Source organism: Erpetoichthys calabaricus, chromosome 3 (assembly GCF_900747795.2).
Source record: "Erpetoichthys calabaricus chromosome 3, fErpCal1.3, whole genome shotgun sequence".
Lineage (NCBI taxonomy): Eukaryota > Metazoa > Chordata > Cladistia > Polypteriformes > Polypteridae > Erpetoichthys > Erpetoichthys calabaricus.
In genome coordinates this window covers 80,299,152-80,443,330 of record NC_041396.2, presented here as the reverse complement: position 1 = coordinate 80,443,330, position 144,179 = coordinate 80,299,152, and the positions used below count along the sequence as shown (strand labels likewise).

At 39.7% G+C, this 144,179-nt stretch overlaps 3 protein-coding genes and 1 long non-coding RNA gene across 11 annotated transcripts in view; 1 reads left to right on the top strand and 3 right to left on the bottom strand.

Moving 5' to 3' along the window:
- Positions 1-1,865: 1,865 nt before the first annotated feature.
- tnnt2a (troponin T type 2a (cardiac)) lies at positions 1,866-35,503 on the bottom strand. 4 transcript variants are annotated; one of them, XM_051925475.1, is made up of 11 exons: positions 35,306-35,503; positions 32,710-32,790; positions 18,079-18,105; positions 17,810-17,831; positions 13,645-13,705; positions 8,986-9,102; positions 8,200-8,277; positions 4,263-4,370; positions 4,069-4,178; positions 2,364-2,454; positions 1,866-1,982 (listed from the first exon to the last, which is right to left on the bottom strand). In XM_051925475.1, the coding sequence occupies exons 2-11, from the start codon at positions 32,765-32,767 to the stop codon at positions 1,938-1,940; spliced, it is 717 nt and encodes a 238-aa protein (XP_051781435.1). In that variant the 5' UTR covers positions 32,768-32,790; positions 35,306-35,503; the 3' UTR covers positions 1,866-1,937. The 4 variants fall into 4 exon arrangements, with proteins under 4 accessions (XP_051781435.1, XP_051781436.1, XP_051781437.1 ...); XM_051925476.1 differs by having other exon boundaries at positions 1,923-1,982; positions 17,810-17,828; XM_051925477.1 differs by lacking the exon at positions 18,079-18,105 and having other exon boundaries at positions 1,923-1,982.
- An 18,598-nt stretch (positions 35,504-54,101) lies between these two features.
- On the bottom strand, positions 54,102-124,136 carry lad1 (ladinin). 5 transcript variants are annotated; one of them, XM_028796979.2, is made up of 16 exons: positions 123,936-124,135; positions 97,685-97,816; positions 96,268-96,508; positions 82,571-82,750; positions 82,044-82,265; positions 77,448-77,515; positions 76,515-76,677; positions 75,231-75,344; positions 66,762-66,805; positions 65,986-66,040; positions 62,816-62,859; positions 62,614-62,680; positions 59,496-59,633; positions 58,664-58,753; positions 55,586-55,671; positions 54,102-55,139 (listed from the first exon to the last, which is right to left on the bottom strand). In XM_028796979.2, the coding sequence occupies exons 1-15, from the start codon at positions 123,971-123,973 to the stop codon at positions 55,597-55,599; spliced, it is 1,671 nt and encodes a 556-aa protein (XP_028652812.2). In that variant the 5' UTR covers positions 123,974-124,135; the 3' UTR covers positions 54,102-55,139; positions 55,586-55,596. The 5 variants fall into 5 exon arrangements, with proteins under 5 accessions (XP_028652812.2, XP_028652813.2, XP_028652814.2 ...); XM_028796980.2 differs by having other exon boundaries at positions 66,762-66,802; XM_028796981.2 differs by lacking the exon at positions 75,231-75,344 and having other exon boundaries at positions 123,936-124,136.
- LOC127527062 (uncharacterized) lies at positions 57,037-57,483 on the top strand. The gene is made up of 2 exons (XR_007934430.1): positions 57,037-57,182; positions 57,244-57,483. It is a non-coding gene; the product is annotated as an uncharacterized LOC127527062 (long non-coding RNA).
- An 11,630-nt stretch (positions 124,137-135,766) lies between the features above and the next one.
- LOC114648135 (troponin I, slow skeletal muscle-like) overlaps positions 135,767-144,179 on the bottom strand; it is a 14,991-nt gene continuing 6,578 nt past the window's right edge. Inside the window, exons 5-6 of the mRNA XM_028796977.2 lie at positions 143,278-143,389; positions 135,767-136,096 (exon numbers count right to left, since the gene is read on the bottom strand). Of these exons, the coding sequence (XP_028652810.2) occupies positions 143,282-143,389 (108 nt within the window). The 3' untranslated portion in view covers positions 135,767-136,096; positions 143,278-143,281. The remainder of the gene's footprint in view (positions 136,097-143,277; positions 143,390-144,179) is intronic.

Here is a 144,179-nt window from a genome sequence, read left to right as displayed (position 1 = left end):
ATTTATAGTACAAATATGGGGCAGTGTGTAAATGCTTCATAAGGAGAAGTGTTGAGGGTATAGCAGAAAGATCATGATGATCAAAGCCAACACCAATGCATCTGGTCTAGAAAAGCAACTCTAAATTTAGAGTGGCAAGAAAAAGCATGTGATCCTTTTGGAAATACCTGGGTTTCTGTGTTAACTGGTCATGAAATGTGAGCTGATCTTCATTTAAGTCACAGGTATAGACAAACACACAGATGATTATAATCTCTCATGTCTTTATTGAACACACTAATCAAACATTCACTGTGTGCTGTGGAAATAGTAAGTGAACCCTTGGATTGAGTAACTGGTGGAAGCTCCTTTGGCAGCAATAACCTCAAACAAGAGTTTCAGGCAGAGGCAGAATAGACCTGCAAAACATTCAGGAGGACTTTTGGACCATTCTTCAGTTCAGAACTGATTTTGGCTAGCCATATTATTTGGAGTTCTGGTGTGAACAGCTCTCTCATTCCACAGCATCTTTACTGGTATAAAGTCTACGTTGTGATTGGGCCACACTGGGTTTTCTTTTTTTGAAGCCATTCTGTAGTAGATTTACTTTGACATTTATGGTCATTGTCCTAATGCATCTGCTGAGCTTCATTTGACGGACAGTCTCCCTGATTTTATCTAATAAGATTCATAAATAAATTTGGGAATTATTTTCCCCTTTATGATAGCAGGCTGTCCAGGCCCAGAGTCAGCAAAGCAGACAAAATCATAATGCTCAGTCCACTATTATCCACCATTGGGATTATGTTTTCCGGTTGATGTGACGGGCACTTTTTATGCCACATGAACCTCTGCATATTCTTCCTGACCAGTTCAACCTTTGTTTCATCAGTCCTCAAAATATTTTACCAATGGTACTGTGGTTTTTGGCAAACATCAGGCATGGAGCAGTGTCTTCCTCTTTGGTGTCCTGCCACAGACCCCATGTCTGTTCAATGCTTTGTGTATGGTAGACTCATGAGAGAGATGTAACAGAGATGTTAACCTGTTCAAATGATTCTTTCAAGTGTTTAGTTGTTACTCAATGGTTCTTTATACCACACTGAGCATTCTTCATTGAGTCTTTCGAGTCATCTTGCCTGGGTGCCAACATCTAGGGAGAGCAGTCACAGTACTAAATCATCTAACAGTGGATAAATGAATATCTAAATCCTTTAAAATTACTTTGTAATCCTTTACAGCTTTATGCAAATCAACAATTATTGAATGTAGATCTTCTGAGATCTCCTTTTAGTGAGGCATGGTTTACACCACCAGTTGCTTCTTGCAAATAGCAAATGTAAAATGTTTTGTGTTTTTTATAGGTTAAAGTAGCTCTAAACAACACGTCCAATTTCGTTTCCAGGTTTACCAGCTCCTCACTCCAGTTAGCTTTTGTTGAAGTCATCCACCTAGGGGTTCACATACTTTTTCTAACCTATACCTGTGAATGTTTAAATGAGGTGTTCAATATGTACTAGAACAAAACAATCACTTATGCATGATTAGTTAAACCAGACTGTGTTCGTTAGTTATTGTATGTTAGATGAAGATCAAGCTATATTTTATAACAAATGAATACATAAACGTGGTCATTTACAAAGGGTGCACATACTTTTTCATGCCACTGTAACTACAAAGTTATGTGTACAGGGCTTCATCAAGAAGGCCTATTGACAGTTCTAACCAGAAGAATGCACTAGTGAGATGTCACCTTCCTCTGCACACACCAAAGGGCACAAGCCCAATCACAAAAATCCTGACTTTTATAGTGGTGGTCTCCAAGTTTAAGATATCTGATTTTGCTTCTCTTTAGTTTCAACTACTGTTTTGTTAACATCTGAATGCCAAATATGTTAACCTCCACTACATTAAGTGAGAAGCATGCAGAACAGCAAAGACCCACACACATACAATACTTACAGCTTCTGGTGTTCACTGACACGATTTCTCAGGACATTAATCTGAAACAAGCAAAGTCAAATGAATGGGCTTGTTATTGAGGGTTTCCATTGTAACTACAGTGCCTTTTTCTAGTGATCTCCATCTCAAAGTGGCCTTATAGATAGAATATGATATAACTGCTTTCATGTTTCCACAACTGAAGTGCTGGCAAATAGGGTCACATGGTGACCAACAATCTTGTGGATTATAGTTCAGTAGGCCATACCCTTCAGCCCAGCTTAGTTTATGTGTAATACTTTATGTATAATTAATGCATCTCTTTCCCTGTTCAGTTTAAAAAGAATTACACTGCTACACACTCTCTGTACATATGATGAGATTTGCTGTATCATTGACCAAAAGTAAATGAGTCTAACATGTACACTAATAGTAAGGCTCACCTCGTATCTCTGCTTTTTAAATTTGTATTGGAGATCAAATTTCTCTGCTTCCAGTTGATGCATCCACTGCCAGAGTTCCTTGGCTTTTCCCCTGTGGAAATGATAAGTGGACCGAAACGTTTGCTTTACTATTCTAGACACATTAGGCATACCTGCTTGAGAAAGTGCATTCATTGTATCAACAATACTTTTTAGTAAGAAGGAAATTATAATTTATTTTTGGCAATGGTGAAGTCTCATAAAGTTGCACAAAGTTAATTCCAAGGAAATTATCATTTTATTGGTAAACAGTTAAAGACTCATTAGCCATCTCTGTAAGTAAAAGCCAACATTGATTGGATAAGAACTTTAGCTAGAAGGAGGTTTGTGGAAACTGTTGTGGCTATATTGGTTTGATTAGATGAGATTACATTGGACCTTTATTGTCAGATACATAGTGAAATTCTTATGCCCCAGTTGCAGGAAATATGTGTTTGCAGAGAAGTATACTCAGGCAATAAGACAATATGATGATAAATAATAAATAAATACAATAAGTAAGAATAGCAGAATGGCCTAATGTACACAGTGCAGAACAGAACTGTACAGACAATACAGATTGTGGGGAAAAAGGTAAAGTGCAGATGGAAGTGTATACTGTAAGATAAAACAGAACTAGAAATAAACCAGCAGGTGGGTACAGCACAGGACAAGTAAAATCAGGTTACCAAGAATTTAGTGCTCTTATGACCTGGGGAAGAAGATATTCTTGATGCATGTGGAGCGTGTGCTGAGGCTCTTGTAGCCTTTACCAGAAGACAGAAGTGAAAACAATGGATGAGCTGGATGGCTAGCATCAGAGATGATGGATTCAGCCCTCCTCAGACATTGGGTGGAGTAGATGGTATAAATCTTTGGAAGGTCAGCCCCAAAGACTTTGGAAGCAGTAAGGCCAGTCCTTTGGAAGAGCTTGCAATCCTGGCAAGTCAGGTTAGGATATATTCAATAGTGCAGCGGTAGAAGTTCACCCCTGCTTCAAATCTCCTTAGCCTCCTCCGGAAAAAAATCCTTTGCTGAGCCTTTTTGAGGATACATGTGGTGTTGACAGATCACGAAAAGCAGTCAGTGATCTGCACATCCAGGAACATAAAGCTCCTGAATGTCTGAACTGGGGAGCTGTTCATATGGAATGGTTGGTGACTGCTTTTGTTTTTCCTGAAGTCGTTAAAGACCTCCTTTGTTTTGTCCATGTTCATGGAGATGTTCTTGTCATCGTAGCATACAGTCACATCTGTTATCTACCTTCTGTAGGCAGCTTCATGCTACCCTCATGCTTTGCTACAAAGTCACAGGTAAACAAACTATAGAGAACTGGGCTGAGGTAGAAGCCTTGCAGAGCACCAATGTTGCTGGACAATGCCAATGAGGCTTAGTATATTTCATTAGATTTAGATTTAAATTAGACTTCCTATCATTAATTCATTTACATAGATTTTATATTCACTCTGTCATTATCTACGCACCATTTAGCAAATCCACTCAATCCAATTACAGGGAATAAGGTGATGTAAAATACATCAGACAGAAGACAAAAAGGATTCAACCTCATACTGGGGCAGTTCAGAGCCACAAATGCTTTACCACAAATAAATGACATATATAATGTCCAATTATGTTTTTGTAAATTCTCATTACTACAGTTACTTTAATGTGAAGGTGGACTGACCTCAACTGTTCTTCATTCAGCACGTCCACATCTAAGGGCTTGTGTCGCTCACTCAAGGTTTTCTTCTTTTTCTCCCGTTCTGTCTGCTTCTTGCCACATCTCTTCTCTGTCTGCACATAAATAAGATGACAGACAACAGTAAAGTGGTCTGCCTGACCCCCTATGCCTATGAATGCCTACAACACCCTATTTACCCTTAGCATGTATCCGCCGAAGTGCAAGCTGGTGAGGGTCAACTTTTTTTTTGCATCTTCTTCTGCCTTTTTCTTGGCTTCCTCTTCCTCCTTGCGTGCTTTCTCTTCCTGAAATGTCAAAGAGCATGGGTGATTTGACAGCAAAAGTAAAACTGTGACATTCTAGATGAAAGGCTGAGGAGCAGAAGAGAGACAAGGATACAAGCAGTCAGAGATATGAGATTGCATGTTTTTGATACAAATCCAACAACAAAAAACACAAGGCTCATCCTCAAAAAAAGTGCCTAAGAAGGATGCCACTTAAAATGAAGATTGTTTTTTGAACTGATGTGTGAGAGACTCTGTTCTGAGCCATGCTAGCATTTTAAACAGAAGCACAGTTTGAGAGTAAGTACAATGCTCTAAAAGAACAGAGTGGCCATTCGTAGAATTGCCAATAGAAGCCATAAATCCAAGGCTGGATGTCCAATAAAGGAGGTAATCATTACATTGTCACTGTGCTTGGGTTCACCTAATAAACAACAGAAGGCTCACAAAAAACAAGTCAAGATATTTGATCTCATTGAACACCATGAAAAATAGATGATGAGTAAGCGTCAAGCTGAAGATGCGTGATGACATGATGGAAACAGCTGTCCTCCTGGAATTTAAATATTTTACAGTCTGTGAAGTTTGTAGAGAATGGCATTTTAAAATAAAATTTCAGTAAGTGGCAGTTCATTTTGTAAAAACATCATGCTAACATGAGAGAGTTGAGAGAGGAATGGCCAAACTGGCACAACTCTGTGTTGACATATACTATGGTAATATTGATTTGTCACAAAAGTCATGTGATTAGTTTACACTCACCGGCCACTTTATTAGGTACTTGTACTTGTGATTGGTTTGAACCCCTTTTGCATTCATAATTCTTTGTGGCATAGATTCAACAAGATGGTGGAAACATTCCTCAGGGATTTTGGTCCATATTAACACAATAGAATCACGCAGTTGCTGCAGATTTGTTGGCTGCTGAATCTCCCATTTTAAGCCACATCCCAAAGGTGCCCTATTTATTTGAAATCTGGTGACAGTGGGGGCTGTTTGAGTACAGTGAACTCACTGGGATGTTCAAGAAACCAATTGATGATTTGAGCTTTCTGATATAGCATGTTATCCTGCTGGAAGTAGCCATCAGAAGATGGGTACAATGCGGTCATAAAGAGATTGACATTGATGGCAACAATACTCATGTAGGCTGTGGCATCCAAACGATGCTCAACTAGTATTAAGGGTCCTAAAGTGTGCCAAGAAAATAACCCACGCATAATTACACTACCACCACCAGCCTGAACCGTTGATATAAGGCAGGATGGATGTTGTTGTTCATGTCAAATTCTGACCCTACCAACAGAATGTTGCAGCAGGATCAAAACTCATCAGACCAAGCAATGTTTTTACAATCTTCTATTGTAAAATTTTGGTGAGCCCATGTGAATTGTAGTCTCAGTTGCCTGTTCTTAGCTGACAGGAATAGCACCCAGTGTGGTCTCCTGCTGCTACGGTCCATCTGCTTCTAGGTTCAACATTTGTGCATTCAGAGATGCTGTTCTGCATCAAGTGGTTAGCGAGTGGATATTTGTGTTACTGTTGTCTTTCTATCAGCTTGAAACAGTGTGGCCATTCTTCTCTGACCTTTGTCATCAACAAGGCATTTTTCGCCCAGAGAACTGCCACTGGATATATTCCCTTTTTTCGACTATTCCCTGTAAACAGGTGGTTGTGGGTGAAAATCCTAGTAGATTCACAGTTTCTGAAATACTCAGACCAGCTTGTCTGGCACCAACAACAATACCATGTTCAAAGTCACTTAAATTACCTTTCTTTCCCATTCCGATGCTCAGTTTGAACTTCAGCAGGTTTTGTTGTCAATGTTTATATGCCTAAATACATTGAGTTGCTTCCATGTGATTGGCTGATTAGATATTTGCGTTAACAAGCAGTTGAACAGGTGTACCTAATAAAGTGGCCAGTGAGTGTATATGTTATTTCTGCTTGCTAAAGAAATTTCTGAATATAGTAATAACACAACAATTAAATGTGGTTCCATAAATGTAAAATATTTATGTAATAAAAATAAGATAAAATGTTACCTTCTGCACCAATCTACAGTTATAAAACTTTCATTTTAAATTTTTACCTACATCTGTCCATGCACTGTGTGATGTACTGTATTTTGTTTTTTGTATGTAACACCTCTTAATGGGGAAAACAATTCGCTCAAAATGTTTTTCACAGCATAACTCTGTATTTCACGTCCCAAAAACACTCATAAAACAAACCGTGTTTTACTTCTATCAAAAGTTTTGCCATTGACCCCAAGAAGAAAAGTGTTTAACCCTTCCTGGAAGCATTTCCTAATTCTGAATATGTCTGTCTGTCATTTAGGATTTCAATAAAGATCTCTAGTTAAAAGAAAAACCACTGGACTCTTTTCTTGTCACTTGTAGACATTTTAGGGAGTCACCAGATATGTTCTGGTAGTACAATCCCTACTTTGCCAATTGTAATGCCGATCTTTGTGATCACAATCCTAAAGATGTATAGGGCACAGAAAAGAAACTTGAGGCTCCATAGTGCTTGGAGAGTGTAAATCCTCAAGTTTTTCTGCAGGCATCAAGAAACAGGAAATGGTAGTTGCTAGGTAACAGGGGAGGGCTGGATGTCACGTTTAAAAAAAAAAAAAAAGGGTTTTGATATGAATATGAGCAAATTATTTGACACGGTTGTGACAGATTACATAGCATTGCATAGCTGCAGAAGAGGACATAGGAACATACTGAAGTTTTTCCATCCCAAAAAAACTTTAAACCTCCCAAATCTCATTTTAGTTTTTTTCACGTTTCACGAATGCAAAACAAATTTGAGTGTCAGATTCACAAAACTGCAATCCAAACTTGCCAGCTTCATTCATCATTAGCTGCCACCTTTCATGTTTTGTATATGCCACTTTTTAAAATTTTCTACTCCTTTCATATGGTCACCAAAACTGAACACACTGAATATTGGAACAATGTTACCTTGTCTAACAAATCTTGACTTCTGCTGTGATACATAGATAGTAGAGTTAATAGTCCAGTCTTGTGCCAATGTTACAGGCAAGTGGTGGGTAGTGCAATGAAGAGGGGATCATTTCTTGGCTCATATTAGGTCTTTTACTGTCAATTGAGCTTCATTCGAATACCACCGTGTCCCTAAGCATCATTGCTGAGCATGTGCATCCCTTTAAAGCCACAAACTACCCTTTTCATGTGGATACTTTCAGCAAGATGACACACTATTGTCTCAGGATGGTGACCTAGATTACATTATATTTCAATGGCCTGCGCATTCTTCACAGCTCATTGTAACAGACTACCTTTGGGATGAGGCAGAATGGGAAATTTTTTAGCATCAATGTGTGACTGAAAAATCTATACAAATGGCATGATACTATTAAATCAGCATGATCTAAAACTCTAAAGAATATATAACTCCCACTTGGAATCTACCAGTATCTTCTGGAAGTGCAGAGTGATCGACATGCCAACGTTGTGATATTTTTTATGACTAACTTACTAGGAAGTTCAATATTTAATCCCTTCACTCCAAAATCACAAACCCTTCTACCAGGAAAATGAACCTGGCTATCTGGCTCACATGCTACTTCACTCGAAAATTGAAAAGAGATCAAAACTGAATGAAGAAGTCCTACCTGTTCTAATAATAATAAAGTATTTTATACATTGTGCTTGATAGTTAGAAACACCACAAAGCACTGTTTTCTATTAATTCAAATGAAGCTTTTTGATACACTCTTGTTTAGCTTGATGCTGGAGAGTATACAGGCAAAGAAACAATAAGTTTGGGGACTCATAATGGGTGACAAGAAGAACAGAGAAGAGTCTGATCAACTTACTGCCACTCGTGTTTGCCGCTCCTTCTCTCTCTCTGTCCGGATCCGGATCTGTTCGGCTCTTTCTGCCCGCCGATTCTCCTATCAGAACACATGCATAGAAAATGGGGAGACATAGAAAAGGAAGGTCAAGTGATTAAGTCTATGGTAATTTTAATAAGAAGAAATCCATCAATCCCACTTCTCCAATCATCCTGTATTAGGGCCATGCCCTAGACAGGCAGAAAAGCTCTGAGTTGTGCCTTTTAGATGAGAAGCGCAGGGGACTCAGTGGACTCTTCTGTGTCTTCTCAGAGGCAGACATGGAGCTGCCATTTCTCAGTTGTCCACATAAATGCAAAAAAAATGCAGGATGTGACAATCATGCTCAAGATTCACATCACAGAAAACCAAAGGACATCAAAGGAGCAGTTCATCCTGCTCAGGCTTTTCTGCTCTCTAGTTCATAAATGCAGAAACAGGCAGCTTCTGACCTGACCTGATACCAGGGATCAGGGATTCTAGTAAGAAGGAAAATTGTTAATTGTACACAGGCTATATAACTCACAAAAATAACCTTCACTGATCAATATGTGTTTTCTGGCCTGTAATCGGCCTCTCTAAGAATAGTATTTGAGTTGTTCATTATCACTTACTACTGGCAAAGTTGGTACAGCTAGTTTTTTGTGTGAGGTGCCAACAAGTAAGACTTGATTTTGCATTTCTTAAATTTGAATGGGATTGCCTTTCACACAAAGACCACTCAGTCACTTGTCATAACTGCATATCTAAAGTAATGGATCTGCTTACAATTCTGTCCTTCAGGCCGATGAGCTCCTCTTCCTCCTTTTTGCGTCTCTCAAAATGAGCCTCGATCAGTGCCTGCAGTTCATTCAGATCCTTCTCCATCCGCTTTCGGTGGATGTCCTTCTCAGCAGGCAAGCAAAAACAAAAGCAGAAAACCATTGAAACTGTTGCTGTTTGCATTTGTCTTGAAAAGACAGAAGCTGTCTAACCTTTAACAGCGGGCAAAGCTTTAGCAAACACTAAAGAGAAAAGTTACGTAGAAAGTCTTTCATGGAGTCAACATAGAGCCCAATGCTGAGCTGCTTTATTTTATACTGTATAGTGCCTTTGTTTCTGGAACATATTTGCACGTAAGCCTCATGTTACAAAGGCTCCTAATTCATTCAACCTGCAAATTTTGAAAGGATTTTTTTTTTTTATAAAATTCACTTAAATAAAGCTGAATGCTTGTTGATCTGCAGAATCTTTGCATACATTGACTTAGCTTCAACTACCGCTGTCACAAAGCGTATCGTTCTGCATTTGTTATTGATTTTAAGACATAATCCAAGATCACAGGTTTATGTAAAATATAACAGTGCTTTGGGTTGGCAGCTTAAAACCAGAAAAAGGGTACCTGCAATGATATGTAATTAACTAGAGTAAAGTTTGACTGTAAAAATTCAGGTAGATGACCACCAGAGGGCAGCATGCCTCCTACAGTTAAGAGGAGGCTCCCACAGTAAAGTACCTTTAAAAAGTTACTGGTGAGCACCAGAAGTAATTAACTCAAGAACACATATCTGATTAAAACACTTCCCCAAACCAATAGGGGACAGTAATGGGTTCCAGCACCTTGTGCCCTGTTATGTAGTATGAGCAGTGCCTGAGACAATGGCTCCTTGACTACGTTTTACTGTCTAGGATGAAGTTCTGGGTAGACGGCCATAAGACTTTCAAGGGATTTGTTTGACCATGAAAAAATGAATAGGGTGGATCATAAAGCATTAGGCAGAGTCAAGGGTCATTTGGGCAGAGGCTCAAACTGGAATGGACACAGTGGGACTGCAATTGTGAGCGTTTAGGGTTGTCTGTTGCTAGTGGAATGGCTACTTTGCCAGTGGGCACCCACTGAATAGGGAGGGACTGTATAATTGGGTGCTGTCCTCATGATTATTCCTGTCTTGTGTGAATTATTTATTAAACAGAGCAAGACCATCACTACATGTACATTTACACTAAGTAGAGTGCTTGATCTAAGATGGCACCAAACTCACAAGGAGATTTCATAGAGTAAAGGCTAAAGGACCGACAGTACCGATGGGACACTACTGGGGCCCCCATTAATGTAAACGACTAACTAGAGGCAAGTATTAATGTAGAAATGCTATATCAGTTAAAGAAAACTAAATGCCACCCAGGGTGGCCTTTATTGTGTAAAACAAAGACATGCAATCAGTATGTTATGGCTGCAGGGTTCTTAAAATTAACTGGCAGCCATGGAAGCTATAAAGTTCAATCGTATTCATGAGGTTGAAAACTATGAATTTAAAAACAGGAGACGAAATGAAACTGCTGATGAAATGAGAAAAGCAATGTGAGCAGCTATGGAAAAGAAGGATGCAAGATTTAGCCTAAAGGAAAAGAAAAAAGTCAATAGATATAAATTGTATGTAAGAAGAAAACAATGGTGTGGTGCTGGTGGTGGGCAATCAGCAGACATAGCCGGAGACTGCAGAATGTGCTAATTCTGGTGGAGAAGGTGAAAAGACTAAAGTAGAGCAAATTACTAGAAACCTGAGAATTCTTACAAAAAGACTGGAGTGTTGGCTGTGGCCACTAGAGGGAAACACAAGCACCATTAAAAAAAAAAAAGAAAGAAAGAAAGAAAGTGAACCAGACTAAAATGAAAAATTTGGTGGTCAAAAAAGGGCTTACAGTATTTATTTTTTCTACTTCTGAGCACCAACTACAAACCTGTTATCAGCAGCAGCAGCTCTCTTATTATCCAAGCCAGACGTTCTTGTGTGTGTTATGGGGGGTTGTGGTTTGTTATATTTACTGTATATTGAGCTTCTGTAAAGTTTTAGCTTCCCCTTGGGGACATATTAAGTATCTATCTATCTATCTATCTATCTATCTATCTATCTATCTATCTATCTATCTATCTATCTATCTATCTATCTAATATATAGTGCCTTATCTATCTATCTATCTATCTATCTATCTATCTATCTATCTATCTATCTATCTATCTATCTATCTAATATATAGTGCCTTATCTCTATCTATCTATCTATCTATCTATCTATCTATCTATCTATCTATCTATCTATCTATCTATTATATAGTACATTATCTATCTATCTATCTATCTATCTATCTATCTATCTATCTATCTATCTATCTATCTATCTATCTATCTATCTATCTATCTTCACTCATTTCATATATATACTTCTCTGTATGAGTAATTCTCTCAAAATATTGGAGTCAATTATATAATCTTTATAATCTTAATCATACTCTGTATTTGCCTCCTTCTTCTTTCCAAAGAACTAATTTAATTAAAAAAAAACTGACATCCACGACACTTACTACATCATTTTAAACCCTGGCATGTCCTCTTCTTCATTTGCCCAGACTTTCTCATCATTTGCTCCCTACGCTTCATTAATTATTTTAGAAGCTCTGTTTTTTCTCCATGTCATAATTCAGCATTTGTTTATATGCAGATTCAATCTAGACATGTTTCATCTAGCTTTATTACATACACCTTATTGATAGATGAATATATCTTTTTTGTAACATCCTTACGGCACTTTCATTAAGATTTCAGAATGCAATAATGGATGTCCTAGTTTTGGGATTTTCTCTAAAAACATATTTCTACTTAGAATTGGATGTATTTTTATTTCAGAACCGTTGATTTGTTATTTTAATTTAATTTTGATGAACAGATTTTGGGGTTTTAAAAATGAACCTTGCCTGTATCAGACTGCTCAGTTGTTTATGTAATTACATTGCCTGGTCTTTAATTTCCTAGATTTCTGGCATTCATTACACTACAGCACTTTAATATGTTGTTGTAATTTGGCACTCTGTTTCAGATTTGACCTAACAAGTGCATTTCAAGTCTTAAGCAATACCTCTCCTGATATCTGTACCAGACAAAGTGCTGTATAACCTAACAATCTATTATTATGTTTAATTTCTTCTGTCCCATTGCTAGCTGAGAGCAGTTTCAAGTCTACTAACACTTCCCATTGTTTCTCCTTATGTACTTTATTTCTTTCTACTCCTTATAATAAGGACCTAGGAGTCGTAGTGGTCTAGTCATTATCAACCACCAGGCAACTTTCAGAAACCAATAAAAAGACTCACAGAATGTTGGGTAAAATAGCACAATGTGTAGAGTGCAAGTCAAAGGAGGTTATGTTCAAGCTTTATAACACACTGGCGAGGCTTCACCTGGACCACCGTGTGCAGTGTTGCTCTACAGGCTACAAAAATGACATAGCAGTGCTAGAGAAGGTCAAGAGAAGATCAACTAATCAGATTCCAGGAGTGTTGTGTTTGTGTGTAGACTTAAATTATTTATGACTATTAATTATTTCAAGATTTTATGCATTAGCTTAGCTTTGGCATCCTCTTCATTCAGTAGGGATAAGAGGGGTGCATCAAGAAAGCTGTTTTGCATTTTCTTTTAAATAATATGGAGTTCTGTATTTCAACACATTCTTGTTTTTCATGTCACCAGAGAGTTGTGATATGTGACATGGCCAGACATGCAAGTAAGAATTTCATTGTATTCTCAACATTGTACTACTACTGTTGCTAAATACAAATGTTTTTGCTAATAATTATAAATGTGTTATGTAAGCTTGATTTATTATTTACTAATATTTTATCATTTTTTATGATGTCATTGCACCTGTTTTATTTAGTGTGTCTTCTAAGAGAATCATCGTTTTGTGCATTATTTTCAGCTGAGCTGCCATATTGTTGTTGGTAATGATACCGGTTGCTAACCACATGGGCTGGCAGCAACACAATATGTGACATCATCATACCATTGCATTAAAAATTCCAAATTTTATATTCTGCTAGCTGTGCTACCTGTCTAAGATTAGTTGAAATCTGAGTAATAAGTGTAGACCTCAGTGTTAATGTTTTTAGTGCACCATGTAATGCATATTTCTCCTTTATATGGTAAATTGGTATGAGATTAGTAAAAGCAGTGTTCATGTTTGTGATGCGTCACCTGTTGGATTGACAAATGCAATGCAATTTATTACAAAAAATGTTTGTGATGTGCTTTCTTTTGAAATGACATGAGACATTGCAACCGGATGGACACACAGCCAGACACACATGCAGACACTTATTCTTTTATTAAAATGTATTACTAATTCATTATTATTCTGATCCATTTTAAGTTTCATTTTATTTTAACTATTGCTTTCACATCTTGTAAAGCACGTTGAGCCAGACCCTGTGTATGAAAATGCACTATTGAAATAATTGCTGTTGTTCCCATTAAGTCTAACTACCAAATGGAAAAATGGCATATTCCCAATTCATCCAGTAAATTGTGAAAGTGGGCTGTGGATGTTGAGAGGCATCAGCTTACTAAAAAGTTTAGAACATTTGAAACAACAAACTCCTAAAAAATGTACTCACATCAAAGTCGACACGTTCTCCATCTGGGATTTTAGGAGGTACGAGATTAGGCATGAAGAGCCTGTAAAGAAAAAACAAGTTTAAATTGAGCTCCTCAGGTGAAGAAGACAGTAGAGGCCACATCACTGGGTTTGTCCAAGGAGAAAGAGCAATACAATTAAAATCCAAGGAGAACTTGGAGACTGTGCTCTTCTTTTACATCTTTCACCAAGAGGAAAAAAGATTTGTGTATAACCTCCATTATAATACTGTTAGCATTGTTTTCCTTGTGAGCAGCTTTATAACACTATGTAGAGACTTTGCTCATCACGTGCACATACACTCTGTGGCCATTGTATCAGGTACACCTGCTTGTTAACACAGATTGCTTGAAGACATGGTTGGTCAAGCAAATATTACAATAGGCAGGATGCATGAGCTAAGTAACTTTTTTGAGTGTTGGTACCTGATTTGGTGGTTCCAGCACCTTAGAAACAATACCCTGGGATGTCACACGATGTAGTCTCTAAAGTCACCAATGATAAAAAATTGTCAAATGAGTAGCAGCTACATGAAAGAAGTCATAGGACTCATTTCAAATAACAGGAAGATCACAAATGGTCAAACAACAGCTCTTCACAGCCATGATTAATAGAAGATCATCTTTAAAGATCTCTAAACTCATTGGACTGTGATTTCAGTTAATTCCAGTGGTCCTGCATTAGTCATCTGATTTCAGCCCAATAATGCTTGCTGGGAACAGAAGTTTCACATCATCTTCAGGAGTTGTGTGATGCTATCAAGTCAGCAAGAACCAAAAATACCTAAGGGATGTTTTCAGCACCAGCACCATCCACATCTCAAAGTTTTCAGCCTTGGCTATGTTATATGGGTTGGAGATGGTGGCACTGACCAGAAAGCAGTAGACAGAGCTGGAGGTAGCAGAGTTAAAGATGCTAAGATTTGCACTGGGTGTGACAAGGATGGACAGGATTAGAAATGAGTACATTAGACGGTCAGCTCAAGTTGGACGGTTAGGAGACAAAGCCAGAGAGGCGAGATTGCGTTGCTTTGGACATGTGCAGAGGAGAGATGCTGGGTATATTGGGAAAAGGATGTTAAAGATAGAGCTGCCAGGTAAGAGGAAAAGAGGAAGGCCTAAGAGAAGGTGTTTGGATGTGGTGAGAGAGGAAATGCAGGTGGTGGGTGTAACAGAACAAGATGTGGAGGACAGAAAGATATGGAAGAAGATGATCTGCTGTGGCACCCCTAATGGGAGCAGCCGAAAGAAGAAGAAGAAGACTGAATGCAAAAAAGGTCACCTACATAATATTAGATAGGTGTACCCAAAACAATGGCCAATGATTATGTATCATTAGATAGTCATTTTCTAAAGAAAGTACATTTTGACAAGCCTTGCATTTACTTTTTAAACCTGCTTATCTTGTTTTGGGATATCAAGCCTGTAACAAGAGGCCTAAGGTAGAACTTGACCTTATCTAGGATCATGGTCCACTATTGACCACACTCACGCCAGGCAAGTTGCAAGTCTCCAATTAGCCAAAAGCACATTACGGCCAAGGTTTAAAAATCCAACACTGTTTTGTCAGCCTTTTTGCTTTTAACGCATACTCAGTATGCTTAGCTTTCATATCTGCACAATTCAGAATAGCTAATTGAGGCCACAAGCAGAAGGAGCAGGCACTGCATTGTTCAGTATTCCATGTTTAATATTGCCATTAGAAGATTAGTGTTATTTGGCTAATAATAGTTTTAATGACAGGAGCAGTGCTGATAGAGGAAAGTTAATTACATGAAAAGTATTGGTGCATAAAAAGTTTAGTCTGTGTATAGTAGACAGTCAGTATAAAATGAGTTTTCATTTAAATGGTTATATTTTATAACCGGGCGGCACGGTGGTGCAGTGGGTAGCGCTGCTGCCTCGCAGTTGGGAGACCTGGGGACCTGGGTTCAATTCCCGGGGCCTCCCTGCGTGGAGTTTGCATGTTCTCCCCGTGTCTGCGTGGGTTTCCTCCGGGCGCTCTGGTTTCCTCCCACAGTCCAAAGACATGCAGGTTAGGTGGATTGGCGATTCTAAATTGGCCCTAGTGTGTGTGTGGGTGTGTTTGTGTGTGTCCTGCGGTGGGTTGGCACCCTGCCCGGGATTGGTTCCTGCCTTGTGCCCTGTGTTGGCTGGGATTGGCTCCAGCAGACCCCCGTGACCCTGTGTTCGGATTCAGCGGGTTGGAAAATGGATGGATATTTTATAACCAAGGTCTCTCATGAAGGTATAATTGACTGTCACAGGCTTACTGCCATAGACAAACTGAAGACACCTCCATCTGCCTGTGCCCACTAAGACAAACAGACAATCATCGAAGACCTCTGTCCTGCCAGTTCAGACTGAGCAGCTAGGAATGTTAAACATGAGGTCAACTCCAAAAAACCTTGAAATCTAAACAGACTCTTGGCAAATCCAAAAAGCGCTAACCAAGTGCAAATTCTAAAAAATTAGGGTTAAAGTCAGACACACTGTGGCTAATTCATATACTTCTCTTTTGATATCCAAAATCTCGGATGATGATAGACCTGAGATGTTGGTTTACAAGGAATTGCACTGGTGTGAATTCCCTCAGTGGCATTTTGTCAATGGGAGCTTCAAAATGGCTCATAAGAAGACAAAATGCATTCATGATAAACGAAGATACCAAAACAAAGTATTCATAACTCTAGAGAGGTGATAGGAGCCATATAATGATACCCAAATGTTCTTTGATATTCAAAACCCCCCAAACTGCAAAATAAGATGAGAAGAAAATATGTCTAATAAATCTTATATGCCTAATAACACTTTAGGTACTGTAAAAATTCAACTCTTACTCATTTACCTTTATGTAACAAGACCTTGGCAGGTCTTAATTGCCCTTATAAAGCCTCAGTAAATAGGTTCTTCGTCTCTGTGCAGCGAGATGTTTTGCTAGTAAAATTATTTCTGAATTCTAAGGATTCACTGGTCTTATGCTAAAGCATGCAATATCAGAGAAATGTGTCTCTCTTAAGCCACCTGTGGCCATTCCAAAGTGAAAGTATTTTAGTAGACCACATCGCTGAGATGAATAACATATCTACTGATGTTTTATAGGTGTTACGAAGACCCAAAGAAGTGTATGTCAATCTCTTGTTACATAAGAATAAACGAGTAATTAATGCATTTTTGCAGTACCTCAACTGAAGTGTTACCATCAATCCTGTTCCATGGGCTTCTTTCAGCTGTTTGTATCCTGGAGAAGACACTGCCTTTAAAAAGCAAGTTAAGTGTGTCCTTTCTTTGTACTATATTTCCTTGTCTTAACATCACTGCCACATTTACTAACAAGAATATCAAGGGGCTACGTAAACCTAGAAAACAAATCCAGTGTTTTAAGAAATATTTAAATTGTCACCTGAAATCAGAAAATCATTAGGGAATTGGTGGGGAAGCAAACTTACATCTGATAGATCAACTTTGTGTCCCTTTGGGAAAACAGTAAAAATTTCATCTGATGTCAATGATGAATTTGATTGGAGGAGCAAAATTCAAAACGCTTCCTTTGGAAAAGTATAATGATCACATGTGTAATCCACTGCGTCTATGAACACCCAGTTCTAATTACTTCTGTGGTTGGGTTATTAGGAAGTCGAATCATTGAATCCTTTAGCATTTAGGCCTCAAGTTAGCTTAAAATAAGATGCATGCAGAAGAGAAGCACTGCATCCACCCGTCCAAGTTATACGGTAAATGCATTTTCTTTGTTTTACGGCTGTGTGGCTCTGGAGGCTAATCCAGCAAATGGGGCACCGGGTAGGAGCCAGTCCTGGATGGGATGCCAGTCCCTCTGTGGGTACAATCCTTATTACTCATATGGGACTAAATTAGGGCCACCAATTAATAGAACAGACAGATCTTTAGAATATGGGCGTCAAAGTATGTGGAGAAAAACACTCGGACACAGGTAGAGAATGGAGACTTCTCACAGATGATGATCAGGTTGGGATTTAAACTCTGGTGACAGAATTGCTGAATTGGCAGCACTAATCACAGCACCATCATGACACTCACATCAGCACCGCACTTTCCAGAAGCCACTACACACCTTGTCCTATTGGAGGTGCTGCTTTCAGACAGTACACTCACACAAATACTTACTTTGGCTTGGGTTTGGCCTCTTCTGGGTGTCAATTTAAGATGAAGGAAAAAAAAAAAGAAAATGAAAAATACTGTTAGATGCAAGAACAAGACACTTTTATGATGCAACAGAATGTTTTTGCTTAAGTGTGTCAGTAACAACCTTCCCAGACAAGACTGTTTCCTGTATTTATTGCATTAATATTATTATGTAAGTAATGCAAAAGGTAGCCATTAGTTTCAAGCGGTCACTTTAACTGCTACTAATGAGAGCAAGGCAGATTCTTTACCTTCATCTTCATGCACTTCCTTGTGTCCTAAAAGCATAAACATTTTACATTTGCATGATGTATTTTTTTTTATGTAGCAACTAAATTTGGGATTGACTAGTAGGATTTTTTTCAGCTAATTCTAAATTTTTATCAAGAATTTACAAGTTACTGTTAGAGTGTCAGGAAGCCTGGTGACGCAGCCGTAGGCTCTGCTGATCTTTTGCAGTGTGGTATCTGCATTTTCGCTGCTTTTCTCTTTCAGTTTTCTTCCAGATCCTCCCAAGGTTTGTAAGTTAGGATACCTGGCAAATTCAGTGGGTGGGTGTGTGAGTGGTGCCTGTGTTGGACTGGTTGGTTCTTATTTTGTGATGTTGCCAGGGCAGGCACAGGTCTCCTGTGACTCTGAATTGAAATAAGTGGCTTTGAAAGGATCACATCATTAATGGAAGGCTAGGGCAGTATGACAGCACACTGTTTGTGCTGCTACCAAAACAGCTTTAGGAAAATGGATTTCAATTCTAATCTGGTAATGGGAAGAACTGACATTATTCCTATGGCACTGCAGGTATGTTTGTCAAGTTATGAAATCCTTTCACAGGCAAGTGTGGATCGGCTTGCCTAGAGGTTGCTTTCTGCTTTGTAACCGGTTGTGTCCCTGTGGTGCCTCATAACCATAAAATTAAATAGGTCAGTCCATTAATTTGGTTAAAGTGCAGTTGGGATGGTGGTATACTGGTCAGCAATCCACCTTAATAAAAGTATGCATGTCTCTGTGGCTCTGTGTGTCCGTCCAGTTGTTAGGTGTCTGTCAGTCCAAAAGATGGAGCATCACAAACATTGCCACTGCTTTTACAATCCCATACCAAATGGCATACAACAGAGACATACGCAATCCAGGGATCAATGCAAATGTTAACTCTCAGGTCTACATTGACTGCTTAGAATTTGACCAGTTTAGCAATGCTAGTAACACTTTATTACCTCATGCCCCCAAGCTGAACTCTCATCCTATCCCTGTCTGTGTGGCGTTTGCCTGAGCGCTCCTCATGCATTGATGGGTTTTGCTCCTTAATCCTTAATATGTTCATGTTCGTGTGTGACTGGACTGATGCTTCATTCCGAGTTTGATCCTGAATGGTACTCAGTGTTGCTGGTGTAGGCTCCACATAAAGTGGAATCAGAAAAGGGACGGATGAATAGAGAACACCTCATCTTCACAAGGTGACTCAGTCATGGATGATACTTTAGTCCAGAGGTCTGCAAAGTCAGTCCTGGAGAGCCGTAGTGGCTGCAGGTTTTTGTTCCAACCTGATTGCTTAATTTAAAAGCAATCATTGTCAATAACAGATCTTATTTAATTTTGCAGCTGGTTAGTGCTTTCATTTAGATTTTTTCCTTTCTAAAGATATCAGCCAAATGATTTGTCTCCTAAAGTGGATTAGTGTTTTTTTCTTTTTTCTTTTCAGTTTCCTTCCAAATATTTGATTAAACCAGAAAGTTCACTCTGAATACACACATGTAATTGGAGACAAGTTAGATGAAGAATTTCTGGTTCCTTTGTCATTTGCATCTCACAGTGTTCAAGATAAGCAAATAAGGGTGGGAAATCATAAGAAAATGAAGCATGAAATTGTTCCTTGTGCAATAAGTTTTCATTATGAAAGTGGGCTAGAACAAAAGCTGCAGCCATTCCAGCCCTCCAGGACTGACCTTTGCTTTAGTCCAGTGGTTTCCAGTTCCAGTCTTGAGGGACCCCTGCGGTTGCTGGTTTTAGTTTGGACCAGTCACACAATCCATGAATCATTTTACCTCAAGATGATCTGAGTGTTTAATCCGTATATACTCGCATATAAGTCGGGTCTTGAAACCCGAAAAATCGATCATAAAATCAGACCCCAACTTGCACACCCATTCAAAAATGCAACACTTATATTTTTTAAACCTAAAATCTTGCTTCAATTTCTCAGGCGCATCGAATTTTGTTACAGCAGCGCAGTTACTAATTTCTTCCACTACTTCAACGACGTTTAATTTAAAACCATCTTCATATTTTCTTCTGATCGAATGCTCCATCACAGATAAGGGATGCTCTTACGATAAAGGTGTATGAGGGTGTGAGATACAAAAAATACAAAACAGTGCAAACGTCGCTTCGGAATAGTTTGGGTATTACCGTGTGGTCACGTAGGCACAATATATAGAACAAAAAAGGCAGCGTGCTCTCAGGTGGGCGTTAGCATATCATAATCTCTTGGACTAATAGCGTGAGTTTTCCACATTTGACTTGTATGACCGACAGTATAAAATACCAAACATTATACTGTAAAATCACGATTTTTCCGCGGGAGAACTTAAATGTGAGTATATACGGTAGCTTCACTTTTTGCCGTTTCTTATTCTGTATTTCTTAAAGCACAGAAGTGTGAGATTTACATTCAGAAAGATTTTACAAATACTGTGTGTATATTTTTGCTATAGTTATTAGTTCTTAACTTTCTTTTGTAATTTTAATATTAATTCACATTTTTCCCTGTGGAATTTGTTCTCTTATCCTACTCTAAATTTAGAAAAAGAGAAGCAAACAAAGACCTGCTAATTAAACAAATCAAGGTCAATTTGAAGTAAATTGATACTGATTGTGGAATAATTTGAAACAAAAATCTGCAGCCATGGGTTTCCTCAGGACTTGAGAACCACCACATTAGTCCTCTTATTAAACTGTAGACCAGGGATTCTCAAGTTCTGTCCTGAGGTCCCACTGTGACTTCATTTCCCCAGTTTCACAAATCAGTGCCGATCAAATTATTCAGCTGGCTGGCCTTTTGTGAACTTGCATTTAGAAAAATCTGCTAGTATGATATTTACATGTAGAAATAATTTGAGAAATGTGTCTTTTTCCATAGCTTTAAAAAGCTTAACCTTCATTTACCATATTCTTTTTACTTCACCTTTTTCTATGGAGTTTGCTCCCTTATCACTTAATTGTATCCAAACACTGAAGAACAAATGACCCTGAATGATAAAGGGGGGCAGCTACCTCAGTGTCATATCTGCTTGCATGCTAATTAGTAAGAAATGCCAAAACCTTAAAAATGAGAAAAATCTTAAAAAGCAAGAAAGAGAAAACAATAATTCAAAATAAGACAAACAAATGGATGTTGCATTCCAGTAAGAAATGAACAAACCTGTTCTGTAATTTCTGGATTGATGCAAAAAGGCATAAACTGGGAAATAACCGCTTTCTTAATGAAAACAGGGATACATTTAGACCAGGAGAGGTTTGGATGAATGCCTGTAGGGAGAACTCCTGAGCTAAGCTTTTTCTTCCTGATTAGCACACAAGTGAGTATGAAACAGTGGTGGCAGCTCTGCTTTACCGGCCAATGTCATGTAGCATTGCTTGTCAGTATTTGGATACAATTAAGAGAGCAAACTTCTCAGAAGAAGGGAAATGAAAAAGAAATAGTGGAGCAAAGTTTCTTCTGAGTGCTCCATAGGCATGCAGGTTAGGTGAATTGGTACTGCTAGGTTGGCCCCAGTGTGCTTACGAGTATGTTCACCTTGTGATGGGCTGGCATCCTATACGGGGATTGTTGCACCCACTGTTTGTTAGTATAGGTTCCAGCTTCCCCTTCATTCTGATCAGGACCAGTAACCCCGCGATTCTCGAAAGAATCGCAAATCCAAGAATGGCAATCACTCTCTGTTTCCTGCGATATTTGGAGGGATGAAATATCATGAAGGGTGGGTGCGTCCTGGGAAATTCTTCATTTAATTAAATAAACATATTTGTACTAAAGTGGGTTCTGTTTGGAGCTGTGACTCATCTGGTTCTGGTGTTTCAGAAGCGCATGTAGGCGCCTTTGTTTATTGTTTTTATCCATGCAGTCTCTTTTTTGTTTTTCTATGGCTGTGTCATCAGCCAGAAGTCGTTTGCTGACAGCGGCGGATTCGCGTGCTGAAGTGACCATGGCGGCGGATCCGGGCATGGAGGGCTACATTACTAAACGAAGGTGGTATATGCAGTGGTGTGGGCGCTCGCATTCGGGCGGCTGTACAACCTGGCGTGCACGCTATACCTCAGGTTTAGTTCACAGGTCGTAGTCATACGGGTTCGTTTTTGTATTTCTAATCGTTGAGCTGTTTCTTTTTGGAGCCATGACTCCTTTGCCTGTGCTGTTTCAGAAGCACGTTGTGGGTGCCTTCATTCATTGTTTTTATCCATACGGGCTCGTTTTTGTATTTCCGTTAGTTGAGCTCTTTCATTTTGGAGCCGTGACGTCTTTGCTTCTGGTGTTTCTGAAGCGCGTTGTAGGAGCCTCCGTGTATTGTCTTTATCCATGCTGTCTCGTCTTTGTTGTTCTGTGGTTGTGTCGTTAGGTAGAAGTCGTTTACTGTTAGGAATCATAATCCAACTTACTTTTAATACTGAATTACTGTTATGTGATTCAAATATGCCACACTGACTGCTGGCACAGTGGATTAGAGCAGGTTTAGTTTACAGGTTGTGTTGTTTGTAGCCTTTCTGCAGTTTCTTTTTGGATCTGTGCCTCTTTTGCATGTGGTTTTTCAGAAGCGCGTTGTAGGCGCCTTCGTTCATTGTTTTTATCCATACGGGCTCGGTTTTGTATTTCTAATCGTTGAGCTCCTTGTTTTTGGAGCCGTGACTCCTTTGCTTCTGCTGTTTCAGAGGCGCATTGTAGGTGCCTTCGTTCATTGTGTTTATCCATACGGGCTCGTTTTTGTTTTTCCGTAAGTTGAGCTGTTTCTTTTTGGAGCTGTGACTTCTTTGCTTCTGGTGTTTCTGAAGCGCGTTGTAGGAGCCTCCGTTTATTGTTTTTATCCATGCGGTCTCATTTTTGTTTCTCTGTGGCTGTGTCGTTAGGTACAACTCTCACTTTTAATACTGAATTACCATTATGTGATGCAAATATGCCACACTGACGCGCTGTGCGCATGCGCCTCGGTGCGTCCTGCGTCTGCCATCCGTGCATATATTAAACTGTCGTTTAGTAATATAGATAAGCAGATTTGGAAAGTGGAAGGACAGATAGCAGAACATGGCTGTCATACTCTGCTCCTGGATAGCTGTAGTATCTGCAGCTGTTTTCTATCAAGTCACCAATTACTGCTGCTAATGAAACATTGCCTACATTTTCATTGGCTTACATTTTAAGATTCAGAACCTTTAAATATTTCCAGCAGCCAAACAAAAATGAGATGCAAAGCAATCCATCAGATGACCACCTATAAGCCTGCTCACCCACTCAGTGTCTAGTGATGCCACATCTGCATGGTATCAAGTCTCAATCCACACTTTTTTTCTGATTAGTTCCTAGTTGGTGGAATGAGCGGCCCACCTCCATCCAAACTGCTGACTACCTCAATGTATTTAAGAAGCAATTGAAAACTCATCTGTTCTGCAAATATGTCTAATTGATAAGAAAAAAAAACTTTGCTCTGTAATATTTTATATTGTTGGTTAATTTGTTGTTTAAATTTAATTGCTTTTCTAAATAAAAGCAAAGCAATTCCCATTTAAAGTTTGTTGTCTAGTTTTTGCATATGCTTTTCCTGCAGTGCAGATCATTTCATGTCTCTCTGAGTCTGGCTTATGCTTAACCGCATTTACACAGAATTCTGAGCCCAAGTCACGCTTGGAGCTGTGTGGCCTTCTAGCACAATAGCTTTGTAAGGGACCCCAATGATTGCAAATTATTAGTTATTACATCTATTCACTTGTGGCAATCAACTTTAGTTACCTATCCTATTACACTTGCTGAATAAACAGGCCCTAGCCTAATGTTACACGATTATGTCTACCTCTGTTGTAAGTTGCTTTGGATAAAAGCATCTGCCAATCACATAAATATAAATGTAAACGACCTGCTAAATTCACCTCCAATATGTCCGCCACTCAATACGTGTTTCAATGAAGTATTTGAAACGAAAAAACTGAATGCCTAAGAAACATTCACCTGCTGTAGTTCACAAAGCATTTTGATGGTATCCTTCAGAAGAAAATCTACAGCTCAGGAAATGTTTGGTGTTAAGGACTGAGAGCACTAAGGAGCCATAGAGTTATGTAACATGCTTCAGCATGAGCAAGAATTGGCTTCTAATTAACCTCCTTAGCATTTACCCCGAGCATGACTTGGGTTCAGAATTCTATGTAAATGCGGTTAAGCCTAAGCCAGACTCAGAGAGCCATGAAATGATCTGCACTGCAAAAAATGCACACGCAAACATTAGACAACAAATTTTAAATGGGAGTTGCTTTGCTTTTATTTAGCAAAACAATCTGGCAATGTGGTAAGCGAATTTACTTGACTAGATTTCCTAAATTAAACTAAATAATTGTAAATACAAATTTTTTGATAAGTCGATAAATCTTACAACAAGGAAAGCTAGATTTAATGTCATGATATTGTGATGCATGAGTCACTGTCTTGCACCCCAAACAGGAGGCTTAGTCTCAGTACTTTAGCAAAACCAGCTTTATTCAACTTGAAACAGGAACAGCACGGTTATTTATTGTAGCGTGATCTACCACTCTTTTATACACAGACACAGCAATCAGGCAGGGTCGTGGCTAAGTAATACTGTTCCCTGCATTTATAATGTTCCTTGCATCACCCATTGGCGACAGGCATTTATAGTGCGACCGCGATCGGCTCGTAATTGTTTCTGCAGGGCTATGTTGCTGCACTGTGAATCTGCGGTTGCCTCCACAGATGCGGCAATCGCGCTTTGGCGTGTTGTCCCATTGTGGGTGGGTGGGGGAGGGGGGTCCCAAAAGAGTTCAGAAATCTCACAACATAAATACCTTTCACTTTCTGCAGTTTGCTTTACAGTGTTCAGCTTGCATAACTCTCGGGATAGTGTTCTGCTGCCATCTAGTGGATTAAATAATAATCATGCTAGAAAAAATCTAATGAATATTTCTAGGCATTCTGCCGCTTTATGGTAACTCTATGCCAGGGGTCTGGAACTCTGGCCCTGAAGGTTCACAGTGGCTGCAGATTTTTGATCTAACTAGTTTTATATTTATAGGGGAGGCCTAGCTGATAATGAAAGCAAGTTAACTAATACTTAACCCAAAAGATCTTTTAGCTTTAGCAGTAAATAATTGGGTTCTAAGAACCCTTAATTGCCTATTTTAATTTTAAATTAAGTGATGAAGATGTGTCTTGTAAGAATTAAAGTACTAAGAAGCCATATAATTAAATAACAAGTTTCATTACCTGCTAGGCCTGGCCAATAATTACAAAATTGGTTGGAATGAAAACCTGCAGCCACTGCAGACCTCCAGGACAAGAGCTGAGCACCCCTGCTCTATTCTAACTCCTCCATATTCGTGAGTTGAGTGGAGCCTTCAACATAAAATACAATGGCAAATGAAAAGCCAAAAAGATAGTTTTAGAACAAACTGAAACAGAATGAATTGCTTGAATTGAGTGATAGTGATGACGATGTAAATCTGTCAACTAATGTCAATGTCAATTTATTTATATTGCACATTTAAAACAACATAGGAATGCTGTGACCAAAGTGCTTTACAATAAAAGAAGAAAACAACATACAATTAACATAAATAGAAATAAAATAAATGAACATAAATAAAATAAATAATAAATAGAAGTAAGATTATAGAATCACAATGAGGAAACCATCAGTATTACTGATGGTCACGGAAAGCAAGTGAATAGAAATGAGTCTTTAATCTTGATTTGAACAGTTCAATTTTTGACGACTCCTTTATGTAATGAGGTAAAGAGTTCAAAGGCAAAGAGCAGTAGCAGCAAAAGCCCTGTCCCCCTTAGTTTTACACTTGGTACGAGGAACAACAAGAGATAACTGACCAGAATTAACTAATGTTGACATGGACAGTGAAACTCACACTGTTTAGTAGATTTGCTACTAGGGGGCTCCGCCCCCTGCTCGCTTCGCTCGCCAACCCCTGGTGTTGGGAATGACAAAGAGCGTGATGTATGAATGAGATATAGAATAGTGTGACGGTGTAGATGATGCAAATAGAAAGCAAACAATAAAGTGTGTGGCACAGTGTAAAGGTTTATCTGAAAATTTCTTTGTACACGCCGTTTAAGTGTAAAAGGTAATTCCAGCTCAGAACTTGTAAGGTCATTTAAGATGGTTATTGTTGTGATCAGAGTCAAGTTTGTCAGAGCTTAGAAAGAGTTGTGTCTTTCCAGGAAGTAATGGAATGACTTGGGTATTTATGTTTTCCACATTAATATTTTTTGGACATAATATAGTGCGTTGTGTTAAAAGGGGCATTTGGTCTAATGAGATTGCTGTTCCAAATCTCTCTGTAACTAAGTCGTCGCAGATAAAGGCTTGAGGAATTGTAATAATATGTGGCTGAAGTCCATCTGTATTGGTGAGTGTACCATCTCTCAGTTGTAATAAGCAATTGTTATGATCTGGTTCTGGACATCGTATCTTTTTTACTAACTGTATCTTTTGAAAGCAATGCCAATTGTCTGCGTATTTTAAGGTGCACTGAACAATAGCTGAGTGCATGGCATCTGGAAGAATAGCTAATCACTGTCTAAAATCTCCTCCTCATAAAAGTGCCTTTCCTCCAAATCGAATATTATTATTCATAAACGTTTGTTCATGCCATTGAACATTCATCAATAAACAACATTTTTTCAAGACGGATGTCACGTGCAGTGCCACCGTTAATGTTCATAGTGGATTCCGATTTGTAGGATCTAATGTAGTTGATAAAGATTTCACTTTCAGGTACATCGTCAGTTATAAGCTTCTGTAGATATTCAGTATATGAATGTAAAGAAGGCAGTCTAATTTGACCCTTTTGACAACAACGTGTAAATGTATAACTTGTATTGCCAGTTGTTTCTTCAGGGAAGTGAACTGAATGACAATGATTGCAAATGACATTCATTAATCCGAATGAATTTTCCTGGTGTATGTTTTGCTTGTGCCGTTTGAGAGGCGCGTTGTTGCATGTGTAGTATTTGGGACGTGTTGTTTTGGAGCTGTAATCGATTTGCCTGTGCTGTGTGAGAAGCCCGTTGTAGCCTTCGCTGCCATTAACGTATGTCTGAGACGGGAGGTGTTTCGTTTTGAATCCATGTCTGTTGCGATGCAGCACTTTGATTGATAGTTTGCGTCATGTGGATCTAGGATGTAGATTTGTGCATATTAAATGAACTATTGTAGGATGTAATGCAGTTCATAAAGTTTTTACTTTTAGGTACATCGTTAGTTAGAAGCTTTAGTTGAGCTTTGAGTTTTTGGAGTCGAGTCATTTTTTCTTTTAGAAATATGGATAAGTAATAAGGAGTATTGCACTCACTGTTAATATGGAGCCTTTTCTGCGGTTGAACGGTTAATAGTGCCTTATTGTAATGAGATCCACCTATGCTGCATAGCCGTCTATTTTGTTGTTTCTTTCGTGTTCGTGTGTTTGTTCCTGTTATCCTTTCCTTTTCGTTTTGTACCCGTGACCGTGTATTCATGACTTGTTTCTTTCTCAGCATGTGAAATATGGATAAGTAATAAGGAGGATCGCACTCACTGTTAATATGTTTCCTTTTCTGCAGTTGAACGGTTAATAGTGCTTTATTGTAAGGAGATCCACCAATGCTGACACCTATGCTGTCTAGTGTGAAGGTGTTGATGTTCACTTTAGAATATGTGGCTTTGGGTGTCACTTCTTATGGATGTGTGCGTGTGGGGGGGGTTGAGGATTGTTGTCGCGCGAGCGTCTTCTTTCTTTTTGTGTTCCTGTGTCTTGTTGAATCCCCCTCTTTGTGTGTGTCCCGTCCCTTGCTTGTAGGGTCTGTGAGGTGGTTTTGTGTTCTTTTTTTTGTGTTCCATGGGCTTGTTGAATCCCCCTCTTGGTGTGTGTCCCGTCCGGTGCCTGTAAGGGGGGGGGGGGGGGTGCCTTGCTATTGTGCGCGAGCCTCTTTTTTTTTTTTTTTTGGGTCTAGTTTCGTGTGCAATGTGTTTCGTGCTTTGCCTGCGTTTCCTCATTTCTCCATTTTTCCTGTGCTCACTCCTTTTTTCTGTGGTCTTGTCCGCCTCTCGCGGCCCCTCATCCGCCTCTCTCGCCCTCTTTTGTCCGCCTTTCTCGGCTCCTCAGCCGACTCTCGCGGACTCTTTTTGCGCCTGCGCAGTATGTCGTTTTGCAGCTACGGCCCATTGCCGGATGTGCCTGCGTCCATCATCCGGTTTAGCATTCTCGGTTAGTAATATGGATGCTTATGTTTGATGTTGCCTTGATACTACTGCTGACTATCCTGCAAACGTCACAGTAAACCATTTGCTTATTGTAGCTACTGGCAGCTTGTCACTGCAGACACTAGTGGGTGTTTTTCAGCTTCCTGATACTGCAAAGCAAATGGGGTAAATCAATCCAGGGATGGTACTGGTCCACAAAACAGTTGTTGAAGACACTCATTTTCAATCAAAAGTGTTTTCTAGTCTTGCAGCGCAGACAGATGCAGTAGCACTGATCTCTTCTGAAAGGCGTTATGTTTTGTTAGCGTATTTGTTGAGCAGTGTAATTATAACTTATACTGTATGTCAGGGAAGACTTACTAAAAATTAGAATTCTATGAAATGAGAAAGATTTCAACAAAGAATTCCAACAAGAACACATCCCGAACAAGATCATCCACACAGTGTGGTCTCCATGGATTACGATACCGGTATGGAGACACAGGAGGCAGCATAGAAAAAGGAAGCAGAACTGGTGTACGGAGCAGGCTAAAGAATGCTCCGAACAAGCCTGCATTTACAGTGCATTACTAATTCCAGATCGTTCAGCAATAAAATGGAAGAATCGTAGTTGATCAGCACAGAAATCAGTTTGGGACTGCTCAGTCATGATAATATCTGAGACTTGGCTACATACAGGGGTCCCTTACAAAGCTATTGTGCTAGAAGGCCACACAGCTCACCGTGTTGACAGGAACATAAAGTCCAGTAAGAGCAGAGGAGGTGGGGTTATGCATTCACTCTAATAATATGTGGCGCACTAATGTAACCATCATAGACTGGCACTGCTCGCTAGATTTAGAGTGCATGACAGTAAAATGCTGACCTTTTTATCTGTCATGGGACTTTCACAGTCATTATTATTGTGACTTTGTATATTTCACCAAATGCTAACACCAAGACAGCACTAGGCATCCTACTAACAGCAATCAGCAAACTACAGACTGCTGTACTAATGGGATTTTTATCATAGCTGGAGACTTTCACCATGTAAATTTGAAAACACTCCTCCCTATGTTCTACCAACATGTGACTTGTCCTACAAGAGGACTAACCACATTGGACAATGTTTACAGCAACATTAAGGAAGGATACAGAGTCTCCACCCTCCACTACTTAGGTTAGGCCGACCACTTATCTCTTTTTTCCACACCTGCATACCGACCTCTTATTAGCAAAACAAAGACAACTATGAAAATCATCCAGACCTGGCCTGAAGGGGCTTCCATTCAACTCCAGGACTGTTTTGAGTGCACATACTGGGATATATTTGCACAACAAGACTTAGAGGAATACACATACACTGTCTTGTTTTATATGCAGAACTGGGTAGACAGTGTCACTTCTAGAAAGCACAATCGATGCTTCCCTAACAGTAAACTGCAGATAATCAGAGACGTCAAGCTACGGCATAAAGAGTATAATCAACCTTTACGTCTGGCAATGGTGAATTATATAGTGCTGGCAGATCCAATTTGAAGACAAACTTCAAGAATGCAAAAGCAAATTACAGACAGAAGGTTGAAGGTCATATAAATGATCAAGACTCCCAACGTGTATGACAAGGAATCCAACACTTTACAAACTATAAAGGCAGCAAAGACCCAACCATCAGCAGCAGCAACTCACTAGCAAAGGAACTCATCCACTTTTTTGCCCTTTGAAGTGAATGAGGTGACTGAGGCAGAAACCAAGATGGCACCATTATCAACTACTAACAGTATGGCATTTACTGTTAGTACGAATGATGTCAGAAGTGCTCTACACACTGCACTGACTCACTTGGAATACCAGGGGGAATATGTGAGGATGATATTTGTGGACTTCAGTTCTGCCTTTAACACAGTCATCTCTAGCAGGATGGTGATCAAACTGCTCAACCTGGGTGTCAATCAGCACACATGTAGATGGATCAAGGACTTCTTAACAAACTGACCACAGACTGTTAGTCTGCGGACCCACCACTCCATGACACTGACACTCAGCACTGGAGCTCCACAAGGCTATGTGCTGAGTCCTCTTCTTTATTCCTTACATTCTCACGATTGCACACAAATACATAGCAAAAATACAATAATCAAATTTGCAAATGACACCTTTGTGATGGGACTGATACATAACAGTGATGAGTTTGCCTATAAGGATGATGTCAGCAAACTGTCTGAATGGTGCTTCATCAACAACTTGGCACTCAACACCTCCAAAACAAAGGAGCTGATTATCAGCTTCAGGACACAGGAAGAGGAACCTGCTCCTCTATACATCAGAGGAGATATAGTAGAGAGAGGGCTTAGGTTTAAAATTTTTGGCACGCACATCTCCCAGGACCTCACATGGTCTGTTAACACAACTTTTCTGGTGAAGAAGGCACAGGAGTGACTCTACTTCTTAAGGATGCTAAGAAAGGCTAACCTGTCTAAGTATCTGTTGGTGTTCTTCTATATCATACTTACCTGTGGCTTTCTGGAATGGCATGCTGGCTGCTCCATGGCTGACAAGAAGGCTCTTCACATAGTCATCAAATCAGCACAAAAATGACTAACAGCCAGTTACCTTCACTAGAGGACATACACAGAACTTGATGTTTACGAAGGGCCAAAAAAATCATTAGGGACCCCTCTCACACAGGCCGCCACCTTTTTCCTCTGCTCCCTTCTGGTCTATTAAGACACACACTTCCATACAACTGAAAAGCTATTAGAGAACTAAATTTTGTTAAATAACTTTACTGCATCTGAGTGCTTTTAATCTAATGTTTTTCACTGCCACCTATGACACCAATGGGACAAAAGTGAAATATTCAGAGACTCATTATAATCACTGTGAAATGGAACTACTCCACTATTTACTTTTTGCATTTTCTACCTTCAATGTTTTATTGGTTTTATTGTTTTATTAGTTTATATTAATGCATGTGTGTAACTTAAAATGCAGAGTATATGTTGAATCTGATGAAGATACTGTTTTTATTATATTGTATGTACTCTTCAGGGACACACTAAATTTCATTGTACATGTACAAGACATTCTATTCTATAAAATAAATGCATTTCACTAATAATAAGCTCATAAATTGCACAAACTGTGGAATATATTTCACGTGATCATCAAAAATATGCAGAAAGTGTATGTTCCCGATCATGACATAAGTATGACGAAAGTCTCATGGGTTACAAAGGAAGGCTGTTGTGGATACAATCCATCATATCCAAATGGGCACGATTCAGTATCGATTTGTACATGCTGTGCCAAGCAAGCTCTAAGTACATCTGTAATTTTACAAAAAAAAATGATTGACATCTGCTCAAATAGTGCCTATGTGCTTTGGTGACTACATCAAATGAAGCACTTATCACACAAAACATTACACAAAGCACATATACTAAATCTGCATTAGTATAGTAGTGGATATTACACTTACTGTATCTTTCCTGATGTGTTGACGACTTAGTCTTACATGTTTCTATTGCACACAATAGCAACAATTTTGTCTCTTTTTTCTGGGAGTAAATATAACACTAAGGAGTAATGAAAATGGTGGCACCCAAAAAACTAAGTTTCATATCCCTGAGCTAGCTAGCAATCTTCAGTCTCTGCATTGTATTATTGTTTAATTGCTGGTCAAACAAAAAGAAACAAGGTGTTTTAAATTTTAAAAAGAAAATAATTTAAGCAATGAAGGTTGTTCTGTTAAGCATAAACATTTGGTTTAAAAAGTGGCAGGAGCAGAAGTCTGCAGCCACTGTGGCCTTCCAAGATCTAATAAACATGTAGTAGAAGAAAGTTAAGCATTTATGCATTTTTGAATTTCTTCTAAATGTAATTATTATCCGAGAGCATTTTTCTGAATGCAAAATAAGAGAAGAAAAAACACCAACTAATTAAACAATTAGGTACAAGAGTGACTCTTTGATTTGTGAAAATAATTGGAATAAAACTTGAAGCTATAGTGGCACCCCAGCATGAAGTTGAGACCTTCTTTTCTAGACCATTGCAGTGTATACACATGCAGGGTCAAACATAAACCTCTTTGGAGTAAATAACTTTAAGGGGATTCTCACTGCAAGTCATATTTTCCTGCCAGGTTTATTCTTTAGATGTCATTTGACTGAGTAATAAGAACAATAATGTATGTGCCACAGGAGGTACAGAGCACAGGAATGGCTTCTTCCAGCAGCTTAGCTGTAGGTGCAGAATTTACAAGGCTGAAATGAATAATCAACTTCCCTGTCATGGGTATTCATCATAAAACCACACCCCTAAAAGACATATTCATAAATAGAATTAGCGGAGCAGGCGGCTTTTTTTTCCTCCTGACATTCAAAAGTTAATCTGAAAAGGGTTTCACTTACAGATTCACAGCTTACAGATATTTACCTTCTTCAAGCTCCTCATCTTCTTCATTCTCTTGATTCACTTCTTCTTCCTCCTCCATGTATTGTACTTCATCTTCATTATCTAAATGATGTGAAAAGTAATGTAGCTATGATTTTACCTGATACTCAGATTTTCTAATAGCAGAAATTGAATAGTTGACCTTCTAAAAGGACAAAGCCAATTGTATTGAGAATTAAAATTTGCTCAGATATAATAAAATGCTGGGTAGAAATGAACAGAGTTAATGGACTGCACAAAGTTGCATTTGTTTTATGAAGCATTGCTTTGTTAATGTTTCTTTAAATTTGTTTCACTTTTCCATGAATTTGTAATATATAGCTTTATGATATTTATTGTATATTATAGGAGGAGAATATATTGATGACTTAAAGAAAGAAGCAGCTTTCTAAAAATAAGCCATTATAACTCACCATAGTTTTAGCAATAGGATCTCTGATCATAATTTCTGTTAAGAGCTCTAGCCATCTGTGATGGGGATGGGAAGAGCTGACCAGAGTGGGACAGGTCAGAGGCATTGGTTTAGCTTGTATGAGCTTACAACTCATCCTCCGAAGAAGAAGGCCTGGACTAAAAGGGACAAATACATCTACAACTCTGAAAGAGAAGCAGGTTTGAGGTGGCAGTTTACAACTAAATTTTCTGTATATCCTTTTTTTTTTTGTTTGTATGAAGCTACATTTGGGCATCCTTTAAAACTGGAGAAAATGCTGTCAGGATCAAAAGTTGGCTAGTTCTGGTGGGGAGGGAAGCTGTAGTAGGGTAAAGAGTTATAGCTAAATAGGCTTGTTCATTGAATCAGGAGAGTACACCATGACACCCCATTAGTCAATGAGGTATGACAAGAAACCAAAAGAGTGGTATAAGCTTGGTCTCTCTCTTTCATTTTCGTTCACTCTCTGTAGACACTTTCAGAAAGGTCAGGTAACCTGCTACTGTCATTCCATCCATGGGCCACACTGGACCACATCAGACCAGAGACCAATGAACATAATAAGACAGAGAGCCACCTGGTAGTCTATTATCAGGTTGTAGTTTTTACCAATGTTTATTGTACTCTGTTATTCTGCGCATATTATGTATAATGGATGAAAAAATATGTAAGTTTCTCTCCTGCCTGTTCTGGTATTCTATCTAATTGACTGAAGTTACAGATATAAAAGTAAAAGCAATCCTGACAGTATGTTTAGAGTATGAGATTTGGGGCATTCTGTTATGGTCGATGTAATGAAAAGTTTAAAGGGAAAACAGAGGTCTCTTTGGATGTAACCATGTCAAAACACAGTGGAATATGAATCTCACAGTCTGAAATGAGGATGCTGGATGAAAATGATTTTATAATACAGTGATCCCTTGCTATATCGCGCTTCGCCTTTCGCGGCTTCACTCTATCGCGGATTTTATATGTAAGCATATTTAAATATATATCGCGGATTTTTTGCTGGTTCGCGGATTTCTGAGGACAATGGGTCTTTTAATTTCTGGTACATGCTTCCTCAGTTGGTTTGCCCAGTTGATTTCATACAAGGGATGCTATTGGCAGATGGCTGAGAAGCTACCCAGCTTACTTTTCTCTGTCTCTCTTGCGCTGACTTTCTCTGATCCTGACATAGGGGGTGTGAGCAGGGGGGCTGTTCGCACACCTAGACGATACGGACGCTCGTCTAAAAGTGCTGAAAGATTATCTTCACGTTGCTACCTTCTGTGTGCAGCTGCTTCGTGAAGCGACATGCTGCACGGTGCTTCACATACTTAAAAGCTCAAAGGGCACCTATTGATTTTTCAGTTTGTTTTTCTCTGTTTCTCTCTCTCTCTCTCCCTGCTCCTGACGGAGGGGGTGTGAGCTTCCGCCTTCAACAGCTTTGTACCGGCGGTGTTTCGCATACTTAAAAGCCAAACAGCCCTATTGATTTTTGACTGCTTGCTTTGTTCTCTCTCTCTCTCTCCTGACCCGCACTCCTTTGAAAAGGAAGATATGTTTGCATTCTTTTAATTGTGAGGCAGAACTGTCATCTCTGTCTTGTTATGGAGCACAGTTTAAACTTTTGAAAAAGAGACAAATGTTTGTTTGCAGTGTTTGAATAACGTTCCTGTCTCTCTACAACCTCCTGTGTTTCTGCGCAAATCTGTGTCCCAAGCATGACAATATAAAAATAACCATATAAACATATGGTTTCTACTTCGCAGATTTTCTTATTTCGCGGGTGGCTCTGGAACGCAACCCCTGCGATGGAGGAGGGATTACTGTACTGTGATCTTTATGGAATGCTTCAGGTGATACTTGTACTATGTAAGATGCTGTACTGAGTCGCTCAGCCTGAGGTAATTTTGGCATCAGGTGTCAGAACACTATGTATTCACAGGCTCAAGTTGGGTAATCCTGGGGTTTACGTTGGGTGACCCCATACGCCATGTCTATTGATGTCCACTTACCTAATCCATCACATACTTTATTTTCGATGTACAGAGGGTGCAAAACAGAATTAAGACTAGATTCTTAAATGACAGATCTGAGAGCTGAGCAAACACTCCAAAAATGGGATCCAATGGTTGTGTGTGACATATACATAGTACAGACCTTCTTGTAGTGTTTCTTCAGCCACCACCTCCTCATCTTCTTCTTCTGATCATAAAAAGAAAAGCAAAGAATCAATATAAAGAAGAGATGGGCTAGGAGGCTAACTGCGAGGCCAAGATGGATTGTTCCAGATGAAAAGTGGCTTCTCTTCAATTCCCTACTTCATAGATAGAGTGTTCCATCTTACCTTCGTGTTCCCTAAAAGAAAACAAATAAGATTTTAAATGTTATTGAAATAAGTAACAAAAACTTCAATATTCCATAACATTACCAAAACACAACATTCTCCAATCCCCTTTTCCAATGTAGGGTTGAGAGCCCATTTATGAACACATTCCTTGAAATGGGCTTTTTAAGAATGGACCTCTTGGGGATGTGGGAAGAAAAAACAAAAGAAATCTCACAAACACGCAGAGTGGATGTGTGGATTGCACAGGCTCTTTTAATTTAACACTGATGAAATGTCTGCTTTGTTCTGTCTCATTAATTTTATGAAGGAGCACAGAAGCTGGAGCTTTCTAGACTTCTGAATGTTATGTGGGCAGGATTACTTGCACAATAAATGATGTAACTGATAAGTATTTAGGAGACTATATGTTCTGCACACAGAGGATGAAAGTTTGAGAAAAGAAGGATAAAGGATTGAAAATCTGTCTATATTGGTGAACAATTGCCATAATGCCAGGTGCCAAAAAACCACATTAGATAAGAGGAAGCAAAATCCTATGGAATGCATGAATAACAGTTGTGGTTTTACACTCAGCACTCAAGTGAGCTCAGGAGATTGAATTGCAGTGACCCACCCATATGTCTGTCTCAGAATGATTGATTTTATAATCCTACCACTTTATTATTTTTTAAATGAAGGATGAATTAGTAAATAGCACTTTGTTTGCGTGTGTTATGGCTTTTAAGTGTTTAATCTCAATAATTGAGTACCACCTGTTCAATCCCATCCATCCATCCATTTTCCAACCCGCTGAATCCGAACACAGGGTCACGGGGGTCTGCTGGAGCCAATCCCAGCCAACACAGGGCACAAGGCAGGAACCAATCCTGGGCAGGGTGCCAACCCACCGCAGGACACACACAAACACACCCACACACCAAGCACACACTAGGGCCAATTTAGAATCACCAATCCACCTAACCTGCATGTCTTTGGACTGTGGGAGGAAACCGGAGTGCCCGGAGGAAACCCACGCAGACACGGGGAGAACATGCAAACTCCACGCAGGGAGGACCCGGGAAGCGAACCCAGGTCCTCAGATCTCCTGTTCAATCCCCTTTTCACCTATTATTAAACCCACTCTGGGTGGGGCAGATCCTACTTCTATTCCCTCTGAGTGGGGAGTTCTCAGAAATAATTTACTATCTCATGATCCCCATGTCTGCTGACGAAAGTCTTAATTTTCAAATGAATCAATAAATAGAAGCCCTATGGAAGAATGTAACTTGGCAGCATTCATTTCCATCTGTCTGTAATCTGTGTAATTCAAAGGTTGTGGCTTCTTTTGATTTATAAAGTTACAAATGTTGATGACTTGTGTAGAAATTATAAGCAGATAGAAGACATCCTGGCACCACTGGGCATAAGACAGGAACTAAACAGGGATGGGTTGCCAGTGAATTGTAAGGAACACTCACATACTCATGAGGCCATATTTAAAGTTTCCATTTGGCAAAACACAGACATCGTAGGATACGGAGGCACCTACACAGTGAACTCTTCATCCCCACACAGAGGATGACTGACATGGGAGTCAAACACGGTGTCCTGAGGCTGTCATGTACCACTAACCCTGTGGCTCCATAAAGCCCAACTAAACTGTATCAAATAATATTTACTACAAAATGTACATAAAATTACAATAATTCAGTATTTATGTGTTATTATATAATAAATATGAAGAAATGTATTATATGTCCCCAATAAATAATAAAAACAAACAATACCCCCAAACACATATAAGAACTTCTGGCTTTGGTATCAAAGAGCTGCTGCTGTCAATAACAGGGCTGTAGCTGGCAGGAAAATGAGGTCAGACCTGCTCAGATTGTACCACAGGCTTATATTTCAAGACATTAACATTTAAATAGAGCAAATCCAGCTTGTCGTGTCCATGAACAGAACATGCTGATTGATTTTTGTTTGCTTGTTTGAACTCACCAGACATTCAGAATGATTCAGCTATTGGTACAGAGTGAATCATTTCTGTTGCTGAGTCAGCCAGGATAATCTAACTTCTTTCCCTGTTTGGTAACGCAAACAAATTCAGTCGGCTTTTCAAGATCTGTATCACATATTTAGTTTTCAATGTACTGTGCTCCCTTTTTCACCATTGCTCATTCTCATAAATCTCAAGTCTCCCTTCACCTTTACAATCTGATGAAACATGTCCACCATTAGAAGAGTGTCTAAGGGGACGGCTAGTAATATATAATATATACCTGTAATATTAATGCATGTTATTTAATTGAGCTTAGACAGTCATGGACACATTGAAAGATAACACCATAAAATGGAACACTTAATAAATTATCAAAATTAAACACCTATTAAAAATACAATTAAAACAACAACGGTTAAGGATAATATCATTTATGGCACTGAGAAGGCAATTCTAAAAAAGTGAGTTTTAAGATGCTTTTTTAAATTTGGCCACTGAAAATCATGAGGCAGGGAGTTCCATAGCTGAGGAACCTCACCTCCCATGGAAGACAAGCAGACTGATGGAACAAGAAGAAGGCCAAAAGCAGAAGAGCAAAGTGAGCAGACTGGTGTATGATCATTAGGAAGATCTCTTAAATAAGTGGGAGCCTGATCATCTAGTGCTGTGTAAGAGAGGACATGAGTGTTAAAGTCAATACTGTATTTGAGTAGGAGCCAGTAAAGTTTCTGTCGAGCAGGGGTTATGTGACTAAGAGCCTTAGTGTGATCTAACAGCAGCTTGTTCACAAGTTTTATCAGGATATATGACAACAGAGTATTACAATATCCTTGATATGATGAATGCATGAATTAGTGTCTGAGATGCAGAGTAGAACAGTGAGGAATGATATCTTGAAATGTTATGAAAATGATAAAATGCAGCACGGGATGTAGCATTAATGTGTGATTGAAAAGACACAGGGTTGTCAAAAACAACGGCAACGCTCTTGACTTGAGAGTGTAAAGGAATGAGGGAGTCATCAATGCTGATGTTACCATTTCCAAATTTTGAAGGGATAGCTTTGGAGCCCACAAGGACAATTTCAGACTTGTCATTTATTGCACAATTCTGTCTATCATTTTGTATTTAAATAAAGACCTGTGCCTATCCTCAACTAGGATTGCTAGGTATTCAGGTGAAAGGTTGTCAGCGACAATGTTCTGTATACTAAATTTTTGTTTGGAGAAGACACAGTGATGTGCACGATGGTGCATTTTAATGTCTTTATGTGGAAAATATGAAGTATGTGATATATTTAAAAAAACGTACCTCACTCCTCAGTGCAGCTAAAAAGAAACAGTGAAGTGTGAACAAGGCTTTAGGAAGCAGTTTTCCTTGTTTTACACCCAAAATCAAAAACTTAAAAACCACAAAAAAATTCAATGAGTTTTCTGTTTTATAATTGTTAAATTGACTACAAAACAAACTTTATTTTCAGTTTTGTGAAACTATGAAAATTGAAAATTGTCTGTTTCGATCATCCGTATAAACCATTGTATTTCTTACATGTTGCTGCCCCTTGTTAGAGTCATTTTAAATTCCCTTAGTTTTTCAGCCACACACAACCTCAACCTTTCCATCTTATTGAAGAAAACAATGGTGTTACCAAACTAAGACAGGTTGAAATCTAAGTAACCAACACATAATTCAGCATTAACATTTACAGTACAGTCCACCGTCTACTGGAATGTATTTTGTAATGCATGTGAAAAACAATTGCATTTCAGTTGTCATTGCAACAGACAGTGTATCACAAACATTTGTAGTAATAATCCATAACACAAACATATGTATTATGTACATCCCCAAAGCTTATGCCTCTGTTATGTGCCATTTGGTATGGTATTTGTCAAAGCAGTGTTCATTGTTGTGATGGGCCATCTGTTGGAATGACAGAAACACAGCAACTAGATAGACACACAAATACACAGACACATAAACGCTTATCCCTTTTTATTAAGGTGGGCTAGCTGTGCTATCCTTCTAAGATGGGTTGAAATCTAAATAATCAGCATAGACCTCAGTGTTAAAGTTTGCAATGCACCATGCAATACGTACATTATATGCTATCTGGTAATGAATCGTAAAAGCAGAGGTAATGTTTGTGTTGCGCCATCTTTTGGAATGGCAGACAGACACACAGACACTTACCCTTTTATTAATTTGGATTTTCTTCATGTCTCGTCTTGTCTATGTCTCACAGTTAGATTAGGTTGGTGGGGTGAGCACAGGAGTTAGGATTATGTGATTAGATAAGCATATGGTGGGTGCAGTATGTAATGGCTGACATTGCATATCTGGCATTCACCTGTTTACTTACTCTCACAATTTGTGGCTGGACAACACAGCGCACAGAAAGAGAAAGAGAGTGGGCCACTGGAAATTGTCCCACTTGACCAATGGCCAGTCCATCCCTATTCACATCAAATTTAAAAATGCATACCAGGGATTCCTAGTCAAGTCCTTAACCACTATACCACATTACCTAAAATAACTGGGTAAATCAAGTGGAATTCTCACAGTCTCCTTCCAAGTGCTGAGGGCAGAGACCTGCCCAGGGTGACTGGGCATTTCTCATGCCCCACCATTTCTCGTCTTCAGCACCAGCAGATTGAACTCGATCAATGCAGTAAGCATCTCATGTTTGCTCAGAAAGATGCAAGAGGCTGAGGAGAGGTGCTTAGGTTCACCAAATGGCCACCCGGCTCCGTAAGACCAGGACACAAGGTCGTAAAGAGACTTACTCAGGGTCACATTATGTATCAGTGCCTAAAATGAGCAGCCAAAGACCCCCACCACAACACTTATATGTTATTTACTAATCCACATGAAGGGTGCAAAATAAGAGAGTACTTGAGGGGACCAAACCCTACCGAGATAGCGGTATCGGTAGCAAGAACACGCAAAGTGGCTTTCACAGATAAGTGTGGACATATAAGGCAAGATATTTTGAGCACACTAAACTTTGTAGCCACAAAAGGGGAGCCTTTGACAGGGGATGGTGTCCTGGCGTACGTCACAGATAAGCCTGGCAGAAGAACCTGGCACGCAATTTCAGAATTGCCAGCTTTAAGTTGACAAGTAGTGATTTCCTTTTGGGATTTTAATTGGACCAAAGGCTTCTCTTTGAAAAATACAAAGGTGTTACTTACTCATACTCTTCCACAAATTCCTCTGTGTCAGACATCTTTAAAGGGTTTCCTGGAAGGGAACAGAATAGATTTGTGATTTTCATGAAGTGCTACTGCCAAATATGAGATTTCTGGTTTTATTATTGTACATACATTGACTTTTTGAAATTAGAAATTCAAATTCAAGACTTGTGATCATGGGCTCCTGAGGAAAGTCAGTACTGTCCAGAGGCATTACTAAAATTCAATGGACAAAAGAATACATTTCCATTGTAAATTCAATTCAATTCAATTAAAAATTCTCACCATCAATGAGATATGTCAAACAAATAAGCTGTATGAGAGGTCAAAAGTCATGACTACACCATTAACCACTTTATTTTGATGTCAAATTGGCAAGTGTGTTAATAATAAAGCCTTGTGGAGCAACAACCATGCAGTCGCAATGAGCCCCCCAGCCCAAATATCCTGCCCACACTGCCTACATTTAAACTTCTGCTATTATCCTTTGGAAATCTACTGGGTGATAAACTTCCATTAGTTTATTAGACATGGAGCACAGTAATCTTTAGATTCGCAGTAACCCTCATAAGGTATGTATTTTATATTTCAGTTTGTATAAGGGGATGACAGGGTGGCACAGTGGTAGCACTGCTGCCTCGCAGTAAGGAAACCTGGGTTCGCTTTCCAGATCCTCCCTACGTGGAGTTTGCATGTTCTCCCCATGTCTGCGTGGGTTTCCTTTGGGTGCTCCGGTTTCCTCCCACAGTCCAAAGACATGCAGGTTAGGTGCATTGGCGATCCTAAATTGTCCCTAGTGTGTGCTTGGTGTGTGTGTGCCCTGCGGTGGGCTGGCGCCCTGCCCAGGTTTGTTTCCTGTCTTGCACCCTGTGTTGGCTGGGTTTGGCTCCAGCAGACCCCTGTGACCCTGTGTTGGGATATAGCAGGTTGTACGATGAGTTTGTATAAGGAATGGTTAAATTAGCTGGCGTCAATTACTGCTGTGATTTAAACATAAAGGCAGGAGCCCAATCTGGGTAGGAGGCAAGATCCCACATGCACAGTTAATTATTTACAAACCATAAACCACAAAGACATGAAGACAGACATGATGTACGTGTTAAGCAAAGGCAAACAATTGCTTAAGAGAGTAAGATTATATGATTAATCATTAGATTCAAAGCCAAAATTAAAAGAGGTGGCAAAGTACTTGGCACTGCACCTCTGGAGTCCTGCGTTCAGCTTCTATCATGGGAACTGTCTGTGAGGAGTTTATGAGTTCTCGGTTTGTGTGCGTGTGTGTGTGTGTGCGTGTATGTACCGGTGCATTTTCTTTGGCTTCCAAAGGTTTGCCAGTCATGTTATTTAAAATAGGTAAGCACTTTGTGAAGTTCTCTTATGAATCCACCAATAAGTTAACACTGGAGGCACCACATGTTGTCCTAAGTAGGCAGTGCAGTCCCATGAAGTAAATCCATTATATCATTAACTACCCAAATCAATTACTGCACTTCATGATTCGTACATCTCACCTTCATGCTGTGCTGCAGCTGTTGATGACTTCTCCATTATCATATTTACTATTTGCATAATCACATAATGATCTTAAAATAAAACATAATACTCTCAAACCCACATAATCCAGTTCTGGGCCACAAGAGACAGAGAGTATTCTGACAGCATTGGCTGTAAGACAGGAGCCAACCCTGGAGAGAGTGGCAGTTTATTGCAGGGAAAGCTGGCATACACACCCACCCACCCACCATGGGGGCCAAATTAGAGTAAACCTAACATGCACATCTTCAGGACTGTTCAGAAACACACTGAGATACAGGGAGAACATGCAAACTCCACAGAGACAAGTGCTGGGGTTACTGGAGGATGATAGTCTCAGAGGGGATGGGTGGCACTGACACACTCACGCTGGGTGAAGCATTCAAACCAACAGTGCCATTGTGCCACTTCTGACTTTGTTATATATTGCGATTGGAAGCAGTGTATACAGATATTCACATGGGCATTAATTTAGTGCCACAATCTGCATGGGCCTTGAACTGAATTATAAAGACTTATCAGTGATAAAATTCACTAAATTGTTTGCTCTTCTACATGATAATATTAAAACGAAATATCCAACTTATTTTAAAAATGTCAAAGTACTTATTCCTCATCTTTCATTTTAACTGAAGGTTTGTCTTCAAGAACTTGCTAACACTTAACAGCTGCCTTATGCATGTGTTGGTAGCAACTCACAACATAATAGGACTTAGAGTAATATCTATACATTACGCTACATTATTAGGGAAAATCAGCTTCCAGAGCACCAGAAATGAATAAACGAATTAACTAAATTAAACTGATGTCTAACTTAAAATAGCTCAAGACAACCACATGACATGCTAATGCTTGGTCCGTCACCGGCTTCTGCGTTGGTAACTGAATGCTTTTGATCGGTGGTGCTGACTTTGTGATTTATTTATTTATTTGTTTGTCTGTTGGCACAGTGGTAGTGGTGCTGCCTCGCAGTAAGTAGACCTGCGTTTGCATCCTGGGCCCTCCCTGTGTGAAGTTTGCATGTTCTGACCGAGTCTGTGTGGATTCCCTCCTAGTGCTTTTGTTTCCTCCCACCATCCAAAAACATGCAGGTTAGGTGAAGTGGCGATGCTAAATTGGCTGGCGCGTGTGTGTTCACCCTGTTAAGGACTGGCACCCTGTCCATGTTTTTTTTCCTGTGCTGACTGGTTTGGATTAAGCAGGTTAGAAGATGACATTTGTTTGTTTATTCTTTTAAGCCTAACATTATTTGTGTCCAACATTCATTCCTGCTTACATGATAGGCATTTGGGACCCTAAAGTGTATTAAATGGATGCCTGATGGATAGTTATTGGTTACTTACTTGTAATATGTTTCAGCCTGCCAGCCATTGTAGCAGGTCCAGTATGTCATGAGGCTACTTTGCTCTAGGCTCTGATGTCTGTACAACTGGCTGTTATTCAAACTCATTTATGCCTTTAGCAAACTTTTTAAGAAGGAAAGTGTCTATGACCAGTGTTAGCTGGCACTAACCTAACGAAAATTATGAATCATTTATCTGCCTTCATAACATTATGGATGATGAGCTTCATTTTCAGCAGCAGTCTCAGTGTCTGCCTTGCCATGAATACAACTGAAACTATGGCTCTTTAATTTAGTGAACGTTTATTTCAGTATGGCTGAAAACACTGGTCTACCAAAAATATTTTTTGTTTGCTACTGGGAACTTCAGCAGCTCTTTAATAAGTTTTTTACACTGATTTCATATATGAAATCGGAATTAAGCTAGCATGTCAGGTTTTTAAAATACACATCATTGATGTTTTGACACTTTTTAATATCAATATAATATAGCAACACGATATCTGGAGTTTGGACTATGTCCCACCAAAATTGTTTTGATGTGTTTATTCTGAAAACAAACCAGAAGACGACACCAGAGACACGTTAAAGAATATTTATGTCAATTTACCTCAATATAAAAGTGAGGTCAGCGTGCCCAAAAATGTTGGAGGCACTCGCTCTTGCGCTTGTACTGCACATTCATCTCTCTTTGCAAGAACCAACAGTAGTCACCCATCAGTGAATTTCCCCCGATATCAGTTTTCAATCACCTTTAGATCTTGATGAAATCTTTCCCCATGCTCATCTCTGACATCACTTAGATTTGGTGGAAAAAAAGTCGAGATGAGAATGTAAAAAATGCGTCTTCAGTGACATTCTGGCTCCCGTAAGCTAATATACTTTCAGCGTATTCTCCACAAGCTCAGTATAATTCTCTGCTCTGTGACTGTCAAGAAAATTCTGGACAACCTACATGAATGAGGGTGCTGATTCAGTTGGCTTCAGTTTCTTTTTGAACTCATCGTCAAGCATCAGTTCACGGATTTCAGGGCCAACAAAAACACCTTCCTTAATTTTGGCTTCACTTTTCTCGAGACCAAACTTATTTCTTAAATGCTGAAACGCATCGGCTTTACTATCCAGTCACCCTAGTTGTCCAAGACTTGGAACATCATAACTAAAAAATGGGACGTGCTGGACGAAAATGATTTTCAGATTTGGAGTCAGCAAGTGAAATTTGTTAAAGTACAGGTGAAGGAATCCCAGTAACAAAATGCTTGTTGACCAGTGAAATTAATATAATAATCATCTCTGGACATATTCAAGAACATGACGTAGCTAAAGTATGAATTAATTAATTTGTGTCTTTGCACGTGTTGACCACTAAATGTATGAATGAATTCATTTTCCAAGTGTGAAGATGATCAGACATATGGCACCAAGTTTTGGCACAAGTAGAGAACATCTAGTGCCAGTGTGTGTGACAGGGTACACTTGCTCATGCATGGCCAACTGCCAGTCTATCTAACCAAAGATATTAGGAGAATATTAGGAGAAAGCCCAGTGAGACACAGAATCCCACATGAATGGAAAAGCATTTGGCTGAGATCTCGACTGGTGGCTCAAAGGTTTTAAGGTAGGCCACTATCACAAAACTCAATATTCTGGATATAATATTAATATCAGTAAGTTATGTGCATTCAAACCAAACAGAAAGAGAGAAACTACATAACACTTAATTTTAAATCTTTGAGACATGGACTTGGGTCAGGTAAACTTAGCTGCTATCACCTAAATTTGGCATCTTAATCAAAATCTATGAGCAACATAACATAAACATTTGACAGATCCCAGTGCTTTACAACAGAAAATGCTGTCTGAGGTGGATTCTGCAAGCAGCCATTACACTCTGTGAAGACCCAAACCCCCCCCCACTTACTGACTGGGTGGTGCAGACCATTAACTCTTGGCTAGGTACTGAGTTATTGCTTGCACTTCTACTGACCTACAACTTTCTTTATTGCAAATGTCTGTGGTATATAATGACTGGATGTAGTTCCTGGAATTTCCTGGAGATCTATCTATCTATCTATCTATCTATCTATCTATCTATCTATCTATCTATCTATCTATCTATCTATCTATCTATCTATCTATCTATCTATGCTCAAATTACTTCATTATCTCGACAATTATGTTGTGTTGGGCACCGATGGGGTGCCAGTCCATTCCAGAAGTCATTCATGCATGCCCATATTAAAGCTCCTATTGGCTTTGTCAAAAGCCTTGTTTGGACTATGGAATAAAACCGTAACCCAAACTGAAAGCAGTGAAATGTTTTACATAAACAGAAATCTACGATGTCTGAAGATAAACACAATACCTTAATTAAGTAAATATTACCAATTTAATATATTTAAAGGCGCGCGTAATTAATAATGTGTCTAACCAATAATGCAGCTGAACTGTACCTCTTAAAGTGTAGTATCCTGATAGGGTCTGGCAAAAGACGAGATGCTGAGGGGAATGTTGATTCCCTGCTGGGCACAGTCACACTGACCCACAGATCCAAAGGACTGCTTATCAAGCTAACATTTGTACATTCATAAAGACACCGGACACATAAACATGGGGAGAGATCAGGCAGACTCTGCAAAAACAGTGGCCAGGCCAGACTTTGAATTTTCACCCCTGAAACTGTGAGCTATCAGTGCCAGTGATGCCCAGTTCTTCACAAACCCAATGTGCCTTACAAAGTAAAACTGCCTGTAGACATGAAAATGTAATTGAAGTAACTCAGCGACCGTCACAACTTCATTATCTGAAGCATGTAAGGTCTCAAAAGACGTGGTTAGATGATGGACGATGACCAAAACCTTTTATGTTTGTGTGAAGAAAACAAGTGACCACAATCTAAGGGTAAAAGAAGTCAAGCGTAATCTTTAGCTTTGACTTATTTAAGATCATAATATTAAAAAATAGACATGATATTGGTAATATCTGGCACAATATTCACACAAACATTAGGAAGTTCTTCTTTCCACAGAGAAGCATAGATATGTGGAATAAGCTACCAAGCAGTGGGGCAGACAGTAGGACTTTTTAAACTAGAGATGATATTATTCTAAGAGAATTACGTGGATAGGACTGGCGAGCTTTGTTGGGCTGAATGACCTGTTCTCATCTAGGTTGTTGTAATGTACTAAATTCAGTCAGCCAACCTGGACCTAGCAGTGGATTAGGATTAAATCTCTTATGAAGTCCTTCTTCATTCATTTGGCTTACTCCTTCATCCCAGGTGACTTACAATGCTGGAGCTACAGTTGACTACATTTCTTATTGCTTTTATCCATTTGGAGCCCAGGCAGGTTAAGTCACACACAGTAGAGGGATCTGAACCCACCATCTCAGGGTTTGAAGTTCAAAACCTTAAACACTGCACTGCACTACCTGCCCCATTTGCAATGTCATATGTGTTTTCATCAATAGACCTCCAACTAAAATAAATGAATTTCTTAAGACATTTATAAAATCTCATACATTCAAGTGCTTTACATTCCTATTGAAATTTGGGGTTCAAGAAAAAGCATTTGTACCACTTCAGAATAGGGGCTACCTGGGGGCTTCAGTGAGTCAATTACAAGACCTTAACAAACACTTTATTTGGTGCTAATAAAACCACCAATAGCAGCACATTAGAACAGGGACACCAATAGTGCATATGTTAGTCACTTGCTGCTATGTAACCAGAGCTTAACAAAGACATAATTTGTCCGAAAATGGCTTGCAAAGCACCAGCAACAACACGTTAGAATAGGGGCTAGTGGTATGTGTCTCCTAAACAGTGACCCAGACAAAACATTTGTTCTGTCATAATTAAAATACAATGTATCACAGTGGTAGTGCTGCTGCCTCACAGTAAGGAGACTAGGGTTCACGTTTCAGGTCTTCCCTGCATGGAGTTTGCATGTTCTCCCCATGTCTATGTGGGTTTCTTCCCATAGTCCAAAGACATGCAGGTTTGGTGGATTTTCATTTCCTAAAATTGTCCCATGTGTGTGTGTGTGTATGCCTAGTGATGGACTGGCACCCTGCCTGAGGTTTGTTACTGCCTTGTGCCCTATTTTCTGCTCAGATAGGCTCCAGGAAACCACCGTGACCCTGTTCAGGACTAAGCGAGTTAGAAAATGACTGACTGTATAGAATAGGGGCTACCTAGAGCAAATCTCTTAGTCACCTACAGCTTTGTAGCACATTTTGTTTGGTCCTAGTATGTTTTGCAAAGCACCAGTGACAACAGTTTTGAAGTGTGGCTACCTATAGTGCATCTGTTAGTCAGTTATTGTTATGTCTGTTTTTTTTTTTTTTTTGTTTCGTCTTATACGATTTCTCGTATTAGAAATTTATTAGTTTTCGCATACCCCTTGGGGTTAGAGCGCAAGGTCAGCCATTGTACAGCGCCCCTGGAGCAATTACAGGTTAAGGGTCTTGCTCAAGGGCCCAGCAGAGTAGGATCTCTTTTGGCAGTGACGGGGATTCGAACCGGCAACCTTCTGGATACCAGCGCAGATCCTTAGCCTCAGAGCCACCACTCCGCCCGTAAACTTTGTGTTACGCTATCCTTGTTATTATATTGCCTTCTTAATTACACCCCTGGAACTGTTTTTCTCATGCTCCATGAAGACTCCCTTTCCCATAATTCTAATTTTGATGACACACTTCATGGTCACTGAACTCATCATTTCATGAAAAAATGTCACTTGAGTGCTCTAGGTGCTGTCTCAGAAATGAAAAATAATGTGCATTTTACATCTCTGTGAAATTCACAATTATCACTTATTGTCACTTATTGTATACCTTCCATGATATTTAGTGCACAGAAGTATTTTAATGTTGATTCATTTAAGTTCACTTTCTAGTAAAAAAAGTTTTTATCACTTTTTTATTAACCTGAAGGCAATTCACTAAGAGTCACAAAGACAACTGCTCCTCAGCTATTTAAGCTATATGTGTGCTCATCACTAACTATACAATACAATACAATACAGTTTATTTTTGTATAGCCCAAAATCACACAGGAAGTGCCGCAATGGGCTTTAACAGGCCCTGCCTCTTGACAGCCTTGACTCTCTAACTAGCCATCTTTAATTAAAAAAAATCTCAAATAAAAGCAGACAGGATTCAGCTCTATCACATGGCCACCGACTCACACACAAATCTCATGTGGCACCAGTTAATCTAACTAACCAGCCTGTATCTGAGGATGTGGCCAGCATAGTGAAAATGTGCTGGTGCCACATGCAAGTGCAGATTTAGTCATGGGATCAGTGAGACAGCAGCACTAACCACTGTGTCAATGTCTTGTAGCTGAGCCAACACTGAGTTGATCCAAAACAAATATTAAAATGGGGTAATAACTCACTACAGAGTCTGCAGGCACCTGGCAATGGCTTAGCATTGACTTGAAATTAATTTTGAACCGTTAGAATAATGTCAAGAAGAACAGCCTATTAGGCCCAGCATAGCTCATGAATCTTTATTCACCTCACTTGACACACCAGCTTAGCACAGTAACATTCGGCCTATCTGCCTGACAATCCTTTTGGTTATAATTAACCATAATGAATGTCTACTTACTCACCACAGACTGATAAGGAACCTGCCTATAAGTACCTTAGCATTGTATTGTCACCATCTGGCAAGAATGCTCAGCACAGGAATTTTGCTGCAACCTGATTGCCTTCGATAAACAGACTTAAAGAATGAACACCAACTTGCCAAAAAACTGCTAGGTCATCACTGACATGGTACTAAAGGCACGGAGCCTGTCCTCCTTCACACCAACCTGCTTATGATCTGGATCTGGAGGCACTTTGACGGTTCACAACTTTTGCTTACTTGTCATACCAACTGAATGAAGCTGGCTTGTCAGTCTCTAAGTGTAGTTCACAAACACACAAAGGTTTGCTAGTATGCCATCCTATTCCTACTGGCTTAGTGCCGGTATGATCTTTCCTCTCTGAGACATTACTTACCTTTTCCAAGCAGAGAATGCAGCAGTGTTCCCAGAAAGCCAGTGGCAGCAACTCAAATTTTTGCTCTCCCAGTGACTTTAAATGTTCCTTGTGCCACGTGACAAACGTAGCTAAGCACTCATTATGGTCTATTTATAGGTAAAATGATAACCAAATCAGGGGACTTGATGAGGCCTCCAAGAAGCAGTGTTAAGTGAACGGTGCCAGTGACACATGACAGGTCATGGAGACAGCAGCAGACACCCCTTTCAGCCTTCCTCACTTGTTCTTTCTGTGCTTTGCCACCTCGCTGCCCTAAATCACTGCTGAAGGAACTTGAGACACATGAATGTCATTGTGAATAATTCCATAACAGAATGATTTATTAAAGCAATTCTTTAAGAATTCATTTCTTCACAGTTACAATCCATGCAGTTTCCCATGTGTTCAAATTTATGTCTATTGCTTTACTTCCTTCCCAATAAACATACCTTCAGGTTTGATGTCAAATGTTCATGGGCTCAGAATTTTGGAATGTGATGGATTGACATCTCATATAGATCTGGTTCTTGGTTTGCATACAGTGCTTTCTTTCTGAGTCTCCTTTTTCCGGTTTGAAGTCACATCACACTTACGTTTTTGTCATGCTGTGCTGCTGCACTATTGCCATCACACTATCTACTAGACAAGTGCATAAATCAAAGACCCCAATGAGGTGGGGTCAAGCAGTGCTTGGCAATCATGAAATCTTCCTACACCTGAGTGGAGGTCAATACTCTTCAAGCTTCTCTGCAGTGTTATTAACTCATAAGACTGCGATTGCTGACTTGTATTGAATTCCAGACTAAAATTGAGTCGTGTGGAAGGTTAATTGCAGTACCATGTCCGTCATTGGCAGTTTACAAGGACAGCATGAGTAATACTGTGGCATCCAACAGTAAATGTCCAGCATCTGCATACTGCAGCACTTGCATGGAGATGGAACCTCTGTGGTCAACTGCAAGGGTGGGTACACTCATCCACATCAGTTATTTAGCCTCCAGGCTCTGTTAACTCTAGAACTGGTACAAAGAAGAACAATTGGAATCCCTACTAGTCTACAGGCCACTTGTTATACCACTAAGATGCAAAATGGAGGTGAGCCATTCTAACAGCTTTGAAATGGAGACCTCACATAGATAGATAGATAGATAGATAGATAGATAGATAGATAGATAGATAGATAGATAGATAGATAGATAGATAGATAGATAGATAGATAGATAGATAGATAGATAGATAGATAGATACTTTATTAATCCCAAAGGGAAATTCACATGAAAGCATAAAGAGAAATAAAGGAATATGACAAGGTAAAGAAATGTAACAAACTGTGGCAAATTAAAAGGTTGGTAATTACTTGTCTTTGAATACACGAAGCCGAAGAATAGAGATGTTAGGAATTGGTGGGAATGATATAGGCAGAAAAAACATCCTGTCACTTTCTAACAAGGTAGGCCTAAAATTAATTTTTCTTCTTATTCTTCTTTCTGCGTGTCAAACACAAGACTGCCAGAAATATGTGACCAGGATGGCTTCTTGGATGTCTTCCATCATGCATGGGTGGTCTAATTTGGGACAGATAAGCAAGTCATTAGAATTCTGGGCAGCACCACACATGCTCAAAACATCTAGATCAGCTGGCAGGAGACCCCATTTCTGCAGGTTGGTCTTGCATCTTGGCACATCCACTGTAATATAATTTAGAGTTCTCCACAAAGTGCAGGGCAGATCACTTCCAGGGGCCATTTCTTCTTTAATCAGAAAATCTGGGTTGTCCAGTCAACTCTTCCACTTGGCGCCTGGATTTGCTTTCGCTTCCTGGATCTGAGCTACTGTGCTGAGAACTGGTGTCCCTACAGGGGGTGGTGAGGGCCTGTCTCATCTGTCTGTTCATTTCACTGAATCGGCATGCAACTTATATTTAACGCCAGTCTTTCTGTTGAAGCACACATTACAGTACCATCTAAAAACTGCTTTCTCAAGTTTAATAATTAAGAAAATGAAGACAGTTTCTAAATATGGATGCTGTTAAGAAGTTTATTTATTTCTAGTAGAATTGACTGCTGCATTGCAATATTCACAGGCTGTTTGAATCATTCTATTAGCAGCCATCAGTTAATTTAAAATGCTGCTAGAACTAGAAAGTACACCAACTTAACAAATTTTAACCCATTGTACTGTTTTTCATTTCCTCTGAAGGCACATTTCAAAATTTTTAGTTTTAAATACAAAGTTTTAAATGGCCTAGGCCCTAGTTATATATCTGAACTTATCAGTACATACAGTATGTACCAGAGGGCATATTACAATCTCAGGATGCGGTAAAGATTTCAAGGATTAATAAAATAACAGTAGGAGGTCGAGCTTTTAGTTACAGGATGTGACGCTGTGGAATGATCTTCCTGCAAATATAAGAAATGCCCCTTCTTTGTCAGCTTTTAAATCCTGGCTGAAGACTCACAGATTTAGTCTAGCATACCCTGACTAGAGCTGCTGACTAGCTGGTCACAATAAAGCTCTGTTTGTCAAAAAATACAAGTGTGACAATCTTTATAAACTGTCACTGATCCTCCTCTATTGTGTTTGTCTTCTTGGAATCCTGCCACCCCTACCCATATGGAAAGATACCAGAGATATTGGCAGCATTAGACTCCAAATGTTAAAGGTTTTCATTATCACATTAGACTGACCAGAATAAACACATATAATATTGCAGAATGCCAAAGGGTGGGCACCAACTTGTTCTAGGTCACTAGAAATTAGATTTTGTTTTACTGTGTCTGTTATAACTGAGCATGATGCCAAGAGGAATACTGTATTATTTTCTCTTCTCCATTGTCAGCCAGCCATATCTCTGTTACAATATTAATGAACTTGCCATGAATTTGAGATTGCTCTGTTTAGCTGTATATGTAATGAAGTGTGGTCTGTGCCAGTGTAAATTTTTAAGGGAAAAAAATGCACATTGCTATTAAGCTTGGGGGGCAGATGTGCCATAGTGTGATGGAGAAACTCCGGGATGTTGATGGGGTGGGTAGCAGATCAGTACTCTAGGTGCTTAATTGCGCACCTGCACTCACCAACAGGTAAAAATCAGAGCCCAAGCAGTACAGGGAGAGAACGATAGGCGAATGATAGGGGACCGTTGGAAGAGAAACATCAAGGTAAAATTAGGAGAGCAAGTAGACACTGTGGAGGAGAGGAGGCAGTGTGATCAGACCCTTGTGTGGGAGCGTAGTTAACTGCAAGTACTGTTCTTATTGAATGAAGGACTTGGCTGGATCCTTCCATGGATCCAGGGAGTGTGGCTATAGTGCATGGGAAGACAAAGGGCTGGCGAGGTGCGTCTCAGCCGAGGCCAGAGCGGGCAGGCAGTAGGGTAGTCAAGAACAGGAGATTACAGCTGTGAGGAGCTCAGTAGGAGTGACTCTGCCCTGTGAGTGTCATTTGTTTGCTCAACCTGTAGCCACTTCCCAACCAACCAACTTCTTCACTTCTACACCGACTCTGCCATGATCCTGCCTCTTCGTCTTTTTCTTTCTTTGCCTTTAACCTCTGGACTCTCCTTTTGTTCTTCCTTTCTCATTCTCCCTCCTTTCATCTCAGGCTCATTTGCCAACCCAGCAAAATCTTTGTTATTCAATTAACTCCTATATGTGTACGCGTGGAAACATTGTTATCACATAATGTACATGTTTTAAATGTTCATTTAGGACAGATCAAATAAAGGTGAATGATGGTCCTGCAATGACAACTTTGATGTGGTTCCAGGAACAACAGAAATCCTGCAATATCAGATTGAATATCAGGAGTAGTTGAGAAGAAACTAAATGTTGGAGAGTAGATTGGAACTTGAGTTCAGTCATTACATGTATATGGGGGAAGGAGGTGAGGTGCATTGTTGTTTTATAGTGGCTCTAACAGCAGGAAAGTTTGTTTAGGTGCACAAGGATTAAGCAGTTGACTGTGTTAAGTGCAATAATAAATAAACTCATGAATTTAAGGGTTCAACTGTTCAGTCTATGAAGAATCATGGAGTTTCTCATCTCTGGATTCAAATGATCGTAGGCAGAAGAATACTGAGCAGCTTGGTTTTACAGTCTTAGATGAATCACCACGCTGCTCCTCTTGACGATCAGATCGGAGCAATCACAAGATTTGCACTCCATTGACTCTTGAAAAGACTCTGAAGTCTTTTTCTCCTTCATCAACAACATCCTGAGCTGACTGATGTTCTTTTTGTAAAATGGTGTCCAGTCCACTCTGCAGAATTTCAAACCTGGAAAGATCGTATGCCACATCGCTATATTAAGTGACTTCATATTGGATTTTCTGTCTTCTTGACTGTAGATTTCTGTTATATAAAAGAGGCGTTCAAACCCCCAAACTAATTCTAAGCCCACAATTATGGTGAAGTTAAGAATACAGAATACAGAGTCCCCCAGCTTCTGGTTTATATTCAAGTAAGGTGCTTTTGACTAATAGTCCTAAAAAGCAAATACACTGCAAAGACAATCGTGCATTTGAATAATTTTATTCTTTAAAAAATGTCACAGTAAGCTTATACATTACAATAGCATCTCTTTTAAGGCAAGGTTTCCTTGGGGTGATTGCATAGTTCAGAACATTCAGGCACACCACAGCTTCTTAATCACAGACCTAGAAAGAGAGGAGAGCAATGCCACCTTCAAGCAGTAATGGTTCTTTGGAGGTCTCAGGTTAAGGACACAACCTCAGCTTTGCCTTATAGCCTGCAAACCACCTGGGTACACAGATGGCATCACAGAAGTGAATTTCTTTCAGGCCTTAATGGTCACCTGGTTTGGCCATATTGGGCCCCCCTAAACATACAGTTTTAGTATATCTCTAGGAGCAGCATGAGTTGAAGAACTTCTGCAGAGTGCAATGAAGTGGCCTCAAATTTGACAAACCATCTAGATTATTACCCACAACAGGAATTCCTTGAGACCTGGTCCATAGTCCAGAGATAGTCAAGACCAACAGGAGGTAACACCTGATTCTGCTGTGTATAATAACCCTTAACTCAGACCTGAGGCTATCTTGTATCAATGTATAATGGTGAACCAGTAGGTTTCTTAGGCCCAAAGATGAGATGCTTGAGGGTGCAAGGATTAGTCGACTCTTTGTACAGTTCACTGAGTGAACCATAGTCTGCTGGTGTTAGATTTACTTGGTGCTGTGCTCTCCATTTTTCTTTCTGTTCCTTTGAGTCAATGCCATTCATTTACTGTGCCCATTTGCATCTGAAGGGTTCCTGGAACTCTGAGAGGCTTTTCTTTCAGCACTCCATAAGGAAATAAGACATTGGAGGTGATGAGAATAGTTAATGATATTTTAGGGATAAGCTGGTGAGGGGCCACTTTGTGGTCAGCTGTATATAAAGCACCTTGTGCCAGACGCTCAGAAATAACTACTAAACGACTACTAATTGTGTAAGTTAAAGTGCCAAAGACATGCAAGGTGGAACAGCTGTCTGCCCTCTGGTACCACAGTGCACTTATGAGTTTGAGTCTTCTGCACACCATCTTGCGTGATCTGAAAAACAACCAAACAATAGAGTCAAGGAAGAGCTGGACCTCACCATAACACTCTCTTTTATGAAGTGTCTTTAATGGTGCTTGCTTGCCCATACTGTTGCATGTGCACTCCAGTGAGATTATGCATGTTTAGGTTTAGGTTTAGGTTTAGGTTTAGGCAGACTTTATTATCCCAGAGGGAAGCATGTTAAACCAGTAATTTTAGGCCTTGACCACTAAGCCAGTCTGCTCATATTAAAAAAATAGGAGGCACCACTGTGACCCCGAAAGTGTAACTGAGTGCACCCTGAATGATCCTCCATTAAACCACCTGACTTACTGCATTGGCCCAAAGGAGGAGAAACATGGCAGCTCTAATGGTGTTTTTCTTCCCAATCCACCCCTGTACAAATGGCTGGATTTTTCCACAAAAATGCTGAACTGATCACGGACTGCACCACTCACCAGAACAGGTGTCACTGCTTATTTTGACTCTCCCCTCTGTCCTCCCAGATGTTGCGTTTCCTAGAGACATCACCCTTTCTGTAGTCCTGCAGCAAGAAAAGATCAGTAAACCTAACTGTGCTCATCGAATTCATTAAGAGGAAGTTCATGGGAACCATCAACAAGACAAGTGCTGGAGTTATAAGGAGAGACCAACGAGAAGGAGAACACAGCCGCCATACAATACAATCTTCTGCACTGAATGAAAGCTGGCACCCCGATTTACACTTCAGCGCTTATTTAAACCAAATCAGAGCTTTTCTAGAATTTAGAATGTTCTGAATATTTTGGAATGTTTTTAACTTTCACAATTGTTTCATATCATTTGTGTCATTAAAAGCACAAAAAGCATGAAAAAATATCTTTGTCTGAGAAATAAATCTGAAATTTAAAAATTCTTGGTCTTATGTGTTATGAAAGCAGGAGGATCCATTGTCCTGGGTATCAATCCTCTTTCTGTCTGCTATTTTTGTAGAGTTGTATGTTCTGTTCATGTTCCTGGTTTTTCTCTGAATACTCTGATTTGCCTACCACATCTCAAAGATTATTTGATAGGAAACTTCAAACTGCCTCACAGTGAACGACTAGAGCTTTATTCTGGGTGGATTCCTATATTGTGCACAGTGTAGCTAAGATAGGCTGTGGCCTCCTGTGACCTGGATCAAGAAGTGGGTTTGAGATGAGAATATTGTGTTCTATGTACAGTATGTTGTGAAATAAAATATATATATAACTGTATTTGTTTCCCATTGTATCACCATTTAAGAGGGGGTTTCGGAGGAGCGACTACATCTCCTTGGGGCAGAGATGCAAAGTGGCTGGTGCACAGAGCAGGCTAGGGGGGGTTTGGGGAGCGAAGCGAGCTGGGGATGAACCCCTAGTATAGATATATTTAGAGTGACACATGTATGTTTGGAAGTCAACTACAGGGCTTCTCAACAAAAAAAAAGTGTCATTTCTCAAAAACAAAATGTTGCTGCTGGTGCACACATGTAATGTGATTGGCTAGTGACAGCTACTGAGGAAGAGTTTAAGCAATTGATACAATCAAGTGAGAAGAACTGAACAAATGTTATATTCATATGTATGTAATCCTTCATGTGCTGAGGAGTAAATTTTATCAACCCAGTTTAGGTCACAGAGAGCTGGTGATTATCACAACAGCTCTGGGAGTATGGCAAGAAGCAAACGTGGTGGATGGTAAGTCTGTCCTTTACTAAGCACAACTGTACAGCCAATCAAAAAAGGGTGTGCTACATGCAATCCAATGATAAAAGCCTATAAATAATAAGGAGTGTGAAATGTTGGTCAGTATTAGAACAAGTAGTCATCCACAGTTATGCACATTCACTAATATTGATCAGCCCAGAAATGTATAAACAGAACCTATGCTACCATTCTGCCTGTATGTTAAAACATCTCTACTAATCTTACTAAATTTCAACTTGATTTAAAACTATATGTATACCTTTTGTTCAGATCTTGTCACCTGATTGCAAGATCCATGTGTACTTGACCCCCTCCTTAATAGCCGTCACTAGGTGACCAAAGCACACGTGTACACTACAACACCATCTATCCATCCATCCATTATCCAACCCACTATATCCTAACTACAGGGTCACTACAACACCAGCTTTTTTATATTCTAGTTTCGATGAGCTGCTTCACTCATTGCTCATCCAGGAAGAGGCAGTGACTTCCTGTAAAAATGCTTCAAAAATGCTTGTTTTTTTTTTTGTTTGTTTTTCTGTTTTTCATTTTTTAACCAGCATTTTATGAGCGTTACCACTGATTTCAATTGAAAACACCTTTGGCTGAAAACACTCGAAAACTGCTGCATGTGGAGGATTTCTAAACTGCTTGCTGCAAAAATGCTTAGCGGTGAATAGTGTCATTGAAAATAATGGCAAAAAACTTTACAAGTGGTTTAGCAGCGTTCTGGTCTAGTGGTAAAAAGTCAGAAAAACACTTAGGTGTGAATGGACCCTTATAGCAACGTGCTGATGTCGTTAATCACGTTACTTCCAACACCACCTTCCTTAGTAACTGTGTCGTGACATGTTGACAACAATACAAAATGGGGGTGCCCTGGGAAAAATAACATCTAAAAACTAAAACAAATTCTGCTATAAAACTAAATGCAAAATTCAAACCCATTGCTTCCGAAACCTCATAATGGGAAATAACTATTAAGAAAAAAGCCTTAAATAAGTGTACAAAAAATTGACAACATGGATAATCATAACACATAGCACACTGACTCAAAACATGGATTTTAGTATTTTTACATTTTATTGTTTTAACACAGGTTCAGCTCCTGCCTGCTCAATGTCTGTGTGTTGATTGTACTGTACATCATATTTTACTTTTGTTCTCTTTTTGCATCGAGTCCATTTTCTAAACCCAATTTTATCAGAATCAGTGATACAAGGACCTTATGGCATAAGAGCCCTCTGAAGGGTCTCTTCAGCTTCGTACTCTTCTTTGCCTTGGTTTCCAATCAGTCTAACATCATGGCTTTGGAAAGCAGCAGTAAACCAGAACCATTTAGGAGGAAGACCATACAAACATGAGGGGAACATGCAGAATACACACGGAAGGTAATTGTGCTGGAAGCTGAACCAGTGAACAAGCACTATGGGACAACAACACTGCCTGGCATGTCATTGGGCTGCTTTGACATCTCTCTGTTTATAAAGAGAAACGTGGATTAAATCCATCAATATGAAATGTGTACGTGTGTAAGAGGATGTAATAATAGCAGGATTTGTTAGCTTCTCTTTTCTACTGTTTACCTTATAATGTGGCAATATTATTTATTTTTCTATGGCTCAGATGTCAACAGTTAAACAGGGAAGGAAGCCTAGCTGGTGCCACAACTATTTTTACAGTCGGTGCACCTGTCACCACTGCTTTGTGCTCATGTTTGCTATGAAATACGAAGTAGTTAGATGAAGCTTACATCAGATGTGCTGCTGGATCTGTGTTTCAGGTCCAAATTTACTTCAAGTAAACAGATCACTCTTTGATGTTTACCTTGGAGCCAACTGTTGTCTGGGAACTCTGTGTTTTAGCTACCCACTGGCTGATCCTCTCTGAGATTCCTTTAGCAAATCCCAATTTTTCCTGCGAAAACACAGAAACAGAACAAGGCACTTGACAAGTTATGCAGTCAGCATCTCACAATGTGAATGAAAGTAGGGAAGCAAATACTAAAGTTTTGTTAAATTTTAATAATTCTTCTGGGAAGCTGGAAGAATTAGCAACTCCATCCAAGGGATAATGAGTGTCATGCCCATTAGATAGATAGATAGATAGATAGATAGATAGATAGATAGATAGATAGATAGATAGATAGATAGATAGATAGATAGATAGATAGATAGATAGATAGATAGATAGATAGATAGATAGATAGATAGATAGATACTTTATGGTACATTATGGTAACATTAATGCTGCAGCCCCTTTCATTCTATATCTATACTTCCATAAGACTTTCATTCTAACTGAGACCCTCTGCACATCCGAGCCCAAACACATTATTGTCTCTTCCTATGATATTTTTTCACCTAATTATTAAAAAGGTAAAAAGAAGAATCTTAATAAGGCTAATCTACTGCAGAGTTCAAGAGACACAGAAATAACCATGTGTGCCTCACGCCAAAACAATTAGTAAAGGAGAACTCTAAAGATTCCATCAATATATTAGGAATTGGAAGGATCATCACAGCATGAATTGTTAAAGTGGCTACTGATTCCGAAACAAGTTGGAATGAAAGCAGCAGGGCCATCATAACAGGAGCTATGGGACTGGTAGTCATGATAAAAGATCATGAAAGCCCTGCTAAAAGCAAGATACGCTTACCTTCCTGCTACTGCTGCCACTGCTACTCTCTGTGCTTGTGGCTTCTCTCTCAAAGATGTCACGTTTTCTTGCAATGTCATCAGCAGGGAGGTAAAACTCTTTGTGGGCTATGGTTGGGGATTTCACAAGTTCTGATTTCTGCACAAAAAAAAAAAACACAGATTCTGTCACCACCTTGCTATCCCCTCAAAGGCACAACACCACTAAAAAAGCATAGAATGGAAAGAAAGCAAGTCACTGGACCACACATCCGAGGAAATGGACTGTTTGGTGTCCCACTATGGTGGAACAAAAGCAACTGTGGACTCAAGAAGCAAATGAATGCTGCTAGTCTACCATAGCCATAACTCACACCCTTGAATTCTCACAAACTGTTAGATGCAATAAAGGTGGTTTCTGGGAGATATACACAGAGGTGGGTAGAGTAGCCAAAAATTCTACTCAAGTAAGAGTAGCGTTACTTCAAAATAATATTACTCAAGTAGAAGTAAAAAGTAGTCCATCCAAAAAATTACTCAAGTAAGAGGAAAAATGTATTTGGTGAAAAGACTACTCAAGTACTGAGTACCTGTTTGATCATAATAAATGATTTATTTTTTAGAAATATTGTAATAAGACAGACAAAAATATAAAATAATGTGCAAATTCTGCTATTTCCAAATAATAAAATAAAAAATGAGTAAAAATAAATAACATCTTTACAAAATAAAGATGCACAAATAACAAAAAGTTCCAAATCTCAGTTTTTCATAACAAAGCTTTTGAAGCCATTACTTACAGTAGGTAACATGTATGTTTGAAAAGTGCAAACTACTTACAGTGACAAGATATTCTGTACACTGACAGTATAATACCGCATATTCACTTGCCCTCCAAATAGCACAGCTGATAGAAAATAACATTAGAACAAGGCAGCTTGTGCACATACAACAAGTCTCACTTTACCTTGACTGTCTGTGTCTGTGCATGTTTGGTTAAAACGTGCTTGATTTTCACTCAGTGAAGTGATGTTTAAGCTTCAGCAGGATGTGGTTCTCAAGATTCCTGCAGTGAATCTGTGACCGTTTAGCAGTGATCAGGAGCCCTGTATGACTAAAAAGTCTCTCACAGGCTGCAGATGATGGAAGTTTGTGTGTGGTCATGTGACTGCATGGCTATGTCTGTTTGGTGAAACGGAGTCATGTGATTATTGTTGCTACGTCTGATTGGTGAAACGGAGTCGTGATTATTGTTGCTAGGTCTGATTGGTTACACAGTCATTCAGTAGATCCACTGGCGACGTCTCTCCAACTAAAATATAGCGTATATAAATGTGTAAATGAAAAAAAGTAACGAGTCGAGTGTTGCCCAATGTAGCGGAGTAAGAGTAGCGTTTTTTCATCACAAATGTACTCAAGTAAAAGTAAAAAGTACGGTGCAGTAAAACTACTCATAGAAGTACAATTTTTTAAAAAAGTTACTCAAGTAAATGTAACGGAGTAAATGTAACTCGTTACTACCAACTTCTGGATATACAACACCTCCTTTGAAGTGAGGATCAGGATATGGAGTTGCTTGTAACAAACTTAAGAAGCCAAGATAGTCATCCTGTACTCTACAGACCCTTACTCAATGCCACTAATGCAATTTGAGTAGAAACAACTACCAGTGTACATCAATGTATCTCATTGTCTCCAGTAAACCACTGTGACACACTCAAAAAGTCTCCTTAACAACACCAGGCCACACTCAGATGTCACTGTTCTCCTGTGAAGAACATTAGGAACATTTGAATATTTCAGACTCTTATGAGGCAAACTAGTAGGTAAGAAATCTGTTCTGGGTCATAGATTGACCATGATAAAGATGACCTGTTCCATGTCCTTAGGGTTCTGTTCAGTGTGATGGGTGATTCATGAACAAATCATTCTTTTTAAACAACATGTGCCCACAAATCAATTCAGCTGAGTGTGACACTAGGACTAAGGCAAATGTGTGATTTTTTTTATTTTTCAGATACATGTCTAAAAGTAAAGTAAAGCCCATTTGGTTTTCGATTCTCATGATTCTTTGAGCATGTTTATATTAACATGTACTAAAGTAACTCCTGTTAGGAAGACTTCCATATATAAAAAGAGCAAAATAAATGCAATAATTTAAATTACAGTCACACAAAACTTTGTTTTATAAAAAATATATTATTTGTTGTTGTCCTGTACCCTAACCCAGACTTTTTACGACTCACTATCTGCACCCAGCTGACACCATTTACTGATTCTTGAAAGTTTAGACTGAATATTTACCCACAAATGAGTTACACAATTTCCGTTGAAGTGATTCTGGAACTGACTGATTATTCACAAACGATGTTCTCGTTCACCAATTCTTTTCAGTTCAAGCTGAATCATTACCAGTTCATTTTAATGCAGAAGCTATGGAAAGATTGAATCTCACAGTTCCAGTGAAGTGCATCACCCCCTCATATGAGTTATGTATTAGTAATGATTGACTATGGCTGCTGCACACCCAGTCCTGTCTAGTGAAACCTAGTGGTGAATCTAATTAATTAAATTAATAAAATGAATCAATTGACTTAACTGGGTAGTTTAAAGTAATTGAATCAGTGAAGGGAACCATAATGCAATTCACTACTCAGGAATAGACAGAAAACACCTCAGATCTCATGGTCTTCTTCAAATAGCATGAGAAAAATGAATAGAATTGCTTAAGAGTCATCTGGTACTCCAGCATGTTTGCTGAAGTGCACTTGAGGGAGATTAAACCTGTTTAGAAAAACTCAAAAAGGGAAAATAATGGCTGCTAAATAACCTGCTTCTTTGGTATGGTCTCTTCTAAAAGAAAAAAAAGATGAGGAGTCCACCTCAGGAGCTCATGGTCTCCTCCAAACAACACAAGGTAACAGAAGAGGCTCCGGGTCATAAAGAGACCCCTGGTGTCTTACTGTTTCATCGCTGCTGAAATGACCTGCCAAGAGTGATAGATTTCCCTAGTGATGTTTGATAGTCTCTGGAAAATAGGAAGACAATTAGATCCCTCATAATGCCATGGAAAGTCAAAGGGTGCAGCACACTTCCTTCACAAACTCATCTTCCTTCCTATTTAGATTCCAGGCTCATACCTGTGCAGCCATAGCTAGTCTTTCCAGCTTTTCTTCAATGGTTCTTGAGGAGTTCCGGAGCTTGGTGCTGCCAAAAGAGACAACAATAAATAGATGAGTTCAAACTAATTTTCTCTATGGATTACGTTCAGTATGCTTCGAGAACATCTTTTTTTCATTTTGTTAGAAAATGAAGTTCTAATAAACACTCCACTGTACTTACTTCCTCTGGAAAGGTGCTGTCGATTCTTCCTTGCCATTTGAATCCTGCAAGAGATCACAACACCATTTAAATAGTCTGCTTGTCTTATTGTGCTGCTGTTGCTGTGTGGCACACTGATATTTATGGTGGCTGTGCTGCCCTGTATTCATGGACATATGGTTGTGTAGTCACAGCTTCACATCTCACAGCTGAGGTACAGGATGGGAGAAACTCCATCACTTTAGTTTAGGTTAATTGGGGAACATCACCTCTTGGTTACACCCAGTGGTCCAACTAAGCCAGATATGTAATGGCTTCCACCACAATATGATATTTCCATCCTCTTAGCCTCTTAGTAACTTAGTAATCCATTTACTCCTGTAAGTTTAATTTTACTAAGAAGCAAGGGGAAACAACTACCAGGGACTTTCTGTGGAGAAATAGAAGAGGAAACATCAACTAATTTCTGTCTGTTTGGGTCTGTCAGCTACCTGCAGAAAGAACCACGTAACATATGCCGAACACTAAACCAAAAAGGGCTTTATGGGCAAAGGCCAAGGAGGACCCCACTGCTGAAGAAAATACATCAAAAGAAATGACTGATCTTTGCCAGAGAGTACCAGGACAAACCACAATCCTTCATGTTAACAGATGAAACCAAAGTACAGCTTTTTTGGCAATGTACACCAGCAATTTGTTTATAAATTAAGCTTATAAGGACAAAAACACCATACCTAAAGTTAAGTTGGTGGAGAACTGATAATGTTGTGGGGCTGCTTCGCTACCTCTGGTACTGGAGGCCTTGACCATATGACAGAAATCATGAAACCAGGGATTTCCACATTATTTTTAGGGAATTGTGCTACCCAGTGTAAGGAAACTAGGTTTGAGTTGAAGATTGTGGGTCTCCTGCAAGTTAAAGATCCAAAGTACATATCCAAAAGCACACAAGAATGGATGAAAAGGAAAAAATGGACCATTTTAAACTGGCCAGTAATGAATCTTGATCTCAATCCAATTGAAAATCTATGGAAAGAGCTGAATTCTACCACTGGGGAAAGGAATCCTGCAAACATTCAAGAGCTTGAACAAACTGCAAAGGAAGAGTGGGAGAAAATTCCAACTGACAGGTGCAAGCAGCTTACAGATGGCTACAAAAACATTTGGAGGCAGTAATCACGGCCAAAGGCTGTGTAACCAAATATTAAGGAGGGGCACCTTTATTACTGTCCATGTCCTATTTCTTGTTTCTTCTTCGAAATTACTACATGTACAGGAGTAGCCAAAGATTTAGCAGTGACACAAATGTTGTGTTTTGCAAAATTTGTGGCTTCAGTTTTTGTGGTGGCAGTTCACATTGTTTTAATATTATTATGCAGAGTGATCAGCTTTATTCACATAAAAAGTTAACCCATTTTTTTTTTAACCCACTGAACCCATTGGCACAAAGTGATCAGCTGAAAGTGTCCAGCAAGAGCCAGGACCATCTTCTCCTGAGGAGTCAGCTACAGAATTGTGTTGCCCCCAGTGCAGAGCTTGCTCAGTACTGGCAGCAGGTGGATGTGAGAGCATCTGCATGCACAGTGAGGTGAAAACATTTGGACGACAGCCTTGAGTCAAGAAGGGCAGCAAAAAAGCCACTTCTTTCCAAGAAAAACATCAAGGACAGACTGAAATTCTGCAAGAAGTACAAGGATTGGACAGCAGAAGACTGGTGCAAAGTTATTTTTTTCAGATGAATCCTCCTTCTAACTGTTTGGGACATCTGGAAAATCGATTGTCCAGAAAAGGAAAAGGTGAACGCTATCATGAGTCCTGTGTTGTGCCAACAATGAAGCACCCTGAGACAATTATGATCCCACTCACAATTCTGCCCAAGGACACTTCCATAAATAAAGAATGGTATCAAAACATCCTCCAAGAGCAACTTCTCCAAACAATCCAGGCACAATTTGGTGATTATCTGTGTGTTTTCCAGCATGATGGAGCACCATGTGACAAGGCAAAAGTGATAACAAAGTGGCTCAGAGATCATAACATTCATTTGGACCCGTGGCCTGGAACATCCCCAGATCTTAATCCCATTGAGAACCTATGGTCAGTTATCAAAAAGCGGGAGGACAAGCAGAAGCCTGCGAATTGTCATCCACTCTAAAAAGGCAAGAATGGATCACCATCAGTCAGGATTTGGGCCAGAAGTTGATATCCAGCATGCCAGAGCGAATTGCAGAAGTTATAAAGAAGTAGGATCAACACTGTAAATATTGTTTCTTCACATAAATTTGATGTTTTTTCCAATAAAAGCCTTTGAAACTTATGAAATGTTTATAATTGCTCTTCATTATTCCATAGAAACGTTAAAAATAATCTGAAAATGCTGAAGCAGCAAAGTTTGCAAAACACAACATCTGTGTCACTACCAAAACTTTTGCCCACTACTGTATGTTGTAAAATAATGTTTTTTGGTTAAAGTACCCTGGACATCCAGTTAAAATATTCTGATGATACAAATTTTGTATGTTCCGTTTATTTCTGAAGATATTCTACAGGTTATGCAAAAAATAAAAGGGTGCCAGTAGTGGTGTCGAGGACTGTGGGTAATAAGAACTTAACAAGGACTGTATTGGTGTCATATAGCAATAGATGACTTGATGAATGATAGCAGGACCTTGAAGTCCTTTGTCTAAAGTGTTAATCAGAAGATGATCTGGTTATACTTTGGTTAGACCCACCATTACATTATACTCGGGAAGAGAAGAGTTAGTATCCCATCGGGCCCATCAACTCAGCAAGTCTGATAAATTTGAGCATGAACCTATATAGGTCCTGAGCTCTGCCATTGAGGCATGGGGCACAGTGTAAATACTGGTATTATTATTATTAGTAGTAGTAGTAGTATTGGCACATGTACAGAGTACAGTGAAGCTCTTATTTGCATGTCTAACCAACACGCTATTACTAGAATAGGCACAACTTTCTACAAAATGGAAAATTACACGCTGAAGAGGAGTGAAGATATTTGGTGGTGAGTCAATGACATGTATGATATGATCACTTGGCTATGTTCTAGAAATGTAACAATCCCTATTCACTGTTACCACCCCATCCAACTACAGCCCCCGACCCCCCCCCCCCCCCCCCCCCTTAATGGGCTCCTCTTTATCTGGCACACAAGAAGGGTCTGTTTTAACCTGCTGCAGTCTTCCCATCTTATCTTCTTTCCTTGAAGGATATCTGAGACTGGAGCTGTGAGAGAAAACAGAAACAGGAATTTAATTCCCAAACAAGAAACTAAGCTTTGCAGCATTTAAAAATTAAAAAAAAAATCCAAAATGTAATAAAGACTTTGAATGCTTGAGCCACACAATTGTACAGATGATCTTCATAAGTGAATGCTGCTTTATATAGCACCCTTCCAGAATGAACAACATTCCAAGGCGCTCTAGAAGTACAAAGCTACAGTGCAGTTCTTCATTTTTGTTTTGCAGGTGGCACACAGGAGGGTGATGTGATCTGACCAGGACATCAGAGGCAGGTGCATCACTAGACAGTAGATAACATCAAGTGTGCAGCGTGGATTGTGCTTTAACATCCACATTACTAAATGTGATTTCTAAGATGCACTATAAATTAAATCTATTCTATCTATCTATCTATCTATCTATCTATCTATCTATCTATCTATCTATCTATTCAAATGTGTCAATCAAGCCTTATTTAATTTTTATCTCATTAATTATTCATTTCTAAGAGCTGAGTGCAGGTAAAATTGAATGCGAAGAATAGGATGGGGAAAAGAAAGTGGAAGGCTGAAGGCACAGTATTACAGTATTTCTATACATTGAAAAGAAATGCCAGTGCAGAAATATGTTTTTTCTGTCAGTTTTTATCTTTGAGTGCTTTTGTGAGACAGCAGAATCCTCTAGAAACCCACCTCAAAGACAACAGCTCAGACAAAATTGCTCACCTTCTTTTGATCCGTGAAATGGACATCGCTGGTTCTGTGGTCTGCTGCGAAGGGGACAGAAATGGATTGAATCACTGAATCAATCAAGCTTTACGTGAAATAGTGCTCTTCATTTCAGACACTGTCTACAAAGTGATTTAATATTAAGTATTTCAGCTTTCACATCAATTACCATCACAAAGCATATTATAAATCCAGGTGATCAAGCAAATGTTCTTTTCTATAGCATCTTTAAAAGGAAATTGTTATTGTTAATAACATTACAGACCCAACAGCTATTTCTGATGAGCAGGAAAGGGCAGACTTAATCTGGACTCACATCCTGAACAGTGATAAAAAAAGGGAAAGCTAAGAATGGTAATAAAAAGGAATTGCCACTAGAGGGCAGCAGCATGCTACTGTGTGATACCGAGGTGGAGTCTAAAGTACTGGGGCGGGAGAGCAGTATGGTGGGCACACGCTGTAACTCAGCCCAGGCTTGCTCGGATTATTCAGCCATTCAGTCTATAACACCTACACATGGGTTTAAGTCTCACTTGGTCTTTAAAAGTCTTAACAGCAAAAATTACTTCTTTCAAATGTAAAAATCCATTATGTCCTTCGAGGCATAATTTCAGGCCACGTGAGAGGATGGAGGATTTATTTTCATTCTGTTCCACTATCATGTGTTGCTTTTCAGTATGATCCTCTTTGCTTCATAAAGCTCTGTAGAGCACCCTTCAAAATATCAATACCTTTCTAAGTATCAATAATTTCTGACTTCATTCAATACATATTTTCTCCTGTTTACATACATCTATTCTGTACAAAAATATTTTATACTAGTAACAGCTCACAAATACACTTGACTTGAGCATTCCTAATTTTCATACACTTTCTCTGTACGTTTAGCATTCGTTTGCTCAGAGGTTGATGCGCTTGCTGCTTCCTGAGCAGCTCTTCTTTTCTCCACCCTAGCAGCCCACTTCATCTCTACTTTCGTCTGAATCTTTTCACATTAAAAATGACTGTCAGTGTTTGTGTTGCAATTACTTAGTACATTTTCTTTAATTTGTCACTTAAGCTGGCACTTAAGTCTTCAATCTGCCTCAAGAATGATTTAAGATATGAAGAGGTAGGGGAAGTGACGGCGAAGGTGGTAGGGATGAAAACGGTCAAGAGTTGATTCTACAATAAAATAAAATAAAAATAAAAAAAAGGAATAACGTTGGAGGTCCAATCATCACCCCGAAAGCAGATAGTAGACGTCACGTGGTATATGTGGACCAAATTTCAGATCAATAGGTCAAACAGTTTGAGAGCTACAGGTGATGTAAAATTCTGGACAGACAAACGAACAGCCACGGTAAGCGTATTATATATAAATTTCTCTGTATTTAGACATACCATATATCTGTACAAACTGTTCAATATTCATATCTACAGTGGTGTGAAAAACTATTTGCCCCCTTCCTGATTTCTTATTCTTTTGCTTGTTTGTCACACAAAATGTTTCTGATCATCAAACACATTTAACCATTAGTCAAATATAACACAAGTAAACACAAAATGCAGTTTGTAAATGGTGGTTTTTATTATTTAGGGAGAAAAAAAAATCCAAACCTACATGGCCCTGTGTGAAAAAGTAATTGCCCCCTGAACCTAATAACTGGTTGGGCCACCCTTAGCAGCAATAACTGCAATCAAGCGTTTGCGATAACTTGCAATGAGTCTTTTACAGCGCTCTGGAGGAATTTTGGCCCACTCATCTTTGCAAAATTGTTGTAATTCAGCTTTATTTGAGGGTTTTCTAGCATGAACCGCCTTTTTAAGGTCATGCCATAGCATCTCAATTGGATTCAGGTCAGGACTTTGACTAGGCCACTCCAAAGTCTTCATTTTGTTTTTCTTCAGCCATTCAGAGGTGGATTTGCTGGTGTGTTTTGGGTCATTGTCCTGTTGCAGCACCCAAGATCGCTTCAGCTTGAGTTGACGAACAGATGGCCGGACATTCTCCTTCAGGATTTTTTGGTAGACAGTAGAATTCATGGTTCCATCTATCACAGCAAGCCTTCCAGGTCCTGAAGCAGCAAAACAACCCCAGACCATCACACTACCACCACCATATTTTACTGTTGGTATGATGTTCTTTTTCTGAAATGCTGTGTTCCTTTTACACCAGATGTAACGGGACATTTGCCTTCCAAAAAGTTCAACTTTTGTCTCATCAGTCCACAAGGTATTTTCCCAAAAGTCTTGGCAATCATTGAGATGTTTCTTAGCAAAATTGAGACGAGCCCTAATGTTCTTTTTGCTTAACAGTGGTTTGCGTCTTGGAAATCTGCCATGCAGGCCGTTTTTGCCCAGTCTCTTTCTTATGGTGGAGTCGTGAACACTGACCTTAACTGAGGCAAGTGAGGCCTGAAGTTCTTTAGACGTTGTCCTGGGGTCTTTTGTGACCTCTCGGATGAGTCGTCTCTGCGCTCTTGGGGTAATTTTGTTCGGCCGGCCACTCCTGGGAAGGTTCACCACTGTTCCATGTTTTTGCCATTTGTGGATAATGGCTCTCACTGTGGTTCGCTGGAGTCCCAAAGCTTTAGAAATGGCTTTATAACCTTTACCAGACTGATAGATCTCAGTTACTTCTGTTCTCATTTGTTCCTGAATTTCTTTGGATCTTGGCATGATGTCTAGCTTTTGAGGTGCTTTTGGTCTACTTCTCTGTGTCAGGCAGCTCCTATTTAAGTGATTTCTTGATTGAAACAGGTGTGGCAGTAATAAGGCCTGGGGGTGGCTACGGAAATTGAACTCAGGTGTGATACACCACAGTTAGGTTATTTTTTAACAAGGGGGCAATTACTTTTTCACACAGGGCCATGTAGGTTTGGATTTTTTTTCTCCCTAAATAATAAAAACCATCATTTAAAAACTGCATTTTGTGTTTACTTGTGTTATATTTGACTAATGGTTAAATGTGTTTGATGATCAGAAACATTTTGTGTGACAAACATGCAAAAGAATAAGAAATCAGGAAGGGGGCAAATAGTTTTTCACACCACTGTATATACCAGGGGTGGCCACTTACAAATATGGAGAGCCACAGTGGATGCAGGTTTTCATCCTGACTGCTTTCTTAATTTGTGACTAGTTTTTGCAACTAATTAACTTCATTTAATTTATTTGCTATTTAAGACTCAGACCCTTTAAATCAGGGCTGATCAACGTCAGCCCCGGAGGGCCGCAGTGGCTTCAACTTTTTGTTCCAACCCAATTGCTTTATGAGAAATCATTCATTATGAAACACTTATTGCTCAAGTGACATTTTTCTGCTTCATTTTAGTTGTCTCACTTGTTAAGATTTTTAATCCTTAATTGCTTATTTTAGTCTTAAACAACTGAATTCATTGTTTTAACTGCTTTTTCTTATCAATAAGATGCCAACAACAAAGAAACCAGCTGATCTACATCCAGCTTGTGTCCATTTCCACCCGAGTGTATCATCATTCACTGTTTGGTTTAATTTAGTACTCAGAAGGACAATTAAAATTACTCATCCGTTTTAGCATCAAATCATTTGGATGATACATGTATCATTAGAAAGGAAAAATAATCTATGAATTAAGAATGAATTGACATGGCAGAGTTAAAACACTAACACACATTTAAATTAAATAAGACCTGTTATTGGTGAGGATTGGCTTCTAATTAAGCAACTGGGTTGGAATTAAAAACCTGCAGCCACTGCAGATCTCAAGTGTCGGAGTTGGCCACCCCTGAATACTCTTCCTTGTATTTACTACTACCTGTATGTGAAGTATATTCTCATTTGTATGCTGCATTACTGCACCTTACTCTCTATTGCACATTACTCTACTTTTTGCACTTTCTGTTTAGATGCTAAACTGCACTTCATTATATGTGTACAATGACAATAAAATTGAATCTAATCTAAATGTAATCAAATATGAATGTTGTGGGAGGCACTACATAAAATGGAGTGTTTTACAAGTGGAGAAGATATTTGTGAGAGGTTGTAAAGAGAATGCTTTAAGATGAAAACGGATACTTCTGAGAGAGCAGCTAATGAGACTGAAGGGCAGTCTTCTGAACTATTTGGTAATCACAATTTCAAAGTGGTTTCCATGAACAATATAATCTAGTCACGCAGCATGGCAGTGGCCAGCAAAAGTAATTTGGGGTTGCAGTGCCAAATGTGCGCCGGTTTGACCCACATGTCAAACTGTACATGACTGGAAAAAAGTTATCATGATTGAAACAGTGGTAGTAGTAATGGTTGTCTATTCAATCCATTCATTTTCAAACCCACTTATCCAGAGCTGGGTGGAAGGTGGAACCAAGACTAAGAAAAATTTGGACAGGGTGCCAGTGCAGTGTAAAGTGGACCCAAACACATGTACAGTCCACCTAACTTCCATGTCTTTGGACAGTGGGAGGACACACTTGTGGACTGTTGGAGAACATGCAAACGTCATGCAGGTAGAAACCCAGTCTCCTTGTTGAGAGGGAGCAGCACTACCACTTTGCCACCATGCTACCCAGTAAAAATTTCATTGAGTGAAATTCTTGTCTGGGATATGTAGTATTGAAAAAGTGAGACACCCTATTGAGTCAAGTATTTGGCACATCCAGTGGGACAAGAGGGCTTTGCTTCAGCACTTTGTGAGATTTCCAGTGCTCCCTCTTCTGTATGTGCAGCAGGTCCCCCCAAAGCCCTTCAGATTCATATTTTGTGTGATAGTAGGCAATGAGAGGAGGACTCATTGTGTAACCTTATGTTCTAACAGAGCAAAATGAATATGTTTGATAAAGTTGTGCATTTAGGAACTTCTGTTCACCAGATATGCCAGCACTTATGTCCCTTTCTTTTTGTGTGTCTTGTTGATTTTTGTTCACCTGACATCCATCTTTCTTTGTGTTTCTTGTGCCTAGTGGAATGCTGCATTAATCTTGAAGCCAATCACTGTCTTTGATGAGTTCTCCCCCATCTCCATGATTTTTTTCCCAGGTACTCTGCATTTCCTCCCACATGTCTAAGATTAATTTGTACTTCCAAATCAGTACCAATACAAGGGACAGTAGGTGTATGCTTACATCACTACCAGGACTTGTTCCTTCTTTGTGTCTAATGCTGCTGGGATACGCTTTGGCACAAGCATCCTTGATTTGGTCTAACTAGGAAGTGGATGGATGGATGGATGAACTTATGTTTAAAAAGATCAAGGCTGCTGGTGTGTGTGGCACATCTGTTCTATTCTTTATAGATAGATAGATAGATAGATAGATAGATAGATAGATAGATAGATAGATAGATAGATAGATAGATAGATAGATAGATAGATACTTTATTAATCCCAAGGGTACATTCACTAATTCAATAATAATTCAATAATTCAATAATCTACGACTATCAAACTTTTCATTCGCCATTCTGGATGTCCATGCACCCTATCGTGAAAAACCAGTTAACTAGATAAGCTGTGCTGTGCCAAGTGTCTTGTGGTTGATCTAGTAAGGAATTGTTTAATTAGAGAGGGCCAATGTGGAATTAGCAGCACTGGGCTGAATAATCTGTGCTGAAAATTAATTCTGATAAAAGCCCCTGTTCAGAATTAATCAATTAACCAATCAATTAAAAAAGCAATCACAAAATACTTCTAAAGTATTGTCCAATATTCCAATTAACAATTAACTAATCGATCAGCCAAGCAAGCAAGTAATCTTTTTACAGCACCTTTCCCATCACAACCCAAGCTGCTTATCATTGCAGCTTTTGCTCTTCCTGTTATTTTAAGCAAAGGCTATGGACTACAAGTCCTCCTCTACTGGTATGTTCGTGGTGGGGTGGAGGGGCAAGGAGATCCCGACCCAAACACAAGAGGCCAGAGTGAACATAGCATATTCTCATTCTCTCTAGGAAATTTCCATAATGTTCTTTGACAGATTTCAATCAAAGCACTCTGTGAGGTCAGTTTTTGTTTTTTTTTTTTTTTTTTTTATTAAGTTGGCGCCAAGGGAAGATAAGGAGCTCTCTTGAAATCACTTCCTCCTCGTGTTATCTGTATAACTGTTCTGCTCCCCCGCTTCTGTGAGAAGGACATGTGGGAAGAAGCAGCTATGCAACATCAAAAGATAAAAATGAAGCATTCCTGAGCCTTGAAGCCTCCCCTCACTGATGGTTTCCCGGCAAGTGGCTTCCTTGGCATTGATTAGACTGCCAGATGCTGGTTAAAAATGGCAAATAGAAGCAAAGAAAATCAAAGGCTCTCTGACTTGTGCTTATCTGGGCACAGCATTTGGTGGCTTAGGGCCGGTTTATACCTCACACTCAGAACGTGTATACGCACACATCATGGCAGCCACGTGTTCCCAGTGTTCAATTGACGCTTCCTCTGCACACATCCTCAGAAATGTATGCGACACATGCGCGAGTTGCAGTCCCAGCTAAAAGTCAGGGGGTGCAGTGTGATCAAGTCGGAATGTGACGTCAGAGTCTCTGTTTACTATCTACATGTGACAGAAAGCCGTTATGTGGATCCTACAGGAATGATGTGTGTGTTTCGACCTTTGATGAATGGTTCGATGTGGTGAAGCAAAATGCCGAGTTACAAATGCATTTGTGGTGCTTTTATATTCAAGCATCTCATAATGGCACAATACATTTTAAAGGTCTCACATACCATCTTCTGTGCCGTCTTTTTTCTTTTTTTTTTTGCACCTTCACAACAGTATCAGAATGTACGCCAGCGTATTTGAGCCACTAAGAAAAAACTTAAAGGCACAGTGATAAGGTCTATTTTGTGATTAAAGTGGAAATTTCAGCTTTAATCTCGAAATGTCCACTTTAACCTCGTAGTTTATTTCATCATTAAAATTTAACATCATCTTGAAAACGACCCAGTTGTTAATCGTTATGTGCTTCTGTGGCTTCCTCCTGAACTGACAGCAGTGGCAAGCAGCATCCCCACACAGAATACATTACATTTATGATATTCCAGCTCTCTGCACATTTGGAATCCTTAAATTTATACTTGATATCACTTTCATGATGAAATGCATTAAAGTATGTATGTTACATTACAGATAAATCATTAACTTCATTTAAATAATGAATACTGTTAATAATTACACATGTGGGGGCAGCACGGTGGTGGAGCAGTAGCACTGCTGCCTCACAGGGAGTCACGTCCCTTGTGTTCCCTGCCTGGAATTTGCATGTTTTCCTGGTGGGTTTCCACTTTGTTGCTTATTAAGACATTAAGGTTTGGGGATTTGGTGACGCTAAAATGACGCTATTTTGTGTGTATGCTTGTGTTCACCTTGCCCCGTCCAAGAATTGTTCCTGTTTCACGCCCGATGCTTGCTGGAATGGCCGCATCCCTGGATTGATGGATGTAATCATTAAACATCATTTTCAGAGATATTGTGGGAAGGTGTCCTCAGAATTTAATGGATGTTTCATGCCAAACGTTTTCTCACCATGATGATATCTCGCACTGCCACCTGGTGGAATCTTCCAGGTTTACATAAAATACGCACGCAAGTATAAACAGTACAATGCTTGCGTAGCCGTAGTGTCCACTGGAGCACAAGTCGCATCGCGTGAAGTATAAACCTGGCCATAGGCTCAGCCTAAGCACTTTATGTGAATATCATCCTTCTTATTAGACTTCAGCCACTGATAGGATGAGCCCCTGTACCAGTCTGGCTACCCAAACTCTGAACCACTTTCTGGAGTGTACATGAGTGACTTAAGGCTTATATGGACATTCCAGCATTGGATAACACATGTAAATTTGGAAGCTGAACAGCAGTGAAGTTCCTCAGAGTTTCAGTGAATTTTACATTTCCTATGGATTTAGAAAAAAAGGCCATGGGACAGATGTGATACCAGTAGGAGCTTTACATTATGACACCCAGTGAAGTAACCTCATATACAGTAACACGATATTCTCAGACCTGCTTAATACATTTCAAGGGCTGGAGCCTAACCTGGATAAACCAGGTGCACAACAGGAAACAGCCCTGGAAAGAACGTCAGTGGATTCTAAGGCTGACTCACAAGAAAACACACCCATATTCACACAAGAGCAATCTGGAGTTGCTATTCAACCTAACCAGCATGACTATGGGAGTGCTTGTAGAAAATCAGAGAATCCAGAAAAAAATCCACTCAGATATGTGACGAACATGCAGACTAACATAAAACAATGAGCAGGTGTGGGGATCAGAGTGTTGGATGTGTAAAACAGCAGTACTACCCATTGCTCTCCCATGCTGCCCCACCCAGTCAAATGCCCAGCTATGCTGTTTCTACATCTACAGTACTTATGTGTGGCACTATTTGGCACAGGTGGAGATCTCAGATCCCACAGTTTGCCCGAACAGGCTAGAAAAAGCTGTTTTGAGCTTCAGTGTGCACAGTTGGAGCTGCAGTTCCTCGAATTTGCATAATCTGCAAGAAAGACTCACTCGGAAGGAAGTGGATCTGGAGCTCAGGCGTTTGAAGGAATCTTCTTGCACATGCTCAGACCTCTCAGGATTACCTTCTTGCTGTCTGCTTACTTCTGCCCTCTCATTAACATTCTTAAAAGAAAAATGAAAAGCAAACACTGAAGGCCAAAAATTATATTACTCAGATGTTCACTTGGTTGGCCATCTATTAAGCTACCTTGTTTTTTCTCTGGTCTATATATAATGGTTGGTAGGTCTTGAATTATAAGGATTGAATGATGACATTTGACTGACTTTTAATGAGGGAGCGCTTGTCCTGTCTCTGATGGCCATGCCTCAATGCCACAGAGAACCTGGAACATCAAATGGAGGCAACCCCAATTCCTTGAGGCTCCAAGATATCAGCACATGGTCCATGACTGGGACTGTGTGATGGTTTTAGGAGGACAGCTTCTCAAGAAGCTACCTTAGGGACCTGACTCTTTCAAAGGTAAGCAGAGCCCAAAACTCTGGCGGCATTATTGGCTTCATGAGGTCACCAGAAGGATGGTGGGTTTCAATTATAGAAGACACACTCTTCAGCCTCCCTGTGAAAGTCTGTACCAGGGTACTGGAATGGAATCCCCATCCAATAGCTGAACCTTGGGTTTAAGAGAATTAATGTGGATTCTATCCATGGCATCCAGACATAAAGGTGGCACTGTGTTCAGACCAGGCCCCTGTACTTGTACATCCATTACACGGATATGTCTGTTTATGACAGAATGTGTATGGAGACAAAATGTCACTACAGTAGTACGTTACACTGCTAATTTATGTCATCCTTTTTTAGCAGAAATGTTATCAAATTTGATCAACAATTTGGAGACGACCAGACCATTCACCCCAATAAAGCTCGCCAATCATATTCATAGATCTTTTATCAAATATCATTGAATCATGTTTTGAAAGTTCTCAAACCCTCATTTAACAACACTTCTTGGTAAAGATTTTAATGTGTTTATGGTTCTCTGCATGATGAAAAGCTTTTTAGCATTTATGTGAAATCTCCTCTTAACAAGGTTTCAACTGTGTACCCATATTCTTGTGGAAGAATTTAAAGTAATAATAGAGATAAACTGTTGTGATTACTTTCATAATATGACACATTTCAATCATAACACCTTTTAATTTCCATTTTCCTACAATGGCTCATCTCTTTCGATTTTTCCTCATAACTAACACCTTTTAATTCCACAACCTTTGCTGGACTTTCTCTATTATTGCTGTATCTTTTGGGAATGCAAAATTTACAATTATTACCTTATCCGGTCCATTCTCCATATTCTCCTGGGTTCTTGTTGCTGGGATACTCTTGTCTTTAAAAACAGTTCTTAAATGTACAGGATTTGAAGGACTAACTGGCGACAATGGAGATGGTGTCTTCCTGCTGTCTGCACTCTTATCAAAGGAAATGGACAGTGAGCTGTAAAACATCAAATAGAGTGAGAAAAAAAAACTTTACTAACTTTTATGAGTACAGAGTATTAGGTCAACTCGGCTTCATCAGTGCAAATGGGAAAGCCCAGTCCAAAAGCACCTCATCAGCATGTGGAACACTTCAACAAGATCTGCAAATTAGGTCAGGTGTTACCCTTTGTGAAAGAAGAATCCAGGCAATCTGAGTTGACCACTGGTAAAACCTTGAGATTTTAAAACCCATCTGCATCATTTAAGGTTTTACGGGAAACAAACAGAAACAAGTAAAAGGCAAGTTGACCCTTCTTTGATAGTGGCTACACTCAGAGTTTCTAGTGGCAGGTTCAAGTCTATAAGTGTATCCAGATGCAGTAATGACAATTTACATCCCCTACGATAGGCAGGTGGAGTCTTTTCCAGCATTAGTTTGCCATAAGAAAAACCAAGAGGATGTACTGTATGTACTTCACATTTTTGAGTTCATTTTCACATGTTTGGCATCTGATTTAAGAAACCCAGTCTTTCACTACTGTTCAATTAGAGTCCAGCACTTCACCGTATTTACATATGGAGCATAATATCTTCACATTTACTCCATCTCTGCTCCTAAATTTGTTCATTATTGTTAACCGTCACCTGGATACAAATGCTGACAACTTAGTCTTTACATTAAGCAAACTAATTAGACAGCCAGAGAGCCATCGTTAAAATTCTGGTATGTTTCTCTCTGATGGCTTTTGTTATTTGTTGATATAAAGTTCCAAAGTTTCCCCGTACCTTACAAACTTCTTTGAAGGGGACTTATTTTCAGACTTATGGACAACTTCATCTTTGGCATCTGCAGCCTAAATCAGGAACAGAAAACACAAAAAAGAGTTATCAGGGAAGTGCAAGCCATTCCCACTTCCATTCATGTTTGTATCCCTCCAGGGAATATGATTGTTACTTAAAGGAGGCAGCTCACTGACAAAAGCACACAGTGATAGATGCATACAGAAAAACGTGTGCAGCAACAAAAGTGCTCAATAATGTTTTAGCATTTAAAGTAAGGTAAACCCCATAATTTCTTTATGATATATGGAATACACATATAAGCATAAGTTCAATTATCGCATATAAGTGTTTTGTGAATTGCAATTTTAACAGCGAAAGGATAGATACTGTATGTTTGCTAGTGTCCTGCCAAGAAACACCAAGGTAAACCTTAAGAAAACAAATAAAAATAAACCTAGCTACCAAATCTAACGAGAGACAAGAACTGAAGTCGAAAAAATAGGCAAAGAATAAAAGTTACGAGTAGCACAATAAGAAAAGGTTTCTTTAAGGCATTTTTATTTAGGAGGTTTGTATCCACAGATCAGATAACGAAAGGACCACATAGCTGACCTTTAATCCCATGGGTCACGACCCTAGAAGCCACACCCCTACCAGGAACTGGCACCAATGACAGCTCTCAAAACAACAGCAATACATGGGCCTAAAAATAGCATTCAAGATGTAGAAAAAAACAAATACATTCACATGAAGCCTAATCACAACAGCTAGAAAGATATTATCTCTCTATTATAATAAAAAAAATCTTGGGTCGAAACATGATTTTCTCGGAGACACTTCAACGCCCTGCGAGACAAGGAAGTGAGACAAAAGGGCAGCTGCTGTACAGGCTTTTATATGCAGATCATGCAGCACGGCACAAGCAGCAGCAGCAAGCCAGCTGATCGAGCATAGAGGAGGTGAAAACAATGTATTTGTTTCCCATTGTATCACCATTTAAGAGGGGGTTTCGGAGGAGCAACCGCATCTCATTAGCGTGTGTTCAGCCCCCCTTTTCACAACGCAAGAGGCAGAGATGCAAAGTGGTTGGCACGTAGCGCAGGCCGGTTGGGGAATAACTCATTCACTACAGCTTTATTACTGGCAAATATCAAGAAATAAAAAGTGAATGAAAATTAATGAAATGAAAATAACAATCTCATTAAATTGTATATCCGGTTAAGCAAACCCAGGGGTGGACGAGCAGAGCCCCCTTAGTTTTCTTCTAAAAATAATACAAATGAAAAAGAAAATGTGGCAAAATAAAACACTATACAGTAACGCTGAAATAATACAAAACCATATACATAAATGATTAATTGTATTGTGCACTGTACAGCAACACATTACGTGAAATCCCATACAAAAAGCCTTAACATGACACCCATCCACATGTCAGTATTAACTGTTGTAGGTAGCATTTATCCTGGACATTTCTTGATTTGGACACCTTTAGCTCTGGGGAGGAGTCTAAAAGCTCATCCAAGCAGCAGGCACATCATTACAAGGCACAAAACTTAAGACTTACAACATTTGAATATGTAGACAAACCTTTTCATTGTTGTTATGAATTCATGTACTTTTCTCCATTGTGACTGCCCGACATGGCAAAAGTAACCAACTAGTTCTACGCACTGGTCACTGTGATTTGGTTGGTGTACTTTTGTCCCAGATGCACAAACTTCCTCCAAAGGAGTCATCATAGATAAAAGCTTTCAAGATGTCTTGCCAGGATGATAACCAGGGCTGAAGACACTTAATTTTGTTGGTGTTCTAACCAGTATTACCAAAGGTGTTCATTTTTATCTGAATGCATTTCTGTTGGGCAAAGTTATGCACTAGTGCCTTGGAATTGTATTTCACTTAACATGGAAACTTGCAATTGCAAAAATTAGACTATATACCTATACAGGCCAACACTGTTCAGTTTCATCTTGCACATACCTTATTTTTTCTTTTTACTTTGTAAAGTTCAACAATTATGTTTACACTGTGACACTGGGCCACCCAGGCACCTGCAGGTTCAGAGTGACCCATCAGTGTAACAAGAGTTAAGCTGAAGAAGTAAAACAAAATTCAAAAGTCAGTGCCTGTGCCAGCATATCATAAGCTTGGGGTCAACTGCCCTAGAAATAAGAGCTCCTGGCAGAAAATGAAGAAAGAGGGAAGGCTAGGAGGACAAGCATAATAAAAAATTCAGAACAACGAATTATAATTTTCAACTTCAGAAAGGCTTTTCAACACGGCAAGACACAGGCTTAACCAAGTGAGTGTTATATGGACTTATTAATAAATCTCACAGCAGGCTTCTAGTGAAGGAGATAATAGTCTTAATGATAAGGTACAATCTCTGGAATGTCAGTGGTTCAAAACACATGCAGAGCCTGGCAAATTTCAGCTACAGACTAAAAACTAAAGGATATTGGTAATGGTCTGGACACTGAGAAGCTAGCAGGGTGTTCTCCTGTGAATACATTCTGAGCCTGACCATTAACCTACGACAGCTACAGAGATATCTGGGCTTTCTGATTTTGAACAATGATTTATGGGACTGGTGACTACATTATCATTAGGGCTGAATGTTTTCTCAATAACCCACTATGGCTGTAATCATTTCAATATAAAGATAAAAATACATGTAATGATCTATATTGAAAATTGACAGCCTTCTTCTTATGCGGGAACACATTTTCTCTGTGTCTGCATTAGCTCTTCTAAGGGCACTCCTTTTTCTTCCCATATGCCGTACTCTGCCATATAGGATAACTGGTCACTCAATCACTCTTCTATGAGTAATTGTGGATGCATGCATGAGTAGATAACATGGCCCAATCTACCAGTGGAATGGTGAGGATGCAGGGAGCAGAGTTGGCGAAGGTGGATGAGTTTAAATACTTGGGATCAACAGTACAGAGTAATGGGGATTGTGGAAGAGAGGTGAAAAAGAGAGTGCAGGCAGTGATTTGTGACAGACGGATATCAGCAAGAGTGAAAGGGAAGGTCTACAGGATGGTAGTGAGACCAGCTATGTTATATGGGTTGGAGATGGTGGCACTGACCAGAAAGCAGGAGACTGGAGGTAGCAGAGCTAAGATTTGCATTGGGTGTGACGAGGATAGATAGAATTAGAAATGAGTACGTTAGAGGGTCGGCTCAAGTTGGACGGTTGGGAGACAAAGTCAGAGAGGTGAGATTGCGTTTGTTTGGACATGTGCAGAGGAGTGATGCTGAGTATATTGGGAGAAGGATGCTAAGGATAGAGCTGCCAGGCAAGAGAAAAAGAGGAAGGCCTAAGAGAAGGTTTACGGATGTGGTGAGAGAGGACATGCAGGTGATGGGTATAACAGAACAAGATGCAAAGGACAGAAAGATATGGAAGAAGATGATCTGCTGTGGCAACCCCTAATGGGAGCAGCCGAAAGAAGAAGAAGAAGAAGAAGATGATGATGATTTAAGAAGGCACTTTAAACAAGCCGTAAATATTGCAGTTGAGACTAATGAGACCAACCTTACAGATAGTCAGGTCAGGTAACGGCTAATGTCGCTAATTCTAGCAGAAATGTGTAGTCTGATTCTGTGGTGTCCAAAAACACTTACATCGAGATGAGCAACAATGTGAAATTAGATGCACCAAATGTTGTAACTCCAAATGAACAGTCTTATTTCATTTGATGCAAATAGGCAAACTGAATTGATCAGTTAAATATCACCTTTTTGCCACAAGGTTGCACAGTTCTTTTAAAAACGTTTGATGTTCTTTATCTGTTGTATCAGAAGAAAACTGATTTCCTAAAGATGTAATGTTGCACTCATCAATTAATTACATTCATTGAAATACACTAATTAACAAAAAAGGATGGTGAAGTTGACCTGATATAGTTTGAGTATTTTTTCTATTTTAGTGCAAATACCTGATTTATTGTTGACAAATGTGATGCATATAATGTGTTTATATATGCATGTGTCTAGTGGCATGGAGGTGAGATGGGTGGGGGGCTTTTGGGTTTCGATATTGAGGGGGTCTTAATCATACCGGCCTTGGTGATGTGATGGCACCCAATCCTGGGAACGGTGCCAGCTTACTACAGAACTAAAATGGATTAAAGGATAAATTTGATATTTTTCACGTCTTTAAAGTTATTTCTTCACAATCATGGTATATATTACTTTGCCACATAAAATTGTGTTCAAAATTGATGCATTTTATTACAAAATTTTAAAATACTTTGGCTGTTCTTAGAGCTTAATATGGAACTTAACGGTGCATGACTCCATATGTGAATGAAAAAGCCTTAAAACTTTCTAAATACATCAATTTGTCAAGCCCAAAATGTTATTGATTATTGATCTGCATCTTAAGATTACATTCATATTACAAAATCACACATCCTAATGTGAAAAACTACAGTTCCCGGAGGAAAGTCCATGCAAATATGAGGAGAATATAAAATTGCCATATAGGCAGGACTATCTTGGAGTTCAAACCCCATCTCCGAGAGCTTCAGCTGTGACATAGATGTGGCACATATTAGATGGAGCAGCCCAAAGTAAGTTTCTTACTTCACTGCCTGCATTTTCTGTGTCTTGAGGTCCCTTGTACTGTGTCGTTTGTGCAGGTGACTGGTGGAGCGGTTCCTCTTGCCTCCCAGACTCTATGCTTGCACCCATGGATTTCAAGCTCCTCCGCTGCCTCCTCGACTCCTTTGTCTGTAGCATCTCCAGAAACTGATTGTTTATCTCCTCATTATCATCTGCTTCCAAGCCACTCTTTGGACTTTTTGACTGAGAGTGTGAAAAGAAGAAGATAAAGGTGGTAGCCACTGTTAAATGAAACTATGAGGTCTGGTTACAGCCTAATAAGAACGGTGCTATAGATGGATAGAAGGCTGACTGTTTAGCCACCATGTGTGCTCAACCTATGCAGCGGTAGAGAGAATGACAGCAGTTACACTTAATTATTTACAGATACAGTGCAGTTGCTCTAATCTGACACATTCAAGTAAAGGTCTATCATTAACAAATTTCATTTCACAGCAGAAAGAGGAAAATAGGAGCCAATGGTAGTTCCAGGTAGGAGAAATACTCACTGTAATCCTAGGGGGGCTTTTTGCTTTTCTTGTTTCTCTCTCCCTTGTATCACTGTATTCTGTGCTGCCATCTTTCTTCTGCCTGGTCACAGCCTCTACGAGCCTCCTCTGTTCCTGCTCTTCACGCATTTCTAGAGTCTTTTTTTTTGCTTCCTCAGGATATGGTGTCCTTTTGCCATTCTTAAGACAAAAATATCAAAGGATTAAAATTACATACTGCTGTGATTTTTTTTTCTCTGAGCCAGTCATGTTTGGAACTTTTGCAATAAGTTTTGATGTTATCTACTTAGCCTAAGCTTTTATGGCAGGTCTCAGTTCTTCCTTGCACCACTCCTGCTGTTTCTGGTCTCTCACAGAATGTGGAGTGATATTATCAAAATTAAAATACATCTTTGATTAGCATGGTGGCACATTTCTGTTGTTAAACTATTAATAACATGGTTATAGATACATGAGGAGGGAGCCAAAAACGTCCTGGACTCAGTCAGTAGCATGGCAATGGGGTGTAGTTATTGACTATGCTGCTAGGTATCATATGCCTACAGTCTTGTTAATCAGTCTGCTGAGTGGCTTCACCCATGAACAGACTGTTAATCAGCAATGTTACACTGAACTGTTGAGGAACCTGTGGGAAAAAAATCAGGAAAAAAGCGTCTAGAGTAGTGGGGCACACAAAACTGCATTTTCCATTTGGTAGTTAGGCTCTTTGAGTAGTGAGGAAAGTACTATATAAATGTAAAGAATTATTACTATGATTATTATGGTGCATCTGCACACACCACATTGTTAGTCAAAGAATTTTTGACCAAAAACATAATTATTGCTTTACAATAATAATAATAAATCCCCAGATCTCACTCCCTGTGACTTATTTTTGCAAACAAGGGGAAGAAGATTTACTACTGTGGAAGAAATTCAGGAAAAAATGCAGGAGGCTGTAAGCATATCAACAAGAGATGAGTGCAGGAAATGCTAACGAGAATGGGAGAAGCGCTGGGCAAAGCGTATTGCATCTCAAGGAGAGTATTTTGAAGGTGACTGGAAATGAATAGCTGTGCGTTTTAAAATAAAGTTGTTTTTTAACAATTTTAGGAATTTTTGGGTCCCCTTCATATGAGTTCCAAATCTTCTTCCCTTCAGTCTCAGGTGTAATTTTCAGGATCTGATGAATATGGGGACTCCTCAGCAGTTCAATGTGATGTCATTGATTATCTGTCTGTCCACAAGGAATAAACTCTTTATGTACAAGTCCATCAATGTCAAAAAAGTGATCATCAATGCCTCTTGAAAATCTGTCATGGTGGCTTGGAGAAAAAAGTCTTAAGCATGACTGTAGAATAAACACCAGAAATATGTAGAACTCAGCACGATGCCACTCAGTGGACTGATTAACCACACGGTAAGCATTAGATACCTACCAGCATATTCAATAGCTTCACCCTACTACCATTCTATTGACCAATTCCTGACATTTTTTAATCTCCCTTCATATAGACAGTGGGGATGGGCGGATCGATATTAAAGTATTGATGCTTCCAATCCTGATTTTTGAATTTAAGCATTGATGTTCACATTAAAAGCATCGATGTTACACATTTTCAATAATATGCAAGTTTATTAGAAATTATGTTTTGAAAGCATTTGAAGATGAGAGCATGATTATTAAATTTAACTTGTCATATTGTGTAAAACGGGAGCTACTTTTCCTTCCGTGCTTTTCATCATCCTGCATTCACACCGGCAGTGCTGCGGTCCACCAGGCAAATCAGTGGACAGTAAGGAAATGGCAGAAAGAAAGTGAGGCACTGTTTGGAGTTATTTAACTCCATTGAACAATAATGAAGCAAAATGTGATATGTGTCAGAAGACCGTATCTTATTGCGGCAACAACGCAAACCTGATAAAGCACATGGAAGTCAGTCACATTGCTGAAAATGAGAAGTTACAACAGAGGCAATTAGAAAAGTGCACAGACACATCAGGCTGTAAAGCCTGGCATGGTTGTCAAAGGGCAGTAGTCTACTCTTAAAGAAGCTTTTCAGAAAAGCAGGCAGTACCCAGGTAACGTTAGTACTGTAAACTGATGTAGAGTTGTTGTAATTGAATAGAAAAAAAATCAATGTCTGTTTTTAGTAAAGAGAATATTAGATTTAAAGATTGATGAATGGACATACTTAGAACACATTTTGAAATTTTTTTTATTTATTATGTCCATTTTGAAAAAATAAAAAAATATTACTCGATATTACCTTTACTTCACTTAGGCTGTAAAAACAGTGCTAAAAGCAGTAGTCCCGAGCATTACCATGACAATAGCCTTGTCTTCTCCTCTCACCTGTAGGCGTGCCTAGTAATAATGGCATCTTGCAAAAAACGTTTTTCAGCAGTCCAAGTGTTGCATGCTCTTGGCAGTGATACGAGTAATGATGTTGAGGGGCCATTTATCAGCAGTGATGATGAAGTGAATCTGCCTTCAGTCAGTGAAATTGAAACGGACAGTGAAACCTAAAGTGAGATTGTTGAATCTGAAAGTGACGCTCGCTTGATATTTGCATTATTATACTTATTACACTTCTGTGTACTTTTAGTGTTTTGCACGTTTTACAGTAAAAAATAAAAATGTCATTTTTTTCAGCCAAAAATTGCAACGCTTTTTACATGTTTTTGTAGGGGCAAAAATGTAATGCTAACGCTTGTTGTTGTTCCACAGATCTTTGCAAGAACTGAACAAGTTTACTAATTTCTGTTAATAAACAAGCAAATAAGTCTGATTTTTGGCACTACTGTATATGTACTTGACTACTAATGCAAAGTTTTTAAAAAGTGACTTTTTGATGCTCACACATACTGTAAGATTTTATAGTAGATTAACCACTCTTACAAAATGACACTCTGGCTGCATCAGTATTGGTATCGATATTAGCAATACTGGCCTCAGTATCACCCAGTATTGGATCGAAAACAAAATCAACAGTATCACCCATCACTAATAGACAGGGGGGAAAAATTTAAAAAGTAATCACAAACTAACTTCTTGAATGTATCAAAATGTTAATCAGAGATATCACAGCCCATATTCATGTGAGACAGGATAAAGAATTCCAAAAGTGTAATGGTGTAGGCCAGAGAGGCAGCTCAGTTGATGCAAGTTCAACAAAATAGAGTGGAGACTTCATCAAACTCCTCTTGTTATTGAGTCACTTCAGTCAGCAAGGAGGTTAACTGAGCTCTTGGGTCCAGAAGAAAGGCAGGCTTGTAATAGGGTTCATCAAAACAACAAAATGTACCTTGAAAAACTGGAGAGCATTCAAATTACTTTACTGTTCTCCTGGCAGCATTTATGTGCACAACCTTTACTGTACAAGTTATGCCTTGTCTATGATCTATTTTGGAGCTAAACAGTACAAGGTGAATATTTAAAAATATACTTCAAAGTGTTAAAAATGAGCAAGTGCCTGCTGACAGACAGACTGTATACTATGGCAGTGATACCAAACGACCAATAGCATTCTTAGTTTCGATTAGTTTGTACCGTATTTATTTTAATGTGTAGCAGGTTAGATGACCTTTAAAACTAACAAGTCTGAAATGAATGGCATACATGAGTCACACCAGCTCCTGGCACTTCTCTTTTTAGTATATTGCATGGCTGTGCACCTGTTTATCAGTGGCATCTGGGTGTGCCCATCGATATACGCTTACACTTATCTCAGAGTCAGCCTCCAGCTCTCTCAGGTTTGTAGTTTGCCTTTGTTTGTTTCTTTGGCAGGTTTGTAACCTTTGCTTCACTTTGCAATGGAATATTTCCAGTTTACTATTTTTTTACAATTTTTTTTTCTGCAAAAGTTTTCCTTGTTTTTTACTGTAGGCATATACACTGAAATGAAGAAATACTAGTATGTACAAAATGTGCAGTTGAGTTAAGTGTGACAAACGCAATTATTTCTGACTTGAAATGGACAAACCTATAAAACTCTGTTCACCTCTCTTATACTGGAAAAGAACCCAACAAACGGGTATCCCCACCTAGACAAGTGACTTTTTGTGATACCTGCAATAACTTCCGTAGTCACACTTTATAAGACTTCCACACTCTTTATTGTAGCTTGGTAACAGTTAAGGAAAACTTCCAGCATAACACAACCTGCTTGGTTATACTTACTGCTCACACAAAGGCAGACCACCCTCACACCTAGCTGACCTTAAAGCTTCAATAACCTCTCTCAATTATAATGTTTCTCCCCCTTTAATTAGTTTACCCCATCTGTGATAATAACAGTAGCAATAAATGATAGCTAACAACAGCAATAATAAGGCTTAACAGCCCAACTAACAATTCTAAAAACTACATTCAATCATAAATTCAGTCTCTCTGGACCTTTCCTCTAGTGAGAAGAACTCATTGGTGTGCCTGATCACTTGTCCAAAAGAAGCATTTCAATATCCACTGGAACTGTAGATGCTGAAGTGGATGGAATACCTTGAGTCAGATCACTCACATTAATAACAGAAACTTTTTTTCAGTTCTGAAGTAGAAATACCTGAGAACTCTTCTTCTGTTCCATCCAGCTCATTCACTTCAGTTTGGTCTAATGCTACCTCTTGATCTGAAACTTGTATCTTTATCTGGGACATGAGTCAAACTAATATAATCTTGATGCCAAAATAATGATTTCCCATTTGTATTACAAACATGAGTGGACATTGCCTTTCAAGAATGATGTCTGGGTTCCAGCAACAACCAAACACAGTGTTGTTTGACTTTAAGCAACACTTCTTAGCATGCTGCTCATGTCTCACGTTTTGCTTTTCTAGACAACCTGCTACTTTCATCCTAATGTCTGTCTGAAGTAGATGTGACTAGATGTTACTTAGGTTTCCCTCCATGAGCATTTCAGCAGGTGTCTAGTCTAATGTACTTTGTGGTGTAATGTGGTTTTTGGAACAGGAATTGGTAAATCTTAGTTTCTAAGCTTGTACCTGTCATCTTCCTCAGCCCTTCTTTCAAAGTCTGTATTGACCTTTTTGCCAGCCCATTTGAAGCAGGATGAAAAGCATTAGTGTGACAGATCCCATTTTTAGTTTCAAACTCTCTGAACATTTTGCCAGTAAAAGTTCGACATTTATCAGCTTCAACAACATTTGCAAAACCATGAATAGAAAAAATGTGACATAAAGTTGTTGGAACAGTAAAACTGGTCGTGATATGCACTTTGAGCCATTTGGAGACAGCTTTTATAACATGCACCCGATGAGTGGTCCTGTAAAGTTCAAATGCAATCTAGACCAGGTTTGTATGGCCACTCCAGAGGACAAAAGGGAACAGAGGTGACATTTTCTGCAACATTTGACAATCTGTATAAAATCTGACCTCATCTACCAAGTCTTGGTCAACATTAGGCCACCATACATAAGAAATTGCAAGTTTTTTCATGTAAGAAACTCCTAGATTTTTTTCACATCATACCCTTGGTTTATTGTATTAAGAATGTACTATCATACGTTATCACAGTCTCCATGGGAAATGTTTAATATCATTTCCTATGTTTATTGTATTGGGACTGTTTAAGATCATATCATAGGTTTATTGTATTTGGACTGTACTTTCATAAGATATCTCAATTTTAACCTTTTCTACACCACTGCTGGAGGGTTTGTTTTGTTATGGATGTGCTCTGTCTTTTGTGGATCAGAGGACTGGGTCTTTGTGATGTGTGGTCTGCCTCATTTGGGGATGCAAAATGCTAGTTCTTATTTATCCTTTGTACCCCAATAACTGTAAGTACCAACATAACAACAAGCTACTGTACATAGCCATAACACCTAGCAATAACATGAAATCTAGGTCAAAGCTATCATATGTAACAATGTACTACCTTAACTTAAGACTACAAATGTCAACAAAAGCTCAGAAACAATGTCTGTATGACCAAACAGTGATCTTTGTGAGCTGGAATGTCAAAGGTCTCACTCATGAATTAAAGATAAAGAAAGTGTTCTCTCACCTAAAAGGTCTAAATGCCAAGATAGTATTTTACAGGAGACTCAATTAATAAGAAAGGACCAGTTTAGGTTGCAAAGAGAGTGGATTGGCCAAATTTTTCAATCCAGCTATACAAAGAAAACTAGGGGTATGGGAATCTTAATACAAAGAACTATTCCTTTTGTAGTATCAGCCATAATATCTGATCCTGAAGGGAGATGTATTTAGTACTAAAGTGATTTTGATAAATATCTATGCATCTAATGTGAATAATAGAGATTTCATCCAAACTGTATTTGCATCTATTCTTAATGTGAACACTCATAAAATTATAACGGCTGGAGTCTTTAATTGTGTTTTAAATCCAGACCTGGATAGATCCTCAATTATAACAGCGATAATGTCTAATACTGCAAAAATAATTGTACAGTTTGTAATGGATCAGAACTTATCAGACACAAGAGCATATTCCTTCTTCTTACGAGTACATCATTGTTACTCAAAGATTATTTCTTCATATACAATCATTTTTTGGCTATTAACAAATCTTGTAAGTACACTGCTATTGTTATCTGTAACCACTCCCCTCTGATCATGGAGCTTAAATCACACTCATCTTGTAGCTGGAGTCTTAACCGCCTGTCAATAGCTGATGAGAATTGTACAGAATTCATATCCAAGCAAACTGATTACTTTCTTGAAACAAATGCATCCTCAGAGGTCTCTGTAGGAATACTCTAGGAAACTCTAAAGGCATTTTTAAGTTATGCCAGGTCTCCTATTGAGGCATTTTATAGGAAAAGACAGGTTTTGCAATCAGAATTTAACCTCATGACAACTAAAGAAATGGAACAGCTCATCCTTAAATCACGACATCATTATTATGAATACAAAGAGCAGGCCAATGAGATCTTAGCCCAACAAAACCACAAGCAGGAAGGCCACAATGCAATAACAGTAATTACTAGCACAGATGGAGATAAAATCATTGACCATAAAAATATAACCCAGACATTTAGATAGTACTGAAAGTCCTTATATTCTACTCCGTTTAAAGAAGATAAGGCACAATCTAATGTGTTCTTTGATTTATTACAGATACCACAACTAGATACTCTTAGTGCAGTGGAACTAGACAAATCTCTGACACTCTTATAAATTACTAGACACTATAAACTCTCTTCAAAGTGGGAAAGCGGCAGGTCCTGATCGCTACCCAGTGGAATTTTATAACAAATTTTCAAATAAGTTAGCTCCACTATTATTAGCAATGTTTATAGAAGCTAGAAATAACAAAATTCTACCTCACTTTTCGCCAAGATGTGAATTGATGACCTAGGCTCCATCTCAAATTAGCAGGGAGAATCAGCATCTTTCCCAAGCTTGTTTTTCTATTTCAAAGCATCCCCATATGCATGAACAAATAATTTAAGAATTTTGATTCAATCATAACCTCATTTATTTGGAATTCAGAACATCCATGCATCCAAAGGGTGACTCCACAACGACCTAAAGCAGAAGGGGGCATGGCACTACCTAACTTGCAATTTTATTACTGGGAGGCAAATATGCAGGCCATAAAGACCTGGATATCGATACAAATTGAAGAATATACACAAGCCTTTTCTGCATTAGAATTGAAATCATGCAGTACTTCTTTATATATCCTGCTCTGTACACAAGTAAATAGAATTTATTGTCAATACACTAATAATCTAATTGCCCTTCATTCATTTAGAATATGGAACCAATGTAGGAAGCACTTTAAGACAGAGAAGCTCTTATCTGTTGCACCTCTACATAACAACCACTCTTTTCCACCCTTTCAAACATATACAATATTTAATGTTTGAAAAATGTCTGGGATTAAAACACTTAGAGATTTGTACAATACACAGAAAATGTCTTTTTATCCTACAAACAAGATTCAAATGTAACTTCTAATCAATGCAATTTTTCCACTACTTTCAAATTAGAAGCTTTTCTAAATGGAACCAGCCCAATTTTCCTGACTTATATAGCATCTCTACCATATATAAAAACATTTTAAAATCCCTTCATTTCAAAGATCTCAGAGTATAATGGAGAAAGGATCTTTCACTTAATATTTCAGAAAATAGTGGAAGGCAGTGAGGCACATACGGTAATATACTCTAGTTCCATATGCACAAACCACTCAATTATTCAGCGTAAAATATTTTATCGATCACATTTATCTTGTTTAAAATTGTCCAAATTATATCCAAGAGCAAGATTTAACCAGTGAACATTGCAATCTAGCTTACTGAGCCACATGTTTTGGGCGTGCACCAAATTAACAATATTTTGGACAAAAATCTTTGAATGCCTGTGTTTGGTGTACTACCAGATGGGCTTAAAGTAGAGAATGACAAACAAACTGTAATTGCCTTTACCTCACTACTAGGAAGAAGACTTATCTTGCTCACCTGGAAGAATCCCACCCTACTACTTTTAAGTCAGAGGGTAACTGATGTTTTATACCACAGGTGTCAAACTCTGGCCCGCGGGCCAAATTTGGCCCGCCGTGTAATTTCATTTGGCCCGTGGGGCAATATCAAATTAACATTAGAGCTGGCCCACCGGTATTATACAGCGGCGGTGTTGCTGTAACACCGCATTCACTGCGAATACTACAAATCCCATAATGCTCTGCGGTTGTTTTGGCGCGCCAGCTTTGTGTCAGTAGATTTCTAGCAAGCAGCGTTCTTTCCAGACGTGCTGCGGCCCAATACTACAACTCTAGGTGTCACTGTTTTACCCCTACCAAAAATGACGAAAAGGAAGGGAGAAAACAGAACTTTTCGGGACAGGTGGGAGACAGAATATATGTTTACGTATCTGAAAGACAGACCTGTTTGTCTCGTTTGTGGAGCCAACGTGTCGGTACCTAAGGAGTACAACCTTAGGCGACACTATGAAACGAAACATCAGGACATGTACAAGGACCTGGACACGACTCAAAGGAGCCAGAAAGTAGAGGAGATGAAGAGAGGGTTGGTTTCACAACAAAATATGTTCAAAAAAGCCACAGCACAAAACGAGGCTGCTGTAAAGGCGAGTTATATCGTGGCAGAAGAAATCGCCAAATCAACCCGATCCTTTAATGAGGGAGAATTTATTAAAAAGATAATGCTGAAAGTTTGTGACCAAGTGTGCCCAGAGAAAAAACAGGCCTTTTCAAACGTAAGCCTGAGCAGGAACACAATAGCGGAGCGCATATATGATCTTGCCACCAATCTGCATGACCAGCTGATGGAAAAGGGGAAAGATTTTGTTTCTTTTTCCCTCGCTGTGGACGAGAGCACTGACGCGTCTGATACTGCGCAGCTGTCAGTCTTCATCCGCGGTGTCGACTCAAAAATGTGTGTTACGGAGGAGCTTTTGGGATTTAAATCCATGCATGGCACAACCACAGGGACGGACATTTTTGAGGAGGTTTGCAAATGTGTAACTGAAATAAACCTGCCGTGGGATAAACTCGTGGGATTAACCACTGATGGTGCGCCAGCGATGAGTGGTAAAAAGAATGGTCTGGTGGGCAGGATGCGTGAAAAGATGCGGGAAGAGAACTGTGCAGGTGAGCTATCGGTTTATCACTGCATTATACATCAAGAGTCACTGTGTGCTAAAGCCCTAAAGATGGAACATGTTATGACCACAGTAACACAAGTTGTTAACTTTATAAGAGCCAAAGGTCTGAATCACCGCGAGTTTAAGTCTTTTCTGGAAGAGTTTGGTTCGGAACACACAGACGTGCCGTATCACACAGAGGTGAGATGGTTAAGCCGCGGAAAAGTACTGAACAGATTTTTCGAGCTGCGTGAAGAAATATGTCAGTTTCTGCAAAGCAAAGGGAAGGACACAGCAGAACTCCAGGAGCAAAAGTTTATGTGTGAGCTGGCCTTTCTGTCTGACATCGCAAGCCATCTTGATGCGCTGAACCTGCAGCTACAGGGGCGGGGCCGCATCATCACCGAGATGTACTCGTCAGTGAAAGCTTTTAAAGCTAAACTCTGCCTGTGGGAGAATCAGCTGCTGCAAGGAAACCTTGGCCATTTCCCCTGTTGCCAAACCATAAATACGCAGATCTCTACCGCCGTGTGCGCACAGTTTGCTGAAAAACTCAGTGTACTCGGCGCTGAGTTTAACCGACGATTTGGCGACTTTGATGGTCAGAAATGGAGATTTGAACTGCTTAGTAATCCCTTCGCAGTCGATGTGGAAAAAGCACCAACTAACATTCAAATGGAGCTGATTGAACTCCAGTGTGATGACACGCTGAAGTCAAAGTATGATGCTGTTGGCGCCGCACAGTTTCCACAACACATCCCTGACACAATGCCTCAGCTCCGCACCCAAGCTGCTCAATTGCTCTCCATGTTCGGCAGCACTTACCTATGTGAGCAACTTTTCTCCTCAATGAAGATGACGAAAACATCTCACAGGGCACGTCTCACTGATGAACACCTTCGTTCGATAATGAAGGTTGCCTCAGCTCAAAGCCTGAGCCCCGACACTGATGAACTAGCATCCAAGAAAAGATGCCAGGTGTCTGGCTTGAACACACCATGTTAGATCAGTGTGTCGCAAACTGAACAGTAAAAAGGCCTGAATGATTGATTTATGTATTAGCCAGTGGAAAAAGTTAATGTTGATATTTAGCAAATTGAAAAGAGGCATTCATTTTTTATTTAAATGTTATTTAATATGCCATTGATGTTTCTTCGTTTGTTCTTTGACAGTTGATTTTGCACTATTAAGTTAAGTTAAGCTATAAGCATGGCTTGTTCCATATTCAGTGTTAAAGCAAATCAGTGTAGCAAACTGAGCAAAAACATTTTATTCATGCACTCTTCTCTTGCTACTTCAAGGCTTGAATGTTTGATTCATTCATTATTGTTATTTTGTTTTCAAATGTATTTATTAGCCTGTGGAAAAAAGTTTATTTTGATATTTACCTCAGAAGGCTGCAAATAGAAAAGAGGCATTCAATTTTTATATTTAAACATGAAACTCGGGTTTGCATGTCATTATAAAGTTATATAAGCCTTGCTTGTTCAATTTTCAACGCAAAACTTGTTTGGGTGCCTATTAAAAGGTAATTTTTTTCAACCTTGGCCCGCGGCTTTGTTCAGTTTTAAATTTTGGCCCACTCATTATTTGAGTTTGACACCCCTGTTTTATACTATTTGAAATTGGAAAAAATCTAATTCTCAATCAGAGGAAAAATATGGCAGGATCTAAATAAAAACATTTTAGATTAAGCTTCTATATCAGGTAAAAGGATTCTCTTCCCTCCCTGATTCTAAAGATTTGATCTGGTTGTTCGCTCTCGTCTCTTCCTCTTGGGTGGGGGTTGAATTTTGGTGTGTTAAGTTTGATTTGATTGTATGGAATGTTATTTGCTTCTGATTAAAATCAATAAAAAAAGAAAAAAATAAAGAAACTCCTGGATTAGCTTCATGGAGTTCCTCTAGTACATTCCCACAGCATGTGAAAGGAACAACACTCCCTAGAACCCCAAAGAATGTAGCCATTTTGAACACATAGCTCATGCTCTCTGCTTTAAAATGGCTTCAAAAGACCTACTCTGATAATGGCCAGCTCTGTAGCAAGAACTTTTAAACTTGAGACAAAACCGGACCCTCTCTATCCATATATGACATTCCCTCTTGAGCTATGGAGGAGCAACATACTATTTCCAAATTGCCCAATGACTGAATGAGCACACATACAGCATATTTCGTTCCTTTATTTAGGTCTTCACCTTCAAACACAAAAGACCATGACTAGCTTTAGAAGAGCATGACCCACTTTACCTCTGAGGTGGGTACTGCTGTGATTTCGTACTCTTGGAATTTCTCATCAGCACATTTCACCCTCAGACAGATGAAGTGAAGTAATTAAAAATATCCCTGTACATCACATTAGAACATTTCCATAAGTTGCTTTCCCAATTTGGCAGCTGGTGTGGATCTGGTACAATCTGGTCTAGATAAAAAAAGGAACATACTGACTACATTTTTGCTATTACATTTTCTCATGCAAGGAACTTTAGCACATTTAATGGAGGAGTTTATGGAAATGGTCAGAGGTTGTGCATTATATGCCCACTTTTGTGACCATGCCCACTATGTCACTTAGTCACACCCCATGTGCTGTCAAAACATTTAAATCCTTGAAACAATGCAAGACTGCCAGTCATACAATGCAAAATGAAAACTAAAAAAACACAAAATGAGCATGAAACTAAATAACTATAGAATCTGCCAGCTCTGTCTGCTGAGATCATTACACCAACTTCCATTCCTGTATTTCAGCTGTGTCACACATGGGTGCCTGAGGATCACCTTCATGGCTCTTAGAGTATGTAATACTAAGCCAAGGCAGGAAGGTGCACTGTCGCTATGGATCTTATCCAAGAAGGCACCCAATGAGTGCATTCGATCCCCAACATCTACAGAAGGCCCCATACCTTCTAGTTGGAGGCTTATAACTGCAGGTATGTCAGGAAGGAAGTGTCTTTTTATTATCTGGACTTTCAAAAGAACGGAGCTCCTGAACCAACCTTCTGAACACAAGCACATTACTGAAGAATCCAGTTAAGGCAATTTACAGGGCAAACAATCCTAAGTTTTTGTTTCACGTGGTGTCATCACACACTCATGCATATTTGCCATAAATTAAATGGGGTGACCTGGTTGGCTCCCCAACTGCTTCTTGTGACCCCTTTCAGTGATTTGCACCACTTCAACTGTTTGTTGCACATTATTGACTCCACATTAAAATAACACCACAAACAGCTCTTCATACTGGCAGAAGTCAGGATTAAATATGGCATGGCTGGAAATGGTGAGACAGAGTGAGTGGGGATGTTTTCTGTCTTTGTTTTCAGTTGCTAGTTGTGATGGAGAAATTTAGGGACGCATTCAGGTTTCTTTGTTTGCAGCTGATGTGGCTAAGTAAAGATGAGTGAATTAAAATTGAGGGATAGTTTCACATCAACCACTAGAAAATTATTTAAGCCTCCACAGTCCAGTTGAACCCATTTGCAAAGTCATGAAGAAGAGAATGAGAAATATGGTGATATCGCCAAAATGTAATGCACCAGAAAATCAGTCACAGAAAAAGCAAGGGTTAATTGTACTCTTTTTTATAAATATATAGAATAAACAAATGTAGCACAAAATTCATTATGTGACGTTTGTAACAGTGTGAATTTAACAATATAAATGGTTACTTTCAATGGATGGTTGTTCTCACTTATGGATGAAACCGTAATGTTTTTGTTTGATAAGCAAGCTACTTTCTTTTTTTTTAGTTGATGGCCACATTCTAGTAGACATACTGAGATGTTTAGGTTTTCACTCTTTATCCAAATAATCCATAACTTATCCTGCAAGGAGTTCTGAGGAATGAGTACAGGACAGAAACCAGAATTAGAAGAGATGATACTCAGACACTTTTATTCAGACAGGGTCAATTTATCTTTGGGAAGATGGTGGGATCAGAGTACCTACAAGAACCTAAAGAGATAAAGAATGTGCTACCAACTGAAGCTTTATCAATGTTTATCAACTGCTCCACAGAGCCTCTTCCCTGTTTAATGTTAAAGGTAATTTAGAGTGGAAGACTGTTGTGTGAAGATGTTCAGACCTTTAGTAGACTTTCTGAGACTTGCTGTTTAGCTTACCAGAACCGCCATGAAGTTCTTTTCTGGAGAGGACACTTGCTTTGATTGTGTTTCTGCTATGATCCTTCGTTGGCCACCATCTTCTCCCTTGATTGTGAGAGTTCCTTCCTCACCCTCCTCTCTTTGCTGCATCAGAGTCTCCAGCTGTCTTTGTTGCCTCTCCTCGTCTCTGGATTTTAACATGTCCAAAAAGTGAAGGTCTCCTTCTTTGTAATTTGCATGGTCTAGCTCATCTCGGGCGCTGTAAGAGAAGTGAGATTTCAAAATTAATTTAGACAGAAATCAAACAAACCACATGCCTCGCATTCTACTGAGACAGATAATTTTTAAAATAACTATGGAGTCATCTGGCCAAGTTACAGAAGAAAGTGAGTGCATGTCAATCAACCGATCAATGTAACCAGTCATTAAAAGCCTTTGTGCCTTGTCACTTTGCCAGCTTGGTGTTTACCTTCCTACATAATAACAAGAGAGGCTTTTCTCCACAAGATCTGCCTAAGGCAATTGCCTGTCAGTTGTGAGTGAGAGAAGGAGAAAGAAGTGCAGACAGCATTATGTCTTTATCTTCTTACGCAATTTCTAACAACAGAAATAACAATAACCAGGACGCACTTCACTGACTAGCCTTTAAAACACAATGTATGCCCAGCCAGACAGAAAAGCCTCAATAATGCAGAAAAAGGGGTGAAAAGGTCTTGAACCTGAGCTTCAGTGGTCATCTGTGAGTAAGTGAAAATGTAAATGATGTGTGATTACAGGGTGACATCCCAACACTGCTTGTCCAACCATTAAGATAATATCATTTCAGATGGAAAGATAATATTAGAAATAAAAACATGCATACATATTTGTAGTGAGGGAAAGGCAAAAGTTCAGAACTGGCAGATTAAAGCACCAGGTAACCATAACCAAAGAGCAACACGAAAGTCAGAAGTTGAGGACAAAAATAAGTTCAAAACGAAGAGCAAAACCTGATGCTAGTGCCTAGTTCAAGTAAAGCTAACTACCACTAATAGAGATTTGCACAAAGCAAAGTATACCCACAAAGAGATAAACAATAAAGGGACCACTGTCATATTTATATTGTCACATCCTGTGACATAATCAGCACAACGATCATGGTCATGTGATGAACAAAAATAACAAACATAATTCAAAATTACACTGACTCACAAGAGACAGTAAAAATTAAATAAAAATAACTAGTAGGAGTACCATAAGTCAAAGAATAGGCTAAAGAGCAAAACTGGCAGTCAAGAAGACCGTGCATCAAAGCCAAAATACAATCGGAAAAGTCAGAGTGCGCACAGAACATGATATATGCATGCTAGTGAACATTTAAGGAAAATGAGAGAAATACAGTAAAAGAAGTAGTCCACCCTCGCAGTTGATACCCACATGTCCAACTGCTGATTACCTGTGCTGAGGGAGAGCTGCCCCTTGTGCCTCCTCTTCAGGAGCTTCAGATGTGGAGCAAAAGCTTCGATTCCTCCTCCTCTTCTCCCTTTCCACTTCTTCCTCATCCTCCACTGTCCACTGGCGTGTCAAGCTGTAATGAAATCAAGAAAGTCTGATGTCAACTTGGCATAGGTGATTCTTGTGAAACAAGAATGAGATTTTTGAGAAAACAAAAGATTATGAAATCGTGTCAGCCATGAAGTGTGCACATGCTCCAGCTATACATGATGTAGTGGCCACACCAGTCTGCCTAGGCTGGACACTCCATGTGCACGGGTGTCAGAGTGATGATGGGTGATTTCAGTTCAGCCCATTGTTACTTAGCACTGCACAGATACAGTAACAATCAAGTACAGTTGTAGCCAGAAATATTAGCATTGTTGCATTTTTTTCAGATAATGCATCAATTCTTCCACAAAATGTATGGCATTATAAGATGATTGGTGAAAACATATGTATATAATTTATTCACAATGGAAGAACACCAAAAAACCTGGACAAAGCAGGCAAATTTAATCTTATTTCACACACAACCCCAAAAAGAATATTGACAAAATTCTGAGCATTCTTGACTTATATTTGATTATTTGGTGGCACACCCTTTAAATAGAATAATTATTGTCAAGCTCTTCCTGTAGCTGTGAGTGAGTTTATAGCACCTCTCTACTCTTCTTTAACCAGGTCGTCTTCTCTCAATGGCTCTTTTCAAATCTCCCCACAAATACCTAATGGGATTTACAGTAGATCGGGACTCATTGCTGGCCACTACAAAACAGTCCACTGCTTGTTTTGAAACCATTGTTGAGTGCTTTTTGAAGTGTGCTTTCAGTCTTTGTCATGCTGAATGACCCATGACCTTCCATAGAGGCAAAGCTTTATGTACCGACTCCAAAATTCCATATCAGTCTTCAGATTTCATGATACCATGCATAATTTCCAGGAACCCAGTGCCAGATACAGCAAAGCAATCCTAAAACATCAGTGATCCACCTCTGTGTTTGATCTGTTCCTTTCTTTGACGGCTTCAATTTTTTTCATTAAAAATAAAGATGATGTGCTTTAGCAAAAAGCTCTAATTTCATCTCATCTGGTTTGTTCAAGTTTGTTTTGCAAACTCCTGTCTGGCTTACTTATGTCGAGAAGTCAGAAATGGGGACCCCCTGGGTTTCCCACGAAAGAACCCCCTTTCATTGAGATGGCGATGGATTGTTCAGGTTGACACTATTGTACCTTGTGACTGTACCTTGGCAGTTCTTTCTCCATCATTCATGTAATGCTTCCTTAGTTTTTTGCCTCCATCCTTATCCAAGGAGTTTGGCTGCAGTGCAATGGACCTTGAACTTCTAAATAATGGACACAGAAACATGAAGGTCTCTGGAGATGAACATGTAGCTATGTAATTGTTTAAGCTTTTCTACATTTTCATTTCTCACCTCTTCAGAAAATGTTATACTTTTCTGTCTTTTCTCCATGCTGAGTGTGGTACACACAGGCACACAAAGCAGAATTCAAGTCACAATTTCTCTATTTAAATGGTTGAATATGTGACTGCCAATGCCAGTAACATGTCAGGTGACAATAATTGCAGGGTTACCTGCTTGAAATATAATTATTTCTTACAACTTCTAAAACTGCTGATAATTTCATCAGTACTTTTTTTTGAGTTTTTTTTTGTGAAAAAAAGGTTTTCTCATGTTTCTCCAATGCAGATAAATGAAATATATTGTGAAGGATAGCCGGGTCCCATGCCCGGCAGGGACGCCCCTGCTGCATCTGTTCCGGGGGAGCCACCATGGGCAGCTCACTACCTTCCCCGGGACGCTTGGTGGCAGCCTCCCTGGTGGACGATGATTCCCCAACCTGGCGCAAGGCTCCACGGGAGATGGAGTCCTCCACAGCCTGGTTGGGGGCTTGGATGGCCGCCAGGGGGAGCTGCATGGACTTTCCAGCCCAGCTGGTCAACTCGTCAGCCCCACCCGGAAGGTCAGTTAGGACCAGGTAATCAAGCACCTGGAACGCTTCCGGGTGGGGTATAAAAAAGGCCAGCCACCACCACTTGGGAGAGCCAGAGTCGGGAGGAGGAGGAGGAGGACGACGACGACGAAGACGACGACGACGACGACGCCAGAGGAGGAGGAGGAGGAGGAGGGGTGGTGGTGGTGGTGGTGGTGGTGGTGGTGGTGCTGAGGTGGATAGAGAGAGAGAGAGAGAGAGAGAGAGAGAGAGAGAGTAATTGTGAGTGTATTTGGGACTGTGTTGGGCCTGTGGGACACAGGGAAGATGTGCCCCACGGCTGAAGAAATAATAAAGCGTGTTTTATTTAAGTACGTGCCTCTGCCTGAGTCTGTGCCGGGTCGGGCGCTATATAGCGCCTTTTACAAGTGGCGTAGTCGTTTGGATCCCGGTCCGTCCATTTGGACCGGAACCTGCAATAAATTTGATGCAGTGACCCGGCATAGCGACCTTCAACAGCGCGAGGCACATGCTCGACTCAGCTGCACGGAGAGCGCGCTCCCGTCGCAGCTACAGGCAAACCAGCACGCACAACACAGCGCGAGAGGCGCAAAGCGCACACATGCGGCAGGAGCCGGCAGCTGCAAGCCAGCACGAGAGGCGTGAGGAGCGCACACATGGCAGGGGCTGCAAGCCGGCTCGCGCAGCACAGCAAGAGAGCGCAACTGAGGCCGCCAAGGAGCTGCTGCAGGCACCACTCAGAATGGGGAAAAAGAAAGCCGGGCAGGCACAGAAGCCAGCCGCCAGACGCCGCCCTGCCAACCAGCACCACGGGTTGCAGCCGGAGGTAGGTGATGGGCCCAAGGGTGAAGGGCCGCAGAAAGGGTTTTCCGCGTTCGCGTCAGCCTGCCTCCTAGGTGCTGAGGGGCGAAGCACCCGTTGCTGGCCGGATGAGGTCTGTCTGTGGTGTGACGGCGGAGAGAGCGAGGCTGGGCTGTGTCTTCTCTTCGAGCCGAGTAAACAGCTGAAGGAGGAGAGCCCGGACGAGTTGCCCGACGTGGTGTCACCGCCCAAGGAGCAGGAGCTCCTTTTGGAAACAGGTGAAGGGGGGGAGGGCGTGTGTCAGTTGCCCGCCGAGGAAAGGTCGCAGGCGGGGCTGACGGACCTTCTCCCCGAGCCTCTAGATTACCCGAACGGGCCTGCGGAGGTGCCGCAGGGCCTTGATAGCTCGCGGTCGGCGGAAGGGGACAAGGGGAGCCCTAGTCCACCGCCGACCGATACTATTAACTTTTCCTGGGCTACAGGGGAGGTGCAATCAGTTGTCCTCACCCTGCAGTCCTTATTTAATGTCTTTAAGGTCCTGCAGGAGTCAAAGGAGGGGCTTGAGAAGAAGCTCGGCGGCCCGTGCGGAGCCCTGGTTGAATGGCTTCGGACACGTGGGGCGTCACTCTCCAGCCTGCAGGGCGCAGCGACTCGGGTAGGTAAAGCCTGGGTTGAACAGGAAGGAGGGCGGTGCGCAGCGGCAGCAGTGATGATTAGTACTGCTTGCCAGGCCACTCCGTCCTCAACACAAGACGTTGCTGTGATGACAGACAGCGTGGCAGAAGAGCGTGTGGGGAGGCAGTTGGTGAATATCAGCTGCCAAACAACTCCGCCCCGACTGCCTGCGCCTGTCTTACGGCCGTCTAAAGGGGTGCAGATGGTACGGGGTCTCTCTTCTTCCCATAAGGGGACTCAGACCGTCAGTGCACCCCAAAGAAAGAGGAAGACCCAGACAAAGCGGTCGGGGACTCCTAACAAGGTGCAGCGTGAGCCCGTTGGTTTAACGGTGCGGGAGGGCTACGCTGCAGAGGGGCGGAACCGTCGCAAGCCCTCCTCAGAGCGGGCTATGGGGCAGGAGTTTCCTGCCTGCTTCCACTTCCGCAAGGGTCGAACTGGAGGGGGTCAGGCGTGCTATAACTGCGGCCGCGATGGCCACATCTGGAGGTGTTGTCCAGTGAGGACGTCCGAGTGGCAAGGACGTCTGGGCAGCACCCCCAGACCTGTTGATTATATTTTCACAGGCCTCAGAAACGGAGCCAAGAATGCCGACTCCCTATCCTGGAGAGGACCGGCCCTCGCGGGGCAGGCCGATGAGCCCCAGAAGCCTCATCTGAGGGAGGGGCCATGTGAAGGACAGCCGGGTCCCGACGCCCCTGCTGCATCTGTTCTGGGGGAGCCACCATGGGCAGCTCAGTACCTTCCCCGGGACGCTTGGTGGCAGCCTCCCTGGTGGACGATGATTACCCAACCTGGCGCAAGGCTCCATGGGAGATGGAGTCCTCCACAGCCTGGTTGGGGGCTTGGATGGCCGCCAGGGGGAGCTGCATGGACTTTCCAGCCCAGCTGGTCGACTCGTCAGCCCCACCCGGAAGGTCAATTAGGACCAGGTAATCAAGCACCTGGAACGCTTCCAGGTGGGGTATAAAAAAGGCCAGCCACCACCACTCGAGAGAGCCAGAGTCAGGAGGAGGAGGACTAAGCCTGAGGAGGAGTGGTGGTAAAGGGAAAAGAGAGAGAGTAATTGTGAGTGTGTTTGGGACTGTGTTGGGCCTGTGGGACACAGGGAAGACGTGCCCCACGGCTGAAGAAATAATAAAGCATGTTTTATTTAAGTACGTGCCTCTGCCTGAGTCTGTGCCGGGTTGGGCGCTATATAGCGCCTTTTACAATATATATATTAACACCCATCATTTTGTAATGTCATACTATGTTGTGGAAGAATTGTTGCATTACCCGAATGAAATGGCAGCAGTACCATTTTTAGCTGTAACTGTAAATAACCAACTGTTAAGTAAGTAACAAACACGTATTTTAAGAAAGATTATATAGAAATTAGCAACATTTGCTGTGTTCGAGGAACATGAAATTGCCAGCTAACAGAAAAAAGAAACTCCCTATGCATCCCAGGCATTTGAAACAAGCAAATTCAGAGTTTAGCTGACTTTGGATGTAAAGGCTTACACCAGAAGTAGATGACATTTTAGGGATCATACAGTTAAAGGCTCTACAGCTCCAAAAATGATGAACACCAATCAAATATCATCCACATTGGGAACTCAATTATTCTCAGGTAGAGTCGATCACAGCAGCATTGAACACAAAGCAGCTGCCCACCTTGGTTGGGTTCTCGGCCCATCACATGCCCACAATTGACTCACTCATATCAGGCCAAGTTATATTTGCCAATCATTTTGATATGCAAACCTGGAGAAAATCAACACAAACATGAGGAGATTAGCCCTGACTAACTAGCAAGCTCTTAAGTCTCCTCTCACTCCCAACCCTGACTGCACATTCTTTGTGATTGCACGTTTAAAACCTGAATTCCACCTACACAGATGGTGAACAAGTGACTCCTACACCGGAAGAGGCTGGAAACGTTTTTAATTTCCAGACACATAGTGTGAATGAAGGCCAACATGAAACCTTGAGACGGGCCATTAAAGTAAACAGCAAACATACCTGACACACCCTGACAGTATTGCAAGTAGGCGTTGAGGGGTGAGTGAGAGTGCTTATATGTCTGTGTGCTGTTTCTATTTGCCTTCTATATTTGTGCATGTGCTCCCAAATTGGTGTCTCTGTGTGAAAAATTCTATGTGCCAGAATGGGGAAAAGGTAAAAGAATAATTTGAGCCTTCTGATCCCAGGTGCTTGTGGAAGGTCTGTGGACAGTAATAGACAATAATAGACTATAATGTAACTGTCCTCACCATAGTGAGCACTGACACCTCTCTGGCAGACAAATAGATTAATTTCCACATGCACTTCGATGAGATTGCTGCTATTGCCAACCAGCAATCCAGCACATATGCGAGGAAGCAGTGCTTACTGTGTTGGAACAAAACGTAAGGAGAGCTTTCAGGTCAGTGAACACCAGGAAGTAAGCAGGTCTAGACAGAAATCCAGGACATAATTTTAAGATCTGTGCCAATCAACTTGCACCTGTGTTCACTGTATTATTTAATCTCTCCTTAACTCAGTCTGTCATAAATGCATCACTGTCCGTGTACCTCATAAATCACATCCAACCTGCTTGAATGACTACTGTCCCATTGTACTAACACCTATTTAAATGAAGTGTTTAGGGAGACTAGTTAAGAATTACATATTCTCTTCAGTGTGCTGAGCACTAGATCCATTATAGTTCACATATCACTCCAGTAGGTCCATGGATGATGCCATCACCTTGATCCTACATATAGTATTTACCCACCCAGAAAAAAAGAGAAAGAATTATGTGTGAATCCCATATATAGACTATAGTTCAGTATTTAACACAAAACTCCTTTAAGCTATTCACCAAGCTCAGGGACTTGCATCTGAGCACTTCAATGTGCAGCTGGGTTTCCTACTATCTGAACAGTAATAACAATACACAACAATCTATTTTTGTATAGCTCAAAAATCACACTTCAATGGGTTTTAGTTTAACATGCCCTGTTTAATCGTCAGCCCCCCAGCGTTGACTCACTAAGAATACAGGGAAAAACTCCCCAAAACTCCTGCAGGAAAAAAGAAAGGAATCCCCAGGTGGTTTGAGTGGGTGGTCACACTTCATCATCCCTCACTTTCTATACAGGGGATCCACAAGGCTGAGTTCTGACTCTTCTGCTGTACTACCTCTACAATATGACTGGACAGCTACAAATGACTCCAACATCATCATCAAGTTTGCTGGTGACACTCGGCTGTGACAGGCCTGATATCTAACAACAACAAACAGGCTTACCTAGATGAAATGGAGAGTCTGTCACACTGATATCAGGACAACAGTCTTGTCCTGAATGTCAGCAAAGCAAAGTTTTGTTTACTGTGGACTTTGGGAGAAAACAGCAAAGGAACTTCCATCCCCACAGTATTAATAGCAGTAAGGAGGACATGGTAGGTAGTTTCAGATAACTCGGTGTCCATATCACAGAGGACATGTCCTGGTTCAAGCACATTGACACCTTGGTGAAAAAGGAGACCTCAGATGCTTCAGGGATTGTAGGCTGCCCTCCCGGATACTAAAGAACTTTTTCATATTGACCATCAAAAGTATCCTGTCAGAAAGTATTATTGTTTGTATTGGAAATAGCATGCAGCAAGAACGTAAAGCTATTCAGAGAGTGACATGGTCAGCCAAATGCATCACTGTATGTGCACTGTCCAATTTCCAGGAAATCTATATTAAGTGATGTTGAACCAGGGCAAAGAAAATTATCAAAGATATTAACAACAGCCTCTATTCTGTGCTGCGATCAGGGAAATGCTGCCATTGCTTGAAGACAAATACAGTGAGACTGAAGAGGAGCTTTTTTCCATAGATCATCCACATCCTAAATGAGGACACTGCTTAGATACACATGATTCCCTATTATTATTTTTATAATATTAATATAATGCACAATACTGCTTTTGAGTTGAACAAGTACGCATTTCTCTACATATTGTACTGTGCATATAATTGAATGTAGCAAGTAAAACTGATTTAATTTAAGTAAATTATTTTATTATATTGTTTTATTTTATATCTACCTGTTTGAAAGAAGGGTGTAAACAAAGTAGTAAATACTTTTAAAATGTTAAGAATATAAAGCAACAAAACACACTGTTCTGTCTAGGTGAAATTTGGCAAAGGGAATAATTACACATGACCATAAGATGGACAAAATCAAAGCCAAGAGCACCAGCGATGGTCGTTATTAAATTCAAAATGAGGATAAACACAAATGATTCTAAACCTTTAACATAATCACACAGCAACTACCAGCGTAAAAGTTCTTTGTTATTTTGTATCCGGAATCGATGACAGCAAGTGTGTGTGTGATGTTCACCTTTATACATTTTGACATCACTGTTCTGGCTACAGAGATAGTAACCATACACAAATTCCACCAAAAGTGACTGCGCCCACAAGAAAAGTACACACCAGGATTAGATTTTAGAACATTCAAAACAACTTTAAATCATTAAAGCAATTATTGCAATGAATTCCTTGTACTCAATGGACCTAATTGTAAAATACAAGGCAAGAACATATGTGGAATGGACCCAGAGAAATAATAACATAAATTCCTATTCATAACCCTTGTAGCCTCTCAGGGCTCAACTAGCAGTTCTCAATAGCCTGTGTGCCAGGTAGATAAGTTTGTCTCAAGTTCACCCACCAATTCCCACTCTCAATTTCCTTGCTATTCGATCTCTTGCCCCAGTTCCCCTTCCCAACTCCTGTTTACACCTCATCCTGGGGTCACTTTTGTTATAGGAATGGCAATAGTTCTGTTTTATGATTGGTCATCACACCTAAATGCAGTCCTGTGCCTAAGTACAGCTCCTTTTGGGACCAACCTGTTTGGCTGTATGTCAAATTGGCCGTATGTCAACGTATATGTGGATCTTGTGTGGGTCGCATTACCACACTTGCAAGTAGATTGCTGTGAGTCCTGAGTTGGGCAACAAAGCGATTGGCAGTCTTTTTCAATATTTTTTCCCATTTCTAAGTGCCACCCCTAAACCCCCCAACCCCCCAGACAGGCACTTGTTTCACCAAGGTGGACCTTTGCCATTGCTGCTAGTGAGTCATCAATGAATGTAAAAAGGCAATACTGGGGTTCAGGGCCATAAAAGTTGAGTAACATTGGTGTAAGGAAATGGTATGTGCTGAATACATAAGAATTAACCATGTGGAGAAGCACCGATCAAAACAAACCTTAAAGGGCCCTCCAAGAATCAGAAAGCATATGAGAAGACCCTGTAAATGATAATGAAAGTGAGGCTAGTTTTAGCAGTTTTTTTTAGAACATTATGACCCTATCTATCTATCTATCTATCTATCTATCTATCTATCTATCTATCTATCTATCTATCTATCTATCTATCTATCTATCTATCTATCTATCTATCTATCATCTTCCTATGGTTCTCAGCCATAAGTACAAAACGCCTCAACTCGGTCAGACGAAATTCTGTGTTTGACTGTATACCCTTTTAATTAAACTGTCAAATATCCTTGGGTAAGAAGAGAGAGAGAGAGGTTAGGAGCATGCGCTCATACAGCGCATTGCCACACCCACCACATGACAAACCAACTAAGGATCCCAGATTAGGACCCGAGTGCAGCCATGCAACTGGTGACACCTCAGCACCACACTAGTTCAGATGGAGTGTGAGGTTTTTTATGGTGGCTGGAGTGCCAATTCTGCCAGCAACCCTCAGATTTTTCCCTACAGCTTGGAGGGCCTGCATGCAGGGCTGGATGCAGGTTTAACATCATACCCAGGACAGAGCAATTGCAGGTTAAAGTCCTTGCTCAAGGGCCCAATGAAGTAGAGTCTCTTTTGGTGTTTATGGGATGCGAACCGGCAACCTTCCGATTGCCATTGCAAATCCCTAGCCTCAGAGCCACCACCCCGCCTTAGGTAAAGCAAGATTTTTAAATTTAAAAAAAAACTGTTCATTGGCTTTAAAATTTCACCCTCTTGGTAGATTCAGGTTAATCCGGCTCTGGTTGTCTCTTATCTACTATAATTCATTCCGTTGATTCCTATGCAAATGGAGGTGGCTGAGGATTTCCCCTTTGCATTTACCCTCCATAGAGTATTTTTTCATACTAATATAACCTCATTTGCATTAAAATGACTGAAAGATCTGCACTGAAGACAGCAACCAATTCATGTGTCTTTTTGCTTGTAAAAAAAGAACACACTTTTTGAGGATAATAGCTTAAAATTAAGCATTCTACCTCAGCTATTTTTTTTTCAAAAGAGTAGGCTCGAAAAATAGACCAGCATGGACCAGGCCTAAAACTGTACAGTCTGCCAGGTATTTCATGTTAAAGTGAGTTGCTTTAAAAGGGTAAAAAAATAACAGCGTTGGCACACTGGAAACAAGAAATAAGCCACGGAAAGGTGAGGCATAGCCACGTTACATCCCAACAAACTTGTTCAAATAGTAGGAATGAACAATCATGGCTGAATTACACAGCATTTTCAGAATGAGAAAGTGGAAAAGTGTAAATATAAAAAAGTGATACATTAGCAAACTTTGTTACCCTTAAACTAGTTATATTTAGTACACAGATACTGTTAGTATTGGAAAGCTTCTCTCTATATGATATTGCTGTTTTTTCTTTCAAATTGTTTGAAGACAATCTGATCCCACCTAGGGTGACTTGGTGCGATAATAAAAATATTGAGGCATATCCTTCATTAAAGAAAAACTGAAATTTGCAGGGCTGGCACATGAGGTGAATCTACGAGGTGATTACCTCGGGTGGCACTTTGGTAACAGCATTTTTCTATTTTCTGAAACAATAATTCAAAAAACGAGAATTAAGTATGCACCTTAAGATTTAAATAAATAACCAGTGTCTCTTTAATATAATTCCTTTTAAAAAATGTGAAATTTAAATGTCTGAACTTTTGCATAACTCAGTTTGCACCATCTCAGTTTGCTGCATCAGGAGCTTCCAAGAATCAGAAAGACGCTTGAGCATTCCCAAGCGACAGGTCAGTTCATTATATTGGTGTTCATGATTTTCACATATTGTATTATTTATGTTGATTTGTCATTCAGTAATAATTAGTGAATTTCTGGAATGTTAATAAAGTCACATATAGAATGTCTGTTTAAGGTCTGTTAAGTTTGCACCGTGTGTGTTTAATTAAAAATGGTTGGCGCCTTTTAGCCTACAGGGTGTAGGACAGAATTTGAAGCTGCTATGTTATTTAGAAAAGCATCTATGATGAAACAAACAAGTTTAATTTCTAAATCATAAAACTCATTAAAAAAGTTTTTTGGGGCTGGTCTGTCAAGTCAGAGTTTGTCCAACTTCACATCATGACATCAATCCAAAATGGCGACTTACACCACAAACTTTAGTGAGAGTATACTGTTTTTGAGTACTTCTGTCTTTAAATCAGTCGTACACACAGTACTGCCCAACCTCTATCTCTAGACATGGTACCACAGTGTTTGGATAAACAAAATACCACATAATGAGTTGTATCCATTCCAGATGAGCAAGCACAACAAAGGTTATCCTTGGCGCATCCATATTGGTTTTCCAAATGCTTTACTGGAATGCGATCAACTCAGATGTGATCTCATTCCCAACGTCAATATTTGACTTCCAAGGTAAATGGTATGCAGCATTACTCTGTTGACAGATCACACTAAATATTTTGAAACTATAGCCCTGATTCCCAGCTTTATCAGGGTATTATTTACAAACTTTCCTGTAAATTTAAAGTGGGCAAAAGTTAGGCTAAATGTGATTAGTGATCCGAATTCTTTCTGAGATTGGAGTCAACTTTGGAATTCTGACTTTGAAGCATGCCCACCACCAGGGGCACAAGGTTGAAAGTTACATGACGCTTTCAACAATAAACTGCAATTAATTACTTTTGAGACAATATGGCCCTATCCCTGGTGGCCTGAGGCCATGACAAAAAAAGTGAGGAAAATACTTGATTGAAGAAAAAGTGAAATGTGATAGGCAAGAATCAAATCTAAATGCTTGGTTGAAAGGCACACATGCTAACCTTCATACCAACTTCACAACGTGAGTGTTGCTCTTTCTCACTTGATAGATCACACTGTAGTATTTCTTGACACTTGCTCTGACCCTGAGCCATTTTAGCTACCCTGGGAAGGGTGGCAAAGGCCAAAATTTATTCAACAAAAACATGACTAGCTGCATGTACAGTGAAATTCATATCTCAACGTCCAACCAACATGTAGCACGTCGCTACTCGTCAGTGCAATGACAAACAACAATGTATTAAGTGTATGTTCTTTAATAGAATTCACAGATCTTCATCACACATACTTCTTATGCCGGCTGTGAGCCAAATTTTGAAGTCTGTGCTTTGAAAACAAAGCTGCATATAAAGAGCAAGCAGCAAATGGAAATTGTGCTTCATAGATTTAGAGATTATAAAAGGGCTGTGGCTTTCTTGTTGCTCAAGGACTTTCTTATTTTGACCGGGCAAATGTCCATCTGTGCCTTATAGGCGATCAACTTGATCCACCTTAATTTTATAATGATCCACTCCTCCTGGCACAGAGCTGTTACCAAATGAATAACAGTATCGCATAATAGTGGAAAATGATTCAGCTTCATAATGAGAATAATGTAAAGAAGCAAAAGGCTTCTGTCAGTGCATATATAGTTTGGCTCACTTTTTTGCTCAAAGACTTACTTAAATACATTTTAACATTTTAATTCTGTCTAAATTCAAAGCTTTATTGAAACCTTGAAGATAGAACTTAAAGACACGTACATACAATACAATACAATACAATTTTTTTTTGTATTGCCCAAAATCACACAAGAAGTGCCGCAATGGGCTTTAACAGGCCCTGCCTCTTGACAGCCCCCCCAGCCTTGACTCTCTAAAAAGACACGGAAAACCCTAGTAGGGAAAAAAAGGAAGAAACCTTTGAAGGCAATTCAAAGAGAGACCCCTTTCCAGTTAGGTTGGGCATGCAGTGGGTGTCAAAGAGAAGGGGGTTAATACAATCCAATACACAGAATAGAACACAAGTAATCCTCAATACAATACAACAGTAAAATAAAGAAATTACAAGTATAGAGCAGAATTTAACAGTAGATGATGTCACATAATATGATTTGGATTTGGATACATCAGAGTGGTGAGTGATGAGTTGAGTATTGTGAATATGGTGCATGAATATCCATCCATCCATCCATTGTCCAACCCGCTGAATCCGAACACAGGGTCACGGGGGTCTGCTGGAGCCAATCCCAGCCAACACAGGGCACAAGGCAGGGAACCAATCCCGAGCAGGGTGCCAACCCACCGCAGGGTGCATGAATATATACTAGAAAGACAACAGCAAAATTACACCAAATTACTGTTCCAATTCAGCAATGTTAGGAAAGTCCCTTTCTGTGTGCTTGAATGTATGTGCATTTTCAGGTATTTTTGTAAGTGGATGTACAATTTTAATATATAGGTTTATGCACTTTCACATGCTATTCAGCATACATCTACGTGTCATTTGCCTGGTACTTGTGTTAAATATAAAGTTTTCCTAACAAAACACCTTGGAATTACTTTGCTGTCACATGCAGACATTTTGTTTTGCTTCCTGCTTTGGCAACTCTGATGGCAATCACAGCAATTGCAGTCTTGAGTGTATGACAGAGAGAGATGGTCACATACTGTAAATTAATTTTCTTTTGCTGCATTATACATGTGCACAACTAGTTATGAGAGTAATGATTTGTGCAAAATTGAATTCACTGCAAATTTCAGTATTTTACTTGACAAAAAACATCCGCAAAACAAATTATGTTTCAGTTTGTGTCATTAACAGAAGAAGTAAGGCATTTAGTTCCTGTATGGAAGCATTTACATAAATTAATTCAAATTAATTAACTTAAATGAATGTGTTTGTGTGCTATTTAGGATTAAAATAAAGATCTGTAGTGAAAAAAAAACAGATTACCAATCACATTTAGACATTTTCTTGAGTGGCCAGACGTGATCTAGTAGTACAATTCCCACTTTGTCAATTATAACAGTCTTGGTGATTGCAATCCTAAAGATACATCAGAGACAGAAAAGAAACTCCACCTGAAGAGTGCATATCCTCAAATGCTTAATCAAGAAACACCAAAGGGTGGTGGCTAGGGAATCCATTCCCGGACGGGTTTATCCATTCCCAGGAATTTGGGAATCCCGCATTTCACTCCCAGGAATCCCGGGCTCCCAGGGATGACACAGGGCACGGGCATCTCACATGTGAACGGTTTTAGAACGACAGACACTTATTTTTAATAAAACTACTGCAATATGTTGACATAAATAAAAGACTAACCTTATCTACAAGCAGTCCATGCTGTCATAGAAGTACATGTATCTTTAGTTGCGGTAATAAGAGCGTAGAAAGCACAATGTCCTCACAGGTGGCGCAGTGATAGTGCTGCTGCTTTGCAGTAAGAAGATTGGGGGTTTGCTTTCTGGTTCCTCCCTGTGTGGATAGCACTTTGAGTACTGAGAAAAGCGCTATATAAATGTAATTAATTATTATTATTATTATTAATATGTCCAGCGTGCGGTTGTCCAGGCAAGAGCGCACTTTTGTGCAGAAGTACGCCAGCCGCTGAGAAAGCACGCTCTGCCTCCTCTGAAGTAGGCGGCACAATCATCAGATAACTGATACACTTGTTCTAAACAATGCCCAGCTTGCCATTGCTCTGAAACACTGCCATTTCAGCTTTTACTGATGGATCCAGTTTCATGTCATCATTCTTTGATGGCAAGTTTCTTGGCACAGATAATGCGGATGCTACAGACTGACGCATTGCAATTTCAAGTTCCTGTTCAAAGCTGTTGTCTGATGAAGTGCAAGCTGCAGCAATGGTGCCACCTTAATTATTTTCAACTATAACTCTGTGGCATGTGGTTGATTAACTAACACAGGTAACTGCAGATGTGTGGCGGCAGCCTTAATATGATCGTCATCTCTCATCTCATCTACACTGGATCACAAAGCCTCAGTGCAGTGATGAAGACACCGTGCTGTAAATATAACTCTGTCCTTCAGATGAGATGTAAAATTGAGGTCCTGTCTCTCCATCTTTTTTAAAGATTCCTACAAATCTTTCGAAAACAATAGGGTGTTTCCCAATATCCTGGCTAAATTACCCATCACAGTCTTATCTATTTTGGCCCCCTAATCATCCCCTGTATTTAACTGCCAATTTCTCTCACCCCCCTTCACCACCTGGTGAGCATATTGGCACAATAATGGCAGCTGTCAGATCATCCAAGTGGGTGCTACATATTAGTGGTCACTGAAGTGGTTCCCCTCTGACTATGTAAAGCATTTTGAGTAGTGAGAAAAGCACTATATAAATGAAATTTGTTATTATTATTATTATTATCTATAGTCTAATGAAAACCTGCCAAGAGCAGAAATAAGGAGCAGAATGTGAGAGCAGTGCTATGAGTTGTGTACTTCTGCTTGGTCAATATGGACACTCGCTGTGTGTCTGCTACTGTGCCAGCCAACTCACTGCAGTGCTCTTTACACTTATCTTGAAGAAGGCCACCTTCAGACAATAAGGGAACTGAAGAGGCAATTTTCATTGTATTCTTCCTTTTCTCTGCTTCTTGATTTTGGAGCCTTTTGGAACAAAATGGATATGCTTCACAGTGAGTCACTTTAAGATTCTACTGCTAAAATGAGATAAATGTGAACATGTCCACTGTCATACACTTCCAAGCTTTTTAAATTCCACGGATGTTCCAAGGAGTCTTTATATGATTTTTTGATTTTAAAATTTTGTAGGTTATACCGCCCACTTTCTGATGAATATTATTGGATGAATAAAGATTATTGGAAATTTAATTCTTCTTTGTACTGAATAGCATGTCTCCCTCTGAGAGAGGTTGTCTTATTTGAAATTTGTTTTGTGTTTGTTATATTGCTTACACAAGAGATTAAATAATTGTAATATAAAAAATCGCATCCTATTTAACATGATCCTTGAGCCATGAAACCGAGACATTCCACACACACCCAGAGGGACACAAAAAGCAAACAGATAACAGCAGGTGCATCAGACCAAGTTTGATACATAAAATCTACTAACTCTTTCTGGACAAGCATATTACTGTGTGCTCAACACTTTTAGTAAACTCCTATTAAAAAAATGGACCTCCTTTCCTGAAAACCAGATAACTGGAGGATGCAAAGAAACGTTGGGTTCAATTGGGTTGCCCTTGGATTTTTCTTACAAACAAGATATGATGAACCCCTGAAGGAAAAGGAGAAGACAGGTCTATGTAAAACTAGCTGAAAAGTTGAAGAACTGCTACTAGAAAGTATGACTAGAAACAACAAATGGCAGAACAAGTGGTGTTAAAAGTAAATATTATCCAGTTTTACCACCTTATACTGTAGGTCAGGTGGCCTACATCACACTTACGTTCTCTCAGAGCTGTTCTCTTAACCTAGCACAAACACAGAAATTAAAATTAAAATAAATGATTTTAGCAACCTGATAGAAAGTGTTAAATAAGACATTATCTGCTGGTCATGTCTTCATCATACATTAGCCTGGATAATGGACATTATTAAAATCAACATTCTCCTATTTTAATTTTTTAGTATATTCAGATTTATATTGACAAGTCATTCTTTAAAAGACAAAGTTCACAGATAAATGAATAATTCTTCAGAAATCGACAGAGAAGGAGGCTATGGTGTTGTTTAACCTCCCGTTGTGCTGCTTTCTTGTGAATGACACATTTTTGAGACTTTGGGGTTAATTTGAAAGAAATTACTTTGTACTTGCTTGATTACTATATTCGGCACCTAATTCCTACCTGTGTTTTCTGATATATGCACTAGTTGCCATTAATTACCGTTAACTGTGGTTCAATATTCACTTAGAATAAGATATCAGTGAACAAGATGCTCCAAAACTGAGATGTCATTCTCAGATGCAGCCTTAATAGACAATACTGTATTCCAGCCATCCCACAAGTATGCACAGTTTAACATAAGAAACAGGACTGGTATTGGGACCTTGAGTTATTTTTATGTTCAAAGTATACAATATGAACAATTTCAAATATAACTTTACAGTAAAACATTTTTAATACAAAATTTTCTAAAATTGTGCCTTACCTTTTCTCGATATCTACTACAAAAATTGTACAAGTAGATTGTCTAAACTGTAGCAAAAAGAGCACACCACTGGACAATCAGTGAAGCAGCTTTAGGAACGGTGCCTTTCAATTTAATGTGCAGATAATGAGAGTCAGCCATTAAAAAATGCATCCATCCATCCATTTTCTAAACAATTTGAAAAGCCAGATATTCTTCAACAATTCATAAAGAGCATGGTTGAATGTACATAACACCTCTGTCTCAACTCAGATTATCTCTGTTATAACCCGTTCAAGAATGTAAATGTAACTGTCAACAAGTCTTGCCTTACTGGGACACATTTTTTAGGAATGTCCCAGTTCAGATAGTCTTGGATTAACAATAATTCTTGATTCTCTAACAGCTCTGTTGGGGTAATACCTGATGGGACATCACTGCCACATGAATAATTTATTGTAATAATTTATACTTTTCTGCTAGCACATGCTCTTATCTTACTCCTCTGAAAGAATCATAACCAACCTGCTACAACACAATGGGGCAAAAAAAACACCATTTTTTATTTAAAACAGGAAAAAAACTCAAATGTGCAGTACATATTGAGGAACTGTCTAAAAGTGTATTAATTAATAATGTTCCCAACAATTTCAGAATATTGCACCTCTAAATACTGTTAGATCTGTCAGTGATTTCTTCCATCCATCCATCCATTTTCGAACCCGCTGAATCCAAACACAGGGTCACGGGGGTCTGCTGGAGCCAATCCCAGCCAACACAGGGCACAAGGCAGGGAACCAATCCTGAGCAGGGTGCCAACCCACCGCAGGACACACACAAACACACCCACACACCAAGCACACACTAGGGACAATTTAGAATCACCAATCCACCTAACCTGCATGTCTTTGGACTGTGGGAGGAAACCGGAGTGCCCGGAGGAAACCCACGAAGACACGGGGAGAACATGCAAACTCCACGCAGGGTGGACCCGGGAAGCGAACCCGGGTCTCCTAACTGCGAGGCAGCAGCGCTACCACTGCGCCACCGTGCCGCCCCAGTGATTTCTTTAAATGTTGATATTTTTATTCTCTAGATGGGTAGGGGAATTCCACATCAAATCTGATTTGAATAAGTTTGAGTGACTTGTACCTTAATCATTGTAATATAACCTACAAAATAAATAACATCTGATAGAAAAATACCACCTAAACCAAAATCAGCAGTTTATAGTTTTTAAGTTTTTGTGATTTCCCTGGTTTGTTTTTTTTTTTCTTTTTATACCCATTTTGGGCTTTAAATTATTCAGAATTCCGATGTATTAGTGATTTTTTGGAATAAAAATCTAGTTAACACAGTTAAAATGTTTTGGTGTCTTTTTCAGTGCCATCTTGTTTTACATCAATAGATAAATGGACTAGAAGGGCACAGTGAGTCAGGATAACGGTCAGCACCAGCACTCCTGGTCATCCTAGACTGCAAATAAGTCCTTGCAAGTTACCATGAAAATATCTTTGGTTTCTGTTGCGCAGAAGTTTTGGCTGCAGATTTTGTTAACTTCAAGTTAAGGCTATTGTTTTGGGTTTGACGAGAGATCGTTTTGATTTGCTGGCTGCGAACTTTGGTTTGACTCACCCCTAACATCTGATCTTTTATTTTTTCCTCACGTAATAACACTCATCTGACAGAACAGAGGAATTTACAGATAAAAGAACACTTTTAGATTATTAATTTTTATTTTATTACAAAGCCCGTAAGGCTGCACATGTGTAATTGACTACAATTTGGCAAACCGTCAGTCAGTTTTTACCAGCTGCTCATGTCTCAGACACATCAACATTTGTGGTGACAAACATTCTGCATCACAGTGGAAGATCACAATAGCAAGTGAAAAGGGCCAAAGAATTAAAAGGATGAATTTCAAATGAATGTATCAAATTCTTCAGTGTACCAGTTGAACTTTATATTATGTTAATTTATTAGGAGCCAATGTTAGCTGAATCTCTGTTATTAGGTGTGAAAGAAATAAGTGGCATGGAATGTGATACCTGCAATGTAAGGAGGTCCCTCCCCTTTGGCTTAACATATGAAAGACAAGGAAGATAATTAACAAAATTAAGACACAGCAAAATGATTAAACAGGAAAACACTAGTTTACGTTTAACAGAATGCAAAAAAGAAGCCAAAAACATGTGAATAACATAAAGTGCAAAGGATTTTATAAAAAAATATTAAATAAATAAACAGAAAAGAAACTAAATCCGGCGGCACGGTGGCGCAGCGGTAGTGCTGCTACCTCGCAGTTAGGAGACCCGGATTCGCTTCCCGGGTCCACCCTGTGTGGAGTTTGCATGTTCTCCCCGTGTCTGCGTGGGTTTCCTCCGGGCGCTCCGGTTTCCTCCCACAGTCCAAAGACATGCAGGTTAGGTGGATTGGCAATCCTAAATTGGCCCTAGTGCATGCTTGGTGTGTTTGTGTGTCTCCTGCGGTGGGTTGGCACCCTGCCCGGGATTGGTTCCCTGCCTTGTGCCCTGTGTTGGCTGGGATTGGCTCCAGCAGACCCCCGTGACCCTGTGTTCGGATTCAGCGGGTTGGAAAATGGATGGATGGAAACTAAATCCAGTGATAGGGTCTTAGTTGAACCATGATACATAGTACACACTGAATTAAACAAGGCTTTCTAAAATGCCCTGGATACTAAATAATGTCTCCAGCATTCACCTTGACTAAATAGAGCTCAGTATTCTATGGATGCAGTAACTTCAGTTCAAGTTCACTTCACAACAGCCTGCTGCATGGTTCTCATATTTACTGGCAGACATTTTGCTGTACTGACTGGAAAACCTAAGGCTGCTACATAAACTTTATGACGCCAAGCAAATTTCTTGAGCCAAATAAAATTAAAGCTTGGTTGAACTTTTCCTCCCGAATAGAAAAAGGCACATAACTTATGAATTCTCATCTTTGAATTAATTGGTTAAGATGGGTAAGTTCTTTAGATAGTTAAGATAAGCCTCTATTAAATGCACCAAGAAGGTGGCATTGGTTCACTCACAGCTAGTCTACACTGGCTTCTCTTACTGGATTTAAGATAGAAATTTATAACAGCTAGACCTTATCCTTCACAAAGTTATTACCTTTTAATTACAGTTACACCAATAACATAACAGATCAGCAATGCTTTGTTCCTTTCATGGTCGGCTTTCTCCAAGCATGTGGAAGAATCTTCAGCACATTTTATGTCTTTGTTTTAGGAACTTATCTCCTTCTTCACTATGGTTGCACATTCTTTTGAGGTTCAAACACATTATGCCTGTCCTCTTATTCCTAGCAAAATCATATTTTCTGGGTATCTCTAGGTTGTTTCTCAGCAAGGTAAGGACTAAAGGCAAATCCAGTACAGAGAAGTCTTCCACCCTTCCAGTCCAGCACAGTTGTCCTTCGGAGTAAAGGGATTTCTTCAACTTATAGACTCTGGAGTTGGCAATGGACAACCAAAGTTATGACCAGATTGGCAGTAGTGAGCTTGGTGAGAAGAAAGATGATTTAGGTCCCACAAGGGTTTTTAAAGGAAGGAACAGAGGTCTTGCCATCTTTTTGGTTGACAATTGGTGCAAAGTTCTGTCCATTAAGGTTGCCACTTGTTGAATTATGACTGTTTCTTTGAACTTGAGCGTCCTGGTAATACCTCTAAGAGACCCCTGTTAATTGGTCTGGGATTTATTGTCTTATCAAATAACATGCAGAGGCAGCATTTCAAGGAGGGGCCCCATAATGAAAACTGTGACTTTTTAGCTGGCGTTAAGAGTGTCTGGCCTTGGCTTTTTAAGACAGGGAACCGTGTTCTCCGCAAGTTAAGAAAGAATAATACCAGTCTGTCCTATAATATTATTCTGAACAAGATGAAAGCCGTATTCAACATCAATTAACACCACTGATGAAAAAGGCTAAAAATCACAAACCAGCAGTATTTGCCTGAAAATTACAATCAATGGAGATAGTATGAATTAATCCTAACTAAACAACTGAAAGCAATAATCATCACCAGTATATTGACTTCATTGAAAAGTATTTGACCATATGGCAGTAAAACATGAGCAACAAATATCAAAGCAACACAAGAGCTAACAGTTACCCAAAGAAGTACAAAACAACAAATTCTCAACTTGTCTAACCATGATGGAAAACAAAGACATGGACCCATGGAAAACTATAACATAATGAAGGGTCTGGATTCTTGTAAATAGCAATGTGCTGTTCACATAGTATGACAGTCAGAGCAAAGTTGGACAAGATCAATTCTGGACTAAATACAACACACCACAGAAAAAACATGGGAAACTCATCAACTGATAACACTTGTTTCAAAGACTTCATTTTTGGGTAGTTAGAAAGAACACAAAGAGGCCTGAAAATGACAACAAAGACGATGATATTGATGATGATGCCAATGATGATAAGGAGTAATTGATACCCACTGTGTTGACCACACACACACAGCTTCATTTCACACAATGTGAAGATTAATGTATATGCTTAAACCTTAAGAGGTACTGTATGTTAATATATTATCAATTACATTCATAATTCTAAATATCTGGTTTCAAAAACACTCCTTTTTTAAAAAAGTACTACAGATTTAAATGCTGTGACCTGTTGAAAAAGTCAAGGATTTGTTTGGCAAAAAGCATATACTTTCCATAAATGAACTGGATGGAATGGAGGAGGTTAATCGCCTATTACTGCATATGAGCTAGCATAAGAACATTCACCTGTCCATGTTGTAATAATCACAACATTGTTCAAAATATTGAGAACGAGTCATGAAACACAAAACTGGGTCATCAGATTGGTTCTGCATGCTGTGCTGAGCAAGCTCCTCATGTCTTACTGAAGTGGCACTAAAGGAAGAACAAAATGCTTGACCAGGATTCTATGAATGAGATCTTCAGCAGCAAGAAGAACCCAATATTGTGCTTCCAATATCCTGAACCAATGATTCTGATGATACCATCTACAGGAGGCTCAAAAAGGAAATGCTTTCTAAAATGAATATGCTTAACCAGTAGGCTACCCATCTTTGGTGTGTGAGTATCTCACAAGCGAGGCATTCAATCAGTCTTGGCCAATCTTGAAATCTAAGATGGTTGCTGTGGTCATTTCTGTGGTTACCTTTGATTTTAGGTCTGATTTTAGTTTAGTCTTAGGCAGTTTGCACGTGCTTGTGAATATATTTCTATATAGAATAAGGTGTACATGTCTCCATTATCTTGTAACAGAGATCATGGTAGCCTTTTTGTGCCTTCCATACTAAAAGGAAATCCTTAATGTTTGACCATTATTCTCATATCACTCACGCATCTTAATAAAGACATTGATGAAGAATAGGAGCTGGATGGGGTTGCCATACCAATTCCATATAATCAGCAGTGAATGCTGACAATTTAGTCAATTTGATGTGTTTTGTATTAGTTAATAATGATCTGCCTTCTATTCATGTTTTACTAATCATGATTAGTTTGGGATATTTAGATGTACCTACTGTTAGGGTTGTGCAGCTCAGCCATGCTGGTAAAGTCAGTTGTTTGACTACTGCAAGACCCTACATCAAATTGTGAGGTGATGAAATCAAGCTATTCATTAGAGAGTGGACCACTGGTTTATCAAGCTCAGTAGATGACATGCACCATAGTGAGAGTTCAAATCAGGGTGAGTCTACAGGAAAAAGACACGATGAGCAGTCAAAACAGATGGAATTTTATTATTCAAATCTATGATCCAAAGTGTAATAAAAAAGCATTCAATAGGTCAAAGACAGGCCAGCAAAAGGGAACAAGCAATGCTATCCCAATCAGCACAAAACAAAAGCAAAATCCAAAGTCAGGCAAAATGGTCCAAAACTACCAATGACTAAATGTAGAGAAGCTCAACAATGCTTCAGCAAAGGCACTTTCTATTTTTTTTTTCAGCCACACCACTCAATGTGATACCCTTTGCTTAGTAACAGATGTGGATAGGTGAGGCCAAAGTGAAAGTGCATGCAGGAGGTGGAGTTTAGGGCGGAACTCAAGCTCAAGCCACACCCTAACAACAGTGACTGTGTTTCCCAAATGGCAAGACTTAATGATAATGTTTAATATTTTCATTAAGAAACCTCCAGAAGGTTTTAGAATGGATAAATAGTTGCAATTTTAGATTTGATACTAAAAATACACCTAACACTAATGAATAAGTATTTTGTAAGGAAGTAAAATAGCACTGTATAATATTTAGTCAAAGACTTATTAATGAAAGTTATTCTAAAGTGTTACCAGCATATACAATATACCAATATATCCATCCTCACATTGCATCTTAATAATCCCACTATTATGTCATGAGGGGAAGTTTTCTTTTATTAATAATATTTTATTTGTTTCATTTTTTTATCACTTTTATTCTAAATAAAAATTTGCTTACAAAAAAATTATTACTGATATATGAATTATTATTTAATGACATTTGAAGCTCTTTGGATACACATGAGCAAATCCTTATAATGTTTATTAATGACTTATTAATTAAAGTTATTATAAAATGTTGCCTAGCAAGCTTATGCAAAACGTCATACTAGCAGACAGCCAATAACAATTCACAGGCAGTGGGTCTTACTGTGTCTTATTGTGTTTGTGTTCGTTGACAGGCCCACAGCTGAGGCGTTACCCATAGTACCTATGAAGTCAATAGCACTCACTTAACTTTCCTGGCTTGTCATGATAAAAATATAATTTTACAAGAAAACATGCAAGAAGTAAATGAACTCTGAGAGCAGCACTGTAAAATGAGTTACATACATAAAAGTATAATTGATTGTGCCTTCTTGAACAGCATACTATAAATAAAGGTTGGTCAATTGACTGCCTAATGAAGTGCTTTCTAACACTTTCTTTATTACTTGATTGTGGTATGAAAGTATCATACAGGTTTATCCACAAAGGTGCTGTATGTATTAAATATTCATTTGATTGCTTTATCAAGCTATTTGGGTTATGTATGAAAGGCATTTTATCAAAGAAGAGGATATTTACCACGTAGAGCAAATCTGCACATTTATAAATTGTAAAGCAAAGCAGAACTGAGATGAAAAATGGTAGAAAGGAAGTGGTAGCTGTAATGGACAACATGGGTTGGCTGGAATTCCAGCCGGGTTGAATTGTTAATTACTTGGCCAGGAGGCCCTTTAAATGGAACAATGTGGATGGATGCAATCCTGACCAGGTTGGTTAATTGTACATTTCCTGGTCGGGAGGCCATTATAATGGATGGACAGGGGAAGACTGCTTCCCAGGGCCATGTGCTTCCCCAGTGCATTGGGTGGTGACATTCCTCTGGTATGCATCCCATTTGGACACCTGCAGGGCTGCATGAGAGTTAAGGTTTTGGTGGGCAGCAGCTGTTGGGGATCTCGGGTGCTGCTGGGGGGATCTGATGGAGGCAGACTCTCCCATAAAGCAGGGAGGTTCCCCCAACCCAAAAGGGCTTCCTAGATGTAATGTGATAGCACCAAAGTACTCCTGGGTCCGATGTAAAGGAAGCTGCAGAGTCAGGAGAATGGAGTGGAGAAAGGAAATCTTACTGCTGGAACTGTGGAATAAATTAAGGTATTTGTGGCAATAAAACTCTTTATTGGAATCTGAAACTGTGTCTGTGCAGTTGTGTCTGGGGTTTGGGATGCTGCAATGCTCCCCTACTGGTTCACACACTGACATCCTGCATATAAGTACACATTTATCCCCAAATATTGAGGTTTCTGGGCAGCAACTGACAGTGTTTTGATAAAACAGATGAATAATGCCTCCCAGCCTGCTTTGCTTTCTTTGTCTCAATGGCTTTCACTTCCCCTGACTTGAAGACTCTGAAATTTCTCTTGATATGTCCTATTGTTTTTTTTTTTTTAGTATCAGTTGATGGACACCAGTTTCACTCTTAAACAGGTGGAACTGGTTGATCAATGGCAACTCCCAGTAACAGAAAGGAAACAATAGCATAAAAATGTAAAGGTGAGCTGATATTAAATCCATTGTGTTGTGAAAGGCTGAAGATTATCCCCAAAACAGGAGATGCATGGTAGGAAACAACCCTGGTTGGTATGCCAGTCCTCTGCAAAGCCCATTCATGTGTATGTCCCAATTTAGAGTTTGTAACCTACCAAACATGAATGTTTTTAGGGATGTGGAAGGCAAATTGGTGTACTTTGAGGAAGACTCATATGAACATGGGGAGAATGGGAACAATAACAAAACAGAAGTGCTAATTACTACCCCACCATGCCACTCACTTTGAATAGCACAAATGTAAATATAGCATGTTGCTTTTCGGTCCCATTGCAATGCCAAGGACATTGCAGAGAAATATGAGCAGAGGTGAATTTAAGGCTGCTTATTCTGCTCTGTTCTGCTCTGATAACCAGATTTGCATACCACCTGGTTTATCCTACTTAGGTACTATAGTAAAAAGCAGGTTTTGACAGCCCACATCATTTGACTCAGATCTTTCAGCTTCCTCGGACATTTTAGGGTTTCCCTTGGTCAGAGCAAAAGTGGTCATCATTCATTAAGTTATATTGACAGTTGAGCTTCTAAAACGTATTTTACAGCACCCAAGATGGATGAATACAGGAGAGACATGTATGCCGAACCACACATTATTAGTGTGAAAACATGCTCTAAGTAAAGAAGTGAGAGTCCACTGCATTCCATCATACTGCCAACAGCTGTTATGGTATCCAAACATGTTGTAAGCTGTAGTTAAGATATTATTTAAGCCAGTGGGTGGCAGAATTTTTTTATGGTGTGTGCCATCCTCAAGAATTTATTCAATACAGCCCCTAAGTGATGTAACCAGAGCATAATTAGGCAAAGCAACTGGGCAAGAATCCAACTGCATAGCTGATCGTCCCATGTGGTATTGTCCACTCAAGCTCTTTAGCCTCTAAACTACCGATAAGGAGGAGGGCTCAGCCAAAAAAATCAGTCCGGTAGGCTATTTTGGTAGCCAAATTTTAGGAATTAACTTAGCTGGCCTTTACCGCTACAGAGTTATTTGTACCCAGAGTAAACAAAAGCTATTAACTCTGGGTGCCACTCACCCAGCATGTGAAATGGAACAAGCAAAATCCCAGCCGTTTTTGATGGCAAGCAGATTCAGAAACACACATAACAAGGAAGGGTCAAAATATAGATAGGATGACCAAATCTATCAGGTGGGTGAAGCCTTGCAGACAAGCTCCTATATCCAGTATAGACCCACTTAGGCAAGACTATAACGTGAGCAGATATACCCAGCGGACAGAATCACCCAGACAATACCAATAAACCTGATCAGACTTAATTAGCCTTCCTTTCAATATTACAAAGATGGGTCCAGAATGAGTGTCAGTGTCTGAGACAGCAGGGGTGAGCAGTATGAAAGCCTTAACTTTCAGCCTGAACACAATTTTCAAGAAACAATCCCTGTGATGCATGTCACAGTGTGACAACCAGGTCATCACCTCACCACCCACTGCACTAAACTTCTTCACAAAGAGCAATGAAGCCAGAACTCACCTGGAGAGAGCAGACCAGTTCTTGCGGCTCAGGGACATGGCGGTCGACTCCTCCGGGCGCTGGAAGGTGCAAATTAAAAATCAGGCAAGCTTGCCGTCCAAGAAAGAAGAGAGCATTGTTTAACTAAGACAGAGCCCACACCCACACGTCTCTCCTTGGCTTGCCAGGTAACCTGCTGCTGTTGCAGATGTACCTTCGCCCTGCTGCTGTGGGATCACATGATCTCTTATCTGGCAAACCTGTTGGCTGTATTCTCCCTATTAGAAGCACCTTGCAAATGTATGCTGATGCAAAGTGAAAGACCTGATCAAACAGTATGTTTTGTCCCAAAGTACAGATCTGGAGAACAGAGGACTGAGGGGTTTTCGGCTACACTATATGGCATATTTCTTTTAATATCCCACTCCTAACCCGATTATCTCTTCATTTCATTTTAGGTTTTATTAATAACAGTGAGGCTTCTTTGGCAATCAAATTAAGTCTTGTCTGAATCAAGTGAAGTGGCCGTGCAGTTTTAAATGAATATACCACCTTTCACTGCCTGAATCTCATTCAAATAAGAGGAAAGGAAGTGGTGAAACAGGTGAGCAGGACAGCCCAGCTTCTGTTTCTCTTTGTTTCCATTTTATTTTTATGTTGCCATTACACAATGTAACATTGTGGGCGTTTTTGTGTATTTTTAGACAAATGGAGCACAGCTGGATTACGTGACACAGGGTCATAGTGAAACTTCAGCTGGCAGGGTAGGGTGTTAACCCTGTAGCCACTACAACTCACTGTCAGCCAAAATTTTCACATTCTTGTCAATTGCTTATTTTTGATGTGTGATGGAGGATAAAGAACTGGCACTAACACTGAGTTCACATGATTTTTACTGTAGTACCCCTCAGAAACACACATTGGATTCAATGCCCTCTTAATTTCATTCCTTCGTGACTTCACCAGCACTAGCAGTACCACTTTTTTACTTTCCTTGTAGATTTTCTAGTCACATATGTGTTCACAGATCTGCATGCATGGGAACTTGACTCTGGGTACCTAACATTTTGTTTGGTAGTGGTGCTGAAACATGATGGGATGAATGGATTTTGAGGTGAATGCCCAGATGAGCGCAGGATGTTTGTAGCATTCAGATCGTGGTGGACAGTGAGGAAAACGGTGCTTAGCAATCATTCTAGAGGTGCTTCTTAGTGCATCCACTGTTACTTCACCCATCCATCGGAATGTCATCCAGAATTCAGACTGACAGCACGGCAGCAGAAATTTTGCTCAAGTCAAGAGTGCATCTAAGGCAGCTGGGTGGCATGCTCTGCTGTAAATGGACACTGCATTACATAACATAATATTCTCTGATCAGCTTAATTCAAATCAGCGTTTCGGGTGTAGAAGCAGAATTGGACACAAGGCAGAGTGCAAATCCATTACACCTACATACGCAGGGCCAATTTGGAGTCATCAAAAATTTTTGGTCGCTATAGAACATAACATACTGATTGTATCTGAGGTTTATTTGAGAAAGTAACATCTAGAGATGGGCGGCACGGTGGCGCAGTGGTAGTGCTGCTGTCTCACAGTAAGGAGACCTGGGTTTGCTTCCCGGGTCCTCCCTACGTGAAGTTTGCATGTTCTCCCCGTGTCTGTGTGGGTTTCCTCCTGGTGCTCCGGTTTCCTCCCACAGTCCAAAGACATGCAAGTTAGGTGGATTAGCGATTCTAAATTGTCCCTAGTGTGTGCTTGGTGTGTGTGTGTGTGTGTGTCCTGTGGTGGGTTGGCGCCCTGCCCGGGATTGGTTCCTGCCTTGCACCCTGTGTTGGCTGGGATTGGCTCCAGCAGATCCCCGTGACCCTGTGTTAGGATATAGCGGGTTGGAAAATGGATGGATGGATGGACATCTAGAGATGACAGGCTTGTCCTTATTGCATCAGGCAAACAATATAGACAGAGTTCAACAATATGTTGATGGCTACTGTCTTCTGGCTTGAGTGAAGCTGATTTTAAGAAAGTCACACAGTTGCGGTGTCTCAGAAGTTTGAATTTTTTACAACCAGTGGAATAACTTCATTTCCAATTTCCATATGTGTATTCACAACCAGACAGAGAGACATCAGTTTGTCAGTAGCCTGGTATTCAGGTCACTTTGTGACAGTACACTCTCCTGCTCATATCTATTGCTTATGATGGGCCCAAAGCATCCCAACTAGGGCACTTGATACCCAATTAACCCAAGTGATTTGGATGATGAATGTCTAACTTGGCTTTACAGGAAGTGTAACTCACCAGAGATCCTGGCATCTGGGCACACCTCACTCTGGCTGCTACTTTAGAACTTTGGCCTTGGCAAACAATGAAACAAGATAAGACCATGGATGAATGTTGATCTGTCAGCTGCCAAAGATGAAAAGATAAGCCTCTTGGCTTCACACCTTCCAGGTTCCTTAGGAAGGGCCCATCTGTCCATTTAGGCCCCAGTGCAGTTGGGCACTTAAACAGCTTTAAGGACGTCCCTTTAAAAGAAAACGGAGGACTCTGCATGGTGGGTTGTACAGAGACATGTGGCTGAGTTGAGACATCTGTAAGCTCTTTTGGGTTGGCTGGACCACTGCTCTGAACGAATGCCTATTTCTGGGTGCAGGTAGGGCCTCAAGCCTGTCTGTGACTCCGAGTGGATGCTTTTGTGTCAGTGGGCTTCCTCAATGAACTTTAATAGTGAATGGTATTTGAATTAATTTACTGAAAACAGTAAAGGATGCCAAATGACACTCTTGTTGTGCAGCAACATGACCCATTAAGTAGTAAAAAACAAAATAGGAAATTAACTAAATAAATAGGAGGCTGCAGTGACAACCATATGAAATAGAATAAAGAAGATAGAAGGAAAAGAAACACACCAACAACACCCACCATGGCTAAATGGTGGCTGGTGCATATTGCCCGAGACTTGCAGTTTTTCCATTCCAGTGATTTTCAGAGCTGCAGGGGGTGCTTAAATATTAACTGAATCTAAGGTGGGCCTCACAAATTCCTGTCCTTTGAGCTCCTCCCTCACATTTTGCTTGCTGGCTTTTATTTTTTTTTTTCTTTCTTAAGGACAGCCTGCAACAGGTTGCCAAGGTACAAAGCGGAAGGATCCGCATTGTGCTGTGTGTTGTGGAGACAAGTTCAACCGAGGTGCATACTCACAAAGTTTCACTCTATGTAATGCCCACCAAATTGAGTGTCCATCACTAACTGCCAATTAATACTTTGTACATGGGTAGGGGTACAGGTGTGGGTGTTCAGGTATCAAGTACACATGTCTACTGTATGTACTGTATGAAGGCACTCTGTAAAGTGCCTTATGATGATACAAGTTATTAATGAATGACATCATTTAAAATAAATACTGGATGATTGCTGAATTGGTTGAAGTAAAGCTGAATGATAACGTGAACCAGAGCTGTTCATAATAAAGTCTCACTACAAATTGACCCCTTGTTTATGTTCCATAATGTTTCCAAAAATAGCATTGCACTGACTGTGAGGTTGTTTAGCAGCAGCTTAGTGAGACGTGGAGCCCACAGCGGTTTCTGAAATGATGGCAACATACAGGAGAAATGTCCCCCTGACAATGCAGCCTAGAGAAAATAACTTCAGCAGATGGATGGGATGGGACCATGGGAATGGAATGAGCACTGGCTTATAATCCAATGCCTCAAGTCTTTCAGGACTCCTGAAAAGACATAGGGATCTTGCGTCAGGTTGTCAAGTGTTCAGTTTAGTGGTGCAGTGGGTTGATGTTTACCATTCAGGTGATATAGTACCTTACAAAGGCCTACTCACTCTGCCACATGTTTCTATTCAAAGTGGGGTTTTCTGGATTGATGAACTAATTTTTTTCATCTTGTGATGGAATGGGCAAAATTAAAGGAGTGCCGGAACTGATGCTCCCTCACAATGCATGTCATTTCCCAGTTGATTCTGGGGGTCATTCGTGAGGTAGAAGTACATAATAAACAAGAATAGTTGTGTTAAATGTTTGAAATATTAAAATGTGTGCTTCAATTTATATGTTTAAAGTCTAAATAGTCTCAGTTGTTATAGAAACTTGTAATTAATTACCATCTGATAAAGATCCATTAAGGACTAGTAGAGTATCAAAAATCAAAAATAACATCCTATTCATTGCCACTGACCTTAAATAGTCAAATGATAATCCCACATGCTTATGTTTGTTTTGTGTTTCATGAATTTTGCCATTAAGCATCTGGGAGTGGCTTTTAGAGGTCTAGAACCACTGATAAAGAATCATTTTCTTCAGAATCATCGCTACCATATTTGTGATCAGCAAATTCAAAATAGAATAAAACAGTACTCCACATGCCTATATCACTTATCCCCATTTATTCAAAGTTTTGTAAAAAGGAGTAATTTGACTCCTCATAACCCATTAGGTGGTGAACCCCTGGTGTTAGATAATGTGGCATACACAACTTCAAGTCCTTCATTTTTGCTGAAGACACCTATTGGTTAACTCTTTATCATAAAGGTGTCATTTCATGAACACAATCTAGTCCAAAAATGGCCTAGAAATTCATGTTCTTGGGGTCTAAAGGCCAAAAACAGGGGGAAACCCCAATAAGCTTGATGTATTGCATCAACTCATATCAGTTGAGTCAGGAGGCACCAGGAAAAAAAAAAATAACGAAGTGATTTCAAAGCATTCATAAGCAATTCTTATTACAACAGTAATTTAGAATCTTAGCCAGAAGAGCATAGAAAAAAGCTATTTAAGATTCAAAGTTAAAGAATACAGGCAAGTTCTAACTCCCTAAAATCATTTAAATTGCTGATTAATCACAACCAGGGTTTTGGTAACAAATCGGCAGTAATTAGCACACCGCCACTTTGAACAGCAGCCGCTCAATGACATCATGTGCCATACCTTCCAGTAGCAATGAGACACTGTCGATAACAATAATCCATCCACAGAAACTTGTCCAGAAACACAAAATGGTGGTACCTGTACTGGAAAGCAATTAGATAGATAGATAGATAGATAGATAGATAGATAGATAGATAGATAGATAGATAGATAGATAGATAGATAGATAGATAGATAGATAGATAGATAGATAGATAGATAGATAGATAGATAGATAGATAGATAGATAGATAGATAGATAGATAACAATCCTCTTTAATAAAATCCCTATGTGCGTCCATGTGTCCGTGTGTGTGTGTTTTCTGGTGAAGTGCGCATGCGCGGGGCACTCTTTAATAAAGGACACCATTGCTGGGGAGAGTGCTGATTGGGTACTCGCGGCCGTGCGCATAAAATCCGTTGCTGGGGAGACACCACACATACAATAATCAGCTGCATGACAGCACAGATTAAAATACTTGCTGGGGAACTACACAGTACTTGCTGGAGAGACGCCACAGCCACGATTATCAGCTGCATGCCACACATTACATCAGTTCCTGGGGAGACTCTGCTGATTGCCCACTGTTGTGACAGAAAATTAAACGCATATTACAGACAAGGTGGAAGTACAGGGAAGGGCGGAATGAGTGGCAGAGTCACTGGCCTCTAGCAAATGCTAAAAAAGGCCGCCTGACTCACACAAAACAGAGAAGGCGGGACCTATAAAATATCACGTGGTCGATCCAATCGGATTTTGGTAAATGAGGTAACAACTAAAACATAAGGCAAGAAAAATCCAATTGGGTACTGAGACGCGGAGACCAGCATCCCCAAAGAGGTGGGATTAGTGTTTGTTGTTGTGCAAGTGTTCACTCTGAGGATGTCAGATTTGCGATTAACAAACTTGGCCCGGTAAAGTGTAAAGTGCCACACATACGATAATCAGCTGTACGCCAGCACAGATTTAAATACTTGCTGGGGAACTGCACAGTACTTGGTGGAGAGACGCCACAGCAAGCTAAAATAAAGAGAGGCAGGATAGGAGATCTTCAAACAGACACAATACATCAATCAACAGCCACAGAATAAATGTAATATTAATTATACTTACTGTATTGTCATATACATTTCTATTTTATTTTTATTATTATTTTACTTTAGGCTTCTTGCAAAAATATTTCTAACAAAAAAAATTAAGACAAGAAACAGAATGAAGTCAAGGTCCCTTGCCATTTAATATAGACTGTTCCTACTAATGTTTATGCACTACTGTTCAAGCATCCGTTATTGTAACGGGCTTAATGTCTAGTATCATTATAAAAATGCTTAAATAATAACATTAAAATTAAAATATGACTGCAAACTACATGCAGAATTGGGTTATACATATTTTATACCCTGTTTTTACCTATTAACACTTCTACAACAGTCAGCAGTTTTCAACAAACAAATACACCATCTGTTTTCTGCATTTCACCACACTCAAGTGGTCAGAAAGGCAGGAGGTTGCCATCATGCCAGAAGACTAAGAAGTATTCGGCATATTTTGAAAAAAATAACATTCACAGAATCACAGAGCAGTTGGCACTGACTTGCATTGGTTGACATAAGCATTTTTCCATCTTTCAAAATGAGTGCAAGAAGAACCACGTGATGCTCCAATTTTGGAAGCTCTTGCCATATCAGAGAGTAGTAGTACCAGAATATTTATAGAAATAACACCATCTCCCAAACCTGTTCCAGATTAAAATCTAGTGTAGGCCCACCACTCTTAACACAATATATGTTCACTGTTGAGTAGAATCATTGGTGATCTTTAACCAGATTAATTTTTTTTCATTAAGAGTGAATTCAGCCAAATTGTAAGACTTTGCAAAAATAATACAACTTCAGAGATCCCTTTTCTTCACACAGAATAAGAATGTCAGAGATGTGCTGTAAGCCAATGTCTATTCTCTAGAGCATAAAATCCAGAAAAGATCTGTTCAAACCATAGTAGGCAATTCAGAGGTTGCAGAAATTAGTCTTTTGTACAGTTCTAGTGAGCATGTTACATTATTATCTGTTCAGTCAAGAGGGAGCCAGAGCATTCCTTAACCCAAGTGGCATTGCTTATTGTGAAAATTTCTATCCTAACAAGGACTTATTTTCAATGTATTCAATCCAACCGTGAAAGTCATCATCAAGGACTCTGATGAGAAAAGGACAAAAGGTGAAAAGAATGTGTTTGCACAGAACTAACAAAATTGGCGGATTGCTAAAGTAGGACACAGTAATTGACTTAATTGAAGACATGACCGAGCACAATACATACATTAGCTGGCTACAATGCTGTCCAAATAGTAATCAACAGGATTATGGTGAAACACTTTCTTTTTCTGTCTGTCTATGTCTACCTCTCTATGTTCAGCCACAGATAAAAAAAATGGAGGAGCACAGGAACAAGGAATAAGAACCGTGAGATTAACGTATAAATGATAACAATTGCAGGGGTTAAACCCTGGAAGACAAACAATTGCATAACTACACATAGTACATGATCTAGAACTTGAAATTAAAATAAAACTAGACAAAAAGTCATTAAGAAAGGCACATTTTTGATTTGATATCCAGAAATTAAGATAGCTTCTGACAAGCAGCATCAGTGTAAATACTGTTGGCACTGGTGACGTCACATAACACGACTTCTGCAGGGCATCAAGACGGCTGCATCTTTGCTATGAAGCCACAAAATGGCAGCTTTCATAAAGAAAACAAGAAGCTATAATGGAATAATCTACTATATAATAACACACTAAAGTTTGTGTGTCCAGTCAAGGAGGTGTCACACACGTGCGAATAGCCAAAGGGCCCGATGGAGCATGAAAGAACAAAAGGTGGGGGATTGGAACAGAGTATTAACGCTTTTTTCCCTTCCTCAACCGAAAAACAGAAGATTAACAGTCCAACCTTACGTAGCGCCCACATGTTAAAGTCCGTTCTGGCTACAGAAGATGACTTCAATTCCAGCTCTCAATAATTACTTCACTGCCGGTCACTTTCGGATGACTTCATTTCCGTCTCTCGATTATAATGTCAGATCCGGCTCCTTTGATCATCATCACATCCGCCAAGATTCCATTTCCTGTTGTTCATTGTTTTTCCTGCCATGTATCCATAAAAACACTGCGAACTAATGTTGTGATTGTCAAATGTCTGTTTTATGCATCTTTAACCGTGACTTCAGTAAAAAATGGAGTCAAGGATCCACCAACATTATACGGGGCATACCCCCAAACTCTTAATCTTTCTTGTTTGTGCTTTATTTTATCAGAGAGGAGAAACAGCATGGAAGGCATGGGTTATCTTCAAAGGTCGTAATTATAAAAGTGAACAGGATACAAGAAAGCCGCTCCGAAAATAATGACAGAGGAAGGAAAGGGAGGACCGGTGAAGAAACATTCACACACTTTCGACAGCAGGTGAATATGTACATAGGGCAAGATATTACAAATATTTTTAAATTATTCTGTTATCTGTCTTTGACAGGTAGTGTAGCTAGTAATAAAAATAAAACCACGAGTGTGTAACAAAATTAAACTAAAATTAGAAGGAACAACACTCAGACTTTCAGAAAAAAATAAGAAGCTATCAAAAGAAATTATCTGAGCCCAGGAAAATAAAAACAAAGCCTAGCACTTCCTCTTACTTTCTCTGTTTCACCATTTCTTCTTTAGCAAATGGCATCTTTTGCTGTACCATGCACATTCCATATTTGTTATCTGTTATAAATTATGTTGTTACTTAAAGATTAATTTATGCTGTGGTAAGTCCTAACGCATCCCAGCTCTCCGTGACTGGGTTACAATCCCACCCACCTCATTTTCTGTGTGGATTGTGTACATTTTCCACATGTCTGCAGGGAATTTTCTTTCACATTATAGTGGGTTTGACTGATTTCTAACTCTAAATTGGCCTGGTATGATAGGGTGAGGATGTATGTGTGTGTGTGTGACCAGTAATAGACTTGTGTGTGCATGGTTGGTTCTTCTCTTGTGCCTGTTGGTTATGGAGGCTGTGAATAAAAATTTCAGTAAATGAGTGGATGGATGTTTGTGCTTACCTGTGATAAGCCCTGGAGTTCTGTCATTCCTTGTTCTTGACATTCTTTAATTCTCTTATTTTTGCTTTTTTGTGTTTTCTATCAGCAACACATCACCTGAATACATCCTTAAGAGGCAATTGCTCAGCTGAACTTCTCAGTTGTAACTTCTCAGATGAGAAAGCCATGTCTTGGGGATGGCAAGGATGTCTGTGCCCTGTCAGGCTTGGTGGAGAGTGTGTGATTTTCATAAAGTTCAGACTGGAAACAAACATGTTGAAATAAAGGCATGTGAAAAGGAAAGGTGAAGTTGTTTTAATATTCAAGAGTGTTCAAAAACAGGCAGAAGGTCTTACATGGGTAATCCAAAGCAGCAGTAACATAAGACAGAATCTAATTTCTAAAAATACAAAAGCAGAAGAATACTGTGTCACACACGTGCGATTAGGAGACAACTAAAGGGCCTGATTAATAGTAATTCCATGCCAGACCAGGAGGTGGCAGGGTGCACTAATTGTCTCTCTCATTCCCTTACAGACCATTCTCGGGAAATCTCGTCTGGTTCCGGCGCCACTGATCACGTCACTTCCAGTTCTGGCGCTGCCAATGACATCACTGCTGGTTCCGGCCCTGATTACATCACTTCCTCTGCTTGTATTTAAAAGCCGCCTTTTTAAGACAGCAATTCAGTTCTGTTTTGGACTCATACCTGTGAACATGTCTGTTCAATTTAATCAATTTTGCAGCCAGGAAACATTATACGGGTGGCTGGCCCAAACCTTTGCAGAGACTGTCGTTCTTGTGACAACTGTAAAACACTGAAATCAATCAAAAAAACACCTGGAGTACCTGAGATAGTGACTTTTGCAAGAGCACACAGAGCAAAGTCCTATTCTAAACTTCCTCTTTTTGTTTTCTTTACCTCTCCACCTTGTGTCACCTGTATTTTAAAGAATATATAGCAATATAATAATAGCAATTCTTTTCTCACTACTCAAAGCACTTCCACGCAGTGAGGACTCAGGACAAGAACCCAGGAGTGGTGGCTCTGAGGCTAGGGATCTGCACTGGTGATCGGAAGGTTGCTGGTCCGAATCCCATAAATGCCAATAGGGACTCTGCTCTGTTGGGCCCTTGAGCAAGGCCCTTAACCTGCAATTACTGAGCGCTTTGAGTAGTGAGAAAAGCGCTATATAAATGCAAAGAATTATTATTATTATGATCTTCTTACTGCAAGGCAGCAGCACTACCACAGCACCACCGGCATGGTAACATGCACAGCTAAAATGGGTCAGAAGTGAACAGCAAAAACATGAAGGCCCAAAAGCAAAGGTCAACTCAGTTCTGACAAAGAGGAGATCAAGCTGATGGTTGAACCCCTGCATACTTTAAAGATAAAGAAAGGGCTTATTACTCTGGAGTCTCGGTTCCATGACTGTTTTCAATTGTATGGTAATTTAGCTTTAACTCTCATCTGTGTTCGGAATTCTTTCTATTACTTCCAGATCTCAGTGTCCCTCAGATTTTTCTGAAACCTTAATACAGTGGATATTTATTGGTGATCAAATTCAGCCCTGGTGTCCCAGAGTGTGAACTACTTGATATTTTCTGATGGATGTGACAAGTCGTCAATCACATGTATGGAGAAGATTTGTAGTTCTTCTAATGGTCTAGCAATTAGGGAATTTCATTGGTTGTCTTTAACCACAGAAATGATTTCAGAGATAGTCCTAGAAGTAACCACAGAGAGGGATTTAAGTGATCACCACTTGCCAGTTTCAGATTAAGTCTAAAGTATGCATGTGAATCAGGATATGGGCTGCAATGGCATTCAGGGAGTTGAAGAGAAGACCAGATGGTTAGAAGAACTGTGTTTTGAGTTGAGTAAAGGTAACCCAACGGGACAGAATACAGTTAATTGAGGTTTATTATGGACATTTTCCTTCAGCATTGTTTTCTTTATTTTTTATTACTCCTAATATTTATTCTCTTCCTTCTTTGATGAGTAAAATAATTATATTTAGTATTGTGAATGTGCAAGAAATCTGTTGCCATCTTCTGATATTTCCTTCAATTCCTTTGAATGAACCCTTAAAAGTGTTTTGTTGAATCTTTTTTTTAACACTTTCCTCAGTCACCAGCCCCAGGAGTAGGACACCGAAGCAGTCAGCTCAAGAGTGAAGTAATCATAAATCACTGCAAATGTGTGTTTTCAGTCACACCATGAGGGTCCATCACTTCTCCAGGTTTAGTGTGACAGAATAAAGTTTGCCTGATTAGCCGTATCAGTGATCAGCACTTTCAAGGGCCTGTCCATGGCTTATCAGGTTGCCCTGTCTGTCTTATTTTATGACACCTGCAGCAGTAACACATAATTGGTTAAGACAAGTGAATGTTTTGATTATCCTATAAGGTATAAAATAATTTACATGAAGTGATCCAAAGGTCGACTGCCTTACTGTTTGAAGCTAAACATATCCATTTCAAAAAGACAAGCCTGAAAGACAGGAGTTAATAATTACTAGAAGTTCCATAAGAAACAAGACAGTAAATTCAATGCAAAGCTTCAGCGATCACCCATTTATGTGTGAAGGAAATCCAAGAGACAAAACTGAGGACCGTATTTTACTAACATCATTCACCCAGTTTATTTTATACAGTGTATGCAGCATCTCTCACCAAATAGAATTACAAGTCAAAGCAGCACTAAGCAGAGTTATTAAGATTTTGAAAAGATTCTACTTATTTAAAAATAAACTGGATGCTTGCACTGACTACCTCACCGTTGCCTGCCTGCTCATACTTGTGCTGCCAACGTAAAGCATAGAGCAAGTCACACACAATAAATGCTGGCTCATTTCACATGCTTTATTATGAAATGCACACACAGGGGCACTTAAGGCTCTCAGCCTCAGCTTTTAATCGAAAATACAATAACAAAAAAAAAAAAATAACAGAAAAGATGCATCCCAGTTAGTGCATTTACTCTTGTTTTTCTGGATTTCATCAGCTCATCCTTTCTTATCCTTTAAATGCGAATGACCTCAGACATGTCTCCTTAGCAGTCAAGAATGAAAAAGTGATGCAATTAAACTGGCCTAGGGAACAATCTACGTGTCTCTACATCTGTCCAGTTTGTTAACCATGCGTTCAGCCACAGGGTCTGTGATGCCTCACCTAAAATGATAAAAAAAGAAAGGGTAGACATGAAAATATGACCAACACACAGACACACTAGATGGGTTATGAGAAGAGTGTAGGGAGCTGAGTACAAATGTTATTTGCTTTGTAGGACATCTTTGTCACCATCCACCTTAATAAAAGGATAAGAGTCTGGGCATCTGTCTGTGTGTCCATTCGGGTGCTATGTCTCTGTCATTCCAACAGATGGTGCATCACAAACATTTTAGTAATAAAATGCATTGCATTTTTTTTCTAAAAGATGACACATCACAAACAATATTGTAATGCTTTTTAAGGAATCTCATAGCAAATGGCATATAACAGAGACCTATACACTGTATTTGTCATACTAGCAGATGATGTATCACAGTTTTATTACTACACGCATTACAAAATACATTCCAATAGATGGTGCACTGAAAATGGTAATGCTGAGGTCTAAATTGATTATTTACATTTACACCCATCTTGGATGCATACAACAGCCAGATACATCATAAATTATAGTCTTTTGTTTTTTCCTTGCAACTATTATTTAGTTGCATATTGGTAATTTTAGAATTATTTACCATATTGCTTTACATCACTAGGCACCCTGTCCTATTTAGGTGTATACATGTGATGTTTCTTCAGTAGCCATCTTATTTAATGGTCAACCAAATGCTTGGTTTCTAATGTGAGAAAACGGGTTTTTATGGGCATTTTTTTTTACTTGGATTCTTCTTTAAAGGATAAGCTTGGTACATTTCAGGTTGAACTTCTTTTTTCACAAACATGGTGTATATGCATTTGTCATGCAAAATTGTATTTTAAAGCTAAGTGTTTTCTACAAATTTTAAACAATGCACAGCCTGTCCGGGCATTTTATAATGGAAGCCATGGGGCATGAAGCCTGGCTAAAAAACACATCCATTTTACAAGCCAAGAAAGTTATTGAGCTTCGATACACATCTTGAGATTATACACACATTGTAAAATAGCTTATACAGTATATGTCATTTCTGAACAAAAAAAACACTGATATTATGAGATTCAGCTATTTCAAAAGAAGACTTGCTGTATGCACTACCTCTGTGTTTGCCTTCCTCCACAACAACCTTTCATCCCTAGGCATGCGGCTTCCATTTCAAAGACGAAACCATACTAAACTGTTCCTGCCATGTGCTTGGTATTATGTTGATTTAATTCCATATTTTTGTGAGAACTCCTTCCACAAAGGACACTATTATCTTCTTCTTCCTCTTCTTCTTTCGACTGCATCTTCTTCCATATCTTCTTGTCCTCTGCATCTTGCTCTGTTACACCCACCACCTTCATGTCCTCTCTCACCACATCCATAAACCTCCTCTTAGGCCTTCATCTTTTCCTCTTACCTGGCAGATAAAGTTCCTACCCTCACTTCCACTCTCTTTACCTTCCTCTTCTCCCCCTGGCTCCAGCCATTCCTTCCTCGTCTCCTTCACCTTCTTCAGCATACAGTAGCCTAATTTCTGCCAGCGCCCTGTTGGCTAACAGTACTGGTGGAAGCCATTGATAACTTGGGCCTCGATCAATCCGGTATGGAAACTGGTATTGTTGTCCATATATTGATCTGGCAAAATTTTACACCGGATGCCATTCCTGACGTAATCCTCCCCATTCCACCATGCTTGGGACCAGCACAAAGAAACACACTGGTTTGTGCCTCCCCTGTGGCTGGATTCGAAGGACACTATTATCACACAAGCGAACAGAAAACATATCCTTACCTCAAGAAAAATAGTGTCAGGAATATATGATAAACATGCATTGTAACACAGAAGGCATGTTTGCTTATATCTTGAAACCTTTGCTGCCTCAAAGTGGACATATTTGGTAAATTGTTATGCTTTTGTTTTCCAGTAATTCTCTGCGTCCCATGGCTTCTATTATAAAATGCCAGGGCAGGCACTGTATTTTAAAAACTTTGTATGAAACGCTTAATATTAGAAGACAATTTTGTGTGGCAAATGCATGTATACCATGTGGAGGGCTTTGCTTATTGGTGACTGTGGTGTGATGTCATCCTTATGAATTGGAAGAAGTATGGCGTGTGTTGTGCTGCGGCTCTGTGAATTAATTAAAGTACAATACAGACTTTGTTTTTTGGTTGTTACTAAAGAGAGAGAATTTTTAAAGCTTTTTTTTTCCCTTTAGATTTTTTTTTTCCTTTTTTTTCACCTATACAGGAATAAATACATCTCAGTGTTTGGGGAACTCAGTCATTGCTCCAGAGACAGTGTGTTGCCACTGAGGTGCACAGGTGGGAGACCTCCCTAGAAGGGTGGATAGGCTCTTGGCCAGGGTGGAAGAGTATCAGCTTGTCATTGTCCATCTTGGAACACATGACATACACAAGGGCAGTCTGTTAGTTTTGCAATTTGGATTTAAAGAGTTAGGTGCCAGGCTGAGGACCAGAATCGACAAAATAGTCTTCTCCGAAGTTCTGCCTGTGTTATGTGCCAGTCCAGGTAATACTGAGGGGGTTAGAAGGCTTAACACATGGCTCAAATCTTCATGTATTCAAGATTCAAGATTATTTATTTACCACATACTCAGTTATACAAGTACAACATATAGTGAAATGTGCCCTGATCAGCCTAGAGACTGTGCAATAAAGTTAGCAAATAGATTAAATTGAATTAGGTTAAAAAAGAAAGAAATTAACTCAAAATAAAATTTAAAAAGAGATTTAAAAATGGTAGAACTAAGGTGAAACAATATGTAGAGAGTATATATTTAAATAAACATTACAATTATAAACAATATGTGGAACAGTGTGCAAATGTAACCTTAAATGACACGGCATCAGCTGAGATACAGTAAGATAGAGAATTCAGTTTGTGTTAAAATGAGCAGAATTTGTGTTGGCATGTCCGGGTTAAGAAGTCTTATGGTCTGTGGATAGAAGTTCCTCCTGAGCCTCTGTGTTCTAGCCATAATACTCCTCAAGTGTTTGTCTGATTTTAGCAGGTCGAACAGATAGTTACTCGGGTCTCTGATGATCCTAGTAGGTCTGGTCCTACATCTCCCGGTATAAATGTCCTGTAGAGATGGTAGATCAGATCTGGTGGAGCGTTCTGCCGCCCGGATCACTCTCTGTAGCAGGATAGAAGAGTATACATTTATGAGACTTTGGGGGTCCTTTTGGAATAAATGGGACCTGTTACACTGCAATGGGTTAAATTTAAGGTGGAGGGGCAGCACTGTGTTGGAGAGGTAAATAAGTAGGTTAGTTGAGGATTGTTTAAACTAGGGAATGGAGGGGCAGGGAGTGTAAGACAGGCCAGGTATACAACTGCACTTAAAGAGATGAACAATGGTATAAAAACAATATACATGGTAATGTAAATTCCAACCCAAAGTTTAAGTGTAAAAGTAATGAAACTAACACATTAAAAATAGCTTGCCTTAATGCTGTCAGCATCAAGAATAAAATAAATGAGTTGGAGTAGTAAGTAGCTGAGCATAATTCTGATATTACGGCAATAACAGAAACCGGGCTAAACAACAACGATGGGGATGAGTATAACATCGAGAGATACACATTTTTTAGCGAGGATAGACAGAACAGAAAAGAGGGTGGGGTGGGATTTAAGGTAAACAGAATTTAAATGCAAGTATTCTTAAGCTGGATGAAGAGCCAAATCTTACTGAGTATGACTAAATTTGTCTGGAAAGCATTATGGTAAGAGGCCTTATTTTAGGAGTGTGCTATACACCTCCTCAAGGCAGAAAGTAATTTCAATGTACGGTACATCTTTTTAATAATATTAAAAAGGCAGGTTTACAGGGGAATATTACAGTCATGGGTGGCGTTAACTAACCAAATAGTATATTAACTGGGTCAGTTTACAAATCTTGGTTTACATAATCTGGAGTTTAAAGACCTAATCAGTGACTGTTTTTTAACACAGTATACTAAATCACCAACATGGGGGGTAAGCCTGTCTAGATTTAGTATTTTGTAATAACAAACATAGAATTGAGGGTGTTAAAGGGATTGAACCATTAGGGTGAAGTCACCATAATATAACACAATTCTCAGTGTTTTGGAAGAGCACAAGATGCAAAGACTAAAACTGAAGTTTAACTTTAGCAGGTCAAATTTGGAGCAGATGAGGCAAAGTCTAAAAGGGATAGGCTTCAGGGTGTGGAAACAGTTGAGGAGTAGTGGAACAGGTTTAAAAACATTTTACATATAATGCAGGACATTTACATCTCAAAAATTGGAATTTGTAGTGTCACACATGTGCACATGGGAGGCAGCCTAAAGGCTTCAGCAAATTAATGGAAGGAATTATAAAGAATAAGACTGAGCAACATATGGCAAGAGCAGGAGTTTTACAGAACAGTCAGCATGGGTTCAGATGAGGAGGTATTGTTTTACTAACATGCTGGACTTTTATAAGGAAGCATCAGAAGAATATGATTAAAGTGGAGTATATGATACTAGCCATGTGTGCCCAACTACGTTACGCGTGTTAAAGTTGTCTGTGAAGGGCTCCCTGTTTAAACACGGCTGCCAGTCGTGAACTGGGCCCTTCGTCGCACAACATTATGATTTTTTATAAGGGAAACAAAATTAGAAAACAAAACCCTTGGACATTGACTCGATAGGAACGGCCTACTCGGAATCACTGTCCGAATAGTAATTATGTTAAAATTATTTTAAAAATATGAAGGGAATCAGTAAAGTGGATTGATGAACTGTTGTTTTAAAATGAGTTTATCAAGAACACGGGGACATATTTGGAAACTTGTTAAGGGTAAGTTTTGTTTTTTCTTCACACAGAGAATCATAGATACATGAAATAAGTTGCCAAGTAGAGTGGAAGACAGTAGGGACCTTCAAAGCTAGGCTTGATGTTATTTTGGATGAATTAAGTAAATAGGACTGGAGAGCTTTGTTGTGTTGAAAGGCCCGTTCTCGTCTAAGTTGATCTAATGTCCTAATATTTGTGAAGAAATAACTTATCCTTTAAATCACAGTAGGAGCTTGAGCTGCCCATTTAATCTGGTAGCAATCACAGCCTTTAATTAATTAACTCTCTTCAGTCTGAAATACTCTCGCTCTCTGTCTCTCTCTCCCCTTTCAAAAATATCAATGCCTCACTCATAAAACCAATTTATTAAAAAAGCAAAATACAATCCAGTCATAGCAAATACAGTAACATATTCTGGACATATCAAGCCTATCATTCTTTCTGATTTTTTTATATTGAAGGTTCAAATTAATTAAGACGATCTCCTTCACCTAATGGGTGAGGTGTATCTGATGCCAAATCCTGCTTTGTGGCCAAGCACACTGATCCTATTAGTTCAGCCTGCCCAGTTTCCTGTTTTTGGGTTTACTTCTGAGTGGTTCTTGATGTGATGAAGCCTATGGATGTTTTTTTAGGGAGGCAGGCAGCCATTCCCCAGAAGACTTTAGAATTTTTCAGTTGCTTCCCGCTTTTTTTGTCAATGATAGCTGGTTGCTGCTTTATGACCTGCTGCTTGTGTGTACCCCAGTGTGCCCAGTGACACACTGATGATTCACATACTATAATGGCATGCCAGGCAACCACAAGACTCTAGAGTAAGAAACATTGAGGAGCCAACCACATTGGAAAGGACCTCCAGATGACAGTGCTGACAAATTGGTTAGATAGACTTTATTTTACCAAGGATTTCCATGGCTAGGCAGCTGCACACAAGCTTAGTATCAATATATCCAATGCCAAGTGTTGGCTGGAGTGATATAAACCACCTCACCATTGGAGTCAGGAGCAGTGGAGTTCTTTGGATTGATGAATCACCCTTCACTATCTGCCAGGCTGATGGATGAATCTGAGTTAGGTGGATGCCAGAAGACCACTATAACTTCTGGACTTCATTGTGGTTACTGTGAAGTTTGGTGGAGGAGGGATAATGGTCTGAGGCTGTTTTTCAGGGTTTGGGCTAGGGTTCCTTAATTACAGTGAAGGGTACTGTTAATGCTACAGCATACAAAGAAAATTTAGACAATTGTGTACCACCAACTTTGTGGAAACAGTTTAGGGAAGGCCCTTTTCTTTTTTTGCATGGTTGTTCCTCAGAACAGGTCCAAAAAGACATGCTTTGAGGAGTTAGGTTTTGGGAGCAGCCCACACAGAGACCTGACCTCAACCCTTCTGAACACCTTGGGGATGAAATGGAAAGCCGATTGCAAGCCGGGCCTTCTCGTCCAAAACATAAGTACCTGACCTGAGGCACTAATACCCATAAAGGCACTCCAAAATCATGTGGAAAGTCTCCTCAGAATAGTGGAGGCTGTTACATCTGCAAAGGTGAAACCAACTCCATATTAATGGCCACAAATTCATATAAGATTTGATGGCCAGGTGTCCACAAACTTTTGGACATAATTGTACGTTCTGTATGGTGCCTCATGAGCTTTACCCTAGTCTTGGTGGCATTGCTTGATGCCATTTTCATGACATGTTTTGCTTTGGGTTTCTGAAGGTATTCTTTTGCTCTTGCTTGTGCACTTTATTTATCTTTTGTTTTCTGGTTGTATTTTTGTTCTTATCATCTTATTATTATTACATTTATTTATTTTTGTAATTTTATTACATTTTTTAAAATGAATTACTGTTGTTTCTTACTCATGTGGATATATGAAGCATTTTATAAACACGTATAATGAACATGTTGCATTTTTATGATAAAAACTTTTTGAATCACCTATTTTTGAAAAATGTAATTTTATTTTTCAAAATGGAACATTTAAAAATGAACATACAACATTTTAGATCTTTAAGGAATTATATGAGAAGCTTTTTGAGATACTGTGTGAGGAGATTTGTAAGAATGTGAGATTGAAGTAGCATAAGAATTAACTTCAAAAAATACACTGAGAAGCTCAAGTCAGAATTCCGTCAAAAGTACTATAAAAATGCTGAGAAGACATTTTTGCATATCTATTATGAGTTCTGTCAGAGCTTGTCTAACACTTTAAGGAGCAAGATGAAAGGAATTTCAAGGACGGGTTATTTGAAAAAGAGGAGCTATCATCCTTAGGACTGTATAAATGCAGCCAGTGTGTGAGAAACAGTTGAAGGCTAAAATTTCATTTTGCTCACGCCTGACTGAAGGCTTCCAGCCAAAGTACTTCACTTATTGCAGCAGCATACCTGTCTATTGAGGCGGGCCGGACTTGGCAGCATCAAACATCTTCTTCCTGCCCTCCATACCAGACATGGCCTCCACATTCTTCCTCCAGTCTCCTACTTCCACAGGCCTTTCCTAAAGGTCAGAAACAGACAAGGGTCAGTGCTGCAGATGATTCATAAGCAATTGCTTTACTCTCTGGCTGAGTTCCAGTTACTGGAAATGACTAAGAGCTGCAATACCGGAAAAACTGGAAATAGAAAACCAAAACAAAAGGGCCGTTGGATTTAACTGCCATAATATAAGCACAATAAATATTGCCATTGACAGACTGCAGGTTTTAAAGGGACAGTCACATTGGAGAGGGAGGTGTCCTGCTGTGAAATTTGTCATTACAACTAACCTAAGAAATTACATTTGGCCTTGATTTTCGAAGTAGAAGACCCAGTAGCAAGCTGTAGCCTCCAAATGTCAAGTACTTCAACCCCTGCCATTGACACTGCACTGTAGTTTGATCTGAGTGCAGTGAAGAAACCAGTATGGGGTCTAGGAAGCCAGTTGGCTACGCTTTAAATGGAGTTTTGTTTGCAATGTATTGATAACTTTCATTAATGTGCATATCTGTACAGTATTGTGATCCCGTAAACTGAGAATGGGTTGTTTAATAATAAATTAAATTATAAGCATACAAACAGGGGGCTCAGTGGACATGCAGTGAAGGTGTACCCGGCACAAAATAGAGTTAAGTTTCACAATAAGCATCCAGAGGTGGGACAAATTCTGCGTATGCCAGTGTGGAACTGCTAGGGTGAGGTCTGACCTGTTTGTGTGTACCTTTGGTGAGGGGCAATAAGCAAGGAGATCTGAATAAGTGATGGCCCTGGCAGAAGCACACAATGCTTTACCAGCAAAGGGACAGGTGACC

Bases quoted from the DNA above. Each gene is read 5' to 3' on its own strand.
- tnnt2a (XM_051925475.1), bottom strand. From the start codon at position 32,767: ATGGAGGAGGAAGAAGAAGTGAATCAAGAGAATGAAGAAGATGAGGAG. The intron at 9,103-13,644 runs GTGAGTACATTT...CCTGCTGAGAAG, and splicing joins GAGAACGTGTCGACTTTGAT to GACATCCACCGAAAGCGGAT. The intron at 8,278-8,985 runs GTAAGCAGATCC...GTGTTCTGATAG, and splicing joins TCGGCCTGAAGGACAGAATT to GAGAATCGGCGGGCAGAAAG.
- lad1 (XM_028796979.2), bottom strand. From the start codon at position 123,973: ATGTCCCTGAGCCGCAAGAACTGGTCTGCTCTCTCCAG. The intron at 75,345-76,514 runs GTAATAATTGTA...TTTTCTTTTAAG, and splicing joins TGGAGAATGGACCGGATAAG to AATGTTAATGAGAGGGCAGA. The intron at 62,860-65,985 runs GTTAAAACAGAC...GATCTCTTGCAG, and splicing joins AGATGGGAAGACTGCAGCAG to GATTCAAATGGCAAGGAAGA.